Below are 144,179 nucleotides of genomic sequence, written 5' to 3' on the forward strand. Positions count from 1 at the left end.
GCAGCCAGGCTTCTGCTGGCAGTCCCAAAAGGTCTGAGGAAGAAGTGGCCTGTGGCAAGGAAGGCAGTGCTGTGGGACACAGCAGGGAGCTGGAGCACAGGAGGGTGGGCATTCCTCTGGGGAGCTAGTGAAAAAACAGCTTCTGGAGTTGAATTCAGCTTGAGGGTAAGTTTGAATATTGAGTGAAAGTTGGATCAAGGAGTCAGAGCCTTAGTATCTGTACCCTGGAAAGAGGAACAAATCGTGCAGAGGCTCTGGTTAACTCTAGGAACTGGGGAACTAAAGAGCTGCTTGGAGCAAAAAAGTGTGCCCTTGTCTGTGGGGAAGAGAAAAGAGGCACCTTAAAATAGTGATGTGTGATAGGGTTTTTTAAAAGTATGGCAATGTTTATGTGAACAGCTGCAGAGAATTCCCAAGCCTGGGAAAGGCTAATTGTGGTTTGTTACTGTTTTAATACTTCTTTTCTGGAACAATCCCATCTTGCATCTCAGTATACTATAAAGGAGAAAATTAATAAAAAGTAAAGGGCCCTTGGATTGTTTTGAAGTAGTCTCATTACACCCATTATACCCACACCTCCCATTTACACACATGTGTAATGAGTGCATGAGGGCACTCATCATGTGTGTGTAAATGGGAGGTGTATCATGGTCTATCAGTGGATCACCATCACATCCTGGTTTTGTTGAAATGCTGAAAAGCTCCAAGTTACACCTGAAAAACAAGAGAAGGATAAAAATGAGGAATGGAGAACAGCTGAATCTTCATGCTTCCCAAACTGCTGGGGCAACGCTAGTCCCGATCATGGATGGCTGCTTTTGACAGGTAAGTGGTGTTGCCTCCATACCCAAGAGGTTGACTCTGAAGGGAATTGGGTGGCCTGATTTTTCAGCTGATGTTTCTTAAGGTTGGTATCAACTTTGTGTCAGCTGAAGTGCTGGAGCAGTGCCTGGATTGCAGATTTCGGCAGTCTCTCATCTCTTTAACAGACAGAGCTGTAGGAAAGATTAACAGACAGAATAGAGCTGTAGAAAGGGATGAGGAAAAAAAGAGGAAATTTGTTTATTTAGTCATATGCTGGAGACTTACATCCATCTATAAAAAGTAACTAAAAGAAGGTTAAGAACTGTATCTTTTATGAGTGCCTCCATACCCTAACAGTAAGCTTAAGAAATAGCACAAGCTTGGGAAGAGGTTTTTGCAGTGCAAAGAGGAAGAGGTTCAGAGGTTCCTTGGGAGTGTGCTGGGATGAAGGCTTACTGTTGCCTTTGTATGCTCAGTTTGGCAGACATTTAACCTGGGCTCCTTTCTGTCTTGAGCAGTAGTGAGAATCACAACTGGTAGCCAAATGACACCACCTGTTCATGCAATTTATCCCCTGCTAAATTTCCTACTGACATGAATGGACCCACGCTGCTTTTTGAATGGCTATGATAAAATTTGATAAACAGGCCAAGAAAGAGCCCAGCACATTGGCTGTGAGCTGTTCTTAGCTAGCATGAACTAACAGTGACCTCCTCTTTCGTTCTGCAGTCAGCAAAGCAGTATTAAAATACAGAGAATAGGTTTGTTGACTGGCAAACTGGTGTCTCTCTATTTGTTGGAGCAGAGACTGTCCTGTAGAGACATGAATTATAGTGTTCTCCTGGGGAAATTGCTTAGGACTAATTCTTAGACATAATAATATGGTCATATGGCTTTAAAATGCATCGAAGTCCACAATAAAACAGAACCTAGGGGTTTTATTTTTTGCTAACATTTGTGCTGTTTCTTTAAATTTGCTGCTGCATATGTATGAAGTAAAAACTAATTTTTCTATTTAAACAAGCATATTTTCATCGTTTTTCCACCAAATTACTCCTGGCCAGCAGAGGCCTATTTAAACACAGAGTGCAGCTAAACCCGGGGCAGCCTGCGTGCTCTGTGCCACTGTAGTTCTTGCAGAAGATAAGAGGTGGCCTGAGCTGAACCCTGCCTGTTTGCTCGTAGGCTTCTCACTCCCTGCGCGCAGCATCACTCACCACTGGTAGTTACTTACGCGTGACCTTGGCTCAGCTCCGCAAAAACACGTTTCGGGTGAGGATGTTACTCACGGCCCCGGGGCTGGACCCGTGGGGAGGCCGGTGGCTGGTACCTGCGGCTGGACCGGCCGTGCAGAGCCCCGCGGGCGCCGCCAGGTGGCGCCGCCGCGCCGCGTCCCGTCCTGCTGCGGGGCAGCAGCTGCTGCACCGGGTCCAGGCCGGGGGACACGGGCCGCGCCGGGCGAGGCCGCTCGGAGCGGGCGGGAGCTTACAGCGAAGAGCCTCGAATCGCGGGGTCACGGCTCTCCGGGCCCGGTGCGCTGTTTACGTGCCGCCGGCAGCTTGCGGCGCGCACCAAAGGCGCGGATTTCATGCGAAGCGCTCAGCGTCTTTCTGCAGTTAACTGTAGATGCAGAGCACTTTTCGGGCGCCCGGGAGCTCGGAGGATAAAGTGTGACCCTTCGGAGTCTGTGAAAATGGAGAACTGGAATTCAGGCTTTTCTTGAGACACCAGCTTTTGTAGTTTTCCCGACATCAATGAACACATTTCTAAAATGCTCATAGAATAGTTAGGGTTGGAAAGGACCTTAAGATCATCTAGTTCCAACCCCTGCCGTGGGCAGGGACACCTCACACTAGACCATGTCGCCCAAGGCTCTGTCCAGCCTGGCCATGTGGTCTGCAGCGCATCCCTGTTCTCCTCGCTTCCAGAGCAGGGAGCCAAGGCAGGGGGGTAAGAGGGGACAGTGGAGGAGGTGAGTTTGTCTTACTGCCCCTGCGTGCAGGAGCTCTGCAGCTGGTGCTTGCCCACACCTGATGGAGCTAAATGCACAGCTAAATCCCTCTTGCTTGCAAAATCTCATTTTTTAGAATACAAAAGACTTGGATTTCTAATGTAAAAAAAGAGTATTGATGTAACTTATATTTTATTACCCATTTTTAAAACAATGAGTCAATTTTACTGCATGTATAAGTCACGTGGAATAAGAGAGGCTTTTAAAACCGTGGAAGTTCAGTATCCCGTGCCTTGACTCTCAGCTAGCCGTAGGCAGCCTTATCACATGTTCTGTCAATATTACCTCCATCAAACAAAGTTTTGTCAGCTGTGAATCAGAGAGAGAAAAGTCTGTAATTTGACCATAAAATCTTTTGAGGTGGAAAATATTTGCTTTACTGTCATATAATGCATGGGTAGAGGAAATGGGTGTTACTACTGCAGGTCGGTTACCAGTGGTGTTGTATGAAATGCTGTAGACCTGGCTACCACTTATAAATCAAGATAACTCATGTTACTTGTTGCTCCAGAACAGGAAAAGCATCGTTGGAAACCCTGAGATATTACATACCATTGATTTATGGAATGAGCCATTTGAACACATCGTATTTTCACTCCTTTGGGGAATGAGCAGGCCCTATGTAAACACATTGCTGCCAATGGGCATTTTACAATTAACAATTATGCGTTAATCCAATCAGACTGGACTCAGTCTGTGAGAAGTGGAGTTCCCAGGAAGCCTTCCACCTTCCCACCTTCTCCCGCCTGTAGGGATGACTGGCTGTTCAAACTGCACGGCTTGCTTTGGCCTGTCAGTCCTCACTTTGATGGAAACATGTATTAGGTTTTCTAGTTGATGTGAAAACAGCAGCTCGTGGCTTGACTTCACTGCGGCTGCTCATGTCTTGATGTAAGGATGTCTTTTGTGGGACTGTTCTTAGAAACTTGCAAGCTTTCCATCAGAAATGGGGCACAGGGTCAAAGCCGACAGTTTTCTCTTGAAAATGAGGGGTACGATACCTTCTTTAAACCTGCCTGTCTGTCCTATCTAGCTTTTCTGTCTGCCTCCTACATCCTGACTCTAACTGGGGAACAGCGTGAGAGATTTCTGTTCCCAGAGCTGGCCAGCATCCCCTCACTGTAAATGACTCTGCTGCTCTTGAGGAGAGCGCTTTCCCTGCTGACGGTCCAGCCTGTTACATCAACTGCTCTCTGACAGCGCTAATCTGCATTACATGGGATTAAACAGTAATTAATTTGCGTAAGCGCTTTAGCAACTTCTGGCCTTTGAATTGCAGCGTGTCCTGTATATAGAGGTGCAGAGCCTCTGTAAGGTGGGGACAACGCAATGGTAAGATGGGGAGAAGAAAACAAAGCTGACATTTCAGCCACAAAGTGAGGGGGAAAGAAAGCACACACAGCCAAGCTGAAATAGACACTGTCATTTTTTGAGGAGTCAAGGCATGATGAGTATCTGACAGGTATTACAGTATGAGTACTGGTATCCACAGCTCTCAGGGAATCCAAACAACCACAGAAGAAATGGCTCCATTTCCAGTCCTATATTAAGTATTATTCCCAGGCGAGAAGTGAAGCCATACCTAGGAATTTACTACTTCAGTTTTATAGTATTTGCTCATCAAAAATCATACCTTTAACTAATTCTTACTGCTATGCTTGGGAGATTCAGCTCAAATGTGCATCCCTAAGCTGAACTAAAATGTAGATATGTCAATAGTTTCCCCCAGCTGCTATCATCAGGTTCTGGATTCTGCTCAGTGACCAAACATCCGTAGACTTTAGGGCATCCATCCTGAGAAACACTACAGAAATAGGTGTCTTTTCACTAGTGTATGGCAACTCTTAAATATATCTGATGCAGCTAATTCAGATCTGCTTTGAACCAGAAAAACAGCAGGGAAGGCTGAAATGGATTTGTGTGTAGCATTTTCTCTTTCTTTGAAAACATGCAGTGCCAGGGGAAAGGTCTTGAAGTCAAAATCTCTCTTGACTCCCCCAGTAGAGAGCGTGTTATCCTGGGTCTTATGTGTGAAACCTGTTTCAGTTCCACGTGAGGCAAAAGTGAGGAGTCACCAGCAGGTCAGCTGAAATCTGTATGGCTCCAGGAAAAAGGGCTGATCCATTCTGCCTCATGGTCCATGTGGGTTGCTTGTTTGTTTGATTTTCAGGCTCAGGGTCCCCTTGCTAGCCTCACACGAATGTGTTCTCAAGACCTTTCTGCCTTTCAGGAAGTGTTGTCTTCAGAGACTGGACATCTCAGAGTAAAGCCCCTGAAGTTTTCTCATCGCCCAGAGAGTCCCATACCACTGCAGCTGTCTTAGGAACAGTTGAGAAAATGCATACTGCCGAAGGAAACAGAAACCTTAGATATGATTCTACAGACTTCAGCACTATGCCACAAACCCTATGGGAATGAAGCACTTCAGAGAGTCCTGGCTCTGTCTTAAGAACTCATAGCAACCTTGGGAGAAGTTACTAGTGCCAATGAATAATGAGCTCCAGATGATTCCACTTATAGGTACCAATAGCGCAACAATTTCCCTCATGTGTTTAAACCAAACTCAAATGGGTAAATCAATCTTCTGCTGGCTTCTCAGCCCTTTTAACCAGGTAAAAGTGAGTCTTATTCAGTAGTCTGAACATGGTCCAGAATTCAGGCCAGTGGGGCAGCAAACAGGGAAAGGGTTCACAAAGAGCTGACCATTTTGTAATAAACAAGAGTTCATTAATTGATTGCCTTGGGATTCGGCCTCTGCACCTCTTTGTCCATAGCATCATTACTGTTTCCCAGGCACCTACTGCTGCAGCAAAAACTGACTGCTAAAAGTGTAGCTAAATACCAAAGCCTGCTGACACTTACTGGAGGGTATGGCTGTGTCACAGGCTGGTCCCCTGGTGGTACTTGAGGAGCCCCATTTCTAACAACCAATCTGTAAAAACACTGGTGTAAAAAGTAGAAGAGAATAAGTTATTCTAGTGGCATGATCCCAGAGAATGCTAAATTTCCTTGTCTTTCAAAATGCAGTGCTGAAAACTTGATGCTCACTGCAAGGTGAGTAGCCCTACCAAGTGTATCTTGAGAAGCTCATCTGCCTCCGAAGAAAACCACTCTGGGGTGTGAAAAGCTCTGATTCTTATCTCAATCTGGGCATGATTAGATGCATGCAGTGAAGGTAAAACTAATAAGTGATATTGCCACCAGCTTGGGTCTTCTATTTTAAGCATTGAAGTTTACCTTCACCGTATAGGCAGTTCCTGGATTCCTCCTTTAGACAATATTTTTTGTTTTAAAAGCTGGTATATACTCCAGGATTGATCTTTCCTATAAGAGATGGGAAAATGAAACAGACACGTTATTTGTAATGAAACTGTTAGTAAAAAACAAAGTACGTAAGAGAATGATCCCCACTTGAAAGAACAAAACCAAAGGTATGAATGTAACAACATAAAATTACTTTGAAGTTCAACTAATTGTTTTACAAACTAGAATCCTAAACCCCATGTCTTGTTTCTACAAGAATGTCTTCACCTGATTTTGTATGATGGTAGCCTGGCACTCTAAACGTTGGCAAAAAGGTTTCTGGTTTGGATACCTGCATGGAAATCCCCAGTTTAAAAAATGTTTATTACACTATTTGTCTGGAGTCCTTCACAGCAGCAGCTGGACGTTAATGTTGACATGCTTACTATTCATGTTCCACTACTACCAACTTTGGTAACATACAGGATGTATTGTTTTCAGTATTGGAAAGGTATTCTTCTAATATTGCTTGCCTGTATTGTTATGTCTGCTGTGTAGGATTTCACAGAGCAAGATGGTAAGAGCTAGAAAAAATAGAGAAGAGCATGAAATTGGCTGTTTCCATGTAAAATCCCTAATCACATGCCATTTCACTTTTTGCACAGTTGCATCAAAAAAACCCCCTGATTTTGCTTTCAACGAAGGCTCGTATTCCAGGGCCCTTGGGACACCTTCTGATATAAATGCAAGTTCTTTGCTCAAGGCAAACCGGTATTTGTAAAAGGGCATAATTTCAGCTGTGTGCTGAGGTTTAAGATGCTCTGCAAAGGTGAGGCTCTTGGGTACGATGTTTTCTGCTTTTTTCACAATTCCTGTTCAGCTTGATACCACTCCTGACCCCATCTATGCAACAGGAGGGCTGCTCTGCCCCATGGTGGTTGAGAAGCAGTCACGCACTGCCTCCCCAACTTGGCCTATCTACTAAGGCATCTAGATTGCACTTGCCATGGTGGTGTCACCTGCTCCTCACAGTCAATAGGTGAGTGAGAATGGGGCTGAACCGGGCATTGACATCAATGGGCAATGGTTGCAATGCGTTATGGAGACTGATTGGCTTTACTTCAATTTGTGAGAAGGCAAAACCAGCTGTCCTTGGGGAGTGCAGATGGACAGCCGAGTTTTTAATCACTTGCATTAAAAAAATACATGAAAATTAATTGGAGTGTAGTGTACAACCGTCCCCAGTCATGGTTCCTGGGCTCTGACTGCAGAGGGACATATGAGTCCTTCTCTGTTTTAAGCTGTAGCTTGATTGCACGTGAGAAGTGCACCCTTGGCCACTGTCCAGAGTTGTAACCCTGCTGCCAGAACTTACTAAAATCCCAGCAGCCAACCCTCTGTATCGTTTAATCTTTTCTCTGATCACAAACCGCACAGAGGTGCATTTTTAATGCACCAGGGCTGATGGTTGATGTAAGCCAATGCTGCTGTGGTTTTTCATTATTACTCGGGATAACTTTCAATTACATTTTCAACAGAAAAATAGCTTTCCGTTGTGTGTTCACCAGCAGTGCATTTGAATTCATCAGGCATTGAAACAAATGGTGTGGTTAAAAAACAGGCTGAGCTTAGGTAAAACACGATTTCTCTACAGCACAGTTAGCTAGATCTCCTATTCTAATAATCTATAAACCTTTGAAATAAAAAGAATTAGAACATAGTGTCCAGGGCCTGTTAATGTTTGAAAAGAGCTTTGCAGACACAATGGATAGGAGCAGCTACAACAGATGGGAGATGTAAAAAGTTAGTTAGTGAGTAAATAAGCAGTTCCACATACATGTACATCTATTCATGTATGTGCATGTATGTAATAAAATGTTAGAACTTTCTTTAGTTAATTTCCACTCCTAATAGTTCTTAGAAATTTTGAATGATGGTTTTTCTTTTAATGAACTTTCTTAATTCTCTCATAAAGCATTTGAAGTGTAACTTACTGTTGTATAAAGCAATCTGAAGGTTGTCATTGCTCTACTATACCCCAAGTCAAATTAACACTGAAGGGAAAAGTTTTATGTTTTAAATGTGCATTAGCTCTGTCAGCACTTTTATCATCAGTCCTAAGCTTGTTTCACCTTTCTATATGAAGTGCATACGTGGATTCTCAAAAGTATTGTGCTTATTACAGCAACATTGATGAAATTAAGTGAATCTTGCAAAATGTATATGTACACAAAATTTACCGGGATTTCTGTTCTGGTTGGATTCTTCAAAAGTTTCTTGATTCATCATCAATTTCAAACAAATCTTTGCAACTAAAGAAATAGGCACAAAGAGCTAGAGAGGAGTCTGGATGGGAGTTTTCTGGCTTTAAGTTTGCAGAGTGCAAACCTGGAACCTGACTTCAGGTTCCATATGTAGAAGCACATGTGTAGTTGAATGCCGTGATTTCAGCTGCTGTTGGATTATTCCCCTTCAATAAAATCAAGTGAATGAGGACTGAACAAATGAATTCAGCAAGGCTAAATCGCAGTCTTAATTACATGGCATGTAAGGTAATGACAGTTTCAGGCTGTGATGGCAGGCTGCAGGTATTCTCGCTGCTCACGAGTTGCTCATGCCTCTCCCCAGGGAGGAAGCTCCATTTAGTTTATTTCCTAAACTGAATCATTCCAGAAATCTGGCTGAGAAGACAGGCATACCCAGAGTGAGCTGAGGGGTTAAACAGGGCTGAAGGCACAGCAGCTGAGAAGGGAGCTCTGGCTGAGCACCCCTTGCCAGAGGAGAAGCTTGGTGGAGCCACAGCCTTAGATGTGGGCCAGTAGATCTGCAAGGAAGCTGAGGAACAACATCATGGATGTCAATAAGACATGAGTATCACCCCTGGATCTGCACGCGCCTGAACTGCAGAGGTATTTGGGTATAGAGCAAAGTCTTCCCGCAACTGATGTTATAGAAATGTTCTGACTTGTGAGAGAAGGGGATTTACCCATGCTTTTTTAAGTTTGGCGGTGAGAAAGGGAAGGCCTGGCTTCACTCTGCAGCCAGCTGCCACCATCTGGTGGTATCTCCAATATAAATGTCTGCTGGTTGGTGCTTAGCTGTTTATCCCAGCAAGAGGTCTCCTGAGCTGGGCCTGGCAAAAATAAAGATGTTGAGATCTGATTGTTGACAAATACAGTATGTCTTTTTGTTTTGATATGCCAGTCTTTTTATTTAATGGGCAATAATACTGTATAGGTGGCACAGTGATGGATTGAAAAAAATATCCATGACAGAGCTTCACAGAAAAAAACCAAAACCCACACATGTTAAGAGCAGTTTTGTTCTGTTTTGTTTTCCTTATTGCAAGCCTCTTCATGTTTCTAAGGTCTTGTCTGCAGTGGTTTTTTAGCCTCTGCTTGGATTACAGCAGTGTACCTGATGCAAACTGCTAGTGCAGGAATGCTGCTACTAAATGCATGATGGCTGGAGCAGCGAATGCCCACTGAAAATGCAGGGTATGGGCAGCAAGGAGGAAAATGAGCATGGATGGGACAGGCTGTGAAGTGTAAAGAGTCCAGTGGTAGTTTTTGTTGGTGCGTTTGTGTATTTTTGCTCAGGGTTTGAGCTAGAGAGAAGGCAAATAACTACCAACAGAAAGCGAGTTGGTGCCAGGCAGGCGGTACAAGAAATGGTGCAGAGTCACCTACTCTCCTGCTGTTAAGGATGCCAGTAATTAGCATGCCGAGTAGTGTCTGAAATGAGGCTGCTGTGCCTCCATGGATGGTATTCAGCTATGCAAACAGGCTCACGGGTCATGTCACCCTCCCAGGTATTTACCCACATACCTAGGGCCAGGCTGTGAATTCCTCAGTTCAGCAGAAGCCAACACCCATCAAAGCCAACACGAATCTGGCTCAAGCAAGAGGCATGTAATTCTGCATTTTAGTTACCAAGTATTGCATCTAAGTGATCCTGCTGCAGGGGAGAAAGGCTGATCTTAAGCTGATAATTCCTTGTTCAGATGTGACTTAAAATAACTGGCTTTGAGGAGCAGCAGTGCCTCCACTGATCTCAGTGAGAATTGTTCTCCTGCCAACATGGCTGCAGGTCCCAGAATTACCACCAAGAATGACATCAAAGGTCCACTAGCGTGTCTTTTCCACTACCCATTGAAGGACTGAATGAATACCAGCAGCAAGAGCTGCTCTGAGCCACCAAGAGCTGGAGAAGTGGGCTCAGTTTTATGTCACCTCCTGTCACATTTCAGTGCAAGTGCCAAGCTGAGCGGCAGGGAATGCAGCTGTTGAGAGGTGACCAATAAACCTACCATGAACAGGGGCTATAACTACAGTTGGTGCTACCGCTACCACTACCCACTACCAGGACACAGATTCATGAACTTCCAAATGTCTGTCCTTCTGTGGCTAAGCACTCGCTTGTCAGTTCAGGACATCCATAACTAGCTCTTACTGTCAGAGTTTGAAATTTTAGCTCATGATGGAAAAATAAAAGCACATGGGGGAGGTGTCACTAGAAGCGAGTGATGACTCCTGGCACCGTCAGCATTTTGGATGGTGTGAACACATCTCCATGCGCTCAAGAGCTAGTAATCTGTATCCTTGTTACTCACCATCATGTGTCTAAACATACCTATGTTTTTAGTTACATGGCAGCAGAAGCATGCGTGTTGTTCTTCAAGTATGAAAGGGCCTTTTCCTTGTGGCTGGAGTCTCCCATGCTAATTTGCCAGCCTCTAAACTTTGATCCTAATCTAGCACATCTGCTGTAAGATCAAGGGCTGCGTTCCATGTACCACAACAAGCGATAAAGGCAAAGAGAAAGGGCGAAGGTGATGGAGAGCAGGGGTTACAGCGGCTGAGTTGCAGCATGTGAGTTATGCCCTGGCAACAGCCTGCTCCAGATGAAGTTGTACATGAGGGCTGCAGTTCTTGCAGGAAGGGAAAAAATCAGAATTTTCAGGGGACCCAAAAGTTTAGTTCAACAGGAGGATTGCAGGTGTGTTGGTCTCTCCTTCCTCAGCACTAGCTCTATTGTGCCCCTCGAAAAGAGCTGTTGTTGAAATATATCATCTTCTTCTTGAAATGTCAGTGGCAGTTCTCTTGGCTTTGTTTCCAGCTGGGCACAGCTGAGCTGCTCCACAGCTTCAAATGTGACTTCTTTGGGATGTATGTTAGCCAATTCCCATGATATCAGAGCATATATATTTCCTGAATTGAGGACTGGGTTCTGAAGGCAATAAGTGTCTCTCAAAGATTGCATCCTTTGCATTCTGGATTCAGAACCTGTCAGGCTTTGTTCATAAAAGCACTGAAGTCTTTATTTGCTGGGTTGTCTTTACTGTTTGGGGTTTTTTTGTAGATGAAGACTAGTATTCCTTTTGTACTTGACTCCTGTAAGTGAAATGTAGGAAAATGAGAGGTTCCCCAAGGCTGACTGCAAGGACTAGAAGAGCTTTGGGAGCGGTGCTTTTCAGCAGATTGGGAGATCATTTAATGCCTTAGAATTAAGAGACTGGCTATTTAGTATTCCTCCAGGCAAAAGATATTATTAAATATAATATCAAACTATTAAACAAGGGTGATGGAGTGTAATCTGTTCCACAGGGCATGATTCTTTGTATAGTTGCACAATAGCACTAAGGAATTTCTAAAATCAAACTGCAAGCTGGATTTTTTTCTCACTTAAAAAATAACTGCTCTTTTCATGACATAATGCCTATGATGTTGATCATTACCTTCCGTGCTGTGTACTGAGGAGGAGGTGGATGGAGTAATAAAGAAGTATGAAGGGTTTAATGAATTGGTGTTGGAAACTGCTAAAGATAGAAACAAAGATGAATCAGTTTAGCATTGTTTTTCCAGGAGTTTTGTTCTTTGAGATAGTCAGAGGAAACTTCATATTGCTATAAAATCTGGTATTCCTTGCACAACAAAAATAATGAGGTAATAAGGAGAGTTTAAAGCTTTTAAAATTTAGTTTCTTAATAAACATTAGTTCTCAACAGAACTAATACAAACTGTTACTTCTCAACAGTTTGTATTATGCTTTCTTTGCCTCTGTAGAAGCAAAGCAAATGACACCTAATGGCAGTTCTTCTAGCTGATCATATCCTAAAGGCATCCAGATTTCACACATTGATTAGATATTCCACTATGTACTTTCAGTAACTACATTCACTATTCATTAGTACATTTACATCACTGTAATTACAGTATCACCAGAGTAGTCCAGTTATCTATTACAGACCTCAAATCTTGAAAAAATAGTGCTCTAGTTTGTTCTAATACTGTACACTAAACCAGCACTATAGCTTGCATACATTTCTAACACATCAGCATACTACAAAACTATTGCTCTTATTACTTTAACATAAGAGATGAAACAGAAATTGAAATGTATAATGATTCAATATTTATTAGGGCCAAGATTTTGCATTCACGTATATTTTCAAGACATTAACAAGACTTTAATTTAGGCCTCCAGAAAACATCCTGAATTTCTACATGTTTACATAAGAAGCAATTATTGACAAACCCTCTCATGGCAAACAGCAATAATTTGCTACAAGCAAAAATAATGCTGTTGCCTGTGTTAACATCCTATTCTGGAAGAAAATGGAGCTGACTCAGCACATGCAATTGAGCTCTCAGAACTGTCTCCCAGGAGCAAAACAGGTTATATGAGAACATGACCTTGGTGAGCTGTGCTAATGACTATGATTTAAAATGCCAGGCTTTTGTCTCAACTAGAGAAACAAATGAGGCAAAACGCCTTTAAAAACAACCCAAATAACACTAAGCAAAGTGCAGATACAATTTAAAAATTTTACAGTGAGTAACTGGGTGGTCACTAGCTAAAGTATGTTCAGTCTTTCCCAAGCTGGGTAAGTATGAAAGCTTAATGTATTAAAAACATGTGTTTTGTTCTTTAGAGGGGGTCTCTGTGAATGCCTGTACTGTGGTGCTGTTGGCTGGCAGCTGGCTGCACAGAACACAATGGTCGTCTGCACTGAGTACTGAGCATATTGGCCCAGTAACTTAACTGGCTAGCAAAGACCAGCCCCAAAGGTATTTTGTGAGTGATCTGCAGTTTGAGAGGATAAATTCATGTTCATTGCCTTCTTGCCAAAGGTTATGTATATTTGGTTAATATAATGGGGTTAGAACTTCTTGGTGTGGGTTGTCTCTAGAAAGGTCCAGCATACAATATTCAGGAGGAAATACTGCTTGTGTTTAAGATGGACCAGGCTTTCAGGACTTAAGGCTTCTTTGAATTATTGTGTTCTACAAACGTAATAGAGTTTTGGTCTCCCAAGGGAAAGATTTAGGGGAACAATCCCTTAAAACATATTTACTGCACATACAAAGTATTTGTCATTTCTGTTATGCACATTTGCACATATTCTACTGTAATTTCTTAGAAATAATCATGTCTTTGAAATATCAGAGGAGTGAAGAGGTACAGAATGCAGTGTTTGAAGAACACATGTATGATCCATTAGCCAATGAAGCAAACATTTTGCAGTGATGCAGATCATGGCATGCAGATGTCCTCTTTGTGTGTTGTTAAGCAAGTATGGTTGTAGTTTTCCTGACACATGAACTGTCTCCCTTAACCTTAATCCTTCTAATCCTTAGACCTTTCCTGTGTCAGATGAGGATGAATGCTCTATGTGCTCCCAAATATCACTGCCCTATTTTCCCTAAACCCAGACCACCCTTCATCTGAGCTCAGTGTTGTACTGCTTTAATCATCAAAGTGATCACAGAGTCTTCAGTTATTTATGCCTTTGTAGATTTACTTCATAATAATGCCAAGACGTAGGAGGATTGTAAAATCATACTTCCATTACTGCACCTTTAGCTATGAATTCTTGAATGAGACCTTTATCTTAAATCCTCCTGGCTTTATCTGCATATTTTCTTTTTATTCCCTGTATATTTTATGATTTTACTTGTTACTGTGAGTGCCCAGTTCTATATGCTTTCTATATACTTTCATAGTATAGAATGGAATGTTAGTGTATGTAAGTGTATTAATATTTGATGTAGAATTTATTTTTCTTTGGTTTTATAACCAATGATCTCTTTCTCTAGTACTGCAGTGGGATAGTCTTAAAAAGTATTGATGTTTGCTATTACTATTATTAAATTACTGAATTTTGCAAATACTTTCTATGGCATATAATTAATTTATTAAGCATATAAAACCTAGCTGCTAGAAAAAAACCTATTTTCATGCTGTTTTCAGATACCAGATTTTCAATCGCTAAGTAACTGTCATGAAGCAAAGATCTCCATCAGTCAGAATTAAACAAAGCTCCTCTTAGCATTACTGAGGATCAACTTGAAGAGCGAAGGTTCCCTTAAGCAGTAGGTTGTATGGATTGTCTGATGCAATCAGCAAGCAAAATGTAAATGTGTAATTGAGCAGATCTGACATTCTGCTCAGCACTGCAGAGAACCCATGGATATATAAGCCCCTGAATAACCCCTGGTTTTACACATATACAATTGTCATAAATGAGGCTTTAAGGAAACAGGTAACTTTTTCCCCCTCCCATCCGCTACCAGCATGTCTCAGGTCTACTACTCCTCTGCTGCATCACTACAGTGTCTCCAAAGTGCTCTGCAGAAGGGTGATGGACAAACTGCACTAAATACAACAAACCATTGCCTTGCAGGTGTCAAGCAGCAGACAGCCTGGCAGGGATCAGTACAGCCTGCAAAACTGGACATCTCTGCTACGTCCCTAACTTTTTGAAGGATTCCCTAGTTGAGCTTAGTGAAATCAGTAGGATGGCTTCCTTTCCAAACCTCTGGCAGGGAGAAAGGAGTAGTTCCCTCCTTTACAAAGCACATTGAAAGCCATTCTTTTGAAGTTTCACATTATTGACGCATTGCTGTACTGCACTACAAAGGAAATCCAGGTCTGTTCAATGAACTTATGTTTTACGGACTAAATTTCATGGGTATTAAAATGATCATTTTGTTATGCCAAAATGAAATCAGATGCAGGTGTTAAGATTCAAACAACCCCAGATTCAAAATCAATTTAATGCAGTTTGAATAGTCGGTCTCTGAGTGTATAGATCAACAGCACCTTGGTGTCTGTGTGTCACAAACGCTTAATTTTACACACCAGACCTGGGTCCTACTGCAATAGCTTTCTTTTTCAAAATGTATACCACACTTTTGGCTCTTACACATCCCAACTACCTGTTCCTATGCAGAATTCACCTTTGTTTTACTAGGAATAACTTGTCTATAGTTAGAGGTTCATCTTCTGATGAACCTGCAGTGTATGCATCCATTGCTCAAACGATTTCACAGCTTTCTTCATAGTTCAGGCAGGACTCTAAATCCTTTCACTTCTACCTTTATAATTTTGTATTAATGTCCAGTATAGCCAAGTTCAGTATGAATTAATTCAGTGCTGTTACACCTAGTCACAACTTTGTGTGTGAAATTTGGTCTGCTCTGAAGCATCTTTGTTATTTACCTCCACCTAACATCCCAGATAAAGAAAATGCATTCATTCATCCTCTTTCTGCTTCCCAGCTTGGAACTTTTCTGGCTGGTTAGGATGCTCAGATTGAAATGTTGGAGGTAATGTTATACAAATATGATGGGGTAGTAGTGATTTATTTAATGAAATTGTTGAACAGACTTAGGCCCTCTCAAGTCAACAAAGCACCCTGCAAATACAAGGTAGCAGTTCTTCCATGAATGCAGTTTGCACAGGAGACAGGATAAATGGGGGATGTTTTTCCAGAATGCGTCTTTGGTGCATTCAGACACCTAATGAAGTCATGGTGTTTCCCAAACTGCCAAATACTTGGTAGTTTACCTCAGTTTTCTCAAATAACCCCAAACACCTGACTTGCACAAGAGCCTGAATTTAAGCTTGTTTTGGAAACCCTTGGCCATGTCTGTTTCCTGGTTGAAGCCTTAGACAGTAAAATGGGTTTGGTTTATGAAAACATTGCACAGTAGTTGTCTAAACAAAATCCATTAAATAAAAGCAAACTATCAGAAGCCTTTACAGCCTTCACCTGCTACAGCGGGAGAGCAGGAAAGGATTGTTTTAGCCACTCACTGTTGCATTATAGGGTTTATAACTACCAGCTCTATCTGTAACAATACTTCTTTATGATGTTTGTTTATACAGGATTGGGAGAAAAACAACTCTGTCCTGACAAGTGGCTTTTTTCCTTCTCAAATACCAGGCAGACACAGAGTTATCCAGACAAACCTTATGAGTCTTACTATGGTGGTCTAAAAAGCAAAAGTGCTTTGCAACCAGTGCTGCTTTAATGAAGAAGCAACCTGAAATCTGTGCTGTGTCTAGGACAGCCAAGGCTGGAAGGGGTGTCGGTAACTGGGCTGCAGCACTCCAAGGCATCAGTGCCCATGGAGTAATGCCTGGACACACAGCAAGGTGCCAGGGAGGCTGGTCTGGACACCCACAAGCCTCAGACATGCACTTGGATCCAGGCTTGAATGCTTTTATGGTCTATTTGATGATTGTAGTTACAGAGACATGGTGGGATAGCTCACATAACTGGAATGCTGTCACGGATGGCTATGTACTCTTTAGGAAAGACAGGTCAGCAAGGCAAGGTGGTGGAGTTGCTCTTTATGCGAGAGAACAACTGGAATGTACTGAGCTCTGCCTAGGGGTGGATGAAGAATGAGTCGAGAGCTTATGGGCAAGAATTAAGAGACAGGCTAACATGGGCAATGCTGTTGTCAGTGTTCACTACAGGGCACTTGATCAGGAAGAGGAGGTCGGTTATGGCCTTCTACAGACAGCTGTAGAAGCCTCATGATTACAGGCCCCGGTTCTCATGAGGGACTTCAACCACATTGATATCTGCTGGAAAGACATAGAGCTAAGCACGCACAGTAAGCACGCACAGTCCAGGAGCTTCCCGCGAAACACTGATGACAACTTCTTGACACAGGTGGCGGAAAAGCAAACAAGGAGAGGTGTGCTGCTGGATCTCGGATTAACAGAGAAGGACTGGTTAGGGATGTGAAGGTTGGGGGCAGCCTTGGTTTTAGTGACCATGCAATGGTGGAGTTTCACATCCTTCATGGAGGAAACAGGGCAATAAGTAGGATTAAAACCCTGGACTTCAGGAGAGCGAACCCTGGCCTCTTCAAGGACAATTAGGAGGAATCCCATGGGTTAGGGCTCTAGAATGTAGCTGGGTCCAAGGAGCTAGTTAATATTCAAGCATCACTTCCTCCAAGCTCAAGATTGGGGGTTGACCTGCTGGAAAGCACCACCGTGGAGAGGAACCTGGGAGTCCTGGTGGACAACAAGTTGTCCATGAGCCAGCAGTGTGGCCTCGTGGCCAAGAAGGCCAGTGGTATCCTGGGGTGCATCAGGAGGACTGTGGTCAGCAGGCAGAGGGAGGTGATCCTCCATCTCTACTCTGCCCTCGTGAGGCCACATCTGGAGTACTGGGCTGCCCAGTTCAAGAAAGACAAGGCGCTACTGGAGAGAGTCCAGCGGAGGGCTACAGAGATGTTTAGGGGACTGGAGTACCACTCTTATGAGGAAAGGCTGGGAGAGCTGGGCCTGTTTAGCCTGGAGAAGAGACAACTGAGAGGGGATCTTATCAATGTATACAAATATCTTAAGGGTGGGTGTCAAGAGGATGGGGCCAGACTCTTTTCAGTGTTTCCCAGCGACAGGTTAAGGGGCAATGGGCACAAACTGAAATACCAGAAGTTCTATCTGAATACGAGAAAGAAGTTTAGTTTGAGGGTGACATTGGAACACGATCCCCAGAGAGGTGGTGGAGTCTTCTCCTCTGGAGATATTCAAAATCTGCCTGGACATGACCATGCAACCTGCTTTAGGTGAACCTGCTTTGGTGGTGGGGTGGACTAGATGATATCCAGAGGTCCCTTCCAGACCCAACCATTCTGTGATTCGACTGTACCGTAAGGCAGTGGTTGCGTGGGACATCAATATCTTTGGAGAGCATAGGGATCACCTTTTTTCCACAGACTCGTCACTGTTCATTGATGCTTTTGATTCCTCTTGGCTACCTCTGATGCTGTCAGCTTCACTGTACCATTTCATTGGCCTAGAAAATGACAGGCAGCTTTTGAGCAAGAAAGTTCAAGAGCAGAAACAAATTCTATTTTTAGCCCTTCCTCTGATTTTCTGTGGGTGACACAAACTGTATGGCTGTTCCAGCGTGCAGCGGTGTTGCAGAGTGTGCCCTGCAGCTTGTTTTACTGATCCTAATCCATTCACATGCTTTCCCCTAGTTGGAAATTTCAGTTTTGTGATGTTATCATACTATTAATACCTGAATGGCACTCTGACTTATTGCAGAAGGTTGGCAACATATCTGTGGTATGATAAAATACAGACAAGGAATTTAAAGTACTCCTCAAGCATTAACAAAGCTGAACTGTGTCAAGTGGTGATAAATTTTACACTATATCCTTGATTACCTTATTATTAATGTCATCAATCTCTGTGAAATGTGGCTCTGGGCATGCCCATATTACCAAATGTCCTACTAAATAATTAATCATTTGGGGCATGATTGCCAGTTTGTTGCTTTCCAATTTATTCTTATTCATTTGTTCCTTTATTTGGAAAGAAAAAGCTTCACAGACAAAAATGAATCAAATGTACTGATATGTACACGGACACCATTTAGCATTGAAACCTCATGCTCTAGAAATGGTTTTCTATCTTTCAAAACAACACCCCAAAATTAACAGTTCTGAGAATGATCACTTCAGGGACACAAGCTGTTTCTGCTGCCAGAGCCCGCATCCCAGCTGGCTCTCCCTGCCCCTTTGGTGTATAGCTCAGCCCTCTCTATTTTTTAAGAGGGCATTCAAAATGCCATACTACCAGGATATCTTTAGAAACAGAACATTACAATGCCGGTTTGTTTAATTAAAAATGTATGGGGATATGAGTCTCTCTGCTGAGCTGGTTGTTTGTAGCTAAAGCACAATAAGTTCTAAGCAGTTTTAAAATGTTATCTTCTTTTTAGCTAAAATTCCTTTAATTTAGAATAATGCTGCATTAATTTGTAGTGTTCAGTTATTCAATGAGTCATGAAGAAAGTTTGATAATTTATTTTTCATGAGTTTGAAGACGTACTATGAAATATATTCTATCCAGACCACAAGCTTTCTCCTTCCCAAGCCTTTCTTTAATTGTCTCTGTTATTTCACATAAGAAGTCAATCTGGTTTTAGTTTAACCATATGTACCTTCCTGAAGTACTTAATTTTGTTTGTGTCTCTCCAGGGATTTTTAGCTAAAAGCTTTCACATCTGTTGTATTTGTGACACTTGGTTTTTTCCTCCCCCCGGCTTCTCCCCAGGTATTGGTAGGCAGCAGCCTGCTCATCAAAGATTAATGCCAACTTTCCATGCATATTTACCCATTCATAGACTCTTGTCTTTCAATGAGGCTCGTGGTTTTGTGTTTATTAATCCTCCCTTGATATTAGTTAGAATTGGCCAAGTATAACATTGACTTACTGTTCTCTTTCCTGATGAGCCAGTTGACTGTACTTCCAACTCAGTATTTTCATAGGGTCGCTTGCAATCTTCCCCGCTATTTACTACTTGCTATTCATTCTTTGTTGTTGATCAAAACATATGGCAGTGTTTTTTTACCCTTGAGTGGATGCCTGGGACTTTCTTAAAAGGGAAAGTGAGAATAGGTAATGAGCTTTTCCTTCTGGAAATAAAAAAAACCAGCCAACCAAAACCCCAGCATGTGTGAATACATGACTGTGCTTAGTAGGAGCCGTGAATGTTTTCACAGATACTCCTTCCCTGCCTGAATGCTCTAGGGTGATACAACAACTTCTTTCCTGCCTTTAATTGTGCTATTGTGCCTTTTTATTTAAAATATAAATCAGCTACTATTTTAACTTGTCATTTCCTATCATTGTGCTTAGCTTGTATAGGAAAGGTCACTGTCTCCCACAGCCGCTAGTGTATATGTCTATGTGTCTTGTGCAGTTTGAATTTCCAATTATAAACATAGGTTATCAATAATTTTATAGATGACTATTGTGCCTATTATAAATCCCCAAATTCTTTGGTTCCCTACAGGATGCTCAGCATAGACTCATACAAGAAAAGTGTTAAAGTGTAAATGACACATTACACCAGTATTTTCCAAATCAAATATGTGAGCAAAAAGGTGTGTTAAAATCTCTGATACCATGAGAAGCTTTGTCTGTGCCATATGTAAACATCAGAAATGTATAAAGAAACTCGAGAAAACAATGAATACATGTAGGAATCTGTCCCTCCTGGCGCCGCCCCCTGTGAGTCCCTGCTCGTGCCAGCAGAGCTGCGGCTCCCGGGCAAGGCCTGTTGAGGGCTTGAACCTCCCTTAGTGGGTCTCGCCGCTCAGAACTGAGGCTGCCGGACGCGGTGTTTCTCCTCGCACTGGGGTTGAAGGCTCCTCTCTGGAGCTGCTCACATTGGCAAATGACTGTTAGTGGCCGACACAGTGGCTTATGTGAAGTTTCTCATCAACCAACACCCCCAAGTCCTTCTTCCACAGGGCTGCTCTGAATCTCTTCTCCGCTCAACCTGTAGCTGTGCCCCTCTACTCTGGGCACAGGTTGGATGGAGTCTTGAGTGACATGGTTTAGTGTGAGGTGTCCCTGCCCATGGCAGGGGGGTGGAACTAGATGACCTTAAGGTTCTTTCCAACCCTAACTATTCTATGACTCTATTCTATGATTCTAAGTATCTTTATCCTTTGAACAGCTTACTCCTATCTAAGTTATCTTCAGATATGGAATGCACTGGACAGCTTTTTGGGACATAACAAATGCTCTGTGATGAATGTCTGACCTGCACACAGGAAGATCTTGGTGAGCTTGGGCGCTTGGTATTTGCAGGGCCATGGAAGTACTTCAGCTACTTTGGTGTCTGTAACAAGCTTGTGCGCTCCTCGGTTACAGGCAAGGAGTACTAATTTGGATGACGTGGCTGTTACCCCACGCCAGACAAAGTCTGTAACAACTGAGGGACATCAACACCAAAGGCCTTACAATTTTTCAAAAAACCATCTTACTGGGGTGGTATGTCATCATGAACTCCTCATTCACCCTGAAGACTATTCGGGGTACAACCAATAGCCGTGTCTATTTGGAATCAATACAGCTAGTTACACAGCTAGCTTTTGGACCACAAATAACTTAAAAGTTCAGGCAAACATAAAACACACACATTGATGCACCCTGTAATAAAGGTAAGGCTGAAATACAAAGTTTACAACAAATCCATATTCGGAGTTAAAGTTTCCTTGGAATCTCCTGCTCATAAAACTAGACAGAATTCAGATCTAGCAGTTTAATAAGGGTCACATTTAATTTCAAGTTGTGGATTCCAGGCATTTCTCAAAGTGAGGCTTTTGCCAAAGTGTTTTACTGCTCAGTTGCTGGTGATTAACCCAGGATCAAACAAGAATAGGGAGTTCAACATGATATCTGCTGCTGAGCAGATGAGCCCTGCGCTGTCCTGTGCTTTATCTCCCATCTTCTTTTACATAAAATCGCTTTTGTAGTTTTATCCTGAACCTTGCCTGCCTTGAATGAAATGTGACAGATTTTTTTGGAGCTCCTCACAAATCTAGGACTCCTTTCCTTGTGCTAATATTCATAGTGTATCTATTAAGTTTACTTTGCCTCTACCAATGTAAGTAAGCCCTTTGGCAGAAAGCCGCCTGAATTCCCTCCTGTGGCAGAAATGCCTATATTTTCCATCTTTTAAAAATAAGCTGCTTCTCCTTACAAGTCTGCTCATCCTTGTTAACTTTTTCCAGTGAGTGTGAAACTTTTTTCAATATAACATCTCCATACTCCTACCTGTATTTCAGGCAGCACCATTTTTTGCTTGGGTAGCTCTTGACCTTTATAGCTCAAACAACTCCTGTGGGTAATGTTTTCCTGCTTTTCAGAACTGCCAGTGGCCATGTCTTCTGTTCCAGTCCTCCACATTTGGAAGCATTTTTTGCAGTAACTGATGTGACTGACTTAGTTGGTCTTTGGATTAGAAGTATGTACCCTGTTCATTTGCTTTTAGCAAAAGTGAGTATATTCCGGACCACTTGAGGACTCTGCAGATGACCATAGACGAAAAAAGTGCATCTTCCCCTCAAATATGGTATTTGTTAGGTGAAAGGAGGCAGAACTATCCGTGGGATGTATGCCAAGTGTGGTGGTCCGCTCCACAGTTTATAAACAGTACAAGGTAGCTCACAGTCCGATGATCTGTAGGCAAGGTTGTGTTCAGACTACTGCCCTTAGTGTTGCAATCCGACTCTCCCTTTCCTTGTGCTGTGCTGCTTGACTTGCTGCGCTGTTCAGCCCCCAGGACTGTGTGACAGGAGCATTTGATGTGCATGAACAGAGGAAAACAAACCTCACCCTTGTGGCAATGGTGGCTGCCACCACTGTGGTCGCAACCACACAACCCGCTGTAATTAAATCTTCCAGGCTTTGAAATGTTCTTCCTATTTGTTGTTTTTATTTTGCTTTTCTTTGGCAGGTGCTTATTTATTTTGTCTTTCAGTATTGTATTACACCACTTGAATTAAACCCTTTAATTCTGAAGTGATATTTGCAGGATCTGGTTGAGTCAATATTGATAAAAGGAGTCCTTGGTAATTGTTAAATAGGGATCTATCCTCGAGCAGTACTGACCAAAATGTGCTCCAAGTGACGCCAGCTTTGATGACAGTCGATGTGAAATGACTGTCAGCGCTGAGTATGTGCAGCTCTCTGGGCAGACAGCCACGTCACAGACCTTGGCAGCAACTGCCGCTAATGACACCTTCATTTAAAACCTCAAACTGTGTATAATTTTAACGTCAATCTCAAACCCTGAAGTTCTTGCAGCAGCTCTGGGTTTTAACGCACCAACCCCAGCAGCTGGGCTGAGAGGACAGGCCAGCTCTCCCCAGCACGTAGGGGCAAGGGCCGGCTCTGGTGCCTTCCCTCACAGCAGTCAGAGTCCTCCAGGCTCCCCGGGGCCCCCAGGCAAGTCGGCTGGCTCCTAAGGGAAGCTCAGCAAGTTCTGTGCTCAACCGAAATCACTTTGACCAGGAGACTTGTCAAAAAAGTACCTATTAGGATGCATCAGGGCTCCAGCTGGGATCGGGTAACCCTGCATATTCCTGCATCCAGGGCAAAATCAACATTCAGGATTGGGTCCGTTTGCCCTGTGGAAAGAGATTTGGGGGTTTGGATTGATGGCAAGTTGAATATGAATCAACAGTGTGCCCTGGCAGCCAAAACAGCCAACCATGTCCTGGGGTGCATCAAGCACAGCATCGCTAGCTGGTCAAGGGAGGTGATTGTCCCACTCCATGCTGCACTGTGTGCAGTTTTGGGTGCCTCAATACAAGAAGGACATAAAACTATTAGAGCGTGTCTAGAGAACAGCGACCAACATGCTGAAAGGTCTCGAGGGCAAGACTTAGGAGGAGTGGCTGAGGTCAACTGGCTTGTTCAGCTTGGAGAAGGCTGAGGGTTGCTCTCATTACAGTCTACAACTTCCTCAAGGCGGGCAGCAGAGGGGAAGGTACTGTTCTCTCTCTTAGCACCAGTGATAGGACGCAAGGAGATGGATTTAAGCTGTATCAGGGGAAGTTCAGACTGGACATTAGGAAAACGTTCTTCACAGAGAGGCTGGTGCATCACTGAAACGGGAGTCTGTGCTCCTTGGCCATCATGGCACTAAGCCTGCCAAGAGAGCATCCGGACGATGTTCTCAGTCACAAAGTTTAGAGTTAGGTAGTCCTGTGAGGAGCACGGTGTTGGACTCGATGATCCCTACGGGTTCCTTTCCAGCTTGAGATACTGTGATTCTATGATTCTATCTTACACTGTCGACACATGCACGCAGTTACCCACCGCTGCGGGGGCTCCTCACACAGTAATGAACTTAACGGCGGACTAGAGGTAATTAACAGCCGTTTTAGTAGCGCCGAAAGACAAGACACCGGGGTTCGGGCGGGAGGAGGCGGGGTAACCCTGACTGCGACTACCCCAGCGCTCGCCGTACCCCGCTCCGCAGCCCCGATGGCTGCGGCCACCCCGCGCCTCAGCGCGGCGGGCGCGCATGCGCGGAGCGGCGCAGGGGGCGGAGCCATCCCCGCCACGCCCCTCCCCGACAGTTGGCTCCGCGCCTTGGCCCCGCCCACCGCCGTGAGTGACCTGTAGTAACCCCGGTGAGCGCTGGCACTCCCCCACCGCTCCTCGTGAGCCCGGCCCCGCGCGCCACCCCACTCTGGCCAATCAGGAGGCGCCGTGCCGCATACGGAACGAGGGCGCGCGGCGGCGGGCTGCCCAGCCGCGGCTGGGTGCAGACACTGGGGTGGCGCGGCGCGGAGCGGCCGGGGCCGCGCACACTCGGCCCCCAGCGTGCAGGCCGGGACCGGTGAGTGCGGGGCTTTGGGGCACCGGGATCGCGCCCGGCCCCTCTGTGGCGGCACCACGCCGGGCCTCCGGGGGCTTGGGGGGGGGCGGCCTCCCGAGGCCGCGGTGTGAGGACCGGTGCGGAGGGAGCTGCCCTCGGTTTAGCTAGCGGTGAGGGGCGGCCTGGCTGCGCGCCGCCGGGACGCATGGGGTGGGTGTCCGGCCTCCTGCCTTAGCGAGGCGGTTGCCGCGTTCGCGGGAGCGGCGTGCCGGCTAATGGGCGCAGTAATCGGCGGTACCAGGCGTTTTGTTCTCCTGCGCTCCTTTGTGTTTCGGCTCTTGCGTCCGAGGAGGTGGAGAAAGCGCGGCGTGAGTCACGGAGCCGGCCGGGGCTGGGGGAGAGGGCGGGCGGCCCGGCAGGTACCCGGGGCCCGCCGGGGTTGGGGGGAGCACACGGGACACGCCGCGTCCCCGCCGCTGAATTCACGTGTCCCAAATCTTGGGGGTTGGTTCCGAAAGTAGGTTTGCGCGGTCTGTGGTCGCGACGCGCAGCTTGTGATGTGCGAGTGCGTGTAACGTGAGACCGGCGGAGCTGAGGGAGGTGCGACCGGGGTTCCCCGCCGTGTTTCACTGTTTGCGTTGCGATTCCCAGGGGTTCGGTGCTGGGTCTAGTGCCGAGGTACGTGCCCTTCGTGGGCGCGCTCGGGAAGGGTAGTGGAGAGACATTCTTCACCCGGAGTGCATGGGAACGCAGCAAGCGTTGTTTCAGATGGTTCCGTAAACATCATGACGCTCCGTTTGTGGGACCCATACAAAATCTTTGGCAGATAAACAAACACTAGCCTTCAGAAAAAATAAAACGGCGGTTTAAATAAAAACACTCGTAAGATAGTTTATGAGCACTGATATTTTTATTAACTTTTTGGAGAAATAACCCCCACAAAACATGTAATCATTATGCACAACAACTAATATATAAACTTAAAAACTGAAAAGTACTGCATTTTGTTTAGAAGTACCAAATTCTAGAACATGGCTTTTTTTTTTTTTTTTAGCTTGTGAAATGAATTTGATAACACCAAATGTGAAATTTTAGTATTTAAGCAGGCTCACTGTCTTTAAGAGCGTGTTATCCATACAGACTTTGAAAAAGAACAAAACCAATGATAAATGATTTTGTGTTCTTTTTTTAAAAGTCTTTTAAGTGTAAAGGCACTCATTTTACTCAAAATACTTTATTCTAGAAGTCTTAAGGAGTATTTGAGTTGACATGGAGTTTTTTTATTATATTGTTCTAAGTATCATGTAAAGAAAAAACACAAAATGAAACAAAAAAAGACTTAATGGGATTTTAGTCTTGTTATGTTCTGTTGTAGGAATAGTCTTTCTCCAGAGTGGACTTAGCATCTCGTTGTGCAAAAATTCATCGTGGCATATGACTCTTTTCCTTTTCTTTGTTTTCCTGTTCCCTCTCGGGGTAAAAAGTAAAAGTCAGAAATGGCAGATGTGTTATCAGGTCTTAATTATGTCCTAAGAGAAAGATGACTGTCTGGGTGCACTCATAAGACTTTATACTTATAACTGTCTGCACCACTCAGAGAGCAGGCACATCTCATAGTGTTTGCCTATCCTGTGTGCTTTGAAAGTTAAGGAAAGACATTGTTAACTCTGGTAATTCCTTCTTGTCCTGTGCATTTATGCTTCAGGAATGACTGAAGCTAAACGTTGTGACTGTTCTTTGGAGATGTTCAGCATGTTTGTTATTGTTAGTCATAGAAACAGGAGGTAAGTCCAAATTTCATGCTTTGTATGTTCAGATTTTGATGGTTGACTGACAAACTTGAGTGAATCTGATGGATCTGCTGATCTATGTGGTCAAAAGTTCTGACAACACACTCAGCCTGTGGTATAGATCCAGTCCCTGTTGGCTGGTCAGGAAAGCTGCTTACTAGTGGAAACGGAATTCCTTGGAGAGAAGCAAACCTTCTGAAATTATTCTAAAATAGCCTGTTTGATTCTCAATGAGCTGTTACTTGAGTCTGAAAGTTGTGCTATTTCCAAGTGTCCCATTCCAGTCAACATAACAGTGAGGCTGAGGTTTGTTACCTTCACAGTTATCATGTATATTTCACAGTCGTGTATCTGTTGGTGTACTGTGATACTTTGAGAGGGATTGAGCTTACAGCTGTGGACAAGGGTAGGGTGTCCATACCTGTGCATCTGGAGTGCTCTGGGACTGTTAGTGGCCTGAAAAGAGGCGCCAAGACTGGTGTGTTGAATCTGGTTCCTCTTTTCAGAAGTGCTGGGGGATAGTTCCTATCTTCCCTGCTCCATGTCTTGCTTGGAGGATACCGATTTTGTAAGACCACCGAGTAGAGCATGTTGGGATGAGTATGCTGATATGAGTGACTTTTCAGTTTGCGGCATGGTTAGAAAACCATAATGCCTATGAGAAATAATCTCTGGTTCAGCCTGAAGCCTAAGAAAATCAGAATGGTATAATGGTATTTTTTTGGAAACTGATAGTCTCTAAAGAACTAGAGGAAGTTTCTTCATGCTTGACTTAAAGCATGGTGTGCTCTCCCTGAACTGGTGAACATTTAAGCCATTGATGCCCCCGGCCCACGTTTAGTGCTGATGTAGGGCTTTTATTCCTTCTTTCTGTAGAGCAAGGAATCATTTGAGCCACAGTCGTACTAAAGACCAAATTTTTTACCAGTGAATTGTTAAGACATCTGAAACAAAGCATCACATATGCTCAGGACAAAATACGAGAGAACTGCAGAGAAAGCATTCTTGTTCAAGGAGGTCCAGCTATGAAGTAAATTTCCAGAAGGTATCAGGAAGAACTGAATCCTGAATTGTTTGGAGATCTACATTTTCCTTCCAAATATACGTTCCAGTGGAAAAGTAACTAAACTAAGATCTGTCCTGACAAACAACTTGCTACTTGCTGCCATGGTGATAAAACCAAAGGAGTAATAAAGGCTGATGCTGCAACATTACCAGACCTTAAAGACTAAGGTCAGGTGGCCTGAATTCGCCTCAAGCTCCTTTTCTCAGTCAATGGAGAAACCTAGGTGGTTTTGGAGAGCAATTCAGAGAATTTATGTAAGACGCTGAATGGGGAGCTGCCTGAAAGCCAGCTAATAAGAAATAGGAGGCAGAAGGATTTATGTGGAATTTAGGCCATCTGAATATGGCCCTAAGATGCGACTTAGTAGTACTAAGTAAGGTGTATTAACACTAAGAAGACTTGGCTTCAATTTCTATCCATTTCATCTGCTGCTGACTACTGAGCAAATTTGCCATTTGAACAGCTATTGAAGGGTGGGGGCTTCCTAGCTTTGTTTCCTGGCAGGAGAAGCTCCTTGTAGCAGCACAGCCTGCAGCCAGCCTGCGTGGGGGCAGCCCTGCTGAGAAGGCTCTGGGGGTCGTGGTGGGCAGCAAGTGTGCATGGGGCAGCAGTGCCCTACAGGAGCACAGCCAGTAGGTCAACTGAAGCGATTATCCCCTTCTACTTGGCATTTGTTAGGCCACATCCAGAATACGGCATCCAGTTGTACTGCCCCCCAGGAGAAGGGAAGGGTGAGATCAGTGGAGAGCTACCAAGGTTGTCTTCAGGTGTGAGCTCTTTTGGCTTGTGAGGGGTGGCAGAGGAACCGTGCCTGTTTGTTGAGGCTGGAAGAGAAGAGGCTTGAGGGGCCCTTCCAGCACCTATGGGGAGGTTTTCAAGAGAGCGAAGGCAGGTTCTTTGCAGTGGTGTGTGGTGGGAGGACAAGAGACAGCAGATGAACTGAAGTCAGAGATGTTCATGTCTGTAAGGCGTTTTTCAACATGGGTCAGTCAGGCAATGGGACTTACTGCCCAGAGAGGCTGTTCAGTCTCCTTCCATGGAAGCTTTCAAAGTTCAACTGGATAAAGCCCTGAGAAAGCAGGAGTGATCTCATGGGTGACCCTGCTTTGAGCTGGAGGTGGAACCAGAGGCCCTCTGAGGTCGTTTCCCTCCTGAGTTATCCCATGGCTCTAATAAGTTTCTGCCCACAGAACAGTCTCAGTGGAAGTTTTTGAGCCAGCTTATTTAGGACTGCATGTGGTCTGACAATGCTGGCTTACCCACCATACTTGGAGGAATATAGCAAGCACTCAAGCCAATCTTAAGCAGCACTCAAGTGGCAGGACTTTATTTGTTTAATAAAGAGCAGTTAGTTTAACTGCTCTTCATCCTGAGATCCTGATCTGCATCAAGGTTTGCCATGTAGCAAGGCCTGAAGGGCTCTTAAATGTTTAAGTACTCTGATTTGAGGCACAGTTTGGGACCTAATGATTTGTGTTGAAAGAAATCACCTGGACAGGGCCATGTCCTAATCTCACCTCCTGAATGGCTATTACTAAATTCAGGACTGCAGGGAGGGGGAAAAGTGCAGTTCTCTGAAGGAAGCTCAAATATTATGCTGTATTACCTTCTAAATCAACTGGAGAAAAGTTGTTCAAAATTCAAAATGGTTTTAGAATCAGCCTGTTTCAATGCTAGCAACAATCTTTGCTGATCCTTGAGAAGGAATTAATTACACATATGTCCTCTCATTCCTTAGGTGAGCCTGCAGCTCACAGTAAGTCAAGGTCCTGACTTAGTGTCTGTAATCCAGAGGAGGAGGAGGTGGCGATTTGTCAACATATGTGCATTGGAAAGTCATGTTTCCCTCAGTATTCATGAGTCTTGTTAATTACAAAGATGTGCTAGTTAATTACAATACCTGAAATGGGACAAGCTGGCTTCTCAGTTTCGTAAGTTTCCTGAAAAGCAGAGAAAGTAGGATTATTAAAAGTTATTGACTTAGGATTTTCACTGTTGATAATGGAAAACAGCAATAAGAAACTGCAAGCCTTTTCCCATTTCACTTAAAAATTGGAAACCTAGTGCTTCGGTGTTTTTTTTGTGTGGGGTTTTTTTTTTTTTTTTTTTTTGTTTGTTTGTTTTTTTTAGGTACTATGTAAATATCATCCTCACCCTGCTTGTATCTTAGATGAAACCAATATGAGACCTGGAAGGGGAAAATAGATAATAAAAAGTGACTTGCTGAAGATTAAGCAGCAGAATAGCAGTAGTACTGTACTGCCAGATCCGGTTCCCCATCTATTTGCTGTGTTACTGTCCATGTAGAACATTCTGTCCTCCTGTGATAAACTCATAAGGGTACTGTGACCTGAAAACTATATAAAACCAGTTTTTCTGCAGGTATGGAATGAATCTTGTTTTGTTCAGACTGACTGTGGAGACCTGTGAGACACTTTGACAATCCACAGGAAGGTTTTGCATGGATTCTTTGCTTCTTGATGGGAGTACTTCAGAGCGGTTACTGCAGTATCATACATCAGTGTGGCTGATGGTATCAGGTTTGTTGGATTGCACATACAGTATGATTTCTAACAACCAAAGCTTGGACAGTATCAGAACATAGTCTGAATCAGTGGAGCCTGCTCTGTGGTTACTTCACCAAACAATTATTAAAATCAAAGTTTATGGGCTCATTCTGTGAGAACCTATGAAAAATGTGGAGAGTGGAGCATCTATGGTTAGCTTTTAGAAGTTAGATATGTGTGTAATTGGGGTTCGGTAAAGACATCTGTAGTCTGTGTATCTCTAGTTATGTGGGTATGGAGAAAGGCAGAAGGGAACAGAAGAGGGAGGAGGTGGCAGCTTTGCAGGAGGTTTTAAGAGATTATGGAGGGAGATGCATCTCCTTTTTTTGTCTGCAGTTTTTGTAAGGATTTATATGCTTGGCGAATGCTGTGAAAGAGAGAGGTAAGGCAACAGGCATAAGAGGGAGAGAGTGGTCCCATTAATGCCTGGGCAGGGAGCTTGATTGCTTACGTGGCAAAAGGTGGGTTCAATCTGTTCTGCAGGATTAAGTCCACAAACTACTTGGAAAGTTCTGTCACCAGGGCCTGTCAGTCTTTTATAGCTGCAGTTTAATTGTTCTGATGAAGTATTGCTGCACTGTATTGTTCTAGGGAAGGTGCGAATAGGGAAATGATTTTTCTAGTGGACAGCTTTGAGGTACTTAGAAAGTATTTTCCAGTTCTGCAGTGCTGGTAACTGCGTAGATTTTATTTCCTGTGTCCCTGTTGTCCTGCCCCCCGGGGCAGCGGGGAAGATCCTTATGGAGATTTTCATCTAGTTCTCTTACAATCTGCATTAACCTGATAATATTCAGTACTTGGAAGAACAATGTACAAACCCACTTCCCAGTCAAGCATAGCTAGTGTGTGTGTGTGGCCTAGCCACAAAGTCAGGGCTATTAAGTGGGTGTAGGAAGGTGGTGTGAGGGTTTTTGATCAGGAACACAAACTAAAATGGGCATTCATAAAGAAACTTCCGACAACTTTTGTCTTCAAAAATCTGTCATTTACCAATGAAATAAGTTTTATATAACAAAAAAAAAAAATGAAAAATCTGGCCGCATCCTCTGTTATGCATTCACAATCACAATTGTGGCCAGGTCCAGCGTGTGGAAGAATGCAGAGATCTGCTGTCCTGACTTCTTTTTCTCTGCATCTGTAAGTGTGTATGCATTTGTAGATGTGTATACACCTAAGATAATGGAGTGTGAGTACAGTGGTTGAAATTTTATATATAAATATATATAATTTCCAAGTAGTTTGATGTATATTAATACATCATTTCCATAATCATGCATAATTCATTTTGGGATTCTTTTTTTAAATGCAAGATGTAATTCTGTTGGGTTTTGAAATGTTAGCGCCTTTCATCATGAAACAGATGAAATATGCTGTTTATATTCTTCTATAGAAATATTTGATAGTTTATTCTGGGCTTCCAGTTTGTCAATTTGTGTTAATCTAATCTGACCATCTGTGTAACACAGGCAAGATAATTTTGCCTAAGAATATTCACAGAACTCCTGAAAATGTGATTGGTACCTTCTTCTTTTAAAAAAGGTCAGTGTTCTTATTTTTAAAACTTAATGGTGAGGACTCAGCCTGGTATGTCAGTGATTTGGTCCTGTTTACATAATCACAGGCTAAGGGTGTGTTTGTTTTCCCTGAATAGAAAAACAGGGTTCCCTTCTGCCAAAACCTCCATCTATCTGCATAGCATTTGTATACTGATTCTGAACTACTGAGTTGAATTATTTACTGTGAGGACTTAGTTACCTCCTTACCTTCATAACCTCCAGTTCCATATCTGTGAGTACTCGATATTGTCCTCTGATTTTAGGGGTTGGAACTAGATGAAACTTCCAACCCAAACCAGCCTGCAGTTTTCAGCACCTGTGTTTGTAAGTTTTCTTTTTGAGGGTGACACATAAAGATTTGGAGCTTAGGACCATGCTGCTTTAATTCTTCTTCACATAGGTTATAGTGGCCTCTAACTGAGTGAGTCTTTGTTTTGCATTTATTTTGTGTTATGGAATTGTTGGGTATGTCCATAACTGATGGAGGAGGTGAGGTTGTCTTGATACTCTGTTACTTCTGAGGCTAGAAAGTAGGATGATAACTCAAATGAGCAGGGTGGGCATCTTTATGCCATCCTTAAATAAATTCCAGTGGTGGATTTTGAACAGAAGTGTAATATCCCCAAGCAAAGTAGATATAAAATCTAGATAACATGACTCTCTAGGAAAACAATGAAGCATTTTCTTTTTCCTTTGCTATTTCTTTCTTTAGTAATAGTGCATTCCCCACTGGCCTAGAATTTCAGAGCAGCAAAGAGAAATAAAAAACTTATAAAGTGGTTTGCAGTAAACCAGGCTGTTAGTCTTTCTGTAACTTAAGCTTTTGTATGACACCCTGTGTGTCATCCCCTCCTTTTTGAATGGAGAGAGTGCTGTCTGCCCATAAATACATGGGGAATGAGGCTGAAGCAGTAATGGCTGAAACCTGCTTCTGTGGTAGCCTTACCTAGGATTCATAAAGTGCTTAATTCAGGAACTATTTTGGCCAGCTTTGATGTCGCAGAGAACAGGATTGTGCATCTGTGGCAAAGGTGATAAAGTTCCTAAGTGGCTTGCGGATGACACTTCTTTTAGCAACTTGGTATTTATAGTGTCATGCTTATATCCATCAGAAACATTTAAGGCCTATTTCTACTGATTGTCTGGGTGAGGCATTCCTAGTGTCTTAGAAATCCCAGTTTGGTGTAGTTTGAGCCTCTTTGAAATTGGGAGTTGAATAAACCAGGTAATTTTTTAGTGTTGTTTTCTGAAAAAAATTCTAGGAGAAAGGCCATTTCAGTGTGTTGCGCTACAATTGGGGTATATGTTCAAGTATAACTAATCTTAAAGTTAAAACAGCTCAGGAGTCAAGGGTAGTCATCTGTAAAGGTGTGTGTTTAGGAGGTGGGAATTCACAGATACTAATGTAAGCAAGTCTAAGAAACAGAAGGCTAGTAACTTGTGGCAGAGGTATGATTACTAAAAGTGTACTTGAAAGTTGCATCTTGGCAGAACTGTGAGCTAATTTCATTTCCTCCTTTCTATTTGTGCTCAGGAAAAGCTCCATAAGTTATTTTCTGCATTTATGTAGTTGCTGGAGTGTGGTACTGCCTTTGATATGTCTTGCTTAGTCCTTGTGGAGAGGTTTGCTTTGTGAGATATGAAACAGCTAGTGAGTCTTCTGCAGGTGTTGGCTCGAGGCAACATTTCCAGGGGCTGATTCTTGTAAATTGCAGTCCTGCTGCTTTTCTGCTGCATTGCTTGGTGGGGATTTCATTATATTGGGAGCGAATGTTACAAAACACTGTCTGAAGCATGCATGTGGGCTTGGAAGCAGTAGTCTTTCCGTGACAAGGTAGTGGTCCCCTCTGAAGGACTTTTGACTTCCATTGCCAGCCAGAGGAGAGGGATTGCTCCTGTTCTGGAGATGTAGTCACCAAGTGGAAAGTGAGGGGGGAGAAAAGCAGATGTTCTGGTGGGAATTTACTCATTAGTTTCTTTTTTTTATAAATCCCCATAGATGACTGGACACACTGATGTTGTTTAAAAAAACAACCCCCACCAAACCACTCCCTCCCAACCAAGAAAAAAAGCCAACCCTCCCTCACCCCCCACCTCCCTCCAGAAAACCAACCCAAAACCCTACAACAACGCCCCCCCAAAAAAACCCACAAAACAAAATCCCAAAAAACCACAAAATGAAACACACTAAACCCAAGCAATTAGAACCTGAAGAGAAAGTGTATTGAAAAAGTCAACAGCTCAGCCTTTCAAATTAAGTTCTGAGACATCCCACTTTATCACTTTGATAGCTTTGATCACACTGTGGATGTCCTTATTCCTTTGAAATGTATTGTAAAATTTCTCTGGGAAGTGTGGTTCATCTGGATGATGTTTTTCTTGTGAGGAGCTTCTCTAAAGACTTTAAATAAATACTTTACTTTTTCTTCTGAAGTCTATGTCATCGTTTTGTTCTCTCAGATTTGCTTTGTTGCCTGAGTTTATTCTTCTGCTGCTTTTTTTGTAAAGAAGTTCTGGGTTAAGGTTATTCCTAATAAAAGCCCATAATACAAAGAAGAAATGTTATAGAAAGAAGGCAGAGGCAATACAAATACATGGGTTTACCAGATTTTGAAGCTGGCCACCTAGAATTTTTTTAAAGAATGAACATGTGATAATGGGTAACAATTTTTTTGTCACACTACGTGAACCCTAATTCATCTAAAAGTAAAGGAGAACATTTTTATGTCTAGCTTCTGCTAGAGACAAACCCAGAAGCACTTTACTGCTAAAAATCTCTGATGGCTGTTATGTTACTTTGTTCTGGTCTGACAAATACATGACTAGAATGCAGCACACAACCAGTTTAAATACATGGCAACAGAACATCTATTTCTGGTTTGATTACTAAGAAACAAACAAAGCAGACCTGTTCACTCCTTAACATTTCAGATTTCCCAGAAATTAGAGAACTGTATTACTAAGGCTGTATTTTTTAGCAGAAAATGGTATATCAAACCATTCTGGTCGTTCCCTTCCATTCAGATGCAAAGCAGAGTCTGCCTCCCAGTGGAAGTAGTTAGGAGGATTGTCCTAAACAATTGGAAAATTATCGCAGGAATTTGAAGAGTGATAAACTGGCAGCCATAACTGGGCTGTTATCCACTTCTCCAGTAGCCAGAGGTTGAGGGTAATGATGAAGCATGTGGTTTATTTTTATGCAGACTTTTTTTCATACTGTGTGTGCAGTGGTATTGATGTTCTTCAAGTGCTCTTTCATGTTTAATTTGTATCCATGGTTTAAAAATCTAGCAGTATACTTGGGAAATTGGTGGTTTTGTCTCTGTTTTGCAGATATCAAAATTAATCTGAGGCCTTCTCCAGTAGTAAGGTACTTTATCCATTAATTTCTTTGTTTCTCTGATACAAATGTGAAAACACTTAATTTAGTTTGGCATTATATACATCTCTTAAATGCTCTAATAACTGCTTATGAGAAGGAATGAAAGCAATGTATTGACAATATCTGATAAAGTGCCTGGAACTAGGACACTTGTTTGCCATGAAGCAGTATTATGTAGTGGGAAGAAAAGAAGACAAAAGGTGTAGCAGCACTGGATTGTGTTCCTGGCATAGCCATTGCTTTGTTAAATTATTTCAAATAATTATGACAATGTTTTCTTCTCTGTATTAGTAATAACAGTGATGTAAACTTCTTGGAAAGTGCTTTCAGGTTTGCTGACAACAATTGTTACCTTAGAGCTGTGTTTTATTATTCTTATTAATAGAAGATGTATTCATCAGTCCATTAATCTGTCTTGTATAAGTTAAAAAACGAACTTAATTTCCTCACATAAGTTTTAAGGTGTTTTGAGAACAGAAAATTTTCTAGAGGTCAGAATTGCAATGGGGTTTGTGTTTTCAGCTGATTTTATTATCTTGGAAGGGTATTTGTGTTGTAGGTGAGGTAGCTTTAGGAATGCCTGTTGAAATGTTACTCCTGAATTAGTGCAGAACCCATTTTGATTTAGTTTTACTTTTCATCTGTGGCGAAGGTTTAAATTTCAGTTTGTAGCCCATGCAGTCAGACTGTGGGGATTGAAAGTCCCGTAGTTTTGGGTTTGGGGTTGGTTGTTTTAAATAAAGCTGTCTACTTTTATGATTGTCACTTTAGCTTTCAGGTTGTCATAAATATTACTGTATGTGTTTCATTAGAAAGTAGAGGATAGGTTTACAAACCAAAGCCTCCCACTCTCCTGCAACATGCAGTGATATTTCATACAGGTGGGGCATGGAACAGTTTAGAAAAGGTTGATGTCAGATCACTTAACCATTACCTTTTTAACTGCATGTACCAAGGATCCATTTAAGAGAAAGCACAGATATTTGTCCTCAAGAAATGTCAACTGCTTCTCTGTAATTTAGTTTTGAGCTACCACATTTGTCTCCTTGCCACCACTAGGTGTAACTTTTTTCCCTCTCTTGGTGTAAATGGGCCTGCTAAGAAGAAAAGAAAATGTTAATGTTTTGCTAGCTTTTCTAGATAATAAAACTATTTCCTTTGTCTCAAGATTTAGTTAATATAGTAGAAAGTCCTTTCCTTAAGGTAAAGGACTACTCTGGTTCGTGCAATTCCTACTGTTACAGTATCTTAATGTTTAATAAGTACATAATAATATATTTGTCCTAATAATGGGCCTTCTGGCTGCCTCCTAAGGAATTTAGAGTATTATTTTACAAATGTAGCATTGAGATGTAAAGGACATAAATTAAACCCCTTTGTATTTGTAGGAGTGTTTAATAGCCTGCATCTGAAGTTTAAAAGCATGCAAGCGGTAGCGCTTGAAACCACCAACAGTGAGCTCAAAAAAAGTAGGTGGTGAGAGCAGAAAGTTAATCCTCCAGCTCTTCTCTGATCCCACAGTATACTGCTGATGACCAAGTCACAAGGTGTTTTATATATTGGTCTATGCTGATCTTGGTTGTCCTACAGCCAAGTGGAGGTTTGATTTACAGCATGACTGCCAGGCTCCTCACCTTTCTTCCTCCAACTGTGTTTTCCCTCTTGTCCATGGTGTTAACTCCTGTCTATTCATGGTTACCCAGGTTTGAGATAGGAGAAGAATAACTTAGTTTGTAATGCTAATTTTCTGTTGATTTAGATGCCTTCAGTGTCTCCCCCTGGGCTCGAGTAAGTACCAAAGTTGATACAAAGGAAAATCCACCCTTCTGTCCTGAGAAGGAGAGGGTTTAAACTGGATCAGCAAGCTTATCTGACTCATTCCTAGCCACACAGGCACAATGTGTTGGTACAATGGAGGCAAAGACCTGGATTAGGTTTTGGAAATGAACAGTCTGTTTTTATTAGCAGCCAAGTGTTAAATCTGCTTGAGCCATACTGAAACCATACCCCCAGGCTGTGCACTTCATTCACTGGCTGCTCCAGTGGTCTGTTAAACACTTGGCTTGGAAACTGGTTTCGTCCAGGTGATGATGTGTCTTTCCTGATGGTCTGTGCATGCCCTTATGTATTTTTCAGGAACACACTTGTGCACAGACATCCCTGATTTGCCATCAGGACTGAAGTTCAGTTTGGATTTGCTTATGCTGAAGCCTTGTGGGGGAGAAGTTGTGTGAGCAGAGGTGGATTGCTGAAGTGACTCTAGCAGCCTGCCTGCATGTGTTTGTGCCCTCCATCAGAGTAACTGCAAGTGATACCAAAAGCTTAATAAAATTAAATGCATAGTAGCTTCTCTAAAAACAGATGATTTATTAATAGTTCAAGTAATAAGCATTTTTGTATGCTCTGCTAAGCACTCTGTCAAGCACCAGCAAACCCTTTGTTTAACAGAGGAGCTCCAAGAAGGAAGTACTGCCACAGGATGGATAGGCTGACTTGCAGCAAAACTAAGCACTAACGGGTGGAGATAGGCAGCACCAACTCATTGACCACCAACTCGAGAAACCGCCTGACCCAAGGAGAAGTAGAGATTGAGCATGCAGACTAAATAACATGAGAGAGTTGCTTAACAAAAAGGAAACTGAGTACTAAATAATGAGAGTTATGTGACTTGTAACCAATGAAGGCTGATGGTTTTGCTTGCTAAAATGTATAAATAGTGTAAATTTTGACAGCCAGAGAGCTAGGCATTTGTGAGTTACCACCTAGCTCCCTGCTTTGTGCAAATTAGAATAAAAGAATAGAAATACCTTGACTTGGTGTGTGAATTGGCGCTGCATGTTGGGTACTGAGTCTGTGTTTGGGATGACATAAGCATTTAAAGAGCCTGAGTATTCACTCAGGGTTGTGCGGGACCCACTCGGGGTGGGTCACAGCTGGAGGCTATAGGGTAATCTGAAAAAGGTATCTCAAAATAACCCTAGATGTGCTTGCAGAGAGTAGTTATTCTCCCTGCATTCAGAACATCTGTGTCTTTTTGAGAGAGAAACTGTAATCAGTAGTATTTTTGGTCTCCCACTGTACCTCTTTCTGTGCAAGCTAATAGCAGTTCACAGTGTGTATTCGTGAGGAGAGCAATGTCCGGGGAGAGAAGCATTATCTTGTGTTCAGGACTTGAGTGAGAAATCAAGGACTGTGGGTGACGTGGGAATTAATTTCATTTTGGGTCTGCCTGCTTGAAGAAGCTTAATGAAAACCTCTGACTGAGTGTAGGTCAGACTGTTACAGCCATGCAATCCTGTTCTCCTAGATCTTTCTATTTAATAGCTGTAACATGTTCTGCATGGTCAGATGGAGCTATGGAGGAAGCTAGGTTTGCTAGCTAGGTACTAGCTAGGTTTGCTGGTGTACTGCTAGGTTTGTTGCCAGTGGGTGGTGGTAACCAAAGGATTGATGCACCAAGCATAGTTTTTTTTTTCCTCCCTGTTAGAAGCAGATGTCGTTTTGGACAGAGCTGCAGATCTGTTCCCAACTTGCCTCAAGTAGAGGCAGTTCATTTTGGAGCAGGTTTTCAGGTCTGCCTGGCGGTGGGCTTTGTGGATGTTTGATGAGAGGTGTGTGGAAGGTCTCCCTGGCTCCCTTGCTCTAGAAGTGAGGCTGAGACTCAGGCAGCAGGATAGGGAGTCTGGAAAACAAGCAAGCATTTGCACTTGCATGGAAACCACTGGACCTGGGAGAGAGGGATCCACCAGAATGGTTTGGAGGGAGCTGGGCCCTAGGGAGCAGCATGTGAGCAGTTGATCCCAGGGCAGCAGCTCTCTGGGCTTGCAGGAGGAGGTGGTGGGGAGGAGAAGCTTGCTGCAGAAAGCAGAGGGTGATGTGTGTGAGCCAGGGACCTGAGGTAGGTCCTTGTGCTCCCTCTGCTGCCACTTCAAATTTGGGAAAATGTGCTGAGCGCTAACTCTTCCCTAGGGACCCAAGGCATCCATTTCCACCATTCTCTAGGCCTTGTTGGGATTTCCATCCTCTCTGTTTCAAGAAATGTGTGAAAACACTTCTGTTGTAGCTGTGAGGAGCATCTGTTTTCAAATGTAACTATGTCTTAAACCCATATTGCAAAACAGATCTTCCGCTTAGATGGGTATACATTCAGGACTCTGTCCTCAGTGCTGTTCATTACCTGAGGCTCTACTTCACTTCATAGTCAAGGGACCTTCCTTGTGAAGCATAGGCTGTTGCATCTGTACATTTGGTTTTTTATTTTTATATAGATGAATACATGAGTATTTATAAAGGAATAATAGTAATTTGGTTTTTAAGATCTCTTTTGTAAAAGAAAAGCTTGCTTGCTGAATGCTAGCAAAGAAATGTTTTCACTGACAGCTCTAATAGTGAATTCCAGATGTAGTAAAAACCTGTTTCCTTTGTGGTGTTAATGTTTTTGTTAGCGTTATGTTTAATGTTTACATCTTGACGTAAAAAGTAAACTAGTAGAGGCTAATTTCGGATATAGTTAGAATTCTATATTACGGGCTTTTTTTATATTGTCTTGAGTACTCAGATTAGTTTTTATAATGAAGGTATGACGCAATACATGAGGATACTTTTATTTTGTCCAGGGAAGCCTAACCTTGTAAATAACCTTTTTATCCTTTCCATGAATGTTAGCAAACCAGTTTCTGTTTGCAAGATTTGCCGATAAGAGAAATCTCTTGTGTGTTCCTGCAAGTAGAAATGGTGTGGTTTATTTTTTTTTTTTCCCTCTGGGTTTGAGTTAGGTTTTGTTTAATTAGTATGTGTGAAATCATGGAAGTGAAGAAGAAATGTAATGATTACTATTTCATATAGTCTTTTTATAAAGTTTCTGGGAGTATTTATTACTCAGGCTGAAATGTATTTTCTGTGTAGATAGATACACAAAGATAGGTATGTGTTTTCTACCCCAGGTAGTAGAACCAGAGTTACACTGAAAGACAGTGGGAAGTTAGTCAAGGAGACAAGTAGCATGAGCTGCTGAATTAAACTAGTGCTCTTTCAGCTACCTTGATTATCCTGGACTTTGAGTATGAACCATGACTGTGTTGTATGTTACAATTGGTTTTATTTTAACTTAGATGTAGTGGATGTAGACTCTCTGAAATGATACAGTGCAGTATTAGATAAGTAAAAGATTTTGTTTATTTACTATAAAAGACAAGTGAAAGAACGGAGGATGTGTTTTATAATTACAACATTTAATGGGGATTTTCCATCTTTTAGATTTCACGCAGTTGCCTGTGACAGCTCCTGTTGAGTAAACTGAGACGGGAACATCTGGTGTTGGCTTTTGTACCTGTACCTGCCACGATGAGAAGTTGCTTAAGGTTTCTTTTTCTTGTTAATTCATGCTTTTATTGTAGTGATTATTATAAGAAGGTCAATTAGTAAACACATTCCTTCAAGGATTTTATTTTTTCTCATTTAACAAAAGTTTTCTTCTAAAACTAAAGGGTATAACAGTATTAGTGTAAGTAGTGTATCAGGCCAAATCCCTGATTATGTATTAAGTGGGATCAGTCCTGAAAACTGCCAGTTTACTTCTCCAGACTTATGAATGAGCGTGCTGGTTGCTTCTTCTCTTTGATGTTGAAAAAAGTGAATAATTTTACCTTGTGGTCTTATTCTTTCCCATTTGACTACTTCATGAAGCAGAATTACATGGGAACTGAACAGCTGTTGTATGTGTGCAGAAACATTTGCTTGCACAGTTTTTCCGGAAGTTGTATTCTTGCATAAATTAGCAGCTCTTGCCTCTAGGATTTAACCTGCCAACCTTTCGTGCATCACTAGTTGGGGTTTGAACACTGATTCCTCGAAAACCCCAGCAGGATTATGTGAAACCAGAATGGATGCATGTTCTGTAAGAACCTGAGCGTTTGCAGCGACTTTATCGCAGTGTCATAGTCTAATACTTACAAAAATGGCTTGGGATCTATTGTCCTCTGCTTTCCATTTTCTGCCTCAAGATGTGGGCTTTACTTACCTTCTTTTTGTGGTCAAAAGCAGTCACGGACTTCCAAAATTGAGGCGACCACAAATTGTATTTCAGTCATATTTTAAAGTCCCACAGTAGTATTTCACCAAGTCTTTCAGAGTTTTGTGGCCTTTTTTGTTTGTTTGTTTGCTTGATACTTTTTGAAAGGCAGAATATTAAACAGCAAAGAGTGCACCCCTTTCAAATTTGATATAACCTTTAAAATTTCCCTGAGACTTGTCTTTTTCAGAGTAGTTCTGCACATTTGTTATTAATTTCATATTTTCATTTTGAGCTTTTAAAATAGCATACATTAAAGTCTCAAAATAGCATTTGTTGTAGAGAGAAATGCATGTGCAAACATTGTATCTTAATGAAAACAATTTTCTTTTACAATGTCATTAAAGCTGGGGGTTATTTTGGAGGTTAATTGACCTTTTATTTAAAACAAACGTGTACCCCACCCCAAAATATACTGTCATGTTCAATTGCATTGGTTTTGCTTGCAGTACAAGATAATTGTCTTACTGCTAGCACTCCAGTCTCAGTGAGGGTTAACTTTTGCTTCTACATTGTCATCAAAATGATTTTTTTTTTTCCCCCCCTCAATTGGCTGACTTTGTTCTTCTGCTGGGAATGGCAGTGATAAATCTGTTGGATAAAGGCATTTTAAATTGCATCTCCTTTGCTTACCTGGAATTTTTCTCTTCAGGAGCATAGCAAACGAATAAATGAAATGATGAGTTAAAAGGCATCTTGTGGTGTTCAGTTATGTAAGGAAAGAGGTGGAGCCTTTACACTGCCACCAAGGAACTTTGTGCTGTGGTTCAGCTCTCTTTAAAACCATCACTCTACAAAGACACTGGAGTGCATCCTTCTAATGAAGATACTAGGATACACTTTTCTTGCTTGTTCAAAAAGGGATTGCACTTTTCCCACTCCCAATTACAATAGTAATTACGATGTTAATTACAATTTGTTACAAGCATAGATGGTCTGTAAATATCACAGTTTCAAATCAATTGCCAGATTGTTAGAAACTGGCACAGTCACACTCGCTTGCTAAAGTTTGCTACCTCCTAGTTATAAGATTTTAAAGAAAGAAAGATGGAGTCTTATTTGGCCTTTAAGGCAAGAAACTGCATTTGCAAATGATACTTTTTTATCCTAAAAAAAATTACAGTTTAAGTGAAAAAATACTTTGTGTTAATTTTTAAAAGGAACTGTTTGAAATAGATGACTTTCAATATCCTCACTTTACTGAAGGAGAAAGTGAAATAATTAGCAATTTATTCAGAGCAACAGATGTACATCAGAGTGGAGTTCTAGAGCTGGAGACTTAGTTGTCTGAACCAGGGTGACATTCCAGAATATTTCCCCTTACTCTGTCCTGTTGGAGTGTTCCTTAGACCCTTTCTTGCAATGCCACCTTTATGAAATGGTGGGCATAGCACAATTATGATTTGCAATTCAAAGCAAGCATTTCCACGTTTGGGGATTATGTGCAAGGCTTCAGGTAAGCCAGAAGAGAGAGCTTGACATGAGACCTTGGTGTGGTTATTTTAGAAATGGTGGAGAATGTTGCTTTTTCCTTCTGAGGGAGGAATAAAGCTGTTGGGATAACTGCAAAATCAAATGAGCTGCTGTTCTAGGAGGGCTCAGTACCTCTCTAAGGAAAGTTATGAAACCCAGAGGGAGTGCTTTTGGACAGGCTCTGCTGTTTGTCAGACAGGGAATTTCTTTGGAGAACAATTTTCCAAAGACTATTAAATCAGTTACCTTAATTTTTGCTTGTAACAGTGTTTGGTTAAATTATGTTTTTATTTTGTAGGCACAGAAGTTTTCCAGCGTTATAAAGGGGGAGTGGGGGGAGGCGTCCCCATCCCTGAATCAGGCCAGACAAAATTATAGTACAACTTTTGAAAAATGGGTAAAATTTTGTTGTGTGAACTCTGGATTCAGCTTTAAAACATCATGTTCTATGCTGCTATCAACCACAGCATAATTTTTCTGGCTGCAGTAGCTTATTGCCTGGCACATGATTATTTCCATTAAGTATCCTTCAGTGACAGCCTAAGAACATAAGTCTCTTCAAAAGATTACTGAGTTTGCCCTTTAGCCTATTTAAGTGGTTTGGTTTTGGTTTTTGGGGGGGGGGTTGAGTTGTTTGTTTGTTTGTTTGTTTTGTTTTTCTTCAACTTGTCATGGCTTTTTGTCTTTGATCTGAAAATTAAAATATAAGCACTTCCCTTCTTCCTTAAGGTTTTAAATTCCTTTTACCGCTCTGCTGTTTGATCCAGTAAGTCTTCACTGTGAAGAGCTCATATGCTTTATTTGAATACATGTCTCTGGGTGCTTTACTGAATAGACTTTGATGTCTCTTGGTTCCTCCAAACTGCCTGGAACAATGTAATGTTATCAATGAGGTTACGGCAACTTGTTAGAGAAGTTGATAGTGAAATCTTTTTGCTTAGAGTTTTAAGAAATTGTATAGTTTAGGGAGAGATGGAATTAATCTCATCCTACAAATGAAGGATACTGGATTGATCAGTTCCCAAAAGGACTGACAAATCTAAGTCCATGAAACAAGGTTTCTTTCCATTGCTACTGAAGGATCTCAAACGATTTAAACATTACATTTTCAACTAAAATTTCTTTTCATTAGGGTTTTCAAAGAGTCTGTGAATGTAAGACATCAGCAAAGAATAATATGGTGTTGGCATTATATCTTATGAATAAAAACTTAGTTTAGAAAGAATTATCAAGGTTATGCATCTCACATCATTATTAGTTGCTCGGTTTATGGTATTGCTTTTAGTACAATTGTATCAATAGTGATATGATAATAATAGGACAAGGGATAATGGCTTTAAACTGAAGAGGGTAGATTTTAGATAAGATATGAGGAAGAAAGTCTTTACTCTGAGGGTGGTGAGACAGTGGCACAGGTTGCTGAGAGAAGTTGTGGATGCCCCATCCCTGGCAGTGTTCAAGGCCAGGCTGGAGGGGGCTTTGAGCAACCTGGTCTACTGGAAGGTGTCCTTGCCCATAGCAGGGACATTGGAACCTGGTGATCTTTAAGTTCCCTTCCAACCCAAACCATTCTATGAGTCTACGATTCTATGACATGAGGAACAACTCATCCATTCCCATTTAGAAGACTGCAATACCTACTGATAGCGTCATTTCTTTGGACACTACACAACATAAATACAGAACCACAAACATAGAAATGACATGTGAATGGCATGTATTTATCTGAAAATATTGTGTGATTGTACAGTTTAAGAGATTCTTTCCAACCACATCAGAATACCTACATGCATATCTTCACTAGCAATCTATATGACATTTGACTGTAAATCAACAACCTCCATACAGCCATAAGAAAACAAGTAATGCCACCACTCTGTACATGAGAACCTGAACCATTAAGTAGGTTGAAATACATTTCCAAACATTATAAAGAGTGGGACATCTACATAAAAGAAGGAAACTGTAACCTTCCTCCATGAAGGCCTGTATGTGACAGAACTTTGCTGGTTCTTTTTTTCTTAAGGACTTCCCGTCAGTCCTACACTTCCAGCCCAAGTACCAGTATGCAATGGGCATGCTTATTACATAAATACATGAGAAAAAGTTAACTAGTATTTAGTAAATACTGGAAAATAGCTTGGAAATATCCCCAAAATCCTAGCAACAGCACTATGAAGAGAAAAATAACTTTTTCAAAGGTCCCTATGATGCCAGGATAGTCAACATTTTTTTAAAGCATCATTTATCCTATCAACCACCACAGTGATGGAACTTTCTAATATATTCTACTGTGGAGTCAAGAAATTATGCCATCTATCTAAAACATTAAAAAAAAAAAAAATCAAAATAATTTAAATCTTTATGGAGAACAAGGATGCTTGTCATAATGGTTGACTATGAATTTCTGCAGTGGTGAGTGAGCCAGGAGTTATAAATATCAGTGTTCTGCGCATAAAAGCAAAATGAACTATAAATGCACTTTACGCTTCACTCGGGTAGCTTCTCAAATCTATTATCATAGACTTGTAGAATGGTTTGGGTTGGAAGGGACCTTAAAATACCTGTTGGTATTTTGTTTCATTGTGTTAAGACTTCCAGCCTAATTTCTGCATAAAAAGACCTACTGGGATACCGATTGTAATGATATGTTTGAAAATAAGCCCCCTGCCAACAGCTAATATTCTCTCTTCTCTTTTCAGATCTTTTTGGATTCCTGTCTAATTGGTCCATGTTTCTGAATTCTTCCTTGTAACCTTTGCAAGCAGACAAAATGAAGTTGAAGCATAATATCAACCCTATTCTTCTACAGTTTATAAACTTTATAATTTTGGTGTACTCCTTTGTAACATACATTCCGTGGTACATATTTTCAGGATCAAGGCAGGCCATAGCAAAAGCCAAGCAGGTTAAAGCTAAACCTGTGAATAACAAGCCTGGGAGTGCATACAGATCTGTTAACAGTCTACATTGCTTAGCTTCAGTTTTATATCCTGGGTGTGATACACTTGACAAAGTTTTTAAATATGCTAAAACTAAATTTAAGGACAAAAAACTCTTGGGAACACGTGAAATCCTAAAAGAGGAAGATGAAATCCAGCCATCAGGAAAGGTTTTTAAAAAGGTAAGTATTTTTGCAATCTGCCTTCAAGAATTGTCTCAAAGTGTGTTTACTTTCTCTTGCAATGCTTCTAGTCCAGTAAAGTGCATCTGGGGAAAATACAAGTTTTTCTATTTAGAGTATGTAGTGATGAAAAGAACAAATTTACCTAATTCCCAACTTTTCATTACTCAACATTTAAACCAAATCTAAACCTTCTTTTTATATTCTTGAGTAGATACACTTTTTGTATGGTTTCAGACAAAGAAAAATTGCAAATGTGTTTTAGGTATTTGTTTTTACTATTCAGCTGATGATATAACCGGATTTCAAGTTTTCCTTCTGGGTGAATGAAAAAACAAGTCTCCCTTTGTGTTATTCTGAACTATAATAAGATAAATATAGAAAAATTACTAGATGCCTATACTCAGATGTGCCTTTCCAGTAAATTTAATTGTAATTTAAGGATTTACTGTACTGTCCTGTGAATTCAGGGCTTAAATGAAATTTTCGTTTGGAAAAGGGTTGCATAGACTTCGATGGAAGAGTCCTTTTTCCCTTACAATCTCCTTTAAGGTAAACTAGTACTCTGCTAATCTGTAACCGTGGGGGGGGGGTGTAGGTGTGTGTGTGGGGGGTGTGGGGGTGTGTGTGTGTGAGATGTAATTTCAGTGTAGAACTCTGTTGTTTCAAGGGGCTGACTTTTTGCAGTCTTTTAAATTTGGGCCTGAATTGTCAGTTGCTGCTTTGTATTTGTTCAGAGGCATTTAAAAGTGCAGTTTTGTCTGAAGAAGCAAGTCAAGATACCATTAACAGGATACATGTAAATGTGCAAATATGTGTTAAAGGTCTGCATTTCTGTATTAGAAGTTGTTAACTATATGCTGTAGGCACAATTTTTAGTGAAGATTAGTTTTCCTGCAGAAGGAAAACTTACCTCTTCATATAATAAAGGATTCATTAAATTCTGCTAGTTTTAATTCTGATGTGGGAGTAGAATATCACAGCATATGGCGAGTTTAGTTCTGTTAAAGTCTTTATAGAAGCTTTGTTAGTGAAACTTCCCTCCAGCTATGGAGTTAATTTTTCAGTATGAAGGAAATACTGGGAGAGATGGGTATATGTAATCTTTCCTGATGCATGTTTTGCTGTCTCATTGCCCCATAAAGAAACAAAGTTCATGTTATATAAAGTGTGCATCTGAGCACAAATCAGAATTTTGGCTGCTTGTGATCTGTGCTCTGTTTTTTAAACATAATTAGTAACGTAAGGCTTAAGAACTTAGGAGTTTTAGCCTTTTCCATTATGCAAGCAGAGTGTTCTGAATATTGGAAAGCTGAAGAATGTTTGTGTGACCTACTTAAATTACTTTGTTTCTAAGTATTTAGACTTAGAAATTACCAAAGTTAGGTAATTTTGTCTAAGCTTGTCACAACAGTTTATTGTAGTTGATTGCTGTACTTGCCCTCGTATTTTGTTCCAAGTTGTGGCATTATCACATAAGTCTACTTTTAATTATTTTTTTTTTCCCATTAAGGAATACAGTGTTTCTTAATACCTCATAACATGTTCTAGCAAGTGAGGAAAATTGGGAAATTTCACAATATACCTTGTTGATTCTAAATGTCAGGGTTCTTTTCCTGTGATTTTTGTCTTTCATACCATGCATCTTTTTATTGCCAGGTTTCCTTTACTAAAGGCAACTTACAGAGGTTTATTTGATACAATTTTTCAAAAAGGTGCATGACAATTTTAGTTCTTAGATATAATACATATAATTTCAAAACCTTGCAGGAGTTGCAAAATTTGTTAATTATTTTTTCCTTTTCAGAAATAGAACACAGTGGGAATGATCGATGCATTTTTCTGAGGTCATTTGTGAGTCGGGGGCAGATCTGACTGTAGATCCATGTACTGAGTTACGTTACCTATTAGAAGATGTGTCTGTGTGCAAATTGCAGTGGGCTAGATTAGCCTAATTAATGATTCATTAATAGAGTAAATATGTATCTCGAGTAAAATATTAAGCTTCCATTCTTAGGAGAGCTAAATGTGCTCATGCTTCTAGCTAAAATTATTTAAAGCAAGATACTGAACATCTTTAAGAACAGATACTACATTAATTTATTCTGAGAACAATGATATCCCAGATATTCTGTAATTTCTTGAAATTCTATGGTACTGTAGTGTTCAAAAGATTTATTCCTTTGTAGTTGCCAAAGTAGCAGAACTTCATGGATGTTAATAAAATAGACGTACTTGCTTCTGCTCACTTTGCATTTTATAATATTTCATATGTAGTTAGTTTTTTCCTGTTTCCTTCTGTAGTCCCTCTTAATACAATTGGATTGAAGAGCATAATAATACCAATTTCATAAAATATGTATATAAGTCAGGATAAAATAATGTTGAAAATACTTCAGTGATTAAGATGTAATTAATTGTAAAAATAATTAATTTAAGCAGAGCTTAACCTTTATGATGTCCAGAAGATGAACTTTCTTTGGTTAATTATTTTGTGTCATCTTAGTTACAGTTTATATTGTCATGTGCTTGCTTTTACATTGTATGTTGGTATGTGGATTTTGCTTTGTGTGTGTTTTTTTTCTGGGGGGTAGTGGTGTTGGCGTTAGGATTGGTTGGTTTTGTTCTGTTTTAAAACCAGAACAAATTCTGTTCTTGTAACCAAGAACAGAGTTAATATGAACATAATAATAAGACATAGTAGGGAAAACTAAGTAGGATTTTGGTAAGGGAAAGTGATTTATCTAAAGCTTGTGTGACTTACGTGAGACGGTGAGCACATGGGCAAGCACTTGGACATTCAGAACATTACTTGTTATAGCTGATACTGAAACTTACTGTGAAGTTGCAGGAAGGTTCTTGCCATGATGCGTCATTGGGCAATAGAAGAGTAGCTTATGATGTTGAAAAACACATGGTGCTATAATGGTAAATAATATTTTAGGGTGGTGATTTCAGAAGTGTTCAGCTGCAATCCATTTTTTTATGTGAAAAAGGAAAAAAAAAGTGGACATTTTACAATAACTTCTTTTGTATTATTTTTAATGTATTTTCTTCAAGGAAATGCATTTAATTCATGATCACTGATTTCGAAATTGTACTCAAGGTTCTTCAAGCCTTATAAACTACTTTTAGGAAGATCTTGAAAAGTAATTGGAGTCAGGTAGTTCAATGACTCTGCATGTGTCCTCAGCTTTATGAGAATATTTTATGACACCTTCATGCTGAAAATTTGAATGCGGTTGCCTTAAAATCAAGATTAAACAAATGTTCACTGTGTAGCTAGTGTTCAGTGTCTATACTTTGCTGGATTTCCAAATGCTAATACAGTACTGATATTCAATAATATTTTCCAATATATTAAATAGGTAACTCAAGTATTTTTAATAACTTGCAGTTGAAGTATGTTTAAAAGCGAGTGCACTAGAGGGCAGTGTTTTCCTATTTAATGTAGCATTTCGAAGGAAGCGTTTGGAGGTCTCCTGATTTAGTATTTGGGTTTATATGTCTGTTTAATCAGTTCTCAATAATCTTGAGTTCTTGGGCCCTTCTCTTGTGAACTCTTGGAGTTGCTTTCTTTACATGCGTAAGTAGTTATCTAGCAGAAATAAGTTCTGAGAGTCATAAAATTAAGCGTGTGTGAATGTTTAAAAAATTATGGCACTTGACATCAGTCTTAACAGCTGTTTACAGTAGAAACCGCATTGGAAAGTATTAGTAAAAGTTACTGAGGGAAGGGCTAAGAAGGAGATGGATTTGGAGGCATACGCAAATGTAAGGAAGGATGAGAGAAACCATAACTGGCTCTGTGTCCTACTAAAGAAGCATATAGAGAAATGCAGAAGAAGGGGTCATACAGACATAGGCAGTATATTAATATGTCATAGAAAGGGACTAGAAAGGAAATACTGGGCATGGGGAGGAATTTAAATATATCAAAGGCAGTAGAAAAAGTAGAACTCAAAAGAGCTGCATTGAAAAAGGTTTTCTCATCTATTTTCACATGTCAGTGTTCTTCAGGAAATATATTTCTATATATAGAAAAATAACTAGAACAGTACTATACTTCCTGTGGATTTTCTAACCTTTTCAGAAAGAAAAGCACCAATAAGGCCTTTTTTCACTACTTTATATCAAACTTGCTTAAGCAGTCAGGATAAATTATTTAATAGAATAAAAAAGGGAAAAAAAAGAATCACAAGTGTTATTCAGAAAGATCCATTTTTGACTTTTTATTGATTTATTATTCCAACCCTGGTGAGTTACATTGTGAATGGTGGAAATTACCAAAACGTCCTTATTTACGGATTGGTAAACTTGCCAGAAACAGTAACAGGAATCTGCTAGTATTTCTTGGCCTAATTATTTGAGAGCAGTGTCCCTGAGGCCATACTGTAGATAGAGTATAATGGTGGGAAGGGTGTCACCCATCCACTGCTGTAAATTGTTTTTAACTGATCAGCTTGTTAGGAATTCCCAAGTCTGCCAAAAATACTGTATTTGGGAGGAAAAATGACCCAAATTGGAATTATAATTCAAAATTACTGAAATTTGGATGGGACAGGAAGAGGTACAGTGTTTTCTTTGGAAGCAGTAAAAGTTTTCCATACCAGAAATATCTTAGTGTGTTGAAACTGAAAGGAACTCCCAGGTCCTTCTGTTTGTGGGGACTGTAGCCATGAGCCCCAGTCGTGGTGTGAGCCCTCTGCCCTGCGGTGCTGCGAATGTGGTCAGGCAGCAGTTCTGCTATGATTCTGTCACTGGTTACAGCAGAGAAATTCGGTGTGATCTTTCTTCTCCAGTAAGGTTTTTGGCTCTGGAACAGCCTATTTGCCCATGAACCTGAGATGCTGTGAATTGAATAGGAAAACCTGAGCTATTTGTGTGAGAAATGTTTTGTTTTCTGGTAGAATCGCTAAGTATTGCTGGTGTTGAAATTGTTTTTCATTTTTGTAAAATTATATTTTCCCATGAAAATGTTTGTGAATTTTCCAAGCAGTTGCGCATATACCTGTCCTCAGTTAAGAAAGGTTTGTCCTGCTAAACATGTAGGTTTAGGTCCTGCTAAACAATGAGAAGTATGCAGCAAGGCTGTAGTAGGTACAACTCAGTTGCTCAATAGCAAACTTCAGCAGTTTGAAGAAGTGTTTTGATGGAAGGAATCTATTAGATGTTATTTTTCTATTGGAGGTTGAGAGATTTTCAAATTAATTTTATTAAGGAAGTGGATGTGAAAGTACAGACTTGTTAGAAATGCAGTTACATGCCAAAAAGCTGTTAGATTTTTACAGCCCACAAGCTTGAAATTTAAAGTTGATAAATGAAATGCTGAAAACAGAATGGGAGAGGAGGAGGAAGTTTGCTTTTTTAGTTTTGTTTTTTTTTTTCCCTTAGTGTTTGCTTGCATTTATTACTAATGCTGTGTAGTCAAATGTCTGAAATACTTGACTAATAAAAATTGTATTTCTCAAAATTGCCAAGGTGCTTGTATAACTAGATGAGCATCTTGTATAACTAGATGGTGTAATATAGTCTGGATTTTCAGTGTAAAACATCTTCATACTACATCTGTCTATGAAAACATATGTGATATCCTCAAAGAAATCCTGTCACTCAGTAAGAATATAGTACTGCAAGGTGCAAGTGCAAACATAAATAAAAATTTGATGGATAGTGACCTGTACATTTGAATCCAATTTTGTTGTGCACCAGCTTTCCCATATAGAAGAAAACTGAGATTGCTTAATGTTTTCCACATGACTTCTCAGTACTGAGATTTGCCAGTAGTTTCCAGTCTAGTCTTCTGTCCCACTTTTGTTTAACGGTAAAAACAGGGCAAGAAGATTACTCCTCTCCCCCCTGACATTCATTTTGGAACAAACAAAGGGAAAGGGATTTCACAATTCCTGACTGAAGACCTATTGATATACTGCTTTCTGTATTCCGGTTTCCCTTTTTTCTTGTTTCATGCTTGTTTGTTTGTTTGCTTTTTAATAAGAATGAACACCTAAATATCATATTTGTGTAGGAGAATTGTAGCCCAAGTATCCAAGAAAGCAAATATAGAGAATACATTGTACTAGCTAGTGCTTGTTACTCTTTGCTTAAAATAAAATAAACCTTTGTAAGAACTAAAGGCATATGGGTTTGATAACTATGGCCTTTCAAAGGGTTCTGAAACTACTAAATACAGTGGGAATCGTGTGCTTTCCTAGTGTGAAAATAGCAACTGAGGTGATAACATGTGGAGATATTGCAGTATTTGTGTTGGAACTTCCACAGTCCCTGTAGTTTTTGGCAAGAATATTATTCATTATCTTGAGTAAACTGCTGTTACAGTTCAAGCAAGTACTACTTCAAACATCTGTGGTTTCTTTGTGTGGATGGAGTTGGACATGTGTTAAGGATTTTCGTTTTCTAAGCTGAATTTATTATTCTTATTAGGTCATCCTTGGCAAGTACACCTGGCTTTCATATGAAGATGTATACATTAAAGCTGTTAATTTTGGAAATGGCTTAGCAGCATTGGGTCAGCAACCAAAGACTAACATTGCTATCTTTTGTGAGACTAGAGCTGAGTGGATGATTGCAGCACAAGCCTGCTTTATGTGCAATTACCAGCGTAAGTATGCGTCTTTCCTAAAATTATGTCTTGATCTTGCAACACAATCTGAAAATAAACCTTTTATTTCATATAATAAGAAAACTTTATATAGGTTTTATGTAGAACATTTAAATATACAAATTAAAAAATGCTTCATAGGGTAGAGATTGCACTTTGTAGTGTTTTGCTTTATTGAACAGAGAAACCTGTGTGTGCAGATGGAGTATGGTTTCAGTAAGTATAACTTGCTTAATGAATTTGTGAGAGGTTTATTTTCCTTTAGTCTCAAATCAGTACAGATTCCTGAGTTTCTAAAAACAAACAAAAATCACACATGAATTCATTGACTCAGTTTCAAGAGTTGATGTCAAACCTTCATTTGTAAGTTTTGTTTTAACTGGGTATTTCGTCAGTTCTTCAGTTTTGATTTTGGTTGGGCCTGTTTTTCTTCCTGAGAAATATATTGAGTGCTGATCGCAATTTGAAATAGAAATTGTTTTCAAATGTCTGTTTCATCATCACTCCTTAGTATGTCATTCACCTAACTGTAAGCCCAGCCTGGCTGCATTCTGTGGTGCTCCCAGGCGCACATTACTCACTTTGCTCAAAGGGCACTCTAGAAGCTGCTGTTCCTTACAGGCTTTGGCCTCTTCTCTCCCATGCCACACTTGTCCTCCTTCAGTAAGAGATGGGCTGTAAGAGCCAGATGTGAAGAAATTACTGATTTACTACCTACCTACACTAAAGATGTATATCAGTTAGACTTTTTTCAGATTTTGGAAGCAAGCCTAAGAATCTTAAATGGTCCCTCTCTGCTGTGAGTGTGTTTCAATTTGAGAATCCATGTTTTCATGAGTATATCGCAGTTTTCATTTAAATAAGACTGTCTAATAGGAGCATACTGACAAGATGAAGCCAGACTCTACTCGTGGTGTGGTTTGATAAGACTGGAGGCAACAGGCACAAGTTGAAACACAGGAAAACTTGACTGGATAGTAGGACAAACTTCCGAGTGGTTATGAAATCTCCATGCTTGGAGATACAACCATAGAATGGTTAGGATTGGAAAGGACCTTAAGACCATCTAGTTCCAACCCCCCTGCCATGGGCAGGGATGACTCACACTAGACCATGGCCTTGAGCACTCTGCTGTAATGAACTGCTTCATGCATGTGATCTTCCCAGGTGCCTTCCAGCCTAAATTCAGTGATATTTTTGATTCCTTCTTCACTGAGTGACAGCTTCTGACTTGTCTACCAGAGCAGAGATCTGCACAGACTGTTCTTGGATGAGATGCCTGTGTTGCTTTTAAACTACGTGCCTCTTAATACAACGTGTCAGTTCCCACTTAGCACTTTTGGGATCTGTTACATGCCTAGTGACTGTCCTGGGAATAAAATGCAAAGGCTTGTATCAATTATTTTTTCTTTGGAAGTGCAATACACTTAGAAATCCTAGGAAGGTTTTATAATTTGAAGGGAAAAAATGTATCTGAGATAGTGGATGGATGTCGTGCAGAATGGTATGCATATGGTTTTGGGTTTGTTGGATTAATGTTTTAAATTCCCTTTTTGAGACGTGCTTCAGCGCACTGTCTCATGTAAGCTCTGTGTCATCTTGTGTGAACTTGGCTGACTTGAATATTGGCAGATGATGATATTATGCAGTATTCACAGTCAGTTTGCTGAATGAATTATAAAATTCAGATGACGTTGAAGAAGTAGTGTGGCAAGACATTGCTAAATGACTTATAGTAGCATTTTTCAGTTTACAAGTTTTGCAACAGCTAGCTGCTGTGGTAGTGTTGTGACATTCTTTCCGAATGCGAAATGTATTAAATTTGATGGTATGTGCCCAGAACTGATGTCAAGAGGGCAGGTTCATCTGCTTCATCTTCTCTCATGCTGGAGAGAATGCCTTTTATACTACAGAATTAAATGGGGAAAGTAATTTTTATCTTACAGATTACTTGCACAAAGAATTGGTTTTATGAATCTAAATACTTGGTTGTTTGTAAATTTGACACTGTTTGAAGCTATCTAAGTCTTGTATTTCAGGAGGTAAAGTGGGATTGCTAGTTCAAAATGGAAAAAAAGAAGTACTAACATGAAAACAGGTTTTCTTCCAAAGTATCTCCTCATCTGTCTGAAGAGCTCTTCACCAGTGTGGGCAGATAAAACACCCGAGTGTGTAACCAAATAATGAGATAAATGGGAAAGGTTATATTTCATTTTTCAATCATGCCTTCCAGAGGCTTGAGCAGAAGTGGTTTTGTCAGAATTGATTTGGCTGAAGCCTTTAAAGGTACATTTTGCTTTTTATTTGTGATGTGTGATAGATGCTGTAATACTCAGTGTAACATTTTGGTTACAGTGAAATAAGTGGCAAAAGTTCTGTTTGTTTCTTTAGGGCAAGGCTTTGTTCTCATATATTAGCTGACAAATTTAGTGAGGCCGAGAGTTTCTTTTCTGATTGATTTTTGGACCAGTACTCCTAATAGAAGTTCAGATATCAAAGACTCATGCTATTGCATGTGTAAAGATGTTCTTGGTAAGTTTTCAAGAGAACAATGGGAGAAAAAAAATTACCTAAACTTTCAGATTTGCCTGAAAAAGTTTTACGTGCCAATGTGGAGAAGCAAGAATTTCACAGATCAGTCATTGCTCAGTTTTTTTTTCCTCTCCATGACATCAGTACACCATCATATAAATGGAATAGTTCTCTTTGGCTCTGTCATATAGCTGTAAGTTGTCCTTGATGTAGATGAGTAATTAGCTACATAAATGCTTATTTCAGAGATTATGCTTTTCTTTTCGGGCGGCGTGTTGTCTTGGTTGTGCTTGTTGGCTTGGGGAAGCTGAATTTCTGCTAGATGTTTATATAACAGGGGTCACTGCAGTAAGTAGAGAGAGCTCGTGGGAACTAGTAGAGGCACTCTTCTGGACTTTGCTCCCACCAAATTAAAGAAAACACAGTGCATGTGCATTTGCCCTGCAACAGTTCTGAACTATGATGGGCTGTTTCAACAAGGAAAAATAAGGGGAGGTCAACTTTTCTGTGTAAGAAAACTGCTTTTGAGTTCTTCCTTAGTATGCTGCACTGGATTTGTAATTCCCTGGATTTCAAATCTTAGAATACAACAGAGTTTGATTTGATTTTACTTTTAATTTTTGCTGCAGTGAACATAGTATAGTTCTAGCCCTAACATACAGTGGGTGTCTTCTTTTAATAATTATGTTAATTATTCAGCTAGGTCCAGACTAAAGTACAAAAAAACCCCTCAGATACTTAACATGCCAAACCCTCCAACACTGATGTTGCAATTATTAATGATTGTGATGATTTACCTTACAACTTTTTTGAGATGCCCCTGTTTAACAGTCTGCTTGGAAAATTGGGAATTTTTATTGTTTTTAAGAGCAGTACCTCTCTTCCTCTTTGAGCTGCCATTTTCTTCTTCAGTCTCTTCCGGTCTTTTCTCAAGCAGTTCCCATAAAAATGGCAAGGAATTAAATGTGATTTTTAAGTAGTTAATATGAAGTAATTGTTGTTTAACACTATATAGCTAATGAGCTGTCCTTAAATACAGGAAATGGTGTTTCTAATAGTCAATTTCCTAAATATTTTATTTCTTTGTTATTCTGTAGTCTCATGATGTCAGTTCAATGTCTAATGATTGTGATGATTAAACCTTTATTATGTTGTTACAAATAGATGGGAGCAGGTTTATTACTGAGTATGAGAATTAACCTGCTGATGACAGGTATTGCAATGTTATAATAATTTTTTATTAGCAGTCAATTGTAAAAAGTTAGCAACAAAGCATGCGAATTCTGAAAAGTCACATAAATGAAATCTGTACGTAAGAGGACTGTTAAACAGTGTAATAAACTGAGAACAGATGCCTGCTTTTAAAATGGTAAAAGCCATGAAGTTACAAAAATAGATCTAGAAGAGAATTACATAGGGTAATGTGGATTTGGTACCTCTAGTTAGACCTTGAAAAATAGCAAACACTTGCGTAGACAATGGTTGTTCTTTATTCCTTCTCAGAGTAACTGAAAGTTAATGCTGTATTTAAATTCATGCTATATGGTGGGGGTTTTTTGTGGGTTTTTTTTTTTTATTTTTATTTTTTCTTTTGTAGCCAAATGTTTACTGTTATTGCCTAATTTAGAATAGGTTAATCTCAGTTCTTTATTGTAAGCTACATTTGAAAGTGTAACGTAGAGTTTCATCGTTTTTATCCCCATTTTATGTTCCAGTTGTTACGCTGTATGCTACTCTGGGAGGCCCAGCAATAGTGCATGGGCTGAATGAAACAGAGGTGACCACCATCATTACTAGTAAAGAATTGATGCAAACAAAACTGCAGGTCAGAAAACTGGTGTCTATCTCTTTCCAGTGTATTCATTCATTATTGTTAAAAGGCCTGGTTCCATTGTACAGAACAATGATTTATTGCCTTTCTGTAGGGGAGACGCTTCTTTTAGAATAAGATTTATGTATCTGTCTTCATGTACAGAAAAAAATGATAGCCTTCATTTTAGGGATTTAGGCTCCTCAATAACTCTTGAGCAGCTGCAGTGCTGCCTGGAATAACACCTTTACAAGAAACTGCTATGGTTTCTGCATGGATTTAGCCACTATAAATTTAACAGTTGAAGCAAATGGGAAGAACAGAAAAATGTGTAAACTGTATATGAATAGCTAAATGTGATCATCTGCCTGATTTATTGTTGGATGTTTTCCCAGCAGAGAATGGCTCTTAAATCTTAAAGATGTGAACTTGAAGAGCTAGAGCTGTTTTCCAGTGCAGGGAAGAGCTTATTAAACATTTTAACAGTCGAAAAACTTTTTTAACTTACTGACCCAGATTGAATACACAAGTGGATCAATTTATCTGCATGGATTTCATCATCATGTGTTTTGGGGGAACTAGACCTTTCACATGAGGGAGTTGTTTTAATGAAAAACCATGCACTATTGCTGAACTTTGAATAAGACTTTCCCAAACCTTTTTTAAGTTACTAGAATGAGAGTATATATATGATGCACATTTATTTCAGCTCGCAGTAAGAGAATAAATTTCTTCTGCTTGAGGTGATAATCATCTCTTCTGCCACTAGGACACTGATAAATGTTTTAGAACTCATACTTTGCTTGAAATGCTTAACTAGTGCCTAACTAGTGATTTTCTGTATTATTGCTAGCTGTTGCTAATTTTAAATAGCATAGTAATCAAGGAGCAACATAAGAATTATTGTGAGCTCAGTGTCTTCAGTTTCTCTGTGTTCTATGAGAGTGGAAAGTCAGTTATCTCTACAAATCATTGCAGTCTTATTTGTGGGCTTTTCTTGAAATAAGACTGAGATCAGTAAATGGTTGGAAAAGTTTTTGGACTTCTAAGTGGAAAGTTCAGTCAGTTCTGCAAATCTAAATGTGGAAAGTTTTAAGCTTTGCAGCTGTTTGAGCTAGACAAAGCTTAGACAAGTTCATCCTCTGATAGTCTAAATCCTCGGATAATTTATATCAATGTTTTTTTAACATATGCGCTAGTGTGATGGGGTTTTTTTGTGGTTTGTTTTGGGTTTTTTTCCCTCTTGTTGACATAAGCCTCATGTATCATTTCTGAACACATGTTCATTTCCACAGGAAATTGTTTCTCAAGTTCCACTGCTGCGACATATTATTACAGTGGATGGCAAACCAACAACATGGTCAGAGTTTCCCAAGGGTGTCATTGTTCATACTATGGCTTCTGTGCAAGCTATGGGGGCCAAGGCAGATACTGGTAGGTTATCTCTTCTTTCTATTTAGCAATCTCATTTGTTGTCCTACTTTGACCCTGTTGAGTGAATGTGGTGAAACTGCAGATCTCAAAAAATGATGCAGTGATTAACCTTTTAGCATCTGCTTTTTCTTTAAATGAAATCTGTGGGGATTTTTGGCTTGGTTGTGGTTGGATTTTCGGGTGTATGGGGGGAGTTTGTTTTGTTTTGGTTTTGAGAGAGTAACATGGTTTTAATAAGAACCATTTTCTCCACAACGGAGAATAATTTTTAGGATAAGCATTTAGGCCAGGATAGAAACTTGGGAAGCATTGTTATGATCAGACATATTAAAACCAGGTTGTTCAGAGCACACAGAGAATACTATAGTGCATTTTATAGCAAAATATGTCAGTAATTTTCTACCATAAAGTTTTGTTAAATTCACAAATAACAAAATGTAAAATAGCCATTTAAATCTGATAGAACTTGGTCACTTTTATTGCATTTCTGAAAGTATTAATCTACTATGTACATTTCTTGAAATCTATTTCCAATCTATGTAACAGTTAAAATTCAGAATTTCAGAAGGTTTTTTTAACTATTATTACAACAAACTTATATTCTTGGCTCTGAATTGCTGATAAACCTAGTATCTTAAGATTTCATTATATTCAATAGTTTTCTTCTGATCTTATTCTTCATGTTTTCAGAATCTTTTAACCACTGAAGGCACATGAATGTTGGATTGAATTTTGTTTTGGGAGTAGTGTGGGTGGGTAATCCTTTTGCTGTTGAAACTTGGGGGAATGGCAACTTTTGCTTCCAACATCATGACCTCTCAATTTCGTTAAAAGATGCGTTTCCCTTTTTTTACCAGTTTCATGTACTCTCAAAACTGTTTCAGACAACACCAATATAAAAAATTATAGCTATAGTTCATTAGTTCCTTGAGATTTGTTAATCTATGTGCTGTGTAAAAAGGTCTAATCCCTCATTCACTGGTCTTCTAAATATCATATACTATGCACTATAATAAAAACATTATCTAGTCAAGTTTACCATTCGTAAATTGTGGAATACTATGGTGTTTGTTTTTTTTTTTTTTTATTGTCAAGCATGTTCAATTAATATTATATTAAATATATGAGCTGCTGCTTATGTCTTTATTTTCCCCTGTGGTGTTTATCTTGCAGGATGGATAGGGTTCAGGGAGTGGAAAATTAAATGTTTTCACTCTTCTCATTCAGTATGTGTGGTGTGCTACATGTATTGCTCGTTGAAGTTCAAGAAAACAATATACACCTGGCGTGATATAGAAGATAATGTGCCTGCTTGTTTCTTACCACATAAACTTTCTGCTCTTTTAGACTTCCTAATCTGCTAGTGAATGAGCATGGTGGGGAGGCTAACTTTACTTCTAAAGTGCATTCCAACATTATCTGCAGCATCTTACTGGTCTTTCTACAAAATTCTGAGAGAGAAAACAAAGTAATTTTTTGACTGCAAAGAACTGTCAGGCAAATCTTGCTCTGAAAATGCTGTCATTGTTATTCCATCTTTATTCTTACTCTTTTCTAAATTCATCCTATCAGAATAACAGGTTGGATGGGGCTGTAAGCAACCTGGTCTAGTGGAAGGTGTCCTTACCCGTGGCAGGGGGTAGATGATCTTTAAGGTCCCTTCCAACCCAAACCTTTCTGTAATTTTGTGATTATGCAGTTTTTCCTCTGAATAAACACATTTATTTTCATATTTTCTTGCTCTCAGAGCAAGCATTTTAAAAACATTTTAATCCTATTAAAGCTGTTGAACCTACTTTAAATATTTATAGAAATTGGACCTCATGTTGGCTCAGCAGGGCCTTGCTTCAGGCGTTGCAAATGAGGCAGCATGGTGTTCCTCTGCCAGGGAACACAGGAGGAACTAGCTTTGTATATGGGGATTGACCTTGTGGCCGTGTGAAACCAGTGCAGCCTATCATCCTGAGGATGTTGAAGCTCGGTGGCATTTTGGAGATGCCAAAGCTTCTCCCCTTTTTTCCTCTCCACTGCAAGAGTATGGGAAGCATAATAGAAAAAGTGTTGTCATGATAGACTAGGACAATGACTCAAAGTGTTGCTCAGCTAATACAAAGAAGTTCCTACTCTTTGTGAAGGCACTTAAGCTTGACCACAATCTTTTTAACTGAAAGCAAAATGCAATAGCAGTAGTCGTGTAGTATTACGTTGCAGTGACTGCTGAAATCAGTTAGTATTTCAGATCTCACAGTCTGATAGGCTCTCCACACATTATGCGTTCGCTTCTTTTAATACAAATTACAGGAAACAAACAGCAGGCCAGGCCTGTGCCCTCTGATATCGCAGTGATCATGTACACAAGTGGATCCACAGGAGTTCCCAAAGGAGTTATGATCTCCCATTGCAACATAATTGCTGGGATAACTGGAATGGCTGAGAGGATTCCAAATCTGGGGTATGTACCAGTGGTTGCTTACCAGCAAATAAAGTAGTCATGTAGTTGCATATTCTTTTAGATTGATTACTGTGTAAGAGATCAACTATTTATATTGCTTTGTCTAGGACATACCATACTATGCACTGATGTCTGAGCATTTTCCAGTACTGCATTAAATGACATGACTACTTCATGTGCTGTTTGTTCTCTCAACTTCTGTATGTGGGCAAGACTGGGGCACAAGAGCCTGTGAGGCTGCCTTGCACTAGTGTTTGAAAGCTTCCCTAAGCAGTACTTCCTTTGGTTAGTGTTAAATTCTGTGGTTTCTTTCTGTTTGGTGCAGTTTCTAATCTTGTCCATGGAGTTGCCTTTGCAACCATAGCAACAGTTAATTGTCTTGGGATGAGTAAACATCACACTTTGTTCATGCCTTTAACCTACAGTATGTAGTATGCAACTTTTTAAGCAAAACCCGTATTTGAAATATATTCTCAAGGCACTTTTCCAGTTTCTTTAGTTCTGCAGTAAGCTCTGTGTAGATTTTGCTTAATGACTTATCTGAGGACTCTCATGGTACAGCATAAACCTATTCTTCAAAAACTCTTTACAGGGAAAAAGATATCTATATTGGCTATTTGCCTCTTGCCCATGTTCTGGAGCTGAGTGCTGAACTTGTGTGTCTGTCTCATGGATGCCGCATTGGTTACTCTTCACCTCAGACACTAGCTGACCAGGTATGTTGTAGATGTAAGCACTTACAGTAAAAAAAACTCAAACCAAAACATAAATAATTACTGAAGTCAGATCTTTGTAATATTACTTAAAAAATATTGCAACTAATCTTTTCTGCAATTCATGAAAACAGGGTATTGGTGGTTATGACTGGGACTCTGGACTAGTTGTTAAAATACAATTTAAATGAAAACGATTGTTTGAAAGATGTGCTATGTCATTTTGTTTGTCTTGTTAAAAATCTTGAATGTGTCTGCTAGTAAACATGTTCTTTGCTTTAGTCCTCTAAAATAAAGAAAGGAAGCAAAGGTGATGTTACGACACTGAAGCCAACCCTAATGGCAGCTGTCCCGGTAAGTAACTGAAGGATAAATACTTAAATATGTTTTTTATGTGTTTTAAAAATACAATCCAGATTTTTAACAACAAAATCAATGCAATGATCATTTAAATAAAAAAGAACTTTTGATGTAAAGCTAGTTTAAAATAATATTTTTGGCATTTATGTTGGAGATAAACATTGATCATACAAATTTCAATATTTTTCAAAGTTTAAATAGCTATGGGGATTAGGTTGCCATTTTAAGTAGTCACCTATTGTTCATTATGCAAATGAAGAATATGTGCAAATGAGTGGAATAAAAATAATTGGCTGCAGGCAGCTTGGGGTTAACTAGTGCTCCTGCTCAAATGCTTGATTTCCTGGTTTCTGTGAACATCTTGCTATCTCAGCAATAGAAGAGGAAACAACCTGGGAGTGTGTTGTCGTCTGTAATGTACGGGAATTTGTAGATCATGTTTCCTTTTTGTACTGAATTTAGGATTTCTGTTTCTGTGAGTTAAAGTTAGCCTTTTTATGTAACTAGGAAATTATGGATCGGATCTACAAAAACGTCATGAACAAAGTGAATGAAATGACTGCTTTCCAGCGGAATCTGTTTATATTGGCCTACAACTACAAAATGGAACAGATTTCCAAAGGTTACACTACCCCGCTCTGTGATAGGTAAGTTCAGTTTTATTTTTCAATGGCACCAAAAAAATGCTTATCAAAGTCCTACCATGTGAGCATTATCTGATTTTTTTTTTTGTTTGTTTGTTTTTGTTCTTTTCTTTGTTTTACTGTTGACGCTTTGAACATGAACAGGTCTGTAATAAAGTGTAAATTCAGTAGTTTGTGTGATGCTTCAAAATATCTACTGATATAATTTAAATGAGTGTTATTTAACTTGAAACTGATTGGAGGTTTATATTCATTGCATTATTTTCATTAGATGTTTAATAATGGACTTATACAATTCCTGGTTAAGATGGGAAGTCTATTCCTATAGATAACTGTAGATTTCGCACTTTCACAGAAGTGAATGGTAGGATATTTGAAGTTGGAAGGAAACCCATAAGGATCATAGAGTCCAACTCCCAGCTTCAGTGAGTTAAGAATAAAGATAAGCTAAAGGATAATATAATTGCAAAATTTGTACAGCTTATTTAAATTATTTTTGAGGAGAAAAAACGCAGAATTTTACTGTCTTAAGAAATCTGCAGTCTCAAAACATTTAAACAATCTTCAAATTAGAATGTAGAAACAAGCTTATCCTGTGTTCTTGAAAACTTAAATGTGCTCCTTCAGAGTTTTTCTTGAATACCATAGAAGTTTATTTGAAGATGGTGCAAACTTTTAGTTCAGATACAAAATTAAGTACTTTCTTGTTTTGTTTTTAAGCAACAAATACATACTCATATCTTTGCATTTTAGCCTTATTTTCCGGAAAGTACGAATGCTGCTAGGTGGAAAAATTCGCATCCTGCTTTGTGGAGGAGCTCCACTCTCTGCAGCAACTCAGCGGTTTATGAACATTTGTTTCTGTTGCCCTGTAGGACAGGGGTATGGACTAACTGAGTCATCTGGAGCTGGAACGATCATGGAAGGTTGGTGTCAGAGCATCCCACTGGGTGCTGTGATCCATGCTGAGCGCTCTGTGCGTATCGTCTTTGACAATCTATTCATTTGGAGTATGCCACCAAATATTAATTGGGGAATCCTGGGAATCACCTATAATAGAATCATAGAATCGTAGAATCGTAAGGGTTGGAAAGGACCTTAAGATCATCTAGTTCCAACCCCCCTGCCATGGGCAGGGACACCTTGCCCTAAACCATGTGGCTCAAGGCTCTGTCCAACCTGGCCTTGAACACTGCCAGGGATGAAGCATCCACAACCTCCCTGGGCAACCCATTCCAGTGCTTCACCACCCTCACTGTAAAGAACTTCTTCCTTATATCTAATCTAAACTTCCTCTGTTTAAGTTTGAACCCATTACCCCTTGTCCTACCACTACAGTCCCTAAGGAAGAGTCCCTCCCCAGCATCCTTGTAGACCCCCTTCAGATACTGGAAGGCTGCTATGAGGTCACCACGCAGCCTTCTCTTCTCCAGGCTTAACAGCCCCAACTTCCTCAGCCTGTCTTCATATGGGAGGTGCTCCAGCCCTCTTATCATCCTCGTGGCCCTCCTCTGGACTCGCTCCAACAGCTCCATGTCCTTTTTATGTTGAGGACACCAGAACTGTACGCAGTACTCCAAGTGGGGTCTCACAAGAGCAGAGTAGAGGGGCAGGATCACCTCCTTCGACCTGCTGGTCACACTTCTTTTGATGCAGCCCAGGATACGGTTGGCTTTCTGGGCTGCAAGTGCACACTGCCGGCTCATGTTAAGCTTTTCGTCAACCAACACCCCCAAGTCCTTTTCTGCAGGGCTGCTCTGAATCTCTTCTCTGCCCAGCCTGTAGCAGTGCCTGGGGTTGCCCCGACCCAGGTGTAGGACCTTGCACTTGGCTTGGTTAAACTTCATAAGGTTGGCATCGGCCCACCTCACAAGCGTGTCAAGGTCCCTCTGGATGGCATCCCTTCCCTCCAGCGTATCAACCGAACCACACAGCTTGGTGTCATCGGCAAACTTGCTGAGGGCGCACTCAATCCCACTGTCCATGTCACCGACAAAGATGTTGAACAGGACCGGTCCCAACACTGATCCCTGAGGGACACCACTCGTTACAGGTTTCCAACTGGTCATCGAGCCATTTACCACAACTCTTTGCGTGCGGCCATCGAGCCAGTTTTTTATCCACCGAGTGGTCCATCTATCAAATTGATGTCTCTCCAATTTAGAGACAAGGATGTCATGTGGGACAGTGTCGAAAGCTTTGCACAAGTCCAGGTAGATGACATCGACTGCTCTGCCGCTGTCCATCAGTTCCGTGGCTCCATCATAGAAGGCCACCAAATTGGTCAGGCAGGATTTCCCCTTAGTGAAGCCATGTTGGCTGTCACCAACCACCTCGTTGTTTTTCATGTGCCTTAGCATGTTTTCCAGGAGAAACTGTTCCAAGATTTTGCCAGGCACAGAGGTGAGACTGACTGGTCTGTAGTTCCCTGGGTCTTCCATCTTCCCCTTCTTGAAAATGGGGGTTATATTACCCTTCTTCCAGTCATTGGGAACTTCACCTGACTGCCAGGATTTTTCGAATATGATGGACAGTGGCTTAGCAACTTCATTCGCCAGCTCCTTCAGGACCCGTGGATGGATTTCATCAGGTCCCATGGACTTGTGCACGTTCAAGTTCTTAAGATGGTCTCGAACCTGATCCTCTCCTACAGTGGGCCTAAGGTCTTCGTTCTCACAGTCCCTGCATTTGCTTTCCAAGACTTGGGTTGTGTGGTCAGAGCATTTGCTGGTGAAGACTGAGGCAAAGAAGTCATTAAGAACCTCAGCCTTCTCCAAATCCATGGTAGCCAGTTCTCCTGATAGCTTCTGGAGAGGGCCTACATTGTCCCTAGCCTGTCTTTTATTTGCTACATATCTATAGAATCCTTTCCTGTTATCTTTTACATCCCTTGCCAAACTTAATTCTAGCTGGGCCTTAGCTTTCCTAACCTGGTCCCTAGCTTCTCGGGCAATGCTCCTGTATTCTTCCCAGGCCGCCTGTCCTTGCTTCCACCTTCTATAAGCTTCTTTTTTCCCTCTAAGTTTCCTCAGCAGCTCCTTGTCCATCCATGGAGGTCTCCTGGCCCTCCTGCTGCACTTTCTTCTAGTCGGGATGCAACACTCTTGAGCACGTAGCAGGTGATCCTTGAATATCAGCCAGCAGTCTTGGGCCCCCCTGCCCTCTAGGACTGTATCCCATGAAACCTTACTAAGGAGGTTCCTGAAGAGGTCAAAGTCTGCTTTCTTGAAGTCCAGGGCAGTGAGCTTGCTGCATGCTCTTCTCACCGTCCTGAGGATCTCAAACTCAACCATCTCGTGATCACTAGAGCCAAGGCTGCCCTGGAGCGTTACATTTCCAACCAGTCCCTCCCTGTTGGTGAGCACAAGGTCCAGCATGGCACCTCTCCTCGTCGGCTCCTCTACTGCTTGAAAGAGGAAGTTGTCTTCCACACAATTAAGGAACCTCCTGGATTGCTTGTGCCGGGCCGTACCGTCCCTCCAACAGATGTCAGGATGGTTGAAGTCCCCCATGAGGACCAGGGCGTGCGAGCGTGAGGCTGCTCCTATCTGTCTGTAGAGCGCTTCATCCACAGAGTCCTCTTGATCAGGCGGCCTGTAACAGATCCCCACCGTAATGTCCCCTGTTGCTGTTTTCCCTTTGATCCTGACCCACAAACACTCTGTTACCTCATCACCCATCCCCAGACAGAGTTCCATACTCTCTAGCCTATCACTGACATAGATAGCAACGCCCCCTCCCCGTCTGCCTGGCCTGTCTTTTCTAAACAGCCTGTAACCTTCCATTCCGACATTCCAGTCATAGGAGCCATCCCACCATGTTTCTGTGATACCAATGACATCATATTCCCATAACCTTGCACACATCTCTAATTCCTCTTGCTTGTTCCCCATACTACGGGCGTTTGTATAGAGGCACCTTAGCCGAGCTCCAAATGAAGCCAACTCAATGGCTGGGACAGCTGGAACATCTCTACATCTCTCCAAGCACTTATTACAGGTGCTGGCAACTGACCAGGAATGTTGGGATGGATCAATGCTCCCCTCCCCCAACACATCTAGTTTAAAGCTTTCCTGACCAGCCTGGCAAGCCTCCTACCAAAACAGCTCTTCCCCTTCTTTGTCAGACCAGCTCCACCAGCCTCCAGTAGATCTGGCCTCCCAAATGGAGCCCCATGTTCTAAATAGCCAAACCCCTGACTATGGCACCAGCTTTCTAACCATTTATTAACCTGCCAGACACGCCTAGCTTTTTTAAGGTCCTCCCCTTTGGCCTGGAGAATCGATGAAAAAACTATCTGAGCTCCAGAGCCCTTAACCACCTCTCCCAGGGCTCTGTAGTCCTTCTTAATGTCCTCCAGGCAACTGCTGTCTATATCTCTAGCACCCACATGGACGACTAGAAGGGGGTAATAGTCAGCAGGACTTACTAGAGCAGGCAGCCTCTCAGCAACATCCCTGATCCGAGCCCCCGGCAGGCAACACACCTCCCTCGAGACTGGATCAGGCCGGCAGATGAGCGCCTCTGTGCCTTTCAAAGTAGAGTCCCCTACTACTATGACCCTCCTCTTTTTCCTGGAGGCACCAGTAGTGATCCTCTTTACTGGTGCATCAGCAGGGTGCTCATTAGGTGTGGTGGGTGCTTTCTCATTAGCCTCCTGCAGAACCGCAAAGCAGTAGGAGTACTCATTTTGACACATTGTGCTAAAGCTGGTGACTTACATATAAAAAACGTTCTCATTTGTAATAGAGAAACCCCTAATAGTGTGAATGGGATCTTGGCAGTATTGCACTTAGCAGTTGAACTGAATAAATTATTTTGAGATTTTGGAAAATTAAAAAATGGAATGCAAAAGCCTGCACCAGATTTTAATTTCATATCATAGAACTTAATGGTTTCAGTAAAGTGGAACCGTAGTACAAATGATGAGTCTCCAGTGGTGCTCTTTCAGGAAGGTGCCTAGAGGCAGAAGTATTTGGGAATGAGACTTCAGGAAAGTGAATCAAAATACAGAATCCCTGAATTGTTATAAAATATTGCTACTTATCTTAGAGTCCTGCGAACACTATTTAAAGCTGTTGTGCCACTTCCGAAGTGTGATCCACGTGGATAGCTTACTGTGTTGATATGACTGGAAGTATCTGTAAATACAGCAATCTGTTGTCTTTGCAGGATAAGAATTTTATCTGCGTTACCTTGATAGATCCATTGCTTTTTGTGGGGAATTTTTGTTCTATGAATTAGAGTTTAGAAATAAATAACAGTTAATTTTCACTAAATAAGATGCATGATGACAAAGACTTTTTCTTTTACTCTGTTTTTTCTTTGTTTTGGGTGTGTTTTTTCCTGAAAAATGCTTTTTTAAATTTTAGTTTGGGACTACACTACAGGGAGAGTGGGAGCACCTTTGGTCTGTTGTGAAATCAAGTTAATGAACTGGGAAGAAGGTGAGAATTTCTGTATGTGATTTAATTATAGTGTGTTTATAAGAACTTTATATAGCTATTTTTCTGTTGGGCTTTGCTCAGTAGTAGTAATTAGAAGTCTATTTCTTGGCATTTTAATTTTTAAAGGCTACTTTTACCTATGAAAGTTTGAACTTGGGAGAGAAAAAAAGGTAAAATAAATTCCTTAGTGGTTTTTAAACTTAAAATGTCTAGACAGAGCAATCGACGTGAATGGCCTTTTGCCTAGGTTGTGTTATGGCTCTCTTTAGCTATACTATTTCTTGTATTCACTGTAATTGTATATGCATATTGTGTAAGTGTATACAGCACTGTACCTCTTTCTGATTTAGATTAGTGTTCTTGCAGGACAGGGTGCAGGTTGTGTATGTTGTGTCTTAGAGGCGCTGGATACAGGAGTCTTCAAGCGAAGTGCATGCATGATACCTGCTGTTGCCATTAAATCATATTAAAATAGTCTTCATAATATTCTTATTAATAAATTCATTTAAAATTGGCATATGGAATGGAAGCTTAAAGGATGCTATACAAAATATATTTAATGAAGTTTGAAATGTATTTATGTTATTTCCTTTCTCTGTAGGCTTTTATGTATTGTAGAGTAGAAAGACTTAATGCTTAAAGGTGTTTGGGGCTAATGTGAAACCTTATAGTTTTTTTTACTTTCCTAAAATATGAGGTGAAATCTATCTTTGGTGGGTTTTTTTGTTGCTTTGTTGTTTTTTTTTATCTTATTCAAGCTTGTATAAAACTTTCAGAGCATGGCAGAATGGTTGCATAGAATTGAAACTGAACTAGAGGCAAGTGAATTTAGGCAAGTGGTAACTTTGTCTAAGGACTTAGTAAGGTTCTTAGTTTAGTTCTATATTTAAATTGTAAAAATAATAGGATCTTTGCTTTGGAATTTTTTTCAATTCTTGTTAACCCATACATTTAGGTGGATATTACAACACTGATAAACCATATCCTAGAGGTGAGATTCTTATCGGAGGGCCAAATGTGACTGTGGGCTACTACAAAAATGAAGTACGAACCAAAAAAGATTTCTCTGTTGATGAGAATGGGCAGAGGTGGCTCCATACTGGCGACATCGGAGAGTTTCATCAAGATGGATGTCTAAAAATTATTGGTGAGTTAATAAATCCAGGTGAATGTAATTCTGATTCTGCTAAATACTGCACTTACCCCCCCAGAATCTCCATATCTTGGCATGCAGTCTAAAGCCCTACCATGTGTCCCAGGGAAATTCTGATATGTTAACATACTTGACTGTGTGCTTTAAAAGCTGATTTTTGAAACAACTGCTTGCTTTTAAGACAGTCTTGACTCCTCTCTGTTAGTGAGACTACGTATTAATTAGAGACTTAATTATAGGCTAATTGAGCTAGATGAGCTGCTTTAGATTTTATAATTTTGTAACTGGAATTTGATTCATTGAAAAGACTCTTTTGATGATATGCGCTCAGGAATTAAGTAAGCCTTTTTCTAATCTTGTTATTCTTTTTAATATCTAGGAGAAAAATATACTGAGGTAAAGGTGTTATGCATGTCTGTGATAGGCTCATAATCCTTTGACACCTGTAGGCACAAAAATGGTGCCATATAAACTACGAGGTGTGTCTCTTGAAGGCAGCGGGATGATTCAGGATGCTCTTTAGTCCTGAAAACTAAACATATTTGGCTTATTGCATCAGAAAAATCTTATGTCCCATTGCAGCTGTCTTGCACTGGTCAGACCAGTCAGCTGCGAAACTACTGTGCTTGATTGCACAAAGCAGCATCAAAATACACAGTGAAGGAGAGGTACTCCTGGTTGCCCTCACAGCTAGGTGGGTAAGGCCCCCTTACCCACCTTATCCTAGTGACTTTTGCCACCTTTGGGCTGTCTACAATAAGATCAAGTAATTTGGCCTTAAGTTTCAGTTCCTATTGTTGTCTTTCAAGTTACAGGTGACAGTTGCTCTTTGAATGCAGATTTAGCCTGGTAATAAATAGCAAAATGTCACCAAATAGTGCATCTCCTGCCTTAAGCATCTGGACCAGACAGCACAAAATGTGTTTTCAGCCAAACACTGGCTTTTGCGTAGTCCTAGTAGTCTTCCATTCACATGATAGTGCTGTCACAGAGGAAATGCTTTTTCTAAAGGCACAAAATGCATGGAATTGAAGCATGTCTCATTTTTATATGAGGGAAAGTTTGATAAAATGCAAAGCCTGGAAACCTGGTATTAAATGCTTCTGATACATTCACCAAATGTGAGTCACCTTTTGGCTTTTATACATACATTTCAGAAAAGAATAAAATCAGTGTCTAAAATATTCTATAATTAACATTTAATTCCTGTTTTTCTTCAATAGATCGTAAAAAAGATCTTGTAAAACTCCAGGCAGGAGAATATGTTTCTCTTGGCAAAGTAGAAGCAGCTCTAAAGAATCTTCCACTGGTAGATAATATTTGTGCATATGCAAGCAGGTAAGAGGCAGCTGATATTTTATCATTGCTGTATTCTTTGTCCTACTGAAGCTATAAGCAAATTTTTTTCCACTCAATGTGTGGAACTTTTTAAACCATTTGAGAAATTATTTTACTTGTAATACAATGGAATAACTTCATCAAAACTAAAACATCTGATATGTATGTTTTTATTTTTCCTTTCCCGTTTTTTCCATCATTCATTAGAAAATGCCAAGAATTAGTGTCTTTTTCCTTTTCCTCACTCTGAAAAGCAGCTAAGCTGTGACTGCATTCATAACAGATCACTCAAGCACTTAGTAGATGATTACCTATAGAAGCCCTAGGACACCTTGTTCCTTGCTGTATTTAGCTGTGATGTGTTCTACAGAGGAAGGTGGGGGGAACACCAACAGCCCAGAAGCTGGCTTGTATATTATAAGTGCTTTTCTTTAACACCAGTAGAAGCTTTGCAGCTTGAGAGAAAACAGTCTGTAAATACTTTGCAAACACACATTTAATAAACGATCAGATGTCCTTTCTATTTACTTTCTACATTTACTAATGAGTTAGGCATGTAAGGACTCATAAAGTCTTAAGTTTCTATTTCTAGAATTCCCTACCTATGCATGATATAAACTTAAACATATGAATATACTTCAGGTGATCCTTGTTTCCTGTTGTCATTTTGATGTTTGGAAAGTCATTTTGGAGTTTATGAACAATCAGAAATATTCTGATTTCCAGTATGGCCAAAAAAAGCCCCACTTGATAACTTTGAAAGAGGCCAGGACAAGCATACCAGAGAATTGCTCGCTAGTAATAAATAGAAAATTAACTTTTGGTTTGTTCACCTGGTTCTCTGTGGTATTTCTTGTGTTAACTCATGATAGTCATCCTATAACTTTGTTCTGTAACTTCAGTTTTGATAGTTGTGGTTCAATAGTCTAACATGCGTTGGGCACACCACTGCTGAGGAAAGTTCTGTTATATTAAGCTTTATTTGTGGTTTTGACCCCCTGGGCGAGTCTCGTGTTTGCTTGCTTTGACTGCCTGAGGTTGGTATGTGCCTGTTCTGAGCGCCCTCTCTGGAGAAAGAAGTTTCTAAAGGTGGTGATTTTTGCTGTTCTAGAATTGAAATTCACTATTGAAATTGTATTATCATATTTTGTGTTAATTTTGTCAGGCCAACGTAACATTGGAGGCTAAAATGTACTTGTCGGACAGGCACTTGTCTCTGACAGTCTGTCTCTTGTATTACCTAAAAATAGGAAAACTTAGGAGCAATCTTTAAAGGTAATATACTGAGTTCAAGTACATTCCAGATTGGTTTTTCTGATGCTGTTATATTTCTTCTTAATGCTTTCATGTGTGTGATTTGGCATAAGTAGCCATGTACTACAGATTCTCTGTATGATTGTCCATATGCACATTTCATTGTGGGTATATACTCAACTCAGCAAGTGTGAGCTTGGAGGCTTTTTGTTAGCAGTGCCTATGACCTTTCTTATATCCTGTCTCTCCTTATACTTTTGCCTGGGCAGCAATCTCATATGCAAGAGGAGTCCATTTGTAGCTGTTCTGTCATCTCCCACATGCAAAAGGACAAGGAAGACAGACTTCTAGGAGCGGATTATATCTGTGATTTGACCTTAGATCTTGGGGTGCAAAGCTCCTCCGAACATGGTAGTAGGGAATCAGAAGTGTTTGCATGGTGTTGCTGCTTCAAAAGCTATATTAATTGACTACTTCAGATAAAATAGTGAGATAAGAAATAAAGTGCTTGCTGAAAGAAATCATGGTTAGAGCTCCTTCAGAGGAGACTCCTACTGCTTTATCAGCACTTTGCCTATCCAGGACGTGTTCAGTGGGTTTCAAGTGTAATGTCAAGAAAATGAGTAGTTCAGTACCAGAGGAATGAGCAAACATGGCAAAAAACCCAAGGGAGTTCTCAACATGAAACTCAAGGAGAGCTGATAAGGACCAGACTTTACAGAATGGAAATGGTGATATCAACATGTAGTGTCATTGAGTATGTCTCTTATCAAAGGTCTGAGGGTTGTACTTGGGTAGGATCTCAAGCACAGGAGGGGAATGAGGATGCCTCGTGTAGGAGAGATGTTTTAGCAAAATCTCTTGGCATGGAGGAGATGACTAAGGAGGTCCTGAGCACCAAATTCTGATAACTTCTTCCTTTGTGCTGTTATGACCCCTAAGACTGAAGATGTTAGCAAATTCAAAAGATCTGCAGAAGGAACAGTAACAGAGAGGGAAGTAGCTGCTCCAGAGAGATCATGTGGTCTTCAGGGTACTTCTCAAGACAAACTGCTTTAGCATTTGAACTGCAACAAGTGAGGATTTAACTTACAAGTACAGAATGAAAAGCTACACGTTCCAGGAGCTGTGAGTGCCAAGGTGCTCTTTCCAGGAAGAAGCATAGTTGGATGAAACACTTTGTCCAGAGGAAGTATGCTTTTACTCAAGAGGCTGAATTTTAGATGAACCTAGAGTTTAAGGCTTACCCTCAAACTGGTAACTTTTATATACTGTTTATCCCTGGAGACACTGGTGATGCCGCTGGACACAACCTTAAGCATGTCAAAAGACTATGGGTACTGACAATGAGAAAGTTCCAGAGTCCTTTGTGTTCTGGATGCCTTCATGCATAATACATACGTTATAGAGTAGATCCTAGATGAAGTTACAAGGTTCAGTACAGAGTATAGCACAAGTCGGGGGGATGTGTGTGGGCAGAATTAGAGGCAAAGACAAGGTGAGATGCAAGCAGTGATACTGAGGCTAATATGAAGTATTTCTCTAAGTATATTCCTAGTGAAAAATGGAAACGGTTCTGAGTCAGCCTCCAGGCAAAGCTTGTTGACAGATGATGCCAGGGAAGCCTGTGTTTGTAATGGACTTGGTGCAGTCTTCACAGCTACTGTCAGATCATCATTCAACTCATACCAGTAACAAAGGAGAAAGTTGCGATGTGCGGTAACCAAAAGGGTATTTAATATTTAGAGTTAGTATTTTAAAATTATCTTGGAGACCTTAAAGGATAAACTAAAGTGTCTTCATTCTTCATACCAGGTTTAAAGTTCTGTATTTTGCATTAATGATCTGTCTGGTGAAAAAGAGAGCTGAAAAGTTTTAATAAATCTGTAGATGGTTAAGGTGGAACAGAACCAAAGGTATAGTGGAGGACAGCATTAGAATACAGAGCAAGTTTGACTAGATAGAGATTTGCTTGAAAACAGCAAAAGCAGTCAGTTTGGAGAGGAAATGTAAATTATACTTACACCTAAATAAACTGCAAAAATACAGGATGAGGACCACCAGCTGCTAGCAGTTCTGCAGGAGCTGACATGAGTCAACAAGTGCCATGCCGTTATAAGAAGGTAAATAATATGGCAGAGTCAGATTTATAGCCTACAAGATGCACAATGATCTTTTTGCCAAGCATTAAAGGGTCTGAGTTCCACATGCAACGCTTCAGAAAAGGTGGACCTCTTGAAAAGAGTCCAAGAGAAAAATGGGAACATCTGGACAGAGGTCTGTGATACATGAGTTGAGAAGGTCATTGCTTAAATTCCTAAATTTAAGAAAGGAAGGGAAGACTAGAAAGGTGAGAAGGAAAAAAAAGTAGCAATGAATGAATAAATGGCTTCTGTGTAAAAGAGAGGAATATCTTGCTACTGGCTGTATGAAAAATACCACTGATGTGAGCTGCACAGAGGAAGAGTTGGGAATAGTCAGCAGGAACAGGTTACCAGTGCTAAGAATAAGGAAGCATTGCTGTTAGAGTTTGCCTGATGTTTAAGAATGCATTAGACAAACATCTGTTATATGTCGTTGACTTTGCTTAAAGGTAGGCAAATGAGTTTAGATGATTTTCTGAGATTGCTTTCAGCTCTCTGATTCTGCCATGTGAGGTTCTCATTTTCCTTGAACTTTACACCATCTGGAAGATCTTGAATACCTATTTCAGGGCAAATTGTTTCAGTGTTCTTCGAAGACTTTTGAGATCACAGCTTCGTATGTGCTAGGCATATCAGGAGCAGACAAAGGTTACCAACAGTAGAGTGAGCGTATGGACAATCACGTGAAAGAGAAGTCACTGCCTTTACAGACACAGGCTTTCTTTGAGATGTGTTGTGCATATGCTCATTCCACAACCTGCTCCCCAACCCCTCTTCACTGCAGTCCTCTACTCCTCTACAGTAACTGGATTCTGCAGTTGAGAGGAAACTGAGGTAGGGAAGCCGCACACCAGTCTTCATACCGGGATGCAAAACATGAGAGGCAGGGCGCATTGACATCGTATGGGTACTGCTTCCCCAAAGCTTTGAGCATGAGACACAGTGGAATATGCATATGGACAGCACACCTTGAAGCAATCCAGTTGCTGTAAGGTAAGTAGCTTCTCTTTCTACTTATTTTTAAGCAGGCAAAGGTGATTTGTGTACTATTTGAGAAAGATTATCAGGTGAACAAAAGCCAACTGTTAAGAGCAATATCTCTGTGTTAACTGCAGACCCTCCAACTTGAAATGTTATTTTTGAAGACTTGCTAACTTTACAAATTTCATATTAAAGTACATTATATTTCTCAGCTTCCATTCTTATGTCATTGGATTTGTTGTGCCAAATCAAAAGGAGCTTGCAGAACTAGCTCGAAAGAAAGGATTTAAAGGAACCTGGGAAGAGATCTGTAGCAGTCCTGAGATGGAAAAAGAGGTACTGAAGGTGCTAGCTGAGGCTGCCATGGCAGGTGAGTAGCTGGGCAGATAGTATGAACCTTGTGGACTGTAATGTCTGTGAAACAGATAAGCATAGGCCTAAAAATATTTCCTTGAGCATGTATATTTCATAAAACATGTATGAAGTTCTGAGAGATTGGTCTGTGTGAGTCTAGTGCTCTTTAAGATGTCCTGTAGTAGCTTTTTGTCCGTAGCTGCTTGCCCAAAATAATGTGGGTCACCTGTAGATCCATGTGTGTTGGGGATCATACAGTCTGACGTGCTACATACCTATGCATAGTTGAAATAAGCCCATGATGACAGGGGCTGTCCTAGCTTCCAGTGATGTGCATCTGAGGGATTTCCTGAACTGAAAGCAGTATCTTTGTAGTTAAGAAGTTTCAATAGACTTTTCTTCTATTAACTCTTCTAGTTGCGTTTTAAAGTTACGTAAATATTCTGTATCAGTGGCAGAGTTGCACAGCTCAGCTGTGTTCATGTGAAGAAATGCCTCTTGTTTGTTTTAACTCTGCCATCTGCTAGTTCAGTTTCCTTCTGCTGAGCTTGTATATGGGAAGTTGCAGTGAAGAGTCACAATGGTAGTTGTGATTTCCCTCCCCCCATTGTCTGTTACTCTTCCCCTCTCAGCTGTATCTTTTTTCATGCTAATTGATCATAGTCTATTTAGCTGTGCTGGTGTAGAATTAAACAGTGGCACAGTGATATTTTGTCCTTTCATAATAATTTCTGTCTCGTTTTTTGCTTTTGATCATTACTAAGCACTGAGCTTTTTTCATAAAGCTGTTGCTTATGACGTCAATGGTTTTTTTGGTTGGTTTTTTTTTGTTTTTAAACGATCATTGTCAAATTTGGGTTTTGTATGCATTCGTTTTTACACTTTTATGCAATGAATGTTTTCTGCTGTGTGTTTTGCACTTACTTGGGATCACGATGTCCTCCTGCACATCTTTGCAGTTCGTCCCCATCTTTTCTACCGTGGATAACATCATACTTCCAACAATCTTCATCTTGTTAATCTTCGTCTCTCCTCCATATTACTTATATTAAACTTCATGATAAGTGTATTTGCAGACTTCTGTTACAGGAGCGTACTCTTATGAGGCATGCAGTCTCAGTACTGCAGCAGACTTCTTTTTTCCTTTCCCCATGTCTCCAATCCTTTTTTCTTCACTATATGGAGCATATGGGCAAAGTCATTCTAAGAAGCTGTGGAGATGGAGAGCATGTACAATGTCACTTTCCTCTTTTTTGTGAAGCAGTAACTATTCTAAAGAGAATTAAATGTTAAATTCATGAAATGGAATACTTGATTTAATCCTGAGTCATTTTTACATGTTTTGTTACTTCATATTTGGTTTTTATTTCTGTCTGGTATCATAGGCTTTACTTTTAAGGTAATTTAATGAGTTTTAGTGCTAAATTGCAAAAAAACCCCACCAAACCCAAGCCCAATGATTTAATGTCAAGGAGAGTAAAGGCACAGGAAAATCTAATAATGGCAGGTAGCACAGGATAATTTTACATTTGTGGCAGTTTTTCTAACCAGAAAATAATTTTTTATTCTGCCCATCTGATAACGTTTTTAGTCATTTGCTTTTCTATTTTTCTATTTGGTTTTTTTTCCTATTATGTCTGAAAGCATAGCAGTAACTCTTGGAAACGATAGTGGTTTATGCTAAAGGTGTACCATGCAGAGCACTATTCTGTTTCAGTAAGGGGAACAATTTAGGACTATCAGGGAAAAAAAAAAAACCCCAAAACAAACCAACCAGCTGTATTTTCAAGCTTAAGTAGTATGGTTTTTAAGACTATCTCCAGAAGATGGGTATTATAACACTGATACAGCAGTGTATGTTTTGAGGCTGTCACTTCCATGCAGTGAGGCTTTTCTGAAGTTGGGGAACAGCACGGGTACCCAAACAGCTGGGGTTTATGTCTATTTCTCTGGAAACTGGAGAGCAGTTACTGATGGACCCTGTCACTCTGCCTGTGACCCACGCAGGCTTGCAAAGCTAACCATGGCGGGTTTGAGGAACACTTCATTTATGTCACGTGCTTTTCTGTGTGAGAATACAGTTTTTCCTTTTGTGCTTTTAACTGTAGAAGCATGCTACAATTAAATACATCTATGTTTTGTATTTTTACAGCTAATCTGGAGAAGTTTGAAATACCAGTAAAAATCCGTCTGAGCCCTGATCCTTGGACCCCTGAGACTGGTCTAGTGACAGATGCGTTCAAGCTAAAACGCAAAGAGCTCACGGCATACTATCAGATGGACATTGATCGATTGTATGGAAAAAATGTAAAATAATTCTTTTTTTCTGCACCACTTTGCTACAGTCAGCTTGGATCAAATAGGAAATACTTGAATTGCCTGTCTCAACACTTGAGATCAACACAGGAAACCACCATTTCTCATTTTCAGCTTAAACCATTATTTCTGATAACATCACCCTGATGACTGGCAACTTTAGTAAAATGCTATGGCAGCAAACCTGCGTCTGTCTCCTTTTTTCCAGAGTTCTCTGCTACCTTGTCAGTCTGTGGATTTTCCCCAAGTCTTTTCGGGAAACCATGATTCTGAAGCCTCAAGTTTTTAAACATTTATAAATCCTGTATAATGTTTTATTTGTATCTTTAAAATTTGGATGTATATAAAGAGAACTTGGCTATATAAGGAATGGTTATACTGGGGGCCTTTTTTTACCTAATTATTTAAAGATAAGAAGGTATTGATGTTGTGACATTATGTACCTTGAAAATGCTTGTAACAAGGTCATTGTCAAACAGAGGACCGTGTTATTTGCTGCTGTGCTATTTTTCTGTGTGAATCTGAGGGAGAAAATGTTTGACACTCCAGCTTTCTGTAATACAGCTCTAATATGTGCCTAGTGGTTACCTTTATTTTTATCTGAAAATGAAAAGATGGTCATGGCACAGCTCTGCATAAAGGCAGGTACTCTTGCAGGTGTTAGTTGATGCTTGTTTAATACAAAAGATGCTATTAACACAGCAGAAGTTAAACCTAAGAAGAATCTCTCAAATACAGAAACTCCTTTTTGACATGGCTCATGACCATTTCATCTAGTAGTTGAATTGTGTAAAGCTAATAAGAACTCTCAGCATTAATTTCACTTAACACTTTGTAAGTTTGACAGTGTCCTCTCCTTTTAGCAGAGGGACTGTAACAACTTTTGTCGTTTCTCATTAGGTTTGGACTTTACACTGGGTTTGCTCTTTCATTGTTTGTGACAGTCTGGCAAAACCCCTGTTCTGCCTAGCTGCAACCCAAATCTTACTGGGGGGATTTTTAAAGTCATAATGACAGTTATGTTCTCAGCTCACACAGTGCCTAGCTGCCCTTTGTGCCATTAAAAATCTCCCTTTAATTCTCTGTTCTTTTATTTATAATTTTTTGCTTTAAAAACAGATACTTGAAGTATTTGTCAGCCAGAGTTATTTGTGTTGCTTGGTTTGTTACCCCCAGTTCTTACCTTGGGAGGGAATTTCAGTTCCTGTTTTACTATAGATATGTGAATATTGTTTGAAAAACTATGGGAGATCTTTTCCTCTTCAGAGAATGTTTAGATTTGTTTCAGATGTGAATTTTATTTTCAAAATATTTCTAGAAAGAATGTTTTAAACAGGGTTACATGAGAATGTGAAAAGGCATACGTCAGTCATCAATTTTTTGGTGGAGCAAATATTAAAATGGCTTTAATTTGGAGATTATTCTTTCATGTGTATCATTTACTCGTACTAAAAATCAGGGTCTTGATGCTCGCTTAGTACCCAGCTATGGTAGTGTGTAGCAATTCTGAATGGCAGAAGCTTTGTTTGTGGGAGGGAGTTCCTGCTGTTAGCATTTATGACATGGGAGCTATGGGAGATGTTTGATATACAAATTTGCATTTTAAAAACTTCTGAAATAGTATTTAACTGCTTTCTATAATCCATTGATCATAGACAGCAGTTTCATAGGAGTTGAAAGTTACCAAGCAGGTTCCTTGTATTTTAATTTTGATGAAATTACAGGGTTTGTGTTGTATTTTATTACATTACCATCTCTCCCACTGCTCATGGATTTCCCCTGCTGCTGTCTGTGAATAACTGTTACCATTTGGTGAGTTTGGGTGTAACTAGTCAAATGGAAATAGAAGCAATAAAAAGAAATCAGAACTGCATTTATGAGATTAATGCCTTGCTATATCATAGATCATAAATTAAAACCTTCTGGCAAATACAGTTAAGACTAATGTTAGAAAATGACTGAAGAATCCAGATTCCAGATGTGGAACTTGCCAAGTCTGTAGGGAAGTGTCACACCATATATTAGACATTACTAATACTTCAGTATGTATCTGTGCTCCATCAACAGGTTCTTAAATAGTTTGCACTCAGAATAGGATGTACATTGTTCACATTTTTTTTTTTGGTGACTATTTTAGTGAAAATGAATAAATTGCAGAAGTACTATGTATATCACTTGGTGCATTGTGCAGCAGATTGAAGAAAATAAATCTGTCTTTGGTTAATTCAGCAATCTGAAGTTAGTATTTTATTCTGCTAAGGGTTTAGATCCACTTTTGGGTAAATTGCATAAAGGAAATTTTGGAATGGTTTGAAAATGGTAGTTTTAATATTTCTTGTAATCCAGTCACAAGATAGGGTTGCAGTCCATCTGTGCATTTGAGTTTACAGTTCAGGGGTTTTATATTTAAAATGGATATCAATATATGTAATTCCTCCTTTAGACATCAGATTTGTTGTGGAAATTTCTCTCTTCTACAGAATATGAAAATAAAGCAGTTCATAAACTTTAGTCTGAACGCTGGAAATAGACTTTAAAATATTTGTATGGGCTTAAAATATTTGAGAGTTTTTTCTTTTGATCTATTAAAAAAGGACTTCACTAGTGCAAAATTCTGAGTACTTCCATGTCCCGTCCCATTAAAGCCACCTGTCCTGTGGGTGCCCATGCTTATCATTAATTGACCAGGCCTATAATGGGATGGTAAGCCACAGCTGCTATTGCTGCTGTTCAGGTGCTGAGCTTCCTTGCTCTGGCAGTCTTAGTCCTGCAGGCTGCTCTGCCTTTCAGGTACTTTGGCTACCACCATATTCGCACTCTGCTCTTGTGTTTGTGAGCAGCAAGATGATTTTAGGGGTGTTTGTTGCAACCCTGCATGGATGCACTACATATCAGCCAGGAATTTACCTGGTGTCTTTCTTTCTTTTACCTTTTTCCTGTGTGTCTTCCCATACCCAGTGTAACAAGAACAGAAGTACCTGCTGGAATGTGTAGCATGTGTCCCAAAGGCTGTGGAGTAAATTAGGAAAAGTGCATAGTTGGAAGTTGTGATCTCGATCACATGGGGGATTTTGTAATGGGAAGAGCTGCAATTTTTTAACAGTCTTTCAAGAGTTCAAACTAAGAACATATACCTCACCTGAGTGGCCCCCAAAAGGGGGGATTTTTAACAAAGCTTTTATATTTATAAACTTCCCAGGACTCTGAATCATTGGAAATTATAACTACTTACTCTGTTGTGAAATTTACATATTTCATTATAAAAAATGACTGACCAAGAAATTCCAAGGATGTTGTGAATATTCTTCAAATTCCCACAATTATTTAAGAATATTTCGGGACTTTAGGCTAAATTCAACGTAGATGTCATAAGTGTTCTTTGCAATGAATAGTATTTCTGGAGCAGGTTAGGAAGTTAAAAAATTACATGCCAAAAGTCCTTGCAAAATTATCGATGCTGCTGCTACTGCAGTTTGCACACAAGCAGGACCATACTTCAGTGAGAAGCTGTGTATCAGCAGTAAAATGTTTTGCTAAAATAAAAGCAAAAAACTATGTGCAGCTAAAACTAAGAATATGATATGTACCTACATCCTACTGGTTTTATAGATAGGATACAGAGACGGGTATGGAATTGAAACCATGCATAAAAAACATCCTGTAAAGCTTGTAAGTTTATGTGGAAATTGCTATAGGACATAAGACTCCTTTGCAATAACCTTTATCCTGCTAAAATTCACAAACTTTTATTCTGTGCTAAAACTACATCTGGGTGGCGCAATGCAGCATTTTTTATTTTTATTAATGTGATGTATTAACTGTTTTGGATTCAGTGTAAAATTGTGTACATCCGTTTCTTCACTGGTAAAAGAGGAACAATCTCCAACTTGCATACACCTTGGACCAGGCTGAAAAGTTAATTGAATGACCAGTTGTATATTATTGAATTGGTTATTTAATGAAAACTCATTTTTAGTGTGATCTTGGTTGTTACTATGAACTGCCTGAACATTGTATATCCTAATTGAGTTATAGTGTATGAATTATTTATTTGTAATTGGATATCATGTTACAAAAATAAAATTAATTTCACAAATCAGGTCCCATACCTCCAGTTTAAGTGGCATTTTGTGTTTCTGTTGTCTGTCTGAGCCTAGATAATTTATGGTTGTAAATTACTGAATTAAAGTCACATCAGTACATGAGTACATGGCTGTTTTAAGAAGGGCGGTGGGTCAGGATAGTTCAAAATGCTGCACTGCCAGGGAAACCTGTTTGATGATGGGCATGTCCGTTTGGTTTGCTCCCTGCCTCACATTGCTGGTAACCCTTTGCAAAAGGCTCTATTCCTGTATTGCTCATCGTTGGTACCTTGGCGGTTTGCTATGTAAACAGCCACGAGCTTGTGTGTTGCAGAGAGTGAATATTCTGGTCGATTACTTGGCCGTTCGTGCTATACAGGTATTGCTGATGTATTTTTCTGTGAATATTGTTGGTAGTGAGTTTGTGTATCTGGACTGGGTGCTGGACCCTTACGTGCTGGGCTTGCTAATTCAGCAATAGAAATGATACCTGATAGAGCCTTTTGAATCTATTATTTCAAGTCTTGTCCAATATTCAAAATAAATGGGACTGTTTCTGGATGAATGCAGGAAACTAGTTATCAGGTTAACCTGGGCTTCCACTACAGGAAAGTTACCATCCTGTTTTGTCTGTTTTATTTGCATATGATCTATTTAGCCCTTTTTTTTAAGAGCACCAGCTATGGTAATACTTTATATAAAGCTGTAAGTTTCTGATATTTCTTTAACTATCTAGGTGCACTGGGACTTACATTTAATGTGTAATTTTCTCTTAAGTTTGCGGGCTGAAGGATCAGACCCCAAAGAGATGTTAGATGCTTGCAGTTGGGCTTCTGAGGGTCTTGAACATTTAAGCTTGAGGTTTTGCTTACAAGCACACAAACCATCACTGGTAATGATCCAACCTGGAGGCATCGCAACTTTACAGATGCCTCTTTTTCTCCTTTTTTTTTTTTTCTTTTGGGGTCTTTACAGGTTCCCCAGATGCCGAGGGTCATAGCGCTGGCTGAATGTCAAGCCTTCCCTGCTGCATAGCTAATACTTATGTGTATCCCTTTCATCAGTCATGAGAAGGCTCCAGCTTCCTCCTGATTTTCAGTTACATTCGAAGTAGTTGTTTGTTGGGTTGTTGTTTTTTTTTTTTCCTTCAAAAATACTGGATTTTTAGACTGAAAACTTTTTTTTTCCCCAGATTGAGGGCAATATGACACACTTTAATTGATTTTCCCCCCTCCCTGCCCTTAGGCATCCATAGCTGCTAAAATGTCTTTAGGGGGCTCTTTAATAAAATAAGAAGTAAACAAGTTATGAACTATTAGAGTAGGTAATTTATTATAGCAACTAATTTCAGAAAGGAGAAATATAACCATTTCAGGAACTTTAGTTTTCAGAAAATACGATGTTAAGGGAGTGATTAAAGAGGCATAGGATCCAAAATAATAGACACAAAATTACAAATGAAAATATTGAAGTCCTATATTATTATTGTTGTCTACAGCAGAAAAGTCTAGGGGGTGGCAGGGAAACTGTGGCTTCGGGGGAGTGTGAAGACAGTGGGAAGCAAGAGAGAAAAATAAAATCAAAAATGCAAACAAACAAAAAACCCAAGAAAAAATACCCAAAAAAACCCCTACCCACAAAAAAAAAAAAAACCCCAACCCCATCCCCAAACCTATGTATATTTTAATACTTAGGAATAATATTTTAAATCTTTTCTGTGTACATACAATTTCTATCTTGGCAAGAAAAGTTAAACCACCTGCTCTTATGTGCACCACATGGTAACAGCTGAGAAATGGCCTTGTAGCCAGGGCACTGCAGATGTGTGGCCAGGCCCTCCTCTTCTAAAAGAGGAGAACACATGAAAGGTGAAGGGTGTGGAAAATTACCACTGTCTTTCCCTAGAAATCATACATATGAAGTGGATTTGTCTGCCCTTGGCAAACTGAGGGAGCAGGTTGATGGGTCGGCCTTTTCTTTGCGCTGGGGAGCCAGTGGTAGAAATACTTACTTTTTGGGAATGAACGAGGTGTATAGTTCTTGCCTACCTTCTGAGGTGCCATTGAAAACTGGGAAATGACCAGATGTTCCTGGTAGAGATAGCTTTAGCATGTGGATAACTGATGTCAAACTGCTGGGCCAGAACTGATGTTGGTGGTCATGTCTAGATGGGATCCAGCTGCTGTGGCTGCAGGAACAGCAAGTAAAGGCAGCTCAAGCCTGTAACTTCAACACCTATAACCTTCAGCAAATAGTGTCTGTAAGATTTGAATCCCAAATTTCATTATATACTGGTTTAAACCAAGCATTTCATTCCTGCTTTACAAGGGAAGCGCTGCTCAGCTTTACCTGCCTTTCTACCTAACTTGAGGATGTTGCATCCTTTGCATAGGGCTGGATGGTTGGACCACTTGTGTCTGTGCATGGTCCTAGATGGGTATCCCCAAACTGCTACCTGGTCCCCAGTGTGAAATAGCTCATAGAAAAGCAAACACCATGTCCCTGGTGGGGCAGGTGGATTCTTTCTGCTGTGAACACAGGTGCCTGAAAGAGTGGTACAGCTGTCCGTAACAACATATTCTTTACATATAGCACCAAAAAGATGCTTTATTTCAGACTGCAGGGTTATGCAGCACTGCTAAGTGCAACAGCAGGAAAAAAGGCACATACCATGTTTTAATCCCTCTTCTGATATGCTCTTTCCCACTTGATTACTTGATTTAGTTTACTTTTTTCTCTAAAACTTTCCGTTAGTGGTAGGGTTGTTTGGGGGGTTGGGTTTTTTTTGTATTGTTTCCCCCGATAATTGAGAGACAGCTTTATGAATGTAAATGGCTTTAACAGAAAAGTTCATGTGGCTTTCCATTGATATGCAATCACAGTAACTGTGTTTGGCAACAGGCCTGGTGGGTGGTGGTTTTAATCCCTCTGAAATGGCAAGATATTGACATAGATGCTTATGTTTCCATAGAGTTTCTGCTACTTCAGGCTCCTACAAAGGGTCAGGAAGGAATTAGAATGATTTTGAAATATTAAGATATTATTAGCAAAAGAGAGTGGCTATTGTATCAAATTCCCATAAAATTAACTGTATCGCAGCCTGGTAAAAGTCCTGGATGCTTAGCTAATTAATAGACTGATTTAGATGTTTACCTTAATGATGCTTATCAGATGCAGTTCATTTTTTTTCTAACGAGGATTTGCATCAGAGATCTTGCTGCAAACTCATTGTTTTTGATATCTTTCCTAGTACCATATGTATCCACAGTTGTTATTAAGGCTGCAGTGTATGAATGATAGGATTTAAGAATGACCTGGAAAGCATCGTTTCTATAATTTGGTGTAGCTGGAAGGCAGGTTGTGGATGTTTAACAAGCTGTAAGGAAACTAGTTGCTAAAACTCATTAAGAATTTCATGTCTCATCAGTTCCCTGGATCTCGCCCATGTTTACTGGGTATTGCTGCCAGGCTGCTTGGAAATGAAACAATTTTGCTTAATTTTGTTTCAATTCAGAACTTGGTCTGTTCCAGCCAAAGTAGTGTAACAAAATCAGCAGGAAGACCGAGAATGCCAGTGAGCAATCTGGCCTATTCAGCACTGCATCCTCTTTCTTCTCCCTTCTTGTCAAAGTCACATAATAGCCATATAAAAACGGGGAGGGGGATGGATTCTTAAGAATAATCTCTGTATCAAAATGGGCTGATAAATTTGTGATTTAGTGCTACTCCAATTGGATATCTGCATGTACACTTACACTCGCTGGCACACACAGGCAAATATTGTGTAGGTGACCTGCAAAAGGGCAGGATTTAGGGCCGGAAAGGTTTGGATTGTCCCTACCTGATGCAGACCAGCATGGAGCTTCTGGAGGATGGTTTCTGCCTACCTGCTTTATGTCTCACCAATGATGATATGAGCAAAACGTGCTAATATTTCTTTAAGAGCCATTTTTATTTGAAGTCTTCATAAACTTGATAAAAATTTCTTTGTAAAGATCTTCCATGTAGTTATTCCTCCATGTGTTTACTAGTGGATTATCGGATGTTTACCAGGAATAACAGGTGATGGGTCTTGTTGTAGGCAATGTTGTTGGTGGGGAGCGATACCCCATGTCTGGCTTCCTTTCAGAGCTAAATCCAAGGAGCTGCTGTTGGCTCTGGATAGCCTAACTTTAGTTTGCTCAAATGTAGTTGTCCTTCCAGTTGCAATTATGGTGTTTCCACTGAGCATGCAGAAAAGTTTCTGTGCCCTCATATGCCCTCCACTACCCCAGTCTGCTTGTTTTGTATTTGCTTCTGTTTATATTCATTGATGTGCCATTGATAATGTCCTTTGCAGTAATTTTCCTAATGTTTTCATAAATAGATGAGATTTGGGACTTTCTCCAGACTTTTTCCCAGTGGTACAGAGGGATACTTGCTTTTAAATATTTTTTCCGTTTCCTCCTGTCAGCTTTATTTTCTGCCAGTAACTTTTCATTACACCAGATCTTTCTGGTGTGGTCTTTTCCATAACTGATGTTTTGTCTTTGTGAATTGTGTTACAGAATTTGGGTGGTAGTAGATGTAGATATAATGGATTGCTTGCAAAAAGGCATGATGCTATCTGTAAATCTTGACCAGCAGAGATTTCTAGATGAAGTTTTTCCTAAAGTCCTGGAACAGTGAGCCCATGACTGTCCTCAGGATCTGTGAATAGCCAGTGCTGCTGGACCGTAGCAATCACTGGTTCAGTGGGAAAAGGAAAACAACAAAAAATAACCAAATTTTACATTATTCTGACACCTTTCTTTCTGCGTTAGTCTAAATGTTCCATAGTTAAAATTAAACAAGGCAGTGAATTGTGATGTGATGTCTTACAGTTTAATTAGCTGCAAGATGCGCTCCTGTGAAAGGACGCTGCCCCCTGCTCCGTTATCCTCTGTGCTGAGAGGGTGTGCAGCTGCCTCCCTCCTCTGCTGACAGCAGCAGCCATGATGGGTTTGATAAACCATTGTGCTTGCCTGTTGCCTTTCGCTACAACAGTAAATACTTGGTTAATCACCTCCTGAACCCCTCATGAGCTGGTTAGCTCCCTGAGCGCACAGGGAGAAGATGCTGCACCGTGCTCCTGCGGACCTGCTGGCTTTCCCAGCTTATGGCTTTCTCTTAGCCTGCGTATTTTTAACTCAGAGACCTTTGCTGCTCCCAGCACTGTCATACATCTATCACAGAGTGCAGGACTAACGTGCCTCCTTTTTTCCTGCCCTGAGCCTGTCCCAGCTGGGACTGTCCTGCTGCGCCCAGGCCCTTGGCAGTGGTACCAGTCTGCCGGCACCCGGCTCCCGCTTTTCCACTGAATATTGCTGTACAGTACGTATGTAAGAAGGGGCACAGCAAGCAGAGGGCAGTCTAGCTTTATCTCTGTCAGCTGAAGTGGGCTGTTCAGCAGGAACAGGCAGCCTCGGGCACAGGAGGCTGGCTGAGCTGGGCAAGAGGCTTTCCCTGCTCCTGGGCCAGTGTGCCAAGGTGTGATGCCAGCCCAGCTCTCCTCCTCATGGAGCTCCCGCGGGTGAGCCGGAGGGCTGCTGGCAAGGCTGCTGTGTCCTCAGATGCCATCATGGGAAATTAATGCTCAGCAAGTACCTAAAGCCCATGTTTATCAGCCTGCTACGTGTCTTGTGGCCGCCTATGCAGGGCACATGTGATGAGCTGTGCTGACACCAGTGTTTCACTGTGCTGGACTCTGTTCTCATGAAAAGCCCTTTTGGCTTCAGCCATGCTCTTCCCCTGGCCTGTGGCACTTGCGGCATGGGCTGGAGGTGCTGCTGGTGTCTGCAAAGGCAGCCAGGGACTCAAACGGCCTTGCAGCCTCCTCTGTGAATCACAGATCCTGGGAGAAGAAGCTGCTGATATATCCCTGATAGGAGCTGCTATTGCCATCTCTACATAAAGATCTCTTTCTTCCTCTAGCCAAAAATGGTATATAGGGAGAATTGCTGTGCTCCGAGTCTCTGGGCCTGCTGTCACAGGGTGCAGTTTATTTGAATTACTGTAATGTGACAGGCTTGTGGACAAATTGGAAAACATCAGGTAGGCAAAAAATGTTAAATTGTTAAGTCGTAATAAGTAGCCAGCATATGGTGTTAAACCAGACACTGCACCCCATTCTTTCTTTCAGAGCTTCCCTCTGTTTTCCACAATGGAGAATATGACTAAATAAACTTTTCAATATTTATAATTAGATTGGCCACAGAATCAGCCACAGATTTTGTTCTGTTTAGTGGGTGGTGGTTTTTGGGGTTTTTTTTTGTTTGTTTGTTTCTTTCTTTCTTTAAAAAAACAAAGAGCTAGCAGAAGAGGGGACTTACCCTGTTTTAAGCAGCTTTGAAATTACCCACCCTGACAGAGCTCTCTGAAGGGAAGGGTTGGCCAAAGTGCAAGAAGAAATGTATTTTATTTACATCATCTCTTTTCCTTAGAGAAGGAGAAGCTGAAATACTCTGAAGAGCAGAGAAACGTGTCTAATCCTACCTGCTGGGCATGTGCTTTGAGACCCCCCGTGTGCCCCTGCCCTGACCCAGGGACTTGTGTGGGGCTTGGCTGAGGCCAGGGCTGCCCCAAGCAAGCGTGGGGACACCCGCAAGAGCAGTGCTGAGCCTGGGCTGAGCCTCACTGGGGCTTGCAGACATCGTGCCCCTCACAGCTCGCAGCAAGGGGAGCTGCAGGGCTGGGGCACTGGAAGGCTCTTGGGGGACGGAGGGGAGCAGAACAGCTCTGCTCATTTGGTGCTGCTCACGGGCATTTGTGTATCATGAGACAAAACCCCCATCCCGGTACTATCACTAGCAAACACTGAGCCATCAGGAACATGTCACATTCTCTCTGTGTTTCAGAGCTGCTCAACACCTGACGGTAGCTGTGGCATTTTGTGGAGCTGCCACACAGAATCGCTCATGTCTCGAGTGCCTTTTGGAACTGGTGTCGTTAGCAACAGCAGCCACAGCAATGGATGTTGTGGGGTAACTGGTTTGGGGGAGAAATCTGCAATGTTGGCTTTTCCCCTTGCACATGGAATGCAGCTTCATGGTGGTTTTTGAAAACTTTTACTTTAAATAATAGAAATTAAACACAAAGAGTTAACAGTAAGAGTTCTCTATTTGATGCGGCTGAAGGAGAGGTAGGTAGGTAACTTACTGGCCCTGTTGCAGGGGTGACCAGCAGGCAGGAGGAGGGGAGCACCTTTGGGCAGTGCACACCCAGCCAGTACTGCTGCGGTACCTGGTGCTGCCGCCTGACAGTGGCTTTATCCACTGTGCAGGGAGCAACACGCTGCTCCGTGGGCTCAGCCTCACTCGGAGGTGGGGGGTGCCCATGCACAGGCCTTGCCTGCATGCACGGTGGGGTTTGCTGCTGAAAGCAGAGGCTGTGCTGGCATTTCAGACCCCAGAAGCCTCATACCTGCATGTGCCAGGAATGGTTTCACAGATTGAGCTGTCTGGATGGGGTTTAGGGCTCAGGCCAGCCTGGGATAATTGAAAACTGCGCTCCAACAATTCTAAACATTTGGATTCCAGTCATTTTCATCTGTTTGTTTATTTACCTTTTCAAGAAAGCTCCAATAGTACTCAGAACAGTTTTATTGTGCTAGAAATTTCTAGCCCACTGTGATTTGCAGGTTCTTGTGCTGATTCAGTGCAGCGAAGCCTTAGAAAGTCTATTCAAGACCGCAGGCTGACACCATTTCATGCTTCCTTTCCCACCTTGGGCTGAGACTACAGTGTGCTCCCTGCTTCTTTCAACTTCTGTTTAATTAAGTTTTATTTTTAAAAGTGTTTGGTTGTTTCTCTCCCCCACTCTCTTATTTTCCTCTTTGCATCCGTCCATGTCTCCAGGTTTCCTATGGCAGGCCTTTCGTCTTCCTGGTCTGGCTGCAGCCAGCCACGTTGCCAGTGTCGCAGGGAACGTGGGTGCTGGATGGACTCCCGATCCTCTCTTTTCAAGGAGTTTGCCCGTGTGTTTGCCCTCCATCACTGCTGAGGGTGGCTGCATGCAGCAACACCAGCCTTCTGGCAGGGAGAGCAGAACCGTGGTGTGCTTCCCCATCCCAAGTGCTGTGGTCCATGTCACTACATGCAGGCAGCTGCTGAGTAAGGACTTGCACAAAGCCTAGAAAGGCAAAAGGAGCTTTTCCTCCTGACATCAGGAGCCTTTGGATTAAGCTCTGTAAGGGCTCATTACTCGAAAATAGTGACTTTATACGGTGAAGAACACTGCTGTGGTAACCTTAGCAGAGGCTTCAGAAAATTATACCCAGCTTCCACTGTTTGATAGTTCAGCTTTGGTTTTCATCCCAGCTCCACTTAAGAAACCCATTAGCGTCTTATTTGCCCTATTTTTTTCCTCCTGTGTTTTTCTGATTTAGTTGCCAAAACCTTTCTCATAGTTTTTTGAGACAGATAGCTTTAAAGATTGATACAGCTCTAATGCTTGTAGTGCCTCCACATCTGGTATGTTACCTATAACTTATAAATCTCTTAAATTTGGGAAGCACATGTCAACTGCAGCAAAACACTTTCTGTATTAACCGAACAGACAGAACTCATGTCAATGTTGTTTCATAACTGTTGTGAAACTTTAATTCTCTTCATTACCCCCTCTCTTAATCTGCTGGTCCATTTTATTCTGGAGCTGATGTCTCAAGACATCTCTGGGAGTTTTTTGATGTGCTCAGGCTTTGCTTCTGGAGGTGGCTGCAGAGGCAGAAGCTGTGGGCTGGAGCAGCCCAGCTCCTCTGCAGCAGCAAAGGCTGCCTGCCTTAGTTCAGCATCACACAACAGTGTGAGACGCTGGAGAGATCAGCAAATAAGTATCATGGAGCCCCTTGACACCGCAGCTCCTCTGGGAGGGAATCAGTAACTCAGCACGTGAGGCTGGGATAACGTGAATTATTGGGGTTTTTATTTCCCAGGCTGATAATCTGAATTGTTGGTAGTTTCAAAGCAAAAGAAAATCTCTTGATTTTATTCTGTTGCTCCATGTGATGATCTTAAATGGGAGCTGCATGAATATCTTGGGGCACAGTCTGAGTGTGTTCATACCTTGAAAATGCAGCATAAGAAAATATGGCCGACAATAGGTATTTATATTATTTAAATAGCATTCAAGTTATATTTAAAACGTTAGCCAGGGTAATATTCCTGCTGCTTTCTTTACAGCTTTCTCTTGATTTTAGCCTGGGCTGTGTGAGCAGAGCATGGGCAGCAGGACATACTGGTGTCCCTGTGCTGGACGGTGGCTTCTGAGTACAAAGATTCCTACTTTCATTGTCAACCTATTCAAACAATATTTGCTTTTGTTCTGGGTAAGATCTCAGTTTCTTTGCTAATGTCGCTTTGGGGTAGGATCTTTACAAATTACCTATTTATTTATTGATATGTCGACACACACTATTTAGAATCCTAAACAGCTTTGTGTTGCATGGTTTGAGTAGGGCTTATGCATACATAAATAAGACTAGGATGTCTTTGTATTCAACTTTAGCTTAAAATGCCTGTAAACTAAATACTCCAATAGTTGCAAGCTGCCCACGAGACAGCCCTCAAGACAGGCAACAACTTAATCACTTACAGAAAAATTGGCTTTAAGAATTGCCATTAGAGCAAGCAGAATGTATCAAGGGAGAAAGAAGATTTGCACCTGCAGAGCATGATTCCCTCTCCACTGCTGGTAGAAAGGGGCTGTGGAGCTGTCCTGGGGCTGTGAGCCTGTTATGCCTGAGTCTCCCCTTTCTGACAACCAACAAGGATCGTCTTGCCCAACCTGGTAGGTCCCACTTAGGTGGGTCTGCTTAGGAGAGCATCCCCTGCAGAGGAAGGATGCTTTATGCCACCACAGCCCAATCTGTAAAACCTAATCCCTGGCATTTTAGGTGAGCAGAGAGAAATAAACCAAGCTCTGCCTGGCTGTGCAGATGGATGCAGGCAGCCCTGTTCTCTCCAGCCAAAACTGCATGCTGCTTCACCAGCGTAAGGCTGCACACAGCCAGTGCCTGTAGCCCCACAGGCAAAGGGATCGTGGTCCTTGACTCCTGCCTTTGCTGAGCTGTAGACCTACTTCCTCAGGGTACATAGTAAAACCCCACCAGTGCCTCAGTCTCCTCCTATTCACTAGCGTTTGAAGAGTGGATTTTTGTGCCGGAGCTAACTCGGTTTCCTCTTCTCGGCTACTTGAAGAAAAAAATCAGCCTTTACAGGACTAATAAATTGTGGGAAATGTTTGTAATTTGTCAGTGGCTCAGTTACAATCACACTTGTGTGCAACAGATGATTCGGTGAACAGCAGTGACATTTGTTTTCCTGTGAATTTGAGAAGCTCGTACAAGAGCAGACCCGTGGTCCTGACCTGATTCCATCGCATTTTGGTTCTAGGAAAAAAGCAATACCTCTAAGTGTTGTAAAGAATTTTCTCCTCAGTCCTAATTTCTTTATTTTGAAAATATTTTGAGTGTCTTCACAATAGCAAAACTAAGTAAAAAATAAATCTTTCTCCCTTTTTAATCCATTCTGCATAGCTTTCCTGCTGTATGGAGGAACTCCTGACCTCTCTGGAGGCCGTCTCCCTCTCGGGCAGTGACCCAGCCATGCTTTGCTTCTCAGTCCTGGAGGACAGAGACAGAAGGAAGCGCACAAATCAGAAATCTCCACTTCTCAAGCTCAGGTACCTTCACACCAACCTCACAACGAAATGTACTGGCTTATAGTTCTCATACCTTTTTGGTCTGCAATGTTTTTTTGGTAGATGTAAGAATTTTTTTTAAGACTGTTTTGAAGGCTCATGTCAAGTTAAGCCGAAGTAAGATCTGAAGCAAACCCCTACCTGAGGGTAAGGATAGTGTTGTTGCTACAGTAGAGGATGGGCAGCTGGACATTTATTGCGTCACTGGCTTTCTGCTAGCCTTGCTGTTAATCTTTCTCTGCTACCGCTATCTTCTTTGCCAAGTGGTAAACACATGTATTGAGTGTCACACCAACGCAAAGCCTAGAATATACAGCCCTAAAAACATGGTGATTACTAAATGTGTTTAGCTTTTGCTCAGGCTCTGAGGTCTGTGGGACCAATTTCATCACTGTGGATTTACTGTTGCAGAAGCAGCAGCATTTCAGAAGTGCTTTGATTGCATCCTTGATGGAGAGTAGGGTCAAAGATAACAGCAATTCTGTCTCAGTCAGAGCAAACTGATGGGGTAAGATCAGGCTGGCTGGAATTTGTCTGTGTGTCTGTCCTCATCCATGCCAACCCCACCATCTGCGTGCCGCAGCAGCACCGGCTGGGCTCTGCAGCAGGGCTTCCCCCAGCCCCAGCACTGGGACCCAGCTCCACACAGCTTTGCCCAGGATGAACAATTTCTGTGCCCTTGTCTGAACCTCTGCTCAGATCATCTGTGTTTGAACAACATGGGAAAGCAGCTGAGAAATGTAGGGGCTGTGCTGTGGGCTTCCAGGGAAGCAGGAGGGACCCAGCTGTGATTGTAAGCAGAGAGCTTGCTTAACACTTGAGGGAGAGGAGGCTGGAAACGGGGGAGCTTGTGGTCATGTCTGCTTTTTTGAAGCTTTATTGCTTTTGCTAATTCCAAGCAAGTTGTGATTCAGAAATCACAACTCAGATCCTCAAATGATTAGGCTTAAAGTAATGGATTTGGGGTTTCATTTTCTGATTTCCTGGTTATCTGAGGCATGCAAAAGCCACAGGCTGAACTTCCTCTGACTGTGAAAGCAAGCAGCTTTTCTCTCTGCCTTGTCCTTTTCTTATAGCAGCCTTAAATCCTTCTAGAGCTCTTTGAAAACCAGCCAGCAGAAGATTATTAGCCGATGCTAATGTGGAATCAGAAGCATGAATGGTGTCTTGGCAACAACTGAAGAGCATGAGATGAGTATCTCAGTATCGCCAGGCACCTAGTTAAATTGGGGGAGTTGATGGGTCCTGCTTCAGGGTGCATGTGGATCATGCAGGCTGAGTCCTGTACACCCCCAGACATGGACAAATTTCCAGTGTTAAAAATCCAGATACAGAGGAGTTTACTTCTTGTTTGGCTGCTCTTGCACTATAATTATGTCCTGGGAAGCCTTTACCTTTCACATCTTTAGGAAGGCAGTAATATGTAGTTAATATAGGATTAGGAGTAGTTAAAGGATCCTCATTTGTTTTTTACTTACATTTAGTGCATAATAATTTTTCTCACTTTATTGTTAGAACAATAGAAATCTAATATATTTTGTCTGTAATTTTTTTTTGTTAACAAGATCTTGCATTTTTGCTATTTGTTTTTAAAGCTAGATTAAAACCCCCCCTAAATTTAATTCAACAGAAATGTTACTAAAGTTCTGCATTACCTGTGTGTAAGTGGTTACATTATATTCTCTTATTAATTAAACAGATGACATTCAGATTTGGAGTGTGTTATCCACCCAGCATAGCTTCCTGCTTGCCTTGGTGTCGTGGCAATCTCATCTCCATGGCAGGGCTGGTGCCTGAGCATCACTCATAGCCATGGCAACGTGGGGCGACAGGGAAGCCTGTGCTGGTCCATGCTGGGGATGTGCAGTTCAGTCCTGCTGTAGCTGTTATTTTTAAGAGTGCTAGTGCAGGCTATAGCAGTAATATAGCATGTGGGGTTTCCATGTGATAATGAACCTACTTGGCTGAAACTTGACCAGTTCTGAAATGAAGGGTTGAGGTAGATAAGAAAAATGAAATGAAAGTACTAATAGATTAGAGTGAAAAGCCTAGGCTCTCTTTGCGCGTAAGACTTCTAAAACCTTTCATTTAGCAAATTGGCTGCTTTCCTGAGCTAAATTACAGAGAGGAGCTGGGCAATTTATTTGCAGTGTTTGAGCACTGGGTACCTGAATCAATGTCTGTATCTTTCTTTCTTTTTTCTTTTTGAGATTCATCAGACCCTGAAACCAGTCATGATGGGGGAAGGAAAAAACAAACAAACAACCCAAAGCAAATACAAAAAAAACTAAAATATACAACTCAGTATTTTGGCAATGACCTTGACTTCCCCCACTGAGCTTTCTGACGATGAGATAGGATCTTTTACAACTTTCCTCTGTGTGAAGTATTGAAGCCTGTTGTGGTTTGCTGGGTACCAAAGAGAGGTCCAATGAGTTGTGTTCAAGAGGGAGGTAATGGCAGGGTTGTACCAGAGACCGGCAGACATTAAACCATGAGACCTGGAAGTGCTACAGCTGTGTCTGCAAAGGGGACAAATCTGTAGTAACACAAATCTGGTGGTTTGGTGCACTATGGAGAGGTGACCAACTCACTGCTATTGACAGCGGTGGGATATGACGTTAAGAGGCTGGCAACTTACAGAGCTGAAGTAGTGGGAATCTTATCTAGAAAAGGTTTTAGGTATTAAGCCCAAAGGGCAGAATATGATTCACCTTATAGAAAACCAAACCAACCCAGCAACTTCAGTGGGAAATGACTCCTGCGAGGATTTGCTGCATCCAGCTGAATTGAGCAGTTCAGAGGCTGAGCCTGTGCTTGTTGACTGGCTGTAATAAAACAGATACTTTCTTTTCTTAATATTGAGTGTAGTGGGTGTCTGTGAGAGAGCACTCAGGCTGCATGGGGGCTGGGAACTTCCTACTAGGAGCTTTCAGGATGCCCTAAGGTCAGTCAGCCTGGCCCTACCTCCAGAGATTGCTGTGGGAACCAGCATGAACTGCAGCAGAGGCGGGGCAGAGCTCCTCTAATGCCAAAGGTAATCGAACCGATACTCAAAGGCACCAACTATTACATCTGCTCCTTTCCTGGCAATTGAGCTCCAGTTTAGTATTGTGCTCTCCAAGCTCAACAGTCAGCAACAGCAAAAGTCTGACCCCTGCAGAATTTCTAGAATCTGTGATTCAAAAGGAGTGCTATGGCATCCTCAGAGCTTCTCATCTGTGCACTGCTCTGAATGATGGTGCAGCTGCTTTTTATCCTTCTCATAGCTGGAAGAGATTGATTTTGTTTCATTCACTTCCACATCAAGCAGGAGACCAGAACAAGGTAGTTCTTCCCTTTCTGCCCTGAGCTTGCTGCCTGGCACAGCTCATCACCCAGTTTCCTGGTGATTTTGTGCTACCTACTCTTTAGGTAGTAGGTACTTACTCTTTCAAATAGTCTTCAAAGAGTCAGCCTGATACTTAAAAGAAGTCTTTATAATAGACCAAAACACTGATAGGAATTTGGTTTGGTTTAACTTGTTAGTTCTTGGGTTTAGGAAAAAATATCAATGTATTTAGATGTGTTGGTTGGTTCAGCAGCAATCAAAGCTTCATTTTCAAGACTCCTTAACCCCAGGGAACCATGGGTTTTGTGGGATTTGTTTGTTTGGGGTTTTTTTCTTGGTGTTTTTTTTGGGGGTGGGGGGCATTTTTTGTTGGTTGGATTTTGTTTTGTTTTGGGGCTTTTTTCTGCTCTTTTATTATTTTTATTCTGCTATTATTATGCCGCGATCTAATCCTAATGCTGAGATTCTTATACCCATATCAATTAATTCTGAATCCACTTTTTCAGTTTAATCTTATTAAATTTTTGTTATTTACAAACGAAAATGAATTCAGATGAACATTTTCTAGGTCTGGGCTCCAATCCACGTAAGATACACCAGGCAATGAGGGCTTGGGCAGGGAACCTTCCAGAATAGATGCCCCCATCTCTGCTCAAGAATAGCAACTATTTAAGAAAAAGAAAGGAATTAAGTCTGACTAAACCATGGCTGAACATTTAGGAGGAGGAGAGTTAGAAGCATGGGGCGTGCTGGCTGGAAGCATTCCTGGAATGCACCATGCAGCAGCCTCAGTGCTACTGCTGGCGGGGGGCGAGGGGCTGAGGTGCAGCCCCAGGGAGATGTGGCAAAGAGAGTTTATCTTTTGGCAGAAGGAAGGAACTGGTTCTGGCAGCTCTTTCTTGAACAGAGGTATTGGGAAAACACTTGGAGCTTTGCAGAGCTGTCCCAGCTGAGCGCGCTTCACAGATGTATGGGGTGTGATTGTTATTTCAGGGCTCGGAAAAATGTGAGGTATCTCACTACAGCCAGACACAGTCCTGCCCCAACAAAAACACAGCAATGCAGTTTGATATCACACATTATAGTTTTAGCTAGAAATGTCAGAGAAAAGACGTAGGGGACATGGACAAGTAATATGGATGTGTGGTGCTGCATAACGTGTGCACAGGAGTATTTTTCATTGTCTTAGTGTTATTTACACTCTTAAAATCTCATTTCTATCTCCCATCTCTCCCTACCCCTATAGGCAAGCAGGTGGATTTTAGAAGGGTTTGAAGGTGATGCTTTGGCAACCTGGTTTGTGAATGACATTGGTGGTGAAAATGAGATAAGATGGGAGAAATCAAAGGAGAAGGACAAGAGTAATGGATTGAGGAGGTGGCTGGAGGAATGTAGGTGAGGATTACGTGCATTCAAGTTTTCAAAGCAATGGCTTCCAGCTTGCATTTTCAGTTCACAGTTGAAGGAGTTGATGTATGAGAGTAGCCAGTGTCCTCTTGTTGTTGGAATACACAGAGCATAAAGCTGAGCATGTGGGGCAGAAGGAGCCAACAAATCTCGATGAGGTAGCAAACCTTTCGTAGGTTTTGGCTGAGCTGGACTGAATGGCTTGGAGGGGTGGAGGTCGAGACAATGCAGAGGAAGGGTCAGAGGGATGGGGACATGGATGGACTGTGTGGAAGAGAAGTTGTGTGGTAGGGAAAGGGAGAGGGCAGTTAGAAAACACCCTGAGTAAATGGTTTGTTCATGTCCCCTACCATTATGGGTGCAGGCAGGGTGTGGGGGGTCAAGTGGGCAAGAGGCAAATAAGAAAACCAACACAAACTTTCCACACCCCATATCATTTGAAAATGGGTAGCAGCGTGTTAAACAGTTGTTGTTCTTCAGGATCCTTGCTAAAGAAAGCAGCAAATAGATTCCTTGCCTGCAGTGCAACAGCAAAGGGAACACAGACCCTGCTGTGTTGAGCCCTTTCATCTGCTGAGGCACTATTTCTCTTCCCTAAGCGGATGATTTATGTGACCAACCACTGCACACCATGATCTATATTTACAAATAATACTGCAGCTATGTTGCTTTCAGGAACTCCTTTAACACTTCAGTTTAAGAATTGGTTAGTACTTCACTGATGCTTGAACACTCAAATGCTTATGAAAGAGTCTGGAAAATTTGTGAATATGGCTACATCAAAATCCTTCTGTTATGTGACTCAAAGGAGTATTAATTCACTCTATGTGTCTAGATGTATTTTTTGGAATTTTCCATCTGGAATAGCAATAATGTTTTTCCCAAACGTGCTGGATTTCTACAGCTTATTAGGAAAGCGCAGGATCTCCTGTATCTGCAGAATTCCTCGCTTCCTGTCGCTTCCTAGATTTGAGTGAAATACCAGCCTCATATGAAGAGCAAAAAGACCACACAAGACCACATGCTGTTTACTCTGGGCTGCTTATTCATATGTTATGAGCAGCCAAGAGAGGAGAGTGTTTTCCCCTAAGTTCTAAAAGCATAATTCTGTCAAACCAATGGTTGTCTTTGCTTTAACAAAATACATTCAAGAAGGGATGATGTCTCCCCACTGAGATATAAATGCCCACTCTTGAAAAATATATCCCCTCCAGTTTCCTTTATCATTTGCAAGTGAGCCACCCCTGCTTAGTGTTTCTTTTCTTTCGTATCACTTTTTAGAATTAATTTGGGACATTAATTTTCATTCCACTGATCAACTTTATTGCACTGTTAATGCATGCTCTCTCCCTTTTTCCTGTTCAACACACGGCACAGGCACAGTGTTCCATGGGATGGCATGGCCATGGACCCCAGTGGTTCCCAGAGGGCTGCACTTTCTGTCTGTTCAGCTTGATGCCATGTGCACACCCAGGGTGCCCCTAATCTGCAGCACGAGAACTCACTGCGCTGATGATGGAAATGTCCAGAGGGATTCTCCTTGGCCTTTTCCAGGTCTCTTGGAACTCTCCGAAATTTCTTTCTTGCAGAAGGTATGGGAGGATGTGGAGGGCTGTTACATCAGTTAGGGTCCTGGTAATGGAAGACAGGATCATTTGAGCTCCATCAGTTGTTCACACAAGGTTGGATTATGAGTGTTTATGTTAAGTGAAAGAAATTAAGTCCTTCTATCAGTTGAGAAGGAAGAAATCCTGTTCAGTTAAAGCTGGCATGACCCTGCATTGCGTGCTGCAAATTCCCTGCGTTATGAATTTAGGGACTTGTCCTCTGCATACTCACAGCTGTAGCTCCACGGACTAATACCAAAATACAGAAATACAGGAACAGCTTATTTTCAGGAATCATCCTAACTTCTTGTATCCAAGCACTAAAGGGGAAATCCAGACTTTACAGGAACCAAAGGCAACCTGCAGATGGGTTCATTGTTTGAGACTGGGAGTTTGGTGTTGAGTTTCAGAAATCGCAGCTTCATGCTTTTCCTCCTTTGCCTTGCAGAATCCAAGAGGATGCATGTGCTGTTGCTGCCTTTTTTGTATACTTTCTGCTCTCTTTGCAGTACACCTGAAGTTCATCCAGTTGATGTTATTTATGTCCCTGATTGCTATTTTGTGCCTTGTGTTGTGTTTTCCAAAGCAGACTTTTGGAACAAGAATGCAAATAGCTGTTCTGAGTATTTTATGCTCTAAAAGTGAGTACAATGGCTGCCAAGATGTAACAAATCAAACTGAAGTGCTGTCTTAGTTGCTTCAGCTTGGAAGGGGACTGCTGTAGAAAAAGGCAGTGATGAAATCTAAACTGCGTTTGAAATCCTGTGAAAGTTAAGGTCAACAGGGTTGAGAGCAGAAATTAATGGAGTGTGACGTTTGCTGCAACAGTTAATGTGGAGATTTCACAACAAAAACTGAAAGGGAGTGTTACAAACACACATGATGCTGAGTGCCTGATGTTATACAAAAGCCTGAAGGCCTTGAACATCAGAGGGAGAGAGGGCTCAACATCTGGTATCCATGTGAAAGTGAAAAATCTTGTATGTGCTGAAGGTCACAGTGACCTGGAATGCTATGCTCTCATGGCTGTGAAACAGCATGGGCTACTTACTTTGTGAACAAGTTTCCAGGATTGGAAGAAATAATAATGAAGAGAAATCTGGCTTGTTCCTCTAAGGCCTTCCAAGTGCTTTCACTTCAGCTGGGCTGGATGTGTGCCACTGAGAGAGCGCTGCCTGTCCCTTTCATCTCTGCTCCACACTTGTTTCTGGCAGAAGAGGGTGAACTTACCTTTGCATGTGTTTTCTCTCCTCAGGAGGATGGAAGATCACTGTGATACTTGTGTCTTATTTTTTTAAAGAAATAGAATTGCTTTTGTGGTAAAAGTCATGATGGTCTTCCTCCCTTTTTTCAATCTCTTTTGAACACTGTGTTCAACTCTGTCCTCAAGAGCAGTAGAGATTAATGTGAAATACCTCTTGTATACTGGCAGGTACTTTGATTTCAAGATAGAAAGGTAGACACAGACCATGCAGGAAGCCAGACTGGTATCCTGCTTTGTATTAGTGGTTGTATTCTTCACACTCTGCTGGTTTCAGTGGGAGTTCTGGGCATGTATCTGAGGCAGGGCTTGCTTATCTAAATGTTGGGGTCTTTACCGTTTCTTGATGTATGAAAATTAAAGCCACAAAGCTATGGTTTAGCAAGATAAGGCAACAGCTGCCTCCTTGACTTCAGATTCTGTGGTTTCCCCAGTGATTAATTTTTTGTCTGTTTTTCTTCTCAGGTTCTTTGGAGTGCGGTGGACTTTGAGAACTCTTACACCTCTGTGCCAGTGCAAGTGAAGTCATGGGTGTGAACCTCGCCCTGTTCGTTTAATGAGAGAGCATCCTGCTCCCCTGTTCTCCTTGGTTTCTAAATGCTTTCAAAAAACCCCAAAGCAAAATAACCAGACTGTGCTGGGTCTCCACATAGCCAGTAGAACTGAGAAGCAGGAAGAGATTAACTGGAGGGAGGCATAAACTTGCACGAGTGGCGATATCTAGTGGGTAGCTGCTCCTTGTGAAGAAGGCAGCAGAGTCCCAACTAAAGTGAATGCAACCAAACAAAATGTTACCTGGCACAAAGGAATGAATGCATGCTTTCCTATTCAATCTTCAGTTACATTTTAACTGGATAGCTAGATGTTTATCAATGTCTCTATAGGCTTTCTGCCTTGTGTTGTGCAAGCATCTATTAACTTTCCCAGAGATCTTTCTCTAATTTCTGATCTGTAGTCAGGTAATGGTTCAAATTGAGCACTTGAAAGTTTTCAGTGATTTTGTCCCCTTTATTTCTTATGCTTCTCAATTACTGTCATATACTGAATTTTTCAGATCATGAAGAATCTTAAACGAACAGAGAAATAAAATAGAAAACTGAGATCCTTTTGCTGCGTGCAGAGAAATTTTCCAAAAACCCTCGAAACATTCATATCCCTTCACCTACAATTTGTTTGTTAGAGACCTTCTCTAATGTAAATAAAAGTGCTAATTCTGAGCAGATTAGAGTCAGAAGCAGTTCAGAGAGAAGGTGAATGGTCCTACATAAGGCACTTTTGCATAGTTGGAAAAGTAAGCACTGTCTCTTCATTGAAGAAACAGAAATGTGTGTTTTGATTTGTCAGTGAATTTCTTCTAAATACTGCTAATCAAATTTAGAGGTTCTTGATTTAGTTTTCAATGGCATCCAAAATGTATTATGTTGCTAACTGCTTTAAATCCCAAATAGAAGCAAATACGTCAAACACAGCTGATCTCATACAGTGCAACTGAATCTAGCACTTGACACTGAGAGCAAAGAAAACTTTTAACTTGTTTTGTTTTTAAAGGTAGTACATCCAATAGATAATTCTATTTGGGGGGAAGAAAAAAAGGAAAAAAAAGATAAAGCATTTTCAAATCAAATACACCTACATCCTCCATGTCACGTCAAAGGGAAAATGTAAGGTAATATGAGGTATTAATTTAATTTTATTGTATAGAAATACATATTGATAAAATAACTTTGTGACCTGTCTCAGCTGCAGGAAAGAGAACTGAGGACTCAGATTCTCATATTAGCCATTGAAAAATATTTGATTTTTAAATGTAATTTCTTGTTATTACTCTCATGAGAGTTCCCCGTTACATTTGTTTCCAGTCACTCATAGCTTTCTGAAAATCAGTTTGGAGGTTGAAAAGAAATGCCTATCCCAAAACTCCAAGACTTCCACAACACACGACTTACAGTAAATGCTAAATTTAGTGTAAACGGTTATTACAATTATCTGTGAGGTTTTCTGTTGCTTGTCATCTCTCAGGATCAGAAACCAATTCGCTTTACTGGTCTTTGTTGTGTGCTTGGAGGGCCATTGCAATGCTTCAGACATGACTTCTGGGAAAGTACTTGCCATTGCTAGTGTTGAGCATACAAGGACAGATGGCCATCTTGGCTGTGAGGTGCTTCTGAGCCCCGTATTTGCTACTATTGATAAAGACAGAAAATTCTTGCTGCTCTGGATTCAGGGAATACCTGACAAACTTGAAGCTTCATGATGTGGGGATCTGCTATGGAAGTTAAATAAAATTTGATTTAAAGCAAGCTGAACCCTGAAGTTGTAGAGAAGGCTGATGCATGCATCTTCCAGACTTATATTTGCATGCTTTCACCAGTGAATACTGTAAGGTAGCAAGGCAGAATGTAGCATTTTACTAAGCCTTTTGCAGTTAATAACTGGGCAGAGCATTGATGCAATTTGGTATCCAGACGGTAACACAGTATATTGTGGATAACACTGAGAAAATTGCTACCTTCCTCTAGAAATTGCTTGTGTGAAGTATATAAAAAAAGTAATCTATTTCTGCAGCATGAAAAATAAGGAAGAGTGATGGAAAGTGACACTGAACTTTTAGAGCTGTGTGAGAACTGCTCAGATACCAGCCCAGCCACGTGGTAATGCCCTTGCGCTTACAAACACAACAGTTATTACCTTTTCATATAGCGATCTGTAAGAGCATTACCATGTTGTAGACTCATAGCACATGTAATTTGTAGGTATTATTAGGTTCGTTCCACAAGAGGGTGAACTGAAACACAGAAACGTTAAAAGCGTGTAGTAAAGCTCATAGATTTCATATTGTAAGTTGGCTTGTTAGCAAGGAGGCACATGGCTAGTGTCGGTTGCTACTCATTCTCTACTCTGGGAATGAGTGCATGACTTGCTTGCTGCTTTTGAACTACCTCTTTTATTCCAACATACTCACAAGCTTCACTGAAAATTGACTCCAAGTTGCAAGAACTTGAAAAGAGCAGGTGCTGTTCTTGATCTGACATTCTCTTTAGTTGAGGCACTGCCATTAACTTTAAGGGGTTTTGACTTCAAGGACCTTTGGATCAGGTTCTCAGTGAGGTGTGTGTTTTGCAGCAGGCCCAAAAGTCAGTGTGTATATCTCAGCATGGCAGGTCTTTAAACACAAGACCAAATCCAGGGCACAAACATCACTTTCACTGTGTCTTCCTTTATGGTGTCAAACCCAGGTCTTGATCTCTAATTTGCTTTAACTGAAATCATATATGTGAGTGAAAAATATTGATGACCTTTGCTCTCCTTTCCCAACTGCAGTGTCTGGAAGATCTAAAACATAACTAAATCAGTATTTGCGTGGCAAAACTCTCCCTTCCTTTTCTCCCTCACGGTGAATTCCCAACCATTGCTTTAATTAAAGGTCCAAATGCAGGAAGAAAAAAATCCCAACCCCTCTGTCCTTCCCATTTCTCCATTTCTATTTTCTTTCTTTTTTTTGTTTTTTCCCCCTCAGTTTTTCAGGTTATTACTCCAAAAATGCATGTGCTCAGGTACTCTTTAGAGTGATACATACTCTTTAGAGTTAGCACACAATTACCAAACAGGCTCAGCTTCCCATAGGAGCTAGTCCTTTAACAGTTGTGTCTTGTACCTTTAGTCTTATTAACTCACTAACTGGAAAAAAGAAAAAGGTAAATGCAGCATCAGACCATGGATTATGCCCACAATGAAGGGTTAAGCATGTATTTTCCATGGCAGCCTACAGAGAGTCATCTGAGTCTCTGAGGACATTTCGTGTTGTCTTCATAAAGGATTCTGTCTTTGGTTCGTTTTCTGAATGTCCTCAAATTCTTATTTGGAGAAGGGGTTCACATTATACTATCCCTTAAGCCATGCTGTGAAAAATTCCTGCACCATGGGATGCCTCAAGCCTCAAGTTCTGCGTCCTTTGGTGACGGAGGTTGCTGCCACAAAAGGCACTCTAGGAGACAGGGACCTTGAGAAAAAAAAAATCTGGCATCAGCAACTGTGTTGTGAACTTTCCATTGCTGGAGATCTTGGCAGTTGCTCTGCTTTATTAGTCTAAATGTTTTCTATAGGGGGAATCTGGAAGGTGGGAGCAGCAGCATGAGGATTATTATTAAATATTATAGCCTAGGTTGGGATTGATGCAAAGAAGGTAAAGAGGAACACAGGAAAGGCAACTGGTGAAAGCATAAGACATCTGTAAGTGAAATTTCAGGGGAAATTCTGTGAAGTTTGGGGGGAAAAGATTGAATGGAAAGGAAGAAAGAAACATCAAGAAAGAAACAGCTAATAACCTTAATTTAAGAAAAAAGATACTTCAAACTAAGCAAACATTTTTGCCATGATCAATGGTTTTACAATATAATGTGCATCAAAACTAATTTTGAAACACAGACTTAAAAGACTCCAATTTTGTATTTTCTTGGCCTTGTTATTAGACAAAAATATAGTTTCTACAGGATACAGCTTGAGAAATCTGACTTATGGCACCAGTAAGCAAGTGGCATATGTTTTTCAGGTGGTTATTCCCCAGTGTCTTCCTATCCTTCCTCTTCATGTCTATAGAAAGTTTAGGATTCCTTCCAGGCCTTTTTAAAATGAGGTTGTTTTTCAGAATCATGAGCTAACAGATGGAGAAGAGCTGTTGTCATCAGCTAACCAAAGTAAACAGAGTTGCAAAGAGTTTAGGCAGTAACTCTGCATCATTATACAATTCAGTCATCTTGCAGTTGAAATTCGTGGGATTGCATAAATCTAGGGATGTACCTGACCAGCCTTCCTGTGTTCCTGCTGGGTGCTGCAGTGCATCTTGGTAACCTTGCACAGACCTGCACCTACATGAAGAAGGTGAATGAGGCTTTGGAGCAAATAAGACACCTTATTCTCACTTATGGACACCTGCAGAAGAGGGTCTGGCCCTGCTCCGCTGGCTCACAGGTAGGAGCTGTGGGGTGTCAGTGCCTCTGGGTGCCTGAAAGTGCTCCTCCTGTTGAGGTGAGTGATGACCTGTGTGCAACACTGGTGACAGGAGGCAGCAGGACAGACTTTAGGTGGTCTTGTTCCCAGGATCAACCAGCTTCAAAGCTGGTTTCACATGGAGTCGTGGGCGCAGACAAGGGATTTCTCCTTGTACTGAGCCAATCTTCAATGACACAACAATGCTGGGCATTTCCTCACTATTCTTTGACAGTCCTGCACAGATAGGTGTTGGTAAAACCCGACTCATTGTATTTAATTTTCAAATTCCAAATTTCCAGAGATGAATGGGGGAGGAAATATCACATGGAGGTGAGAAAGATGTGAAATAAAATTTCCCCAAAGTCAACTAGAAAATCCAGGTACTTTCTCAGGCTTATGCTTTAGCCTAACAGTTAACATGCTCTTGCTGCCTGCTCCGTAATTTGTCGGGAATGGGAAGAAGAATCCAGACTTGGCAAGCTGGTGCTGCAGACAGATTTTGTCACATGAAATCCCAGTAGACATTAGTCCAACATCAACAGCTCCTGAGCTATCACATGGGAATGCGCAAGGAGATAAAACCAACATCCGAAGGGGTGGATCCTTTATTTTAAGGGGCGAAGAAGGGAATCTGGCTAATGTAATTTCTTTTTCTTTTCTTTGTGGAGTTGTTCAGAGAAATGATGGAAAATGCTGGTTCAAAAAATAGATACAGTTATGTCTTTTCTTGGATTCTTCATTTAAAGTTGCTTAACTCCTCTCTCTTGCATTCTCCTTCATGTGAAGAGAGGTTAATCCTGTTTGCCTTTGCCTCAGAGGGATTGTGAGGGCAGAGTTTGGAAAAGAATTTGCTGTCTATGTAAAGAATCCACGAGTGATTGCAAGGGAAAAAAAACCCAGACCTGCCGTTGGGAAACTCCAGCACCAGTCAACTACTTTCTGGAAGTGGAGTGTTCTGTTACATAAACATCCTTGAAGCTTTGCAGAAGGGGTGACATTCACATGTATGGCCTGACTAATTGGGCTTGGTGTGTGAAGAACGGGGATGGAGAGGATAAGGAAGTGAAATCCCTAAGGTGCAAGCTGGGCCTCCTTCTTCCCATGGCCTGTGCTGCTGCTTACGTGTTGAAAAGGGGTCTTGCTGCCTCCTGTGCCACTGAGCTGATGACTGGGAACTCTGCGGGCCCTGCGACCCAGCCAGCATCCTCACTCTGCCCTCCCCAGCAGTTTGGGAGGCGTCCTGCTCAGCCGAGGAGTCAGCTGCAACAGCCTCCAGCAGTCCCTCACAGAGCACCCCTCTGCCCAGAAGCTGTTAACATCCCTTTATGCTAAAACCTGCATTAACTCAGTGGTCCTGGTCTATTTATGCATAAGCAGCATGCAGACCACATAACTCTTGGCTGCTTCTACAGTGAGAACAGGGGCATGCCAACTTTAGGAGCTCCTAATTGCTCCCTGGAGGAGTCTGCACCCTTCCACTGATTATGTGGAGAACCAAAATCCTATAGTTACTGCTTTGGTGGCAAAAGTTAGGTGTCCCCAGCACTCCTGCATTCAGAACTCACATGAGACCCAGGACGCAGTTCTCCACAGCCCTACATCTCGTGGCAAAGTGGAGCTGCATCGTGAGTTGAAAGCCACCGCTTCGTTTTGTACACGCTATGTAAAGCTTTGTCACTACGTCCAGGCAAAGAAAATACATTGTTTCCTCCACCATCTCTTAGGGAAAACTATGTAGAGCAGCCATTTAAATAATTTGATAGTGACTACTAAAAAATTCACATGTATATTTTGCTACATTTTATGACAAATGCAGAATGATGGTCTGCAGGTTTTCCATTCTGTGGTACTCAAGGGTACTCAAAGTATATTCAGTGTAAGAGGTCAGATTCAGCAATTGAGATGGCAGTGAAAAAGGGCAGATTCGCAAGCTCAAACAGCCAGTGCTGAACTGGTTAGGAAAGAGTAAAATCTGAATTCCCAACTCTTTTTCTTTTCACAGCTGTTAAGGGTTCAGTGGGTTGAACTGCAATCCTTCAAGTTCATCTGTTGACTCCAACACAAAACTATTATAAACTGTGCCTCTAAAACACGTGATGAAACATTTCTTGAGAGCTATTTATTCCAACTGCAGCAGAGGAAAGTTTTCAGAACACCCGGCATTTGGTAGAGGAAAGGTCTCTTGAGCTTTGCACAAGGAGGAATTATTTGCATACCGAAGTAAGTTGCTTTTTGATTTTTTTTTTTCCTGCATCATTGAATAAAATAATACTTCTAACTTTTCTTCCTTCTATGGAAACAGGGTCAAGTAGCACAAAACTATGTTTAAATGCCTAGCAGAGTATTTCTATACAGGTTTCTTTTTGTTAATCGTGTGGGTTGAGTGTTTTATAATTCAGCATAGAACTCTGGTGTGGTTTAATATTATGTATTTTCTTTTCTCTAATGTTTTCTGTATCTGAATAACAATTCATTCACTTACAATAGTAATGCAGAGGTATGATAGACTGCAAGCTTCAATCAGGTGTGTGTTTTGCAAGCTTACAAATTACACTCAGCAAGAAATAGTTTGGAGTATCTTTTTTTGAATGTTTCTTTTACATCTTTGGTCTGAAGTTTGACCTTACACATACATACACATTCTCCTCCAGGCTTTAGCTTTTCCATGCTGAAGATGGACCATGCAAACATGACCCAAGCCATGCTTGATGCTGAATCCCGCAACACAGACAAGAACAGCAGCAATGAGTATTTTTACATTCTGATCGTCATGTCTTTCTATGGGATCTTCCTGATAGGGATAATGCTCGGCTACATGAAATCCAAGAGAAAAGAGAAGAAGTCCAATTTGCTTCTGCTCTACAAAGATGAGGAGAGAGAATGGGGGGAAGCTGTGAAGCCTCTACCAACCATATCAGGGCTGAAATCTGCCCAGATCCCCATGATGCTGAACATGCTGCAGGAGAGCATGGTGCCGTCCCTGTCCTGTGCCATCTGCTCGATGGAAGGCAGCAGCGTGAGCTCCGAATCTTCCTCCCCAGATGTGCACTTCACCATCCAGGAGGAAGTGTTGGATGCTGAACTGGGGGAAGTGTCAGAAACGCTCCTCAATGAGAGCAGCGAGGGATCTGCGGAAAACATCCACAAGAACTCCTAGCACTTGCAGGGCTCCCTTGATCAGCTGCCAAAGCGTGAGTGGAGATCCCACTAAGAACTTTCAGTTCTACTTTCCTGCTCTCCAATGAACTCTGAACCAGGTATCTGTGCCTCTGGGCCCAAGGTGTTCCTGAGCACTGGCAGGACAAGGAAGCAGTGGTACCCAACTCCAAAGTGTAACTTGCACGTAATTGGGATGCTTAATTTCATTTTTTCCATTATTATCTCCTACCATAAGAGCTAAGAACAAGGAGAATATATGTATTTTCTAACAAGGTAACTATTACTGGCATGTCTCTACATATTTTGGAATTCTGCAAATATCTGGGAAATGTTTGGGGAAGTTACCCTTAACGCAAGTGCCTGGTTATTAAAGATGATGGGTAATGCTTGTTCACACAAAACTGTGATAGGCTAGAAGTACTTTTATTGTGTTTTTTCTTATAACAAACCACAGCCAACAGGAGGTTTGCTCAGAGGCCTCAAAAGCTGAAAATTTGTTGATGCTGTAGCTGAAGGGAGATTGCACCATGGCTGGAGACTGACTTCAGGCACAGAAACAATGAAAGAAAAAGACAAAAAAAAAAAAAAAGATAAAAAGAGCTTCAAATTTCTAGGAGGTTTGTAAAGCCCACTTTCAGATCCATGCCACTATATCTATCTTTGCTTAAGTTGTACCTGTACTGGCTGGGTCAGGTTCACCAACTTCTGCTGCAATCCAGCCTTTGACTGAGTTTCCGGTAGGAAAAGTGGTTTTGTTTTTGGCTTTTGTATTTCTTAAAGGTGTGTACATTTGATCACTAAAGGCATAGATCTATAAGTTAAAAAAGACATTAAAAGATCTTTGTTACAAGGTGTAAGATGTAGAAAGGCTTGAACAAATGCTGCTCTGTTACGCCCCCTTGAAAAATAGGTGGAATTCAGAATAGAATTTAACCTAGCAAGGGAGAAATCCTGGCCCCACTGAAGTCATCAGCTGAGTCCTCCTGACTTCAGAGGACATGCACAAGATTTTGTGCTTCTCTGTTGGAGTTAAATCCTCCATTTGAGGTCAGTACAATTGTACCCATTTACATCATTAAAGAATCTAGACTTTCTGCTCTATTTAAGCCAGTGTAGATAAAAATTGCATTACTATTGCATTTTTTTAACAGCTCGCATGTGACACATGCATTTCTATAGTCATTAGTAACTAGTTTTTAAAACTATCACAAACTCCCCCCCCCTAACTTAATGGTACTGTGATATTTTTTTTTTTCAAATGCTCATAAAATTAGTTACTAAATTATTGCACTGTTAAAAGAAGTAAGAATGAATAAACATAAAAGAATTAATATTTCACTTGTACCTTATATTTTATAATAACTTATTACAATGTTTGGATTAGTTCTGAAGCATGAGGGCTGAAGAGCCTGAATCTAAAGCTTTGCACAGCAAGATGTTTGCAAAATGCCTCTGCGTATTTCCTGCGCTGTAATGGCTCTGTGATTTACCCATTTGCAGGAGAGCTTGAGAGACAGCTTGATAAATATGAATGCTGAACAGCAGAAACAAACTGAGGCAAGATCCTGCTGTACTTCTGCTGTTTAGTAGGAAGAGCTCTGCTTTTGGCTTGGAGAGCTAATATGATGTAGCCTGCAGAGATATCACTGTCTCTCTCCAAACACAACAGAACAAAGGCTCCATTGTGCTCAGAAAGGGCCTGATTCAGTTCAGACTGAAGGCAGTGGGAGTTTTTCCATTGACTTCAGTGAACTTTGGATCAGACCATATAAAGCTTTTTGGTAGATTTATTCCAAAAGGGACTGTTTTAAGTTTGAAAGAAGCCAAATTAAGTTTGGCGCTTTGCCTGGAATCACTTGAATCCTGAAACTTTCCAAATGAGACTGACATGTGCGAGTTGTCACATTTTCCATTGCTTTCTCATTCGTCCTTTTGGTATAAATGTATTTGTATCTGTAAAAACCCTGATGTACATAATTCCTAACGTTGAGTTGTATATAATTGTCTCATGTATTTAAAGTTTATTGTTTCTACTGGCACTAATTTTATTTAAATAAAGAAACACGGTTCCTGGATAAGTTTCCATGTTTGTTCACTATGTCAAGTAGATTTCCAGTAACGAGACTGGGCAAAATTTCTACAGGATCCTTAGCCTCTTTTTGAAATGATTCCTTGTGTTTGACAGTATTGCAGCATTGTGGGCTGACCACAGGGCTGAGCCAGGTACTCCAGGTCTGCCTTGAGTCCGTGCTGGCTCTTTGGGGCACTGGGCAACTTCCTAGTGCTCAGCTCCTGCCCATGCGCAGGCAGGGCTGCAGGGATACCCAGAGTCCTTCTGCAAAGAGCTGGGGGTGCTGGTAAGCTGTTGAGGGGGCTGGCAAAACTGATAAGCTTCTATGAAACCTTTCTTGTCACTTCTCCAGCCTCTTGACAAGTCTGCGTTGTGAGTTTTGGTTTTAAATTTGCATTGGAGCAAATTGGGTGGGCTACGGTTAAGGTTATAGGTGAGTATCTGACACAGGTCTCTGTTCCCACTGGATTTCCAGTACTTGGTCATGGTACATAGCTGGCTTTGTCACAAGCTTTGACCCTGTTCTGTCATATCCAACATTAGGGATAGGGGAGGTTTTGGGATTCTGGCTCCCAATGCAGGGCAGAAGTGTTTAGAGGCAACTTTGCACTTCCATCAAGCTGTGGCAGTATGTACAGGGTCACAGGCACTGGCTGAGACCTACTTGCATGGGGTGATTTGAGGTTGTTTCAGAAATTAGGGTGCCACAAAGTTGTATCTGCTTTCTTGCCCACAAAAGCTGTTCCCCTGTGCTCTGCTCTCTTCACTCACTCCCTAATAATAATTCTGGAGCCTATTCACAAGCTTCTATGGACCTAAAGCTACCCATCAGCAAGACTGTGTTTCTCTCCAGCAATGTAATCTCCCGGGACACCCACAGTGTCCTGGAATAGCGGGTCAGTAATGTTGCATCTTCCACATTTACCCATGTTGCTGTCTCAGTGTTTCAGCGTTTCCATTGCCACAATAATGAATCAAGAGACTTCTGACAGCACTGGTGATAAGAAAGAAAACCAGATCAAAACGTAAATTACAGCACTGCTTTATGGATCAAAAAGCTAGCTTATTCCAGTGGTTTCTTGTGTTAAATTGAGCTGTAAAGGGAAACACTGTGTGCTTTGGGGTCTATTTACACTGAAGTGAGCTAGTAAGCATGAAGATGGGACCACCTTCTTGCGGACTGTGATGGAGCTATCCTTGGCCCATGGGATTCAAGAAAGTATGCATGATATTTTGGCTCGTATTTGTCTTTGCCCTACGGCATTTGTCTTTGTTCAAATTAGTATTTTGATGGCATCAGGGGGAAAAAAAAAGAAGCAAAAGTATATTTTAGCTGTATGAGTTAATTGGATGTGCAATTGAATGCAAGGATGCCTTGAAGACAGCTCAGTGACCCAGAACTACCAGGTAGCTATTATTCCAAAATGAAAGAAGCATTGTTAATCCTGAAAAGCTACAGATGGAAGGAAGAAAATTTCCCCCGTTAAAGCTTGTTTCAAAATCCTTCTGACTACTGAGGAGTGAAAGGTAGTAATTTTTTAATTTTTATTTTTAAAAAATGACAGGTATTTTCAGTGTGCTTCAGTAACTGAATTAAATCAGATCTAGAGCTAATAGATCTTGGCTGAGGGCAACGATAATTGACTTGTTAAGGCTAGGAGCCTTGTGTGTTACAACTCATTGCAAAACTTCTCTTCACAGCTTGGCCCTCTCACAGTGGGTTGTCTTGGATCTGTCCCTTTTCCAGACATGCACCCACACCTACCTAAATAATCAAATAACTCTCACAGGGTTGGAAAGGAAGGAAACGGGTAAACTTTAACAGTAGTTTTGGTTTCCAAGTCCTTAGAGCATGATGTTGGACAAGGATAGGTGTACTGCTCAAGGACAAGAAGCACACATGTCCCCAACACAGACTGCACATCTATCGTGCTGTTTCAACCAAGAGAAGATTAAACCACTTGCCTTTAATTTTAATCTAAAAATTTTAAGACCCTACAAAGGTGGAAGGAGTCCCTGCCACACGATAGATGAGCATTCTCAGAGGTGCTCAAAGTGGGGTGCAGGACAGTATGGTGGCTTGAGCCAGATATAATTGTGCCAAAGCTGGACCACACTCTCTTGTGGTTGTCAATCTACCATGCTCACGTTATAATCTTTTCAGGCCTTGTTTTTCTAATGGTAAGATGATTTCTGCCTGCAGTCACAGTTGCTTTTTAGATTTAAAATAAGAGTGTGTGATCTAAGAGGCATAAAACTTAATGAAATTGCTTAGGCTATTGTTTTTAAATCGCTGTTCATATCTGCCTCTGTGTATTTGGTTGACTTGCTTTTGTCTTCATTCCATTTTCACACGCTTCTGCAGTTCCTACTGCATACAGCCAAAAATAACTGTGAGATGAGTCACCTTCTCAATGTATTGACACTTCTGTATCCATCTCAACTGGGACAGAAAATTGTAAATAATACAAAATCAATAAGCACTAGTGTTTTTCAAAGCTTAATTTTGTTTTAGTTTGGGTTTGGGTATTAGGCCAGGTTAGACTGAGGCTTTTGCCATCTAAATAGGTGACTAGAAGAAGGATAATAAAGGCTATTGAACGGTACATTACAGGCTACGTTCCCATCTCTCTTGCTGACTAATCTGTTTAACTGTCCTGTACTTCACTTGATTGTTAGATGATGTTACTTATATTCCCATCTGTGGGAATATGAGGTGTTCTTGATAGACATGAAATGCTTGTGATTCTTAGAGGAAAGATACAGTATAAATACAAAGCTTTTGCCCACCTAGGAACAACAAACTCTTTTGCCTTCCTTAATACTATTAGGTGTTAAAGTAGCCACTGGCAACAAATGACAATTGTTAGCATCTGCGACTATCTGTAAGAATACAGCTCATCCCACTTGACCTTCTCAGGTCAGCAGAAACCATGTAACAGGGCCTTTTTGCTTGGTTGATATGAGAGAGGAGGTGATGATGAGCAGGACAGTAGCCCTGTGATGTGGGAGACTAAATTGAGTTTCCTCTTTTGCTCCAGGTTCAATGTGGTACTCTGGAAAATTACTTGCTTTGGCTAAGACTCTCATTTATAAACTATAAAAAAGAGCACATCTTCACTACCTAAGGCTGATGTGAGAACTTCAGGGTGCTCAACTCTGACAGAAAGTGCAAAAAGGCAGACGAGTTGTTACTCTTTGTGCTTGGAGAAGGAATCACAAAATTAAAAGGTCTTCCTCTGGTGTGAAGTCCAGCTGTTTAGTCATGGCCAGTACATGATGCCTCCATCCTCTGCAGTTCACCTATGAATGCTGGGCCTGGAGCAATCCTGCTGTGGTGCTTGTTCCCAGCCTAGCCCTCTCTAGAGCAGCTGTGTCTCATCCCAGCAATGAAAATGTTAGCTGAACAGTGCAGGCGAGAGGATGTGAGGCACACAATGTTCGCATGGGATTTTTAATTCCATCCTAGTGAATACTCAGCAGACTGGGCTTTCTTTCTCTTCAGGAGGAAATATAAACAGTGCACCTCTAAGGATGTATATCCCCCTTCTGTCTCTTCAGAACATGATAAACTGATCAAGCAAGGTTTCCTGTACGAGAAGAGAGGAAGAGAAAAATTGTTGCTGCTACTATTTTTTAATAATAGTTATATGTAGTAGCAGACAGACTGCCCTTGACTGTTATGCAGACAAGCCTCAGGGTGCCTATTTCAAGGCGTTAATGGAGCCCTAGCTCATCATTTTCCTTACAAATATCTGATGCTACAAAATAAAGCCTTGCTATTGCCGACCCTCTCAGCAAGAGCAGGCTAATGAGTGTCAGTAATTGCTTTCCAGTGCGCTAGCACTGTGCTTCTGCCACACTGAGGGGCAGAGAACGCTCTTGATGCTTGTAGAAGCATGAAGCAGCGCTGGGACTGCTGAAAGCCCACGCGCCACTGGGAGATTTCTCCAGATGTGACTTTCCACACCCAGCACTGTATGAGAGCGCTGTGGGAAGTCTGGGGCTGTGTACTCATCCTGTGTATATGTGTCACTAAATCACACAGGATTTTACGCCAAAGGGTGCTGCTGATTTTGGTTAGAAGGGTGAGTGTTATCTAAGAAATGACAGCGAGACACATGGGTGATGTGATGATAGCGCCTACCTCTACTTACAGAGGAACTGTTTGTTGTGCCTTCACCAAAGGAAACAGCAGCAAAGGCTCTGTTGCTTGGGGTCTAGTGGTTCAGTGTTAAGCATAATTAACTTTAGTCACATCTAATTAGCTATTCTTCGGCCAGGATGTGTATTTCAGATGTATTCTCGCTGTCCATTTTTTTTCTCCTATATGCACCGAGAATGAAACACCAGATGAAAAGGATTGTGCAGCTTGTCTCTGCGGGGACCATCATTAAGGAGGTGCAAATGGCTGCTGACAGAGCTAGCCATCATCCACGGTCAGTTTCAAGCAAAAATGTTGCCTTAGGGCTGGCTGCTCAAGGTTTTTACTATTGCAGGTGATCTGTAGATACCGTACTTAGTGTTTGGGTGGATATTTACATACTTAGCTATGCATTACTATTATAATAAGACTCATGAAAGACATTCAAAATTTCACAGGATTCTGTCAGTGAAAAGAATTCTTTCCACAGCTTCTCTTCCATGACCTTTAGTTTGTCTTGTGAAGTACTATCATCAGGAAAAATGAGAACATAATATTCAAAAGAGAACATATTCATATGGAATAGGCAGAGCTTTGGGATTAAAAGTGTCCTGTATAGGAATATTTGTGAGATACATGTGTGCTGGGGAAGGATCGCAGACCCAGAAATTTAGAGTAGAAGTACTAGACTCTTTGAGTCCTTGTATTTATGATGTCTAGACAAACAGTGAATTTTCCCTCATTTTTCTGTTGAGAGCTATGCTAGTTTGAAGTGGGTGAGTCCAATAAATGGACTTCTATCTGTATATATGTTCCTGATGTGCCGATTTTTCCCCCCTCACTACCATTTTTCTAAAGATCTGTAGCTCAGGGAATTTGTTTTTTAAGGCCTCTCTTTATCTTCTTTTTCTTTTCTGCATAAAACACATAGCTTAGGGCATGTAAGTCAGGTTGAACATGACTTTTTCTATTCCTTGGCACTTTCTAATGCTGACTGCTACCATCTCTTTTGAATAGCGCAGTATGTGCTTTCCTAACAGCTATACACACTGACATACGGTTAACATCAATTTTATAGGGGCCTGGAAGCTCAAAGGATTGTGTTAATTTTTCCTGTTATAAAGTGGGGTACAGAATTCGTTACTTCTGCTGTGGGTCAACAGTTCAAATGCAAACCCAGGACATGACCTCCCAAGCTTGGTGTGGGGATTTGAAGGCTTTTGCGGCACTGGCTCTGCGACACTGGTACTCATGGCACAACGAAAGAAGGAAGTTTGAATACAAAGAGGAGACATTTTATGCTTTAGTCTGCAAAAGTAGCAGCAAGTAAATTAGGTGACATGAGTTAGCTACTGAAATTGCTGGCTGGTTGGAAACCAGTGGAGCCCATTCCTAACTGACCTCCAAGCGAGGGCTGGTGGGAGCAGTGATGAGCACTGACTCTCTCCAGCTGGTATCTACCTGCTCACCAAAGCACAGTCCCAGCTGGCACCACTCACAAAAGGCTCCTGGGCCATCAAGGTGGAACGTACAGGGGGTGATTGGCCCTTTTCTTATGCTGACCCTGATTTTGGAAGGATGGACTTTCTCACAAATGTTACAGGTGAAGTGGCATCAGAGTTTGGTGAGGAGAAAGGAATGCTCCAGGTAGGATTTGGGGAGATAACCCTGCATGCCCCCCAACCCCTCCACGCCAGGAAGTTGTCTCTCAAAACCGATGTCACTCCCTTTCACTCTTTTCTTTTTGTTTCCTGTGGGCTCTGGAAACACGCACTTTATTGCTACACAGCAACTTCCCTGAACTCTATCTGGAAGATTAATGGCTTATTGAAAAACAGGCAGGATTTAGACTGTCATCAAGAGACCCATAAAAGTAAGCATGTAAAAAGTGTTATGGAAACGGAGCGTGGCCCCTTGGAGTTTTCAAAGGTGGAAGCTGGGCTATACACATGCCCTGCATCCAGCTCCTGCACCCCTTTGCTGGGAGCACAAGTGGAAGGGCAGTGAGAGTCATTATTTGTCCTGGAAATTAACGAGTCCCTTGTGATGTAATTTGCTTTAAGAGCACCTTTGCACACAAGCTGATTTGTTTTCCAGGCTAGCTGCTGCTTGCTTTGTGCGTGCGTGTGTGTGTGTGCATCTTGTACGTCACTGGGAACACATTAATGGCCGTCAGGAACATTTCTTTTGGAATCCTCTCAGATATCCCCAGTGATCCAATTTGAAGCACTGCCTGGAAAGTGATTAACTCCTCTCTTTGGTCTATAAGGGATAAGATTACACAAATCTGCTCCACTGCTTCGGGCCACAGCCAGCTCATTCCTGTAGGCATCCTCATGTTCCTCTCCAGGGACCTGCGCTCTAAGGGAGTCCTGCACGTAAGCTATTGTTGCATCTGAAGGCCAAAGTGTTCCATTTAAACATGGGTCCATAAAAGTGGCTGTGCTGCAAAGCTCTAGGGAAAGACTGGGTTGTAAACAGCCAGCTGAGCCATGACACAGTGAAAACCGCACCCTGCTCTAGTGTCTGCCACCTCCTTCAGCCTTTTTTCCCCCTGCTCTCCTGATCCTTTCACAAGATTCCTTATTGGTGAGATTTTTTGCATGTGGAAGTAATGAATTCATATATACCCAAGTGCTGTGAGTTTAGCTATGCAGCTAACATGCACAATTACTGTCCTCATTCCCCTAATTATTGAAAATTGTCTAAAGTTCACTATTTCCCCATGCAGTTGTGGGACCTGCATGTTAAAGCACAGACAGAGCTGAAAAATGAATTGCTAGAGTTGTAATGCCACAGACTGCTTGTTTAGGAGTGGGTTTCTTTGGTTAGGGGTTTAAAATAGAAGCTCTAAAGATTTGTTAGGACAGCTCATCCTTGCACACATAACCATTCACTCCACTACCTTCGATCCAACATCTTCCCCACAGTACTCCAGTTTCTATGGGCTCTCCCGCCCTCCCCAGTGCCATGGGTCTTTCCGTATATAACAGTAGAAGTAAAGGTAGAGTAGTAAAATAAAATCTATTTCTTCAGCTTTGTATACTTCTTGTCAACCTGACAAACGAGCAGGTTTGCTTTGGTTTGTCTCAGTGGAGGGCCTTCCTCTATGAATGACCCCAAAAAAGCCCCAGTAGCCCTGGACCTCCCCAGGATTTCAGGCATACTGGTGGGGTCTCCTCACACTGAACCTGTTTTTTGGCCAATTTCCACCAGATTCCTCGCCTTCAGTCACAGCTGTCCCTGAGGGTGGGTTAAGCCGCAGCCTGCCTTTAACCTGTCTTTCACAGATGCTTTTATTTGCACTTTTCTCCCCATGGTGACCTGGTTCAGCAGGACAGGGATCGGGCCACCTGACACCAGAGATCTGCCCTATGTGGGGCAGGCTGGGGGCCCTGGGGTGACCCAACACCCCTTTCCACCCGCCATGGGGGATGATTCTGTCAGGGATGAATAAAACCGTTACAGGCACGTGTCATGGCCATGCGGTTGCCTTCACATAGTGTTTCCATGCTGCTTATCAGCTGTTTTGTTTACATGTCTTGAGTGACTGGAAGTTATTGAAAAACTCTCAATTACACTGATTGACTCTCAGAAGAAACTGCCAGGTGATAAAAGCCATAAAATGAGAATTGCTGCCTCTGAGCAAGAGTAGCAAGTGGCATGCAGAAGTTCCATAGAGAACCTCTGTTTCTGTGGGCTGGAGCCTGACCCAATGGGTTTTCGGTCCCACAGCAGCCCAATATTTCTGCCTGAGACCATTTGCACTGGGAGAGCCCAGGGTTGGTGGTGCACTCTAAACCATGATGAGAAGCAGTGACAGAAGCCTCCCCATGGGGCTGAGGGAAGGTCCTGCCTGGCCAGGTTGGGGTGGAGGGCAACATGCAGGCCCACTAGCTGCCATGCTCACAAGAAGAGTAACAAACCCTGTGATTTTCTCCATAATTTCACCTCTCAGATGCTGTTGCTCACATCTTTATACTTTTTCATACCCCCTGAGGCTCTTCATTATTCCCCAGCAGCAGCAGCATGGTACACTTTATTGCTTAATTACATATCCCTGGCTTGAGTAACGTCTATGGTTGCTAGGCTTGTCAAGCCCTATTAACTGATAACATTTGCCTTCCAGCTCTGAAAAGCCTACTGAAATGGATATCCAATGGATATTTCCTCTTTTGCTGCGTCAAATAGCTCTGAAGTCTAGTCGTCCTTTACAAAGCTCCTTTTTGATGCATAAAAAAGAGTGTGGAGTAGATTGGTGAGTGCCTCCCTCTGTTACTGGGGTCGTACTGCCTGGTGGCCATGCCCTTGGGGTGAAGGAGGGATGCGGCCAGTCTGTTGTGGTGATGATGATCACAGCTGTGGTCTCAATCACAAAGAAATTCCTTCCCACAGACTGAGGTCTGCTTCAACTTTGCCTTGTTGATATTCATGAAACCTCACTCTAATTAGGTGCCCTTTCATTTTGCTTCTTTTCTGAGGATGATACCGTGTCTTCCTCTTTTCTCAGGAGTTTTAGTATTTCCAGTGACTTATGAAAAGGGCAATTCTGTCAGGCATTTTGTGACCTTTAATTTGGGAGAATGTTGTTCTTGAAGATTACTCTGGTCATTTTGTCTCCTGTATTCTTCACAGTGATAATTTTGTGATCATGGTCACTCTAGAAAAGCAAACTACAGCTTTCTAAGTGTGGACTAAGGAAGCCCATAGGGAGTTCCTTTCTATCCAAGCTGTATAAAAAGAAAACCTTACCTTCTTAAGCTTACTGTTTCATATCTATAGTGAGGCGCCCCAAATGAGCCCACTGGCCTGCAAAATCAGAAGAAAAAGTTCTGATGAATAGTGAGTTTGTTGGGAAAACTGTATTTAAGTAATCCCAAAACTATTTATGAATTCAGGTCAAATTCTCTAACCAGTACTCCTGGGATTTCATTTTTTTCTGGGAGTGGATTTTTCTTCACACTCATTTTTCCCTTTTGCTTAACTCAGGGGTTAATGCATTTGCCCAGAAACTGGGAATCCCTCAGCCAGTTCCAGTCTATTCTTGGGTGGAGCTGGATTACCAAATTACCAGCACTTTTGAGTGCCTTAGGAAGAAGGGGCAGTACACCCGCAGTTGGACCTGTGTCCCCACAGTATAAAATATGTATTTTCTGAACCAGAGAAAAAGAAATTACAAATGCTTCCTAGCCCAATGGTTAGCAAATGCACAGAGGCACGAATATATTGGATTTCAGTTCCTGCTCTGTTGACTGTAACTTGTATAAAACAAAAACATCAGGGCACTGTAAGACTTGGCTGTCCTGTAGCCTGGCAGCCTTAGTGCTCTCATATGAGATGTGGATTCCCTCAAGGCCTGGGTAGAAATCAGCCTGCACTCATTGCATCTTGGATTCAATCAGGGAATTGAATACCCTGTCCTCTCTTTTCTTTTGCTGTTTATAAGAAGCGAATGTTTTGTTGAAATAACTGTGTTTCAAGCCAAAGCCATGTTGGTTTAGCTACTTTGGTGAGGAAACATCGACTTATTTAGATTTCTAAATAATCTCTTTGACTAAAAGCAGTTACTCTCATTAATCTGTCCAGGTGGGGCCTCTTTTGCTAGCTGCTAAAGGAAGGGATCAAAAAAGCAGTTCAACTCACAGAGCTTGTAGTCTAGGAGAGGAGATGCGGTAAACAGGGAGATGGGACAAAGTGATCTGGTGTGTGACATGGGCCATGTAAGCAATGGACTCTAGGTAGGTATTAGTCGTGGTGATTTAAAAACAACCTGCAGACAGTAATTGGATCTCACTCACCACTTCAATGAGCTCATTAAAGATGCTGCTACCACAATTTTTTCTAGTGCAAGCATAAGGGAAATATTCTGCTCACGAGACCGAAAGAACCATTTGACCTCTTTTCTTCTCAGTCTGTCCCATGTATAGAAGAAAAGGTGGGGCTAGGCTGACATTTATTTTTCTGAGAAGAAACCAGCATGTCTTTAAATTGTTCTTTGGGTTTTTCCATCTGATTTTATAAATGACATGTTATTGTACTGCACCCTTAACTGGAAATAGACCTAAGAGTTTTGATGAGAATATGTCCTGTCTTTTTCTTAGTAGCTGCTAGTACTGGTGAAGGTGCAACGGACAGAGTGTCAAGGGAAAAGTCCTATGAAACACCAACTCTTAAGCACAGGCTTTTGGACCAGTTCAAGAAAGAGAGATTGCTCCCAATGGTCCCTGCAGTTTTGCTCATTTCCTTATACATCTGTTTTTACCGGGAAAAATAAAATTCCTTTCAAAGTCAGGAAGAATGAAAATACTGGACATAACCTATAAGAAGGCTAGAATTTCAGATGCACCTCTAAAGGTTGCTCTAGTTAGCTAATGGGGTCAGCTAATAGTGCTTCAGTAACATCTTTTTTCCCTGTTCAATCTGATCCATGTTGCCCATGACAGGTGTGATAAAGACTGAATGGAAACTTCACAAGCAGATTTTAAGTGAATCGTTGCATCTCTGCAGGGTCTGCCTGTCTACTATCATACTGAAGAAAGAAGCAGAATGGCCCAGAACATGTTGGCAAAGAAAACAGGACACTATATGGCGGATTATACACTCTGCATCCCTATGCGAAGGACAAAGATCCTCAATCTCATCGTGGGATAGAAAGGAAGACACTGGTCTGAGCTGCCAGATGTGGAAAGAAGATTGAGCACCTATGGCCTGTGAGGCGGTGATTGCGTGGCTGTGAATTGATGGTGGGGCATAGCACAAAAGCAGAAGTGTGAGAGAAGTAGTTAGGAAATCTGCTCTCATTTTTCAACATGCTGCCCCATTTTGAGGTCTCCTATACAAGTTCTGACTCCTTATAGCTTGATGAAGCTGGAGTGATCAGAACAAAAAGGGGTCTTCTCATGCTGATGAAAATGTGGCACATGGGTGTCTGCCTGAATTTTGCACAGCAATTTGCAATTGCAATTTTGCATAACAATTGATATCTACTATTTGCTACCTCAGATTTGTTGCAGGTTAATGCTCAGACATTGAACTCTAATTCCTGTGTACATTAGGATGTGCTGATGTTTAAAGGGAAACATAATATTCTAGCTTTGCATCTGTAAATGAATATGTGGCTTTCTTTAGTTGCTGGTTGACAGAGAGAATGCAGGAGCCAGGATAAGCAACAGTTCCAGGACTTCTCTGTAAATAGTCAACAGTTCCAGGATTTCTCTGTAAATAAATATAGGTAAGAGAAAAGCAGCAGCTTGCACTGGAGATATAAGTGTACAGCCTTATGAGCCACCAGACCACTAACAGTCCCCAGTCCTATGGTGCTGCAGAAGTGTCAGTTCACTAAATGCATTTACCTGCTAGCACTGTGTAGCTAATATTCCTGTGTGATTAAAACCCTGTTGGACAAGTCATTTACACATGCAGCACAAAGTTTGCACAGGGCTTTTTTTTTTAATTCAGGTGAAGCCTAGAACAATGAGCTAGTCAAAGGTGTATTTTAATGGGATCAGTCTCAACAGAAGAGTTTAACTAAGACACATGGCTCAGAAAAAGTGCCAACAGGTGAGATCCTTTTTATTTTTCCCTTCCAGAGGCTACAACAGCTTTTCTCTTTCCAGAGCCTTCCAACCAGCCCTTGGGAGCCTTCCCTAATGCCCTCAGGGCAGCCCTGGCTGGGACCACCAGACCCTCGACAGCTCTGGATCAGGCTGTGGGTGCTGGGTGCTGGACTCAGGCCCTGGGACAGCACTGTAGGTTTGTCCCTACGGTACGCTCAGGGACTGATAGTCCCAACCTGGGCTGTGAAGGAGCTCCTGGGCCATGGATGCAGGTGTGGGTGAGGCCCCAGGTGAGGCTGGTGAGGGCATTGAAGGCTTATTAGTGCCCTCAGGGTTTTAAGATCTTCTCCCACAGCTTTCCTGTTTGCTTTCAGAAGATGGAAAGGAGGAAGGTGTTACTTTATGTACTGCTTCTGTGGCTGGAAGGTATGTTTTTGGTTTGTTCTTGTATCTTGCTTTTGCAATTTTGTTTTATCTTATGTGGACTGGAATATCATGTTGCAGTAAGAAAGAAGTCAGGCTCTTCTGCAGAAATCTTTGAGAGTGGTGACATGTATTGTGGTACCTTAGTAGGTAATAACCTATTTCTGTGGGACAAAAGCCTTGCAGATTCATAGTCCTGATCAGCTTTAGGGACGTTTGTCTGTAGAGGTGGCACATAAGGAAAACGTACCTTCAATCTTGTGGACTGCTCAGAGGGAGTGGAATGAGTTATCCTGGTATCTTCTTTAGGGTGAGTCAAGTTTAGGAGACTGTGGAACTTGGATTCTGCTGCTGATTTGTCTGGGGTGGCTTGGAAGTTTCTAGTGTTTTGCATGCCAGTATGTTCTTTGTGCTACAAACCCATGGTTTGAAATCGTGATATGACTCACCACATCCCAGAGCCATATTCAGCTGTTTGTTCCACATTTACTGAGTGACCTATGGACCGGAGTGTGGGAGTGTTATGTGGTGTGTAGCCCCAGCTGTGCCCAGTTCACAGAGGATGTGTGCATGTGGGATGCATTTGCTTGAGAGACGGGTGTATTAGCAGGAAGAGCTCATGCTTTTGAGCTGTGTGGCTCACTGCTTCAATCCTTGATTTGGCCAACATGTTCCAGGTGGTGCACTTAAATCTCTGAGGCTTGCTCAGCTTCAGCTGAGCAGTGAAGCACAGGGAAAGAGGGAGCAGGAGGCAGACTTGCATACATCACAGCACAGGCACAATAATCCTGCTGCCATAACTGCACTAGGTTAAGTCCAGCTTCCAGAAGTCTAAGATAAACCTTGGTGGGGAGTGGAGTTGGGGTGTTTCTGTTTGTTTGTGGTTTTATGGAGAGCCAGAAAGACATGCAAACTCACTGACAGGAGCTCCTTTTCTCTGACAGTCCCCGCTATCATCATTATACCTGGACAGAGGCTTTGTGCATAGATTTTTCACTAGTCTTTAACAGGACATTAAATGTTCTAAGCATGAAAGTCAAAGCAGAGAGGTGTTACAGTTGGATTTCAGATTCTTTGGTCGATTTGGCTTATATGTTTGTATATGCATGCATGTGCACTGATCTCTAGCTATGCATGGTCATGTGGGGCAAGAACAAAACCTTTGATAGCAGGGATGGTTATATCAGAAAGCCGAAGGGTGACCTGAAAACTAAGGTGGCAACTTAAGTATGCTGCTTTGTTCTGGCGTTTCATACAGAACATCAACATCCATGAGAATGGTGGCTCTGTGGCAGAGCACAGATTTCTTGAGTCTCTAGTACGTGCTGCCTTTGGGAGATGTTGGAAGCAAAAGTCTTCTGGAGCACAACGAGCAGAGACACCAAGATGTGGCAAACTGAAGGTGGAAAGAATGCATAGCTTTATTTTTCAAGTATGTGTTCCTTGGAAGCTGTGGGGTGTTTTAATTGGGTCCTGTTGCTTTGCTTCCCAGGCTTTTGTGTTGCTTCCTCTCTCGGGGCAGCAGCCTCCACCTGGAACTGGAAGGAGAAATTGTAAAGAACTGTCATAATAAGTGGATTGGCCTTTGGACACTGTTTTTATAAAAGATATATGAAAAGTTCCCTGGAAAAAAGCTTCCAAGGCATAATTATTACCTGGGGATCTGCCTGTGAAAAGCAATGCGTAGGCAGAGACCAAGTTTCAGGATCTATTGAAATTCTGGCAGAAAAGGCTCAAGGAAATGTGGAAATTCACTAAAAAAAAAAAAATCTCAAAGCTGTTTTTCATCAGAAGTCATGAAAATGGCTAATTCTGCTCAAAGTTTGTATTGCCTTGCTTTTTATTTGTTGTTCATGTTGCCATAGCACTGGAGCAGTATGTGGAGGTAAAAGAAGCATGCAGTACTGCCCTCGCTGATGTGAGCAAGTGCAGTGCCACCACATTCCTCTTGAGTACCTGCAAATGGGAGAGCTGCTACCTCATGCAGGTACAAGCTGGCATCAAGGTGTTCTAAAGATGGTTTAGTAAAATTGGCTGCTGCTGTTGTAACCTCCCTGTCCCTTTCACTGTGTAATGACAGCACAGCCCTGGTTGGTTTTTTGTCCCTGTCTGAAGTAGATGCCACTACTCGCAGCCTGGGAAACTACTGCTTCTCACAGAGGCCAGGTGCTATGCAGGTCCTGGTGCTCCTCCTGACTTGTGTTCATAGTTTTTCTCTCACTTTTAGGCACTGCATAGTTTCTGGGAACCATAATCACAGCTGAAATACCACTTTGCTAGGAGCATATTCCCTGTTTTTATGCTTGTAATCAGATTTTCATTAACTTTTGAAGTTATTAAACTGACTACGGTGGTCTGGCTGGGAAAGTTGCTGAGTAACAAACATCAAGATGCTGAGGGACTATTTTGGGCACGTATTCTGTGCTTCCCTTGTTTTTATTTTCTTCCACAAGCATCCAGTAGTGGGTATTCTTAGAGATACTGTACTAGATGCCTCTCTTGTTCTATCAGGTAATAGCTATTTTTAGCTTCCTAAGTTTACAGACATATCCAGGGGGTGAAAAACCAACTTATGCAGAGAAAGATTATTATTAAAATATTTACAAGAATGGATCAAGTATTGTGTTACTGATGATGTAAGCTGCTAAATTTTCTTCTATAATCATGTTATAGTATTACACTGGACTTTAAAGAAATTATTCTGCACTAGTGCAGTTTGCATCCTTCCATTCTGCAGCAGTGGAAGGAAACGTTTATTCCTCATGTTCTACTATTAAGCTGAGCAAAAATTGATGCCTGAAATTCTTGAGCTGATATGAATGAAAACACACAGAATGAATGACCTTTGCGTTGCTCTCAAAAGCATTAAAGGTTCAGCACATGTGAGGCAGTAAAATTATATCTTCGTGAGAAGAAAATAGCTTGTGCAAGCAGTGCTGTGCATGAACCAGAGACTTGCAAGCTCTACTGGCTGTGCAAATGGATGCTTATATGAATAAGCCACGACTTGCAAACAGTTTGACCTTTCACAGGTGTACAGAAATGCAGATGCAATGAAAAACAAGTCATGGGGAGAAAAAAAGATAGCCACGCTTGTAGTGCAAGCAGGTAGTCTGTGACACTGCTAGAGTTTAGCCCACTGACAGGCTTACGTATAACGGAGTTTTAGATAAAGAACTTAAAAAGTGCTGTCCACTCCGGGAAGTCCACATGGGAAGAGTGCTGTCTGAATTAAGAACTGATTTTTAGCTTCACCATATTATGAAGATTGTCTAAACTATTAAGTTCCTTTTCAGTCACTTGTTTCCAAAAGGGATGGGGTTGCTTGTGATATGCCACCTTCAAAAGTATGTTGCTTCCTAGAGGTGCAAATCATAAGTAGTTGCTGAAGCTTATTGACCTCAGCGTGACTGAAATAATTGCTTAAAAGTGAAGAGGATCATTTGGGTTTGTGTATCACGTGTGCATGTGAATAAAGGACATAGATATCTGTCTTTGCTATATAAGGGGTTTATATAACTACAGTTAAAACTTTCAGGTCTGTTTAAGGACAGAATTTAAGGAGCTCTGCCTCCACAAAGACTCTGAAATTGCTGGTCAGGTTATTTTTAGAAGATCTTGGCTTGCTCAGACTACCATAGCAATGAATACTGCTGAAATCTGCCCTCGGTCACAACTTTCATGTTGTCTGGGCCTGTTTGCCAAGTGCTTGGTATGTCCTGGCACCACTGCAAACCATGTCATGCTGAGAGAAGTTCTGTGTCGTCTTCTGGGAAGGCTCTCTGGTGAGCAAAGGGGTCAATTTTACGTGGCCATGACATCGAAGCTCTGAATAACTCCAACAGTTTATTGTTCTGTGGGTATAAATGGTGTCAAACAAGCAGGATGCACTGACTGTGCACTGTGTAAGCATGAGGGGGAATTGGCGAAGGGCTATTCAAAGTGGTATTCCCTAATAGTAGCTTATGCTATAGGTCCCTGATGTACTGGTTTAGTACTTCTAAAATTGCCCCAAAGCCAGTGTTCGTGAAATTGCTCTGCTTGTGTGTAGCAGTCCTGAAGAATTCTGTTTGCTGGGCCTGACAAGAGTGGCTCTGATTGATATGTGCATCTGACGAGGAACAAGTTTTCCTGTTCTTGTGGGAAGGGGTCACTGCATGCAAGTAACAAAGCAGACACTTCAGACTTTCAGTGCTTGAGGAAAGCAATCGGGCTCACTCCATGCACTGAAATACACCTTTCTCACTTGTCAGGTATATATGACTGTGGATGCCAGATACCCTCTTAATATGTCTCTAGTATTCTCCATAAAGAGATGGTATTGAAAATCAAGATCTATGAAATGTAAGGATGATGTTGAGAGAATGACTCTCTTGGTTTCCTGATTCTTTTCTTTCTTCAATGATAAGTAACACTAACATGCATTTTCTGTAATTCTATCAGGTCATTAAAAATGTAGCTCTAAACATTCTGATTTAATCCCAGAGCACTCTAAATTTGAATTCCAGTCTGCTAAAGATCCTTACACTTCCATTGTTTCTTCTCTGACTATGCAAAAATCGTTCAGTTAATTTTATTCCTAACAATGACCCACATGACCTAATTGTGCAGTCACATAGTAGACTACTTGTACATAGATTTTATATCCTGCTGACCTGTGTAATGTGATTTGTGCATCCTGGGACAAAGCTGCACTTTTGGTATATTTTATGGTTATAATTTAAAGATTTTTGTAGTTTATGCCTGCCTGACTTTTTCTTAGCTGGAAATTCTGAGCAAAAATAACAAAATACCCCAGCACCTTTATCCTTCAGGGTGCAAAAGAAGCATGTGTTAATAGGTGCAGAGGTGCTGCTGCCTTATTTCATTGGCATAGATGATGCTTTTAGGATTGCTAGTTCCTGTTGCCCTTTAAAATTGAACTGTCTCTGTAAATGTGTTTTTCTCCTATTGTGTTATGATTCAGACTTGATTAAATGTCTAAAAAAAACCCTATAGATCACCTAAGTCAATCAAGACTGATTGTAGGTGTTTAAATGCCTAAACTGTAAAGAATTCAACAGGAATTAAGCACACTAACGTATTTGAAGGTCTGAGTCTTAATGCTAATGAAAGGAGCTAGATGATGCTTTTTTTTATCTCCAGGTTAGAATATAAAGGTATTCTGAGTTTTTCCTTGCTTGGTCAGTTCCTGACTGCTGTTTTCCCCAGGGAGGGAGATAAAGTGTGTGGTGTGTGTCAGGGGAATACACACTGCTAATGCAACAGCCTCATCGTGCATTCCCTGGTGACTAGCCTCTGTAGAGCTGTAAGATGGCAGCTCTTCAGGTTGTCGCAATGCTTGTGGAGTCAAACTTGAGCCTTCTGTTCACCAGCCCTAGTGCATGAGCACAATGAGAAGGAGAAAGTCTGGTTGGTTGTTGTACTCTGTGCTCCATGGTGGTTGTATTTTGCAGCCCTTCTGATAAAGGAGATGGATTCTGCTTGTAAATGGGATGTTGGTTAGTGTGGAGTAGCTGTAGCTTTAGCTCTGGTTTTGTGAACTCCTATATGAAGCAATTTATTTGAGGCTGTAGGTTTTAGTAACCCACCAGGGAAGACAATCAGAGTGTATGAAATAGGAGAGAAGATGGTGCTTTTTAAGCAGCAGTTATTTAAAAGAAGCTATTTCATGCTGAGGATGGTAAATACGTTTAGCATACGTACATGCCTGATAGGATGGAATATTCAGTGACATTCATTTTTAAAAGATCCTTTTACTTCTCATAAACTGCCCGGCTCCCTTTCCTTGGAGCTCTCGGTGCTTACTGTCTGAACAGATGATGTGGGTAAGATCAAATTCAACCTGACAAAATAAGTCAGAGGATGTGAAATCCTCCCTTTCCCAGCCTCCCCTGTGGGCAAACAAATGTCATTTCACCTTAGTAGAAGTAGCTTCACTAAGGGTTGAGGCTTCTAGATTTAGTGAAATTATGCAGTTTTCTGCATGTGGAGATAGTTTTGTTGGGGTTTGTTTGTGTGTGTGGGCTTTTGTTGTTGTGAGGTTTTTTCCCCAACTTTTTTTTTTTTTTTTTTTTTTTTTTTTTGATCTTTTAGGTGATAATTAAAAAGGGATTATTCAGTTCTGGCAACTCCTTCTTTCCGGCCCTTCTTGGCAGTCACCTTCCTCTGAGGAGCAGGCATTACCGGCAGTGGAAGTAGGCAGAGGGGCAGTGCTTGAAAGTGGTTTTGCTTTGTGCAGGGATACTATGACTTTTGGAGAAGAAATATGTAGGCTAAGGGATAAAACCCACTTAAAATTTCAAGCTTTTGCTGTTTCTAGATACTCAATTTTTACCTGTTAGTTAGGTTGTCTTCATTAGATTTTTTTTTTTTCTATTTTTTTTTTTTTTTTTCCCCCTCCCTTGGTGTCATACAAAGACAGAGCTAAAGGCTGTGCTTGTCTAGGAGGGGCATGGTAGCTACCAGAGTAAGTAACTAAAACATCAGTATTAGTAAGTGACTAAACATCAGTTAAATGACAACCAAAACACTAAACGGGAGAGTGTGGGTTGGGACAATGGGAGCTCTTAACAGGAACCGTTCCATTAATTAAAACTCTGCAATAAGCATAATTATTTTTCTGGTTGTCGGTTCATTTTATCCAAACCCTATGACTAAGCAAAAGAAACAATCTAATGATTAGTCTGTAAGCAGAAAGAACTTACATGAAATAAAGGGGGAGGTGGAAAGAATAGGGTGTAAGGAAAAGAAGGATGCCTGTGGGAACTGAGCTAATGTTTTTTCCCCTTGTCTGAAATAACCGTTATATATTCTTAACAAACTTTGCTTTCTTATAGTAAGATATTTATGTTACAACATACACCTAGATTCGAAAATGTGTGGTCTTTGGTTTTGCCCCATCATTTTAGGTAACACAACATTTAAACCTAGCAACCTTTTAAAACCTGACCCGAAGGACAAACCAGTTTGTTGTTTTCTTATCTTTGGGAAGATACTGCATCCGGTCTGTCCTGTACTTTCCCCAGCCCCAGGTAATGTGATTCTACTAGGTATTGCTTACAGAGAAATGTCGTGTTTAGTCTTCAAACTTTCATAGCATGAGGACTAGCATGAAAGTTTTACCAGTCAGCTTGGAAATTTCCTCTGGTGAGTAATAACTGGTGTCAGCATTAATATTTGTGGGGGTGAAGGGAAAGATCTTTGACTCTTTCCAAATTTGGCATTTACACTTTTAAGGTTAATGTTGTGTTTTAATCGCACAATACATCACCATGGCTCCAAGCCCTCTCTGCATACCCTTTTCTGTGGGATAATCTCCGCTCTCTCTTGCGTGTGCGCTGGTGTAACATTGTCTGACTAGAACTGTTTCTCACAGAGGTTTTGTGATGCTTTCAAATTGTCATGTCAGTAAAAGCTTTTGGAACAAATCCATGCAAATGAGTAGTAACAAACTGACAAGTCCAAATGGTGTAACACAGGTGTTCTGAAGGAATTCATATATGAAATTACTGAGCTGTTAACTGTGGTGCATAATATATGACTTACATGAGCCTTGGTGCCATAGGGATATCAGATGTATGTCAGTTCTCAAGGGGATCTGGGAAGCTTAAGATGGGTAAGGATAACTTTCCACAGAGGAAAACTATTAGACAATTATAATAAATAATATCAGACATATGGATATGCTGAAGAGAAGAGGTTCACAGCCTTTACACAAAGAAGGCACACCTCAAATGTGTCTAATTTTTGTAAGGTCCCAGTAATGGACCAAGTCTCAGTCTGACTTGCATTAGAATACTAGAACTACTTAAAAAAAAAAAAAAAACAAACCAAAAACAAACCAACAAAACCACAAACAAAAAGCCCCAAACCACACACTCAAAAGTCCTCACTGAGATTGAGTTGGGAGTAAATCAGTTTTTCACAGTAGAGTGGTAGGCAGTAATAAAAAAGGCAAAAAATAGGAAAAATACTAGGACAATGAAAGAAAAAACATTGTCATAACACTAACTTCATAGTTTGTTCTTGTCTTGCTTAGTCTGTGTGGTTTTGGTCCCCTCATAGTGTTCAGAAGTCTATGTGATGTAGGAAGTGGTGACATCCAATTCTTAAAAGATTTGATATGAGTTAGATGGTGGGAAAGCAGTTAGAGCAGTTTATAAAATCAGAGGAGGTATGGAAAAGGTGACTAGTGAAGGCATATTCAGTGTTTCTCATGACGCAAGGACTGTAAGTACAGAATGAAATAATCAGCTGAAGTTTAAAACAAACAAAAAAACCTCATTTTTCCATAGAAACGCAATTCAATGATGGCATGCCTTGCCACAGGATGTTTTGAAGGCTGTTATTAAAACAACGATTACACAAATCAATGGAAGAAAAAAAATCCATGAAGGACTCCTGAACAGTAGATACAGTCTCTGGTTGAGGAAGTTCAGATCTGGGAGGACACACTAGGTAAATATCACTGTATATTTGTGCTACTTTCACTAGACATCCCAACTGCTGCAGGGAAAAATCGGCAGATTAGATGGATCTTTGACTTGACCCTGTACTCGCAGTATTGCTGGGGAATATCCCTGGTATATTCCAAGGAAGCCTCTGTCCTCCTCCAGATTTCTGCCCTGTGAAAGTCTGGCTACTGTGGATGTATGTAAAGACAAGAGAGTAAAAGAAGTTTTCCTATTTTCTGCAAGAGACTTTCAGTATTGTCTGCCAGGTCTCCTCACACATCAAGGCAAAAGAAGGCAACTTGTCTCGCCTCTTGGTTTCTCAATACAATATTATAAAACAGACTAAGCCTCGTGGAATTTACCTTAGTCCAGTAGCTGCACAGCAAACCTCTTTGCTTCACAGTTTCCTCTTGCAGTACTGCAGTATCATGGCCTTTTAAGAGAGAATATTCTGGCAGCTGATTTTTCAATTTATTTATTCCCATATTATAGATTCTCTGAGACTTATATCCTTGGAGTGAGGTCTAGCACAACAAAGATGCTGACAGCTTAGCATCTGTCTTAATAATAATGTATTTACTGAAGAGTGTGTAAGAACTTTCAGTTGCTTATGATTCTGCTGTTGTATCAAGTGTAATTTAAAAGGGGTGATTCTGTGGACAGTTGGGGGGGCTTTGTAGCTTTTTGTTTGTTTTTAGAGGGGAATTTCATTCCCACATGTTTCTGAAACAGCTGAAAGGAGTTTTCTCAGCCTTTACAGAAAGTTCTGCTTCAACATCCAAAATGGAAGATTTCAGCCAAAAAAAAGGGTTATTTGAGCAAAGTTAAGCATGGGTGAACTCGGGGGTTTTGCAATCTTCAGATAGTAATGGTGGTTTTATATGTATGATAACAGCATGTGGCAGTGACACTCCGGAGAGTCCATTACTTTTAATGTTTTCATGCACACTAGTGATAACTAGTTATGCAGATTTTTTGAGGCAGGTGACTAATCAGACTGTGCTTTGTCTCTGACTTTTGAGGAAATTAACTTACTTCCTATGTGTTATTCCTAAAAATATTTGAATATTCCAGCTTCAAACTAAAAGAATCCAATTTGTGTAGTTGGATACCATATGGAAAATGTTTAAGTTGGTAGATTAAAATTCATCTGTACTACGGTTAGAAACTTGGTGAACAGCTGTGGAAATCAAAAACAGGTGAGTAATTAGATCTGCTATCTTTGGGAACAGAATCCAATACACTGGTTTAATTTACTCTACATTTGAATTCTCAGCATGATGTTGATGGGAACGCAGCTAAGACAATGAGCAGAGGTTTTAATAAGTGTGGTTAGGTGTGCTGTTTTTCCAGGCTGGTGGCAGCCCTCCCAGGTAGTCTTTGACACTTGGGTAGGAGGTGGACTGAGGAAATCTGTACTAGTGCTCTTCTTTCTGAAGTTCCCCTGGGCAAATCCTCCAAATTTCCAAAGAATATTAGCCAACAGGAAAATAGTATCTTTTTGATTGTCTGTGTGGACTAGCTAGTTACTCGACTGTGCCTTCACATGGCAACTTTCAGGTGCTGTTTCCTGGAAGCTGTGTTGCTCATGTTTCAAATCTATTTTTATATACCAATCATCAAGGATTTGAGTGCTCTGAGGCATATTTTAGCAATAAGACTTCTTATTTTCTGTCTCTCTTGTTCTTGTTTTTGGTGTGCAGTGGGAAGGAGCTAAGCTGGATGTATTATTTGCACTATGCCTCTGTTATATTGGTGTTTGCAGATAAAATAAAAATGCAGTCTGACAAAAGGATTAACTTCAGAAGCTCTGCTGCATTTTGATTCACTCTATTGGTATTTTAGAAAAGTGATGCTTTACAGAACTTCAAAAGAAGAGGGACTATCACTCAGAGCCACATTACCTGTGCTGCAGCTTGGAGCTGGCTGAGCTGGGGGTTTACTGGGAGACTTGGGAGAAGAAAGGAGTTGGCTCCAGGCATTTGAGGTTTTGATCAAATTTCTGAGTGCTTCTGGCTCCAGTATGAGAGTATTCACAGGGCAGGAATGAAGCTGTAATTGTCTCTGAGGACCATAATAAACCTGATTTTTTTTTTCCTCAGTTAGGCTTGGTGGTGGTCAAACAGCTGTCTTGGATCTGGGAAGAATTGCATGGCTCGGTACTTCGCTAAGTGGGATTTGATGGGGATGCGATGTCATGTGGCTCAGTGATAGCTGCTTGTGGACAGCTAGAGAGCCTGCTGCCAAGTTATTTGTGGAAAGCACAAGCTATCTGTGTATCTGCTGTACTGCTGCAGTTCCAAAATGAAGGCTGTGCTTCCTTTCCCCTACTTAAGATTTTCTTAGTTGTTCCTTGTCCAAAGATGCTTATGAATTAGAAATGCTGAGCTTGTTCAGAGAACTAGAGCTGTTGTGGACAGTGCTGTTGTGATTTCCAAGATTATCTTTGGCTGGTGTCTTTCACTGCTTGCTTTGTTTATGCCAAAATGGTCCAGCAGTTGGTTGGTTTGGAGATGGTGGTAACTGCTGCCACAGAGATGGTGGTAATTACTTCTAGCTCTGTAGGGTATGAGTTGCAGTTTGTGTATAAAAGATGGTAAACTTTGAAATGTACCGGTTTTGATGTTGCTGAGGACTTCTCAGAAAATCTTTGTTTATATATAAAGGCATCCATCCCTGCTACAAAATATCTGTGAGTCCCACTGATGTCAGCAGTGCAGCTACTGCAGAAATGTTTTCACAAGGCTACAGATTCTGGCTGTCTGCCCTAGTCATAAGTAACATTTTCATATGGTGAAAAGAGCCTTTTAGAATCTGTTCAGACTTAATAGATGAGAGAATTAATCTCTTGTCTTTTTGAGAAATGATAAAATTCCCAGTTTATATCAAAGAGCAGTGAGTACCTACTTAAGTGCAGTGCAAGTGGAGTTTATTAATCTCATAGCAGTGAGGCATGTTTATTTGCTTGAAAGTGCATTGGGGCAGAGAGAGGCCTTGTTCTGAAACTTGTGTTTTGGTTTGCTCAGTCAGCCTTAACATAAGAACCTGATAAATAACAGAAATGCATTAAGAAAAGGAAAAAAGAGAAATTCCTTTCTTGGCACAAACACACACGGACCCCCCAACCTTCCCCTGGAATATGTATTTGGCCAAACCAGGACTGTGGACCCAGCCATATCTGTCTGCATAATCCAGGAAGCTGAAAGCAGGATATAGCAACTGCCATGAAGAACCAGAACCAGTCTTCCTTGCTTGATACCCTCTGACTGGAGGGAATGAATGTCTGTTCAAGTATTACTTTAAAAAACACCAAACCACCACCATCAAAAAAATATCCAAAACCTCAAACAACAACAAAACAAGGCATATATCAGGTGATCTTTCTCCCGAAATGCTTCACAACTCCTTTTCTAATTCTTCCATCTCCTTTTTGAGATGGGGGAGTATAAAAAGGGAAGAGAATACTTAATTAAATATTATGTGCAACCTGTGACCAGAGGGTTTTGAATAGAACACATTTTCTACCTCTTTATGCCAAAAAAGTTCCTAACACTAGTTTGGGTATTTTAGATACATTCTGGCAATCTATGTGCTATTTTAGGTGTTACCTGCAGCAGAATTTGGATAACTGATATGAATACTAACAGCTAGCACAAAGATGATCACTGCACAGGAACAGTTTAAGCTGCTTTTCCCCATGTGCATTACTTTATTTTAATTGACAATAAATTCTATTTTCCATTTAATGGCCTAATTAGCTTACACTGGGAAATATGTGATCTTTCGTAGTTAGGCTTAGGTTTTAACTATCCAGGATGATGATTTACTTTACTTTTTTGTTTGTTTTAGGATCAGCAAACTCTCTTGCTCTGCTTCTCTCCCCACTTCACTTTTCAGATTGTTCAAGTGAATGTTGAATACCACAGGCACCAGTACAGATTCTTAGAGAACTCATCTTGTAACTTCTTTCAATCTGAAAACTAAATCTTTGTTTCTGTCATTGAAATCTTACTAATTCTTAAAAGACATGTTTTATCCTATAGCAAAGTCAGAGAGATCACAGAAAGGTAGTGGCTGTCAAAGCCATTTGCAAATCTAAGTCAGCATCTTTGGGGATTAGTGGGTTATCAGTAGTGATACACTGAATTTTTCAAAGCATTATGAAAGATTTACTAGGCGTCACTTTGGAAAGCTCATTAACTCTTCCTCATTAAATCATATTCATCGAAGTATCTATTGATTCTGACCTGTACTCTATATTTTGCTGGCCTCATAAGCAGAAGTTAAACTCCTTGGTCTGTTATTGGTAAGAACACCTTTGAGCCATTTTATAATATTATTGATACATTTGCCCACTGCAGTCCTCTACAGGTGAGGGAGATTTATGTGGAAGTTATGTGCTGTAGTAGTTTGGCAAAATTTTGTACTAGAGTTCTCTTAGAACTCCTGGGTGAAAACTCTCTGGTCTTGCCAATTTACGGCTGTTCATTTCACAGAGCTGGTAAAAAGCCGCCTCTTTAACACTTTGAGTTGAGACAGTTCCTCAGACTCATTCCTGGGGCAGACTGGTTTAGGCGGTGAACCCTCCTGACCTCCTCTGTGCTGCACACAAATGGAAAGAATTTGTTAGCTTTTCTGAAACGGGCTTATCTTCTCAAGTGTTTATATCTTTATGATCTCTTGGTTTCAGAAACTCTCTGGCAGGCTTCTTGCTTTCAGTATGTTTGAAAAAGTTTTTATTAGTAGTCTTTAAATGTATAGCAAGTTGTACTTTATGCCAACAAGGAAAAGATTTTTAATATGCTTTTAACATGACAGAATTAATTTCTTTTTCTGTGTTCTTCATCTGACCATATCTTCCACATTTTGAAATGTCTTTTTTACTGCTAATAGCAGTCCTTACTTAGATGTTTAACTGCACAGTCTTTCTTCTTGCTGCTACTTTCAGAGTCTTTTTCAGTCAGGTGGCTGTGACCTAAAAGCCTTAATGTAATACTCCTGAATAGCCTCTCTGCTGCATGCAATCATCCTACTCTTGTAGCTGCTCTTTTGAACTTTCTTTTGACTATGATTTCAATTTTTCCATAATTTCCTTCACAAACTTCAATATTCCTGTGGTGGTGCTCTGAAGTGTTTTCTCTCTTATAATGTCATCAAACAGCAATTATTCTGTGATTCGTCTTGAACCAGATCTCATGCTGATGTGAGAATAATTTTTAATGAGTTTGCTGAGGTTATTTAAAAGGCTATTTCTAAACTTACTTAAAGCTCTGAATCATGCCACCACAGGAGTTTTATCCAGTCAGTACAGAGGAAGCTGAAGTTTCCCCACTTTGTCAGTCTTTGTGGCCTCTCTAATCCTCAGCACCATTCTGTGGTCAGGTCACTTTTGCTATCCTGACTGAGCTTGACCTGTATTTTAGTTGGATACTGTAGGCAAAGTCTGTATAGAAATAGCGTTTCAAATGAGATGTGCTGTGGCATGGATGGAAGCATCCATTTTCTTTGATTTTTTGTAATTGTTTAAAATATACTGTGACCTCCTCCACTACAAAGATTTGTTGTCATCCTTAGAAAACACGTCACTTTATAGTACCCAAAAATGCTTCTGAAATATAATGCCCTGCTTGAAATATGATAAATATCGCATATAGAGTTTAAAGTTTTGAAGCTGACTTCAGTATATGCAAAGAAAAAAACCAAAGTCTCAGATTGGAAAATGTCTGAGCTCTTGAGAAAGCTCAGATCAGTGCATTGAAGCACACCCCATCTCTGCAGGGACAGTTCTGCTACTGTTTGTCAGTTAAATAAAGCAGAAATAGAACTTCTGTATTGGAGAAAATGAAAGGCGTTTTAGACAAGCCGCAATTAGCTGCTCATCTTACAATCTCTCGCAAATGGTTCCTGCTGAAGACGCTGTTGCAAACAAAGGCCAATTTTCTCACTGACTTTCTAGCATAGAATAACTAATTTACATCATTCAACAGAGCTGAAAGCAGCTGATGTTATTAGGAAGAAGGAGAAATAATTGTTGTTGTGAAATGAATTGAACAGTGTCTTTTGCCAGGGACAACTAAACTAAACTTTGACACTTCTCAGGCAGAAATACAGTGATAGTAATGAAAACTGCATAATGAACTAAAGTGCTGTGCAAAACAAGAAGCACGTCTAGCTTTTGTGGTAGACACTGTATAGCTGAATTGTTCATTACCAGCTAGCTCAATTTTGTGCAGTCTTGGAAAAGCACGTGCATATTTTTTTATTGCGTATACTGTCTGAAGTAGAGTCCAGGAATAACATCTGTAGATACTGCTTTTCATTATTCCCTGCAAAAGTCTGTAAAATAGTTTGATAATACACTGTAGTCACCGTATACTCCATGGTCATCACATATCCAACAGTTAAATGTGAAAGCCTCTAGGAGGAACCTAGTTTTTGAAACAGTGTATAATGGCAGTAAACAAGAGCTTAAGAAAACAGAAGGTGAAGAAATCCCCGTAGACACAAAACAAGAACAGAAGAACCTTAATTTCATTCCAAAGACCCACCCAGCCCAAGATCTTGTCTCTGACAGTGACTGAAAATGAATGACTGTCTAGGGGAGACTGCGGGAGCAAAATGAACATGTACAACTTCCCTACAAGCACTCTCCCAGGCTCCCACCATTTTCAGCTTGGAGACTTCCTGAACCAGAGGAAGTCTATGTATTTAGTAACATTCTCTCTCTCATGAACATGACCAGCTTTCTCTTAAACACTTGTAAACTTCTAGCATCTACTATATCCCACAGTGGAGTTCTTCAGCTTGACTATTCTTCATGTGAAGAAGTTTCCTTTTGTTTACTCTACGGAGGAAGACTCTTAAATTTTATTTTCCAAAACTGTGACTTCTCAGCAGTATGGCTGCATCTCTGACTGGTGTCCTAAAATTCAACAGAGCGTGTTACAGAGGTTGAACGCACATACTCAAGGTGAAGTTGGAATGGGAAATGAGATAAGCACTGTCTATGCTTTCAGAAAGTGTCACATAACCATGGTTACCCCAAGACTGACACTCTCATTCAGAAGAGTTGCAAGTAGTTGTGCATTTGCAGTAATTACCCTGGTACTATGTTGGGCATTATTTGGGTGTCAGCCTGCCTGCCAGATTTAAGCTTGGTCTGGCAGATCAGCAACACAACCTAATCACGTTGCGTATTGCTGGAAACATATTACATAGCTTTCTCCTATTTTCAGGTATGAGTGAAATGAGCTAATCTGCCACTCTGCAGCAAAGCAGAATTATTTTTATATTATCTTGAATTAGACTAGTTATCAGACTTTTCTATGGCAGGAAATCAATATAGTCTGTAGACTTGGGAGCCAGTTGTTTTGCACACACCTTCTCTTCTCGTTTTGGTGTCTCATGATTGCCTGTGGCTGCTCTTCCCAAAGCTGTTCAGTTGTTGCTCTGTGCTTGGTTCTCTGGACCCTGCTGTTGGATCTTGACTTGCTCATCGATTTGGAACCCTTCAGTTAAGTTTTTTTTTTCTAGTCAGTGGTAGCTAACCTGTTTGAAATCATGGTCTATCACTAGACTCTAAGCTTCATTAGCAATAAAAAGTAATCTTTTACAAAAAAAAGAAAAAGCTGTCCTGCAGTGAATGAATTTGCATTCATTCATTTGGAATCTGAATTAAAAGGTGTATCTACATCATACAGTGGAAAAAGCCTGTGATAAACTGGCAAAGGAGACAAGATTGCCTGTGTTTTTAAAATTTGCCTCCCTCTTATCTTGAATGTAATCCACTAATGTATTTTTTTCTTAACAAAAATTTAACTTGAGTGAGTTGTCTTGCTGTATATTCAGGAGAGCTAACTATCATGGTATAGTCTTTTTTAATATCTTTTTCCCCTCTATAATATAGACATAGACAATATCTAAAATTTAAGGAGAAAATAGCAAAACTTCACTGCTCAACCAGTTGAGGAAACTTCCCTTCTATTAAGAAATCGCTCCAGCTGATTTCTGAATATTTTCTTTGGCAGTTGTGCATGTGCTCAGGTGTGTGAAAGAGAATGTAACTAAGGGGAATGGTTGCATGGGGTAGCACTACAGAAGCAGTGCTCATTATATATTTACATAATCTGTGCTTTCAGACTTAGCTAAAACTGGTATTAAATACAACTCTTTTGTAGTTGAGACAAGAAAACTGCTCTCCAACTCTGAATCAATAACAGAGCTTGACTTCCATGTCTCTTGATTGAGTACATATGTGTTTTCACATTGTTTTACATTTTTTAAAACAGAAGTAAGTAAAGATTTTTCACATAAGGTCTACTGGTATCTGTCAGCAAATTTCTTCAAATCCCTGTTTGCAATTTCCTAAGAAAGAAGTGTTTCTTAAGAAGAAAGTAAGAAAGAAGTGTTTGAAGAAACAACAGAACTAAATAGCTGGCAGGAAAGAAAACCATGAAAATATTAAATTATTAAAAGAAATGGCTGAGCTATCCTGGAAATTCTATTTATATCTTATATAACTTAGGCTGCACTTTCTATTTAGCATACTAATATATTTTTAAGTAGATTTAAATAAGTAGCTCATGTCTTTGTTTTCAGTGAAAATATGTAAAATTGACTAAATTGTCAGCATGATTTAACATTTGATTTCATGGTTGTATTTTTTTATTTTGATCAATTCTTGCATAAATTGTTTTCACTGAGCAAGAAAAAGTGATACCATTTTTCAGTGTCAAAATTATGAAACCTTTCTCTCTGTTTAGGAAAAGTTTTGCATTGTAATTTGTTACTTACAACTCTAACGAAAAATTAGAAAGAAAATTTCTTTGTCATAAACTTGCTTATCTCAGTGAGGAAAAGTGTTTTCTGCTGCCGAAAAGTACCTTACTCCACCTGTGTGGGAGCCAATGGAGTTACTTAGGGCAAGCAGGTTGAAGCACTGTACTATTGTAGAGTGTCATTCCTAAAGTGGAGAGATTTATGAAATTTTAGGGAAAACAAGAATCTTGGACCTAATCATCCTCTCACACTGAATCTCCAAAATATCCCCTCTGAGTCATAACTCTCAATTTCAAATTGCACCAGGCATTATTTCTGGACTTAAAACTTCTCAAATTTCACCACCTAAACTCAATTTAAATTACTGTGTAGAGAAAGTACCAAACTTTGAGCTAGTTTGAACAAATTTACCCAGACTTGTAACAGCCCAGAGTACTCAACTCAAATCCTGGTCTTGTGAGACAAAAGTTTAAACATGGGTCCCTTATAAGGTGGCAGAATGGTCTAGTTAATCCTTGAACTTGCAGCCATCACAAATGTGAAAAAAAAAAAAAAAAAAAAGGCAAGTTTAGCATTCCACCTTTTCCAAACATTTTTCCAGTCAGAACTGTTCTGCAAATAAGTGACCTGAATATAAAGCAGCATCTTCTATCTGATAAGGGATTCCATAGCAACAGTTGTACCTTGTTACTGCAATCGATACCTGGAAAAAAGCTCTACTTTTGAGAGTTTTCTTTATCAGAAACTGAGATATGGTTTGACTGTTTCCAGATACTTATATCTATGCAGTAAAGATAGAAAGCTCATTTCCCAGGTCAGTTGTCTGCATAAAATAAATAAATAAATAAAAATTTAGCGACAAAGAAGTATGCATGTCCAGAACTTTGTGTATCAGTCATAAAATAAGAGAAATTCCTATTCCCTGGGAACAGAGAAAATGCATATTGCAACTTTAAATGAGTCATGTAATCTCCTTCCTCACAAGCTGCTTTCCTCTAAGATCAAGTATTATTGACTCTACAGTAAACATATCTCTTCCATTGGTAAACATTTTGTATGAATTACTTCTAAAGGCATGTTTAGCTTTTGAAATGCTCCTCCCATCCACAAGTCACTCATCCCTGATCAGAGAATATCAAACTATCTGAAACAATATTAATGTATTATCTAGGTGGAATTTAAAGTCATGGGTTTTGTAACCTTATTTTGAGAGTTGGTTTACAGCTGATAAAGTAGGTAAAATAATACATAAAAATTACTATTGCCAACAAGTTATAAAATAAGCTGTAGCTTAATCGTCTCCATTCAGCAGGTGGTCAGTGATTAGAATTGCTGTCATCAAGCAGACTGTGCCTGTCTGGAATTCAGTAGTCTCGGACTATGCCTGAGTACCTGGGGAAGATTCACACAAAGCAAATAATCACCACAGAATCTGGCAATTCAGCAGGCAAGAAGTCTGCACTGTCACTTCTTCAAAGACAGTTCTCTGCTTGGGGTTGATTTGTACTGGTTTGTCAGTAGAAAAGAGGACACAGGATTACACCAGATCTAGAGAAGAGGAAAATGAATGGCCTTGCAGGAAGTAATGGTGTTTCTCTCTTTCATTTTACATGGTAGTAGTGCTTCCCTTCATAGCTTATCCTACCATATGTAGAATTATCTCAGTGTCTTCTAGTAGAATGTTAAATAATAGGACTACCATCTGCCACATGTGTCTGTTATCCTCTCCCTAAAGGGAGACGTGTATGATGTGAAGTGTCCTGATTGTGTTTGTCCTTATTAACTACATATTGATACACATTTGTGTTAAGTAATAATGAGAAAAATGGCCAAAATAAGGATTGAGCCTTGTGATGATCCTGCATTCCTAGGGGAATTTTGTCCATGATCTTTGACTGTTCCTGACAGGCTTCTGACTTCAGAGAAGATGAACTCTAGCCTTTATTATAGAGAGCCCCACCACGCCCAGGGAATTAATATGTTGATCATAGTCCTCCTTAGAAGAGCTAAATAAACTTTTAGATATTCTGTGCATAAGCTGTGGGTGGTCTGAAGGCAAGTGTTGAGACTATAAGATCTTGAATACATGTTTTCAGTTAAACATCACAATAATGTTTACATGCATACAGATGCAGAGATGACAGTTTACTGTTGAAATATCCTGGATTTTGAACTGTTATTGCTCACTAATTACCAGTGTAACTTTCAGTGGTTCACAATTTGCGAGCAACAACTGTGTTCATGCTGCATTGTGCTGCCACAAAAAAAAATTGTTTAGCTGTTTAGAAACTGATGCTGTTCTTGTTGGAGGTGGGAGGACCAAATTTACTCAAAACCAACAGCAACCATTTGAAGTTTGGGGGTTTTGAGGGGTTTTTTTGTTTGGTTTGTTTATTCTTAAATCCAGTAGTAGTAATGATGAGTACTATGCACAGTATTTTTATTATCAGGTAGTGTATTATTAGTCCTTTTATTCATCACTAAAAGCACTTGTGTGCTACAACATGTATTTAAAACCAGGCTCTTAGAAACTCTTCAGTTAAGCTGAGGATGCCTTGGAGGTGTGAACTAGTAAGTTTGGAGATGCTAGCTAGTTGTGCTCAGTACTCAATATACCCTGTTGAGATACCTCTTTCTAAACATTTAAAAGTCGGTTTCTAAGCCCAACTCTGTTCCTTGAATAAACTAGGTTCTTTGTAATGAGAAAGATGATTGATATGAGGTAGCTGTAGACAGTCTTCCATTTCATGCTCCTTTTTGTGGATGTCCTGTTTTAAAGGTTCATTGGTTTTTTCTTTGGCTTTTGTTTTGAAATCTTCAGTAGGACTTATTTTTGAGGTAGTTGAAGGGAGAAATGTCACTTACCAACTTCCTTGATGCTGCAGGAGATTTAATGAGAGCAAAGGGTGCTGAAGCCATGCTTTCGTGTCTCTGAGTTGAACCCTGAGCCAACACTTTCTTATATGGTGCAATAAGGCAACTTTTCCTTAATTTGTGTAACCAATGCAGCATTCTCCCCTTTTCAACCTACCGTACTTCTCAATTCATGCTTGTATCAAGTTGCTCAATCTTTCTTGTCTGTAAATAAAAATGAGTATATGTACCATGTGAGAGTTTGTATGTGGTCCTTTGATGTGAACAAAAGGCTGCTTTCCCATGCCTAGTCATCTGCCTCCTATGTAAATAGTTCCAATTGCCAAAATGTTACTGTTGAATTTTATAAGCCATTTGTGAGCGGAGGGAGAATACATACTTCTTGCAGAATATTTTCCCATCGTGTTGGTTTGACACAACTTTTAAAGGAAATATTAAAAAGTATGGTTTAAAGAAATTAGAATAACATAGAAATAATAAAAATGCAATTAAAATGTACACTTTTTTTGGTGACAATTATGTTACATATTAAACTGAGAGTGGAAAATCTTGCTGTAGGTTATATTTTCTTTTGGGTCAATGTGTAGTCAGTTAATTTGGTTGGATTCTGGTCCAGAATTGTTCATGTAGCCCAGGTCTTGGAAAATGCTGGGCTAGATGAACTGAATGTGTCTCAAGCTCAGTCCAGGATTCTTTACTTGAGTAAAATTTCCTTGAACGATGCGTGGGCTCTTGCACACCTTTCAAATTGAACATCTCCCTGTCAGTCACCACAGCTTTACTGTAATGTTCACAGGCAGGTATGTGTTACTCTACTGAGAAGCATATATTGAAGAGAAAAAAACCAGGGCTAGAATCTCCATCTAATGATGAGCTGTCAGTATACTTCGTGTTCAGAATGCTTCCCATACAAAATAGGGACCTGAACCAAATTCCTCTTCTTAACTCCACTTGAATTTGGGATGTTGGTTCTATGTGTCTCTCGTCGGTAGTTTTCCAGTCCAAATCCTTTAAACTTTTGAGATGTGGATCCAGACTTGAAGTTTCCGTATATAGGCCACTTTGTGGGTAGTCAGGGTTGGTCACTTTGTTTGTTTGCTTTAAAATCATGTAGTTTCCTAGCTCTCCTCCCATCCTGAAGGGAGACTGCTTCTCTTTCATGGAGCTGAAACAGATTAACAGCTTCCAGGAAGCTCTGAGTGTGGTAAACCCAGACCTCTAATAATCTGACTCCAACTATAGTAAGAAAATGATGGACATTCAAACTGTCAGTAGTGCAAAAAGAGAACGACTTTGCTTAGCTGCAAAGTGGCTTCGGATACTATGTATGCATATGACCCTAAGGACTATTCTGCCCGTTTCCATAGATCATCAGTGGAACAGCACATCTACTTACAGTTTTGTTCTCTGCTTCTCACTCACAAGTGGATACTGCAAACTGTTGATCGAATTACTCCAATTGTGCACCCTCATCTTGGCACCAGCAAAGCCAATCTGATTGTTCAGATACCATTTTTTTAATGAGTGGGTGATATGATGCTAATGAGACTTTGAGACTTTTTTTTCTCTCTCTCTCTAGAAAGCCACTCTCTGCAGGCACTGAGCCTGCACTCAGTGTGCTTCCTGTACTATTCGTATACATTTCTTCAGTATTTGAAAATGCTGCCATTTTTCTTGTGCCTGGTTTTGCCTCTTCTTAAGAAACCCAAACTATTTCTGGGTTGCCTTCTCTGGTATTCCCTTCTATAATGAATTATGTCAAAAAGACTTATTTATTCTTCATAGATAAGGTCTGACTGCAGCACCAGGAAATTTTAGCTTTGTTCTGCCTTCTATCCAGTTTTATATCTAAATTGACTAAGGCATACAGAAATCAGATTAAGTGACTTCCTTCAAGTCACGCAGTGAGCAGCTCATTTTGGATAGGATCCCAAGAGGATACTTGTGGTTCCCAGCCCTCTTCTGTAACCTTCAGACCACATTGTCTCCCCAATGCACAGTGCAATGAATTCAGTTTGAACATTAAATTACAGCTTTAGCAATGTAGTAAGAGTTCCCTGGGCTCCCATATTTGCTGTAACTTAAACTTTCCAGAAAAGTTTCTCGTTGTGGTTTCTATAGCCTTCCATATTGACCATGCCCATCACAGTGAGGCCAACTACATCTAGGGAGGGTTTCAAGGGCCACTGCAACTTGGTTGCCAGTTCTCATGTTAGCTACCCAACAAAGCAGAACCTCTGCCT

At 40.9% G+C, this 144,179-nt stretch overlaps 2 protein-coding genes across 4 annotated transcripts; both read left to right on the forward strand.

The window, feature by feature from the left end:
* The first annotated feature begins 24,327 nt into the window (after positions 1-24,327).
* ACSL3 (acyl-CoA synthetase long chain family member 3) lies at positions 24,328-81,181 on the forward strand. 3 transcript variants are annotated; one of them, XR_003992652.1, is made up of 17 exons: positions 24,328-24,521; positions 40,118-40,221; positions 45,107-45,528; positions 51,973-52,150; positions 56,398-56,507; positions 57,788-57,926; positions 60,228-60,378; positions 60,971-61,094; positions 61,374-61,445; positions 61,959-62,098; positions 62,849-63,021; positions 67,468-67,542; positions 68,498-68,689; positions 69,919-70,033; positions 74,234-74,424; positions 74,625-74,782; positions 76,919-77,265. XR_003992652.1 is itself a non-coding variant. In XM_030494857.1 (16 exons), the coding sequence occupies exons 3-16, from the start codon at positions 45,178-45,180 to the stop codon at positions 77,080-77,082; spliced, it is 2,142 nt and encodes a 713-aa protein (XP_030350717.1). In that variant the 5' UTR covers positions 24,416-24,521; positions 40,118-40,221; positions 45,107-45,177; the 3' UTR covers positions 77,083-81,181. The 3 variants fall into 3 exon arrangements, 2 of the variants coding, with proteins under 2 accessions (XP_030350718.1, XP_030350717.1); XM_030494857.1 differs by lacking the exon at positions 74,234-74,424 and having other exon boundaries at positions 24,416-24,521; positions 76,919-81,181; XM_030494858.1 differs by lacking the exons at positions 40,118-40,221; positions 74,234-74,424 and having other exon boundaries at positions 24,330-24,521; positions 76,919-79,314.
* A 25,311-nt stretch (positions 81,182-106,492) lies between these two features.
* KCNE4 (potassium voltage-gated channel subfamily E regulatory subunit 4) lies at positions 106,493-109,704 on the forward strand. The gene is made up of 2 exons (XM_030494667.1): positions 106,493-106,695; positions 107,127-109,704. Exon 2 carries the CDS (start codon positions 107,141-107,143, stop codon positions 107,630-107,632), a length of 492 nt encoding a protein of 163 aa, XP_030350527.1. The 5' UTR covers positions 106,493-106,695; positions 107,127-107,140; the 3' UTR covers positions 107,633-109,704.
* The last annotated feature ends 34,475 nt before the right edge of the window (positions 109,705-144,179 follow it).

Source organism: Strigops habroptila, chromosome 8 (assembly GCF_004027225.2).
Source record: "Strigops habroptila isolate Jane chromosome 8, bStrHab1.2.pri, whole genome shotgun sequence".
NCBI classification, from domain to species: Eukaryota; Metazoa; Chordata; class Aves; order Psittaciformes; family Psittacidae; genus Strigops; species Strigops habroptila.

Bases quoted from the DNA above. Each gene is read 5' to 3' on its own strand.
- ACSL3 (XM_030494858.1), top strand. From the start codon at position 45,178: ATGAAGTTGAAGCATAATATCAACCCTATTCTTCTACAGTTTATAAAC. The intron at 45,529-51,972 runs GTAAGTATTTTT...TATTCTTATTAG, and splicing joins CAGGAAAGGTTTTTAAAAAG to GTCATCCTTGGCAAGTACAC. The intron at 70,034-74,624 runs GTAAGAGGCAGC...TATATTTCTCAG, and splicing joins ATTTGTGCATATGCAAGCAG to CTTCCATTCTTATGTCATTG.
- KCNE4 (XM_030494667.1), top strand. From the start codon at position 107,141: ATGCTGAAGATGGACCATGCAAACATGACCCAAGCCATGCTTGATGCT.